This window comes from Rhododendron vialii, chromosome 10a (genome assembly GCF_030253575.1).
Source record: "Rhododendron vialii isolate Sample 1 chromosome 10a, ASM3025357v1".
In the NCBI taxonomy this organism is placed as follows: domain Eukaryota; kingdom Viridiplantae; phylum Streptophyta; class Magnoliopsida; order Ericales; family Ericaceae; genus Rhododendron; species Rhododendron vialii.
Genome location: NC_080566.1, coordinates 38,375,533 through 38,502,587, shown reverse-complemented (window position 1 = coordinate 38,502,587; position 127,055 = coordinate 38,375,533). Strand labels below are relative to the sequence as shown.

At 38.4% G+C, this 127,055-nt stretch overlaps 10 protein-coding genes and 2 pseudogenes across 43 annotated transcripts; 6 read left to right on the top strand and 6 right to left on the bottom strand.

The window, feature by feature from the left end:
* Window positions 1-1,648: 1,648 nt before the first annotated feature.
* LOC131302529 (probable prolyl 4-hydroxylase 10) lies at window positions 1,649-6,513 on the bottom strand. The gene is made up of 8 exons (XM_058329211.1): window positions 6,106-6,513; window positions 5,931-6,015; window positions 4,369-4,466; window positions 4,147-4,244; window positions 3,103-3,232; window positions 2,816-3,003; window positions 2,245-2,334; window positions 1,649-1,927 (listed from the first exon to the last, which is right to left on the bottom strand). The coding sequence occupies exons 1-7, from the start codon at window positions 6,312-6,314 to the stop codon at window positions 2,261-2,263; spliced, it is 882 nt and encodes a 293-aa protein (XP_058185194.1). The 5' UTR covers window positions 6,315-6,513; the 3' UTR covers window positions 1,649-1,927; window positions 2,245-2,260.
* A 1,186-nt stretch (window positions 6,514-7,699) lies between these two features.
* On the bottom strand, window positions 7,700-9,651 carry LOC131302532 (uncharacterized). The gene is made up of 3 exons (XM_058329215.1): window positions 9,217-9,651; window positions 8,326-8,468; window positions 7,700-8,200 (listed from the first exon to the last, which is right to left on the bottom strand). The coding sequence occupies exons 1-3, from the start codon at window positions 9,457-9,459 to the stop codon at window positions 8,056-8,058; spliced, it is 531 nt and encodes a 176-aa protein (XP_058185198.1). The 5' UTR covers window positions 9,460-9,651; the 3' UTR covers window positions 7,700-8,055.
* A 2,791-nt stretch (window positions 9,652-12,442) lies between these two features.
* On the bottom strand, window positions 12,443-13,227 carry LOC131302535 (uncharacterized). The gene has a single exon (XM_058329219.1). It carries the CDS (start codon window positions 12,972-12,974, stop codon window positions 12,594-12,596), a length of 381 nt encoding a protein of 126 aa, XP_058185202.1. The 5' UTR covers window positions 12,975-13,227; the 3' UTR covers window positions 12,443-12,593.
* Window positions 13,228-16,801: 3,574 nt separating this feature from the next.
* On the top strand, window positions 16,802-28,078 carry LOC131302523 (DNA-directed RNA polymerase II subunit RPB1-like). 2 transcript variants are annotated; one of them, XM_058329197.1, is made up of 14 exons: window positions 16,802-17,071; window positions 17,982-18,245; window positions 19,915-20,214; window positions 20,313-20,471; window positions 20,642-20,803; window positions 20,883-21,106; window positions 21,195-21,336; window positions 21,422-21,757; window positions 21,849-22,135; window positions 22,452-22,710; window positions 23,375-26,403; window positions 26,622-26,711; window positions 27,727-27,789; window positions 27,878-28,078. In XM_058329197.1, exons 1-14 carry the CDS (start codon window positions 16,988-16,990, stop codon window positions 27,999-28,001), a joined length of 5,523 nt encoding a protein of 1,840 aa, XP_058185180.1. In that variant the 5' UTR covers window positions 16,802-16,987; the 3' UTR covers window positions 28,002-28,078. The 2 variants fall into 2 exon arrangements, with proteins under 2 accessions (XP_058185180.1, XP_058185181.1); XM_058329198.1 differs by having other exon boundaries at window positions 20,886-21,106; window positions 27,878-28,077.
* A 1,417-nt stretch (window positions 28,079-29,495) lies between these two features.
* On the bottom strand, window positions 29,496-33,450 carry LOC131302530 (serine/arginine-rich splicing factor SR45a-like). Its single transcript, XM_058329212.1, has 7 exons — window positions 33,315-33,450; window positions 33,184-33,203; window positions 31,721-31,843; window positions 31,469-31,568; window positions 30,937-31,086; window positions 30,219-30,288; window positions 29,496-29,916 (listed from the first exon to the last, which is right to left on the bottom strand). Exons 1-7 carry the CDS (start codon window positions 33,315-33,317, stop codon window positions 29,726-29,728), a joined length of 657 nt encoding a protein of 218 aa, XP_058185195.1. The 5' UTR covers window positions 33,318-33,450; the 3' UTR covers window positions 29,496-29,725.
* A 1,219-nt stretch (window positions 33,451-34,669) lies between these two features.
* Window positions 34,670-41,922, top strand: LOC131302528 (bifunctional nuclease 2). 5 transcript variants are annotated; one of them, XM_058329205.1, is made up of 10 exons: window positions 34,670-35,089; window positions 38,213-38,425; window positions 38,539-38,591; window positions 38,675-38,734; window positions 39,570-39,635; window positions 39,736-39,807; window positions 40,545-40,642; window positions 40,731-40,822; window positions 41,388-41,453; window positions 41,587-41,922. In XM_058329205.1, the coding sequence occupies exons 1-9, from the start codon at window positions 34,816-34,818 to the stop codon at window positions 41,438-41,440; spliced, it is 981 nt and encodes a 326-aa protein (XP_058185188.1). In that variant the 5' UTR covers window positions 34,670-34,815; the 3' UTR covers window positions 41,441-41,453; window positions 41,587-41,922. The 5 variants fall into 5 exon arrangements, with proteins under 5 accessions (XP_058185188.1, XP_058185190.1, XP_058185191.1 ...); XM_058329207.1 differs by having other exon boundaries at window positions 41,388-41,455; window positions 41,583-41,922; XM_058329210.1 differs by lacking the exon at window positions 34,670-35,089 and adding an exon at window positions 36,680-36,805.
* Window positions 41,923-55,119: 13,197 nt separating this feature from the next.
* LOC131302525 (serine/threonine-protein kinase STY17-like) lies at window positions 55,120-92,746 on the top strand. Of its 4 annotated transcripts, none has more exons than XM_058329203.1 (16): window positions 55,121-55,508; window positions 56,388-56,502; window positions 58,077-58,177; window positions 58,331-58,450; window positions 58,897-58,951; window positions 60,059-60,169; window positions 61,170-61,220; window positions 62,359-62,534; window positions 62,611-62,718; window positions 63,675-63,748; window positions 65,089-65,264; window positions 65,479-65,574; window positions 66,562-66,642; window positions 66,741-66,795; window positions 92,198-92,331; window positions 92,454-92,746. In XM_058329203.1, exons 1-16 carry the CDS (start codon window positions 55,318-55,320, stop codon window positions 92,499-92,501), a joined length of 1,692 nt encoding a protein of 563 aa, XP_058185186.1. In that variant the 5' UTR covers window positions 55,121-55,317; the 3' UTR covers window positions 92,502-92,746. The 4 variants fall into 4 exon arrangements, with proteins under 4 accessions (XP_058185187.1, XP_058185186.1, XP_058185184.1 ...); XM_058329201.1 differs by lacking the exons at window positions 92,198-92,331; window positions 92,454-92,746 and adding exons at window positions 67,074-67,208; window positions 67,289-67,674 and having other exon boundaries at window positions 66,741-66,794; XM_058329202.1 differs by lacking the exons at window positions 92,198-92,331; window positions 92,454-92,746 and adding exons at window positions 67,074-67,208; window positions 67,331-67,674 and having other exon boundaries at window positions 55,122-55,508; window positions 66,741-66,794.
* LOC131304448 (probable leucine-rich repeat receptor-like protein kinase At1g35710) lies at window positions 72,268-76,686 on the bottom strand. Its single transcript, XM_058331690.1, has 2 exons — window positions 73,068-76,686; window positions 72,268-72,932 (listed from the first exon to the last, which is right to left on the bottom strand). The coding sequence occupies exons 1-2, from the start codon at window positions 76,684-76,686 to the stop codon at window positions 72,547-72,549; spliced, it is 4,005 nt and encodes a 1,334-aa protein (XP_058187673.1). The 3' UTR covers window positions 72,268-72,546.
* LOC131303757 (nifU-like protein 2, chloroplastic) lies at window positions 82,283-84,143 on the top strand (annotated as a pseudogene).
* Window positions 92,747-94,928: 2,182 nt separating the features above from the next.
* LOC131302524 (MDIS1-interacting receptor like kinase 2-like) lies at window positions 94,929-99,330 on the bottom strand. Of its 3 annotated transcripts, XR_009191771.1 has the most exons (3): window positions 95,922-99,329; window positions 95,342-95,786; window positions 94,929-94,969 (listed from the first exon to the last, which is right to left on the bottom strand). XR_009191771.1 is itself a non-coding variant. In XM_058329199.1 (2 exons), the coding sequence occupies exons 1-2, from the start codon at window positions 99,250-99,252 to the stop codon at window positions 95,401-95,403; spliced, it is 3,717 nt and encodes a 1,238-aa protein (XP_058185182.1). In that variant the 5' UTR covers window positions 99,253-99,329; the 3' UTR covers window positions 94,996-95,400. The 3 variants fall into 3 exon arrangements, 2 of the variants coding, with proteins under 2 accessions (XP_058185182.1, XP_058185183.1); XM_058329199.1 differs by lacking the exon at window positions 94,929-94,969 and having other exon boundaries at window positions 94,996-95,786; XM_058329200.1 differs by lacking the exon at window positions 94,929-94,969 and having other exon boundaries at window positions 95,583-95,740; window positions 95,922-99,330.
* A 2,069-nt stretch (window positions 99,331-101,399) lies between these two features.
* Window positions 101,400-104,307, top strand: LOC131303218 (nifU-like protein 2, chloroplastic; annotated as a pseudogene).
* A 9,902-nt stretch (window positions 104,308-114,209) lies between these two features.
* LOC131302533 (nifU-like protein 2, chloroplastic) lies at window positions 114,210-126,552 on the top strand. 24 transcript variants are annotated; one of them, XR_009191793.1, is made up of 4 exons: window positions 114,210-114,331; window positions 115,225-115,493; window positions 115,655-115,936; window positions 116,595-117,049. XR_009191793.1 is itself a non-coding variant. In XM_058329216.1 (3 exons), the coding sequence occupies exons 1-3, from the start codon at window positions 114,302-114,304 to the stop codon at window positions 125,080-125,082; spliced, it is 483 nt and encodes a 160-aa protein (XP_058185199.1). In that variant the 5' UTR covers window positions 114,218-114,301; the 3' UTR covers window positions 125,083-126,552. The 24 variants fall into 24 exon arrangements, 2 of the variants coding, with proteins under 2 accessions (XP_058185199.1, XP_058185200.1); XR_009191792.1 differs by having other exon boundaries at window positions 115,651-115,936; XR_009191774.1 differs by lacking the exons at window positions 115,225-115,493; window positions 115,655-115,936; window positions 116,595-117,049 and adding exons at window positions 124,532-124,597; window positions 124,696-125,199; window positions 125,560-126,552 and having other exon boundaries at window positions 114,218-114,331.
* The last annotated feature ends 503 nt before the right edge of the window (window positions 126,553-127,055 follow it).

Genomic DNA, 127,055 nt, shown 5'->3' with positions numbered 1-127,055 from the left:
AATAGCAAGGCGTATCACCGCCTAACACGAACCGTTTTTACTTGTACGACCTGTTTCTATGGCATGGATTATCAATAGCATGGTACGGATTGTTTAATAGCACGACACGCTCTTACGGAGTATAGCACATCTTACTCAGTTATCATAAAATAATTAAGAACCGTTATATGAACGTACATAAACCTAGAAAATCATACTCAAAATTTGATGGAAAAAAATAATATCGCAAAAAAAAACCTCAAATCATCCAATCCCGATTCAAATAGTAAAAACACTTAATCAAAACATAAATGTTGTTACTCATAGTGCGAGCTTTATCAATGCCCTAGAAGATGGTTTAGTCCACACGTCTACGGCCGAGACCCACTTCACGTTCAAAACCAATTTCCCCGACGTCGGTAAGGCGGCATCCAATTCCTTATATAAGGGTATGGTGCATTAATTACACAAAGTATCCTTGGACTTTCTCTTATAACAAACTAATTTTTCATCTTTGAAATCCTTGGCACTTTGACCCAAACTTCTTTTATCCAACATTTCGGGCAATGAGCTCGATTAACATATAAACAAAATAAATATCAAGTAACAAATATAAATGATTAACAAATATAGTTTGAAGGGCCAAAATATTACTATTTCGACACTTATCACCATCCAGATCATCCGTGCTCGGCAATCAATGGTTTGGATCCAACGCCAACAGTTTTGTGCATAATCTCAACCGTTCATCCGTTCGGCAATTCGGACCGTTGATTTTCGAGATCAACGGCCCAGATGACACAGCATTGTGCACAACACAATGCCACACTACACATCTCCTGAGTCGAGTAGGATCTAGATTGCAAGAGAAAGTTAAAGTTATGGGTCCCATAATTTTCTTGGTAACTGAACACGTATCTTTTTCGAGTCAGGTAGATTCTTGTTTACTTAGTACTTACGTACAATAGTTGCCGTGATTGTAGGTGTTCTTAGTCACCATATCTTTTGCACCACATTTAGATGTTATGAGAGAGAGAGAGAGAGAGAGAGAGAGAGAGAGAGAGCGAGCTTGGATGATGATAAATTATGAGCAGGCTGATTTACTTCTTGTAGCCCGTACTATTTGCAAAGTTCTCCCTAAATTTTTGGTATTTTTTGTTTTGGTGGAGTATTTTGTTTGTCTTTTCTAGTTTTTTTTTTAGATTCACGTTTTATTTTTAGAATTAATCATTTATTTTGACGAGAAAAATTTAAAAATTAAAGTTTTGATAAAAAAAGACAAAAAATAACCAAGCAGCTAGTGTTTTTTCTCGTCTGATTTGAAATTTTTTTTTTTTCAACTTTCGGTTCTCATTTTCATTTGTTGCCTTATTTGAATTTTTCTTCAACTTCAGTTCTCAATTTTCATACTTTCTTGATTTCTCTTGTTGAGACAAATAATTAATCACAAAAATTATGATGAAAAATTAAACAAAAAATTTAAAAAAAGAGATTACAAATGCCAAGAAAAATACCAAACCAAAAATTTAGGGGAAACTCACTGCGTCTTCCCACCAGTTGCATATTTCTGTTCCTAACTTCCTAGTTGTTTGGTTTACAGGGACGTTAATTTCTTGAAGGAATGATCTTGCTAAAGTATACAGTCCTTGGGAAAATAAACCCCTAGAAGAACAGGAAGAAGATGATGTCATGTATACATTCAGTAGGCACTATAAAGAGGCATGATAATAATTCCTCACATTTTATTCCTCAAGTTAGAAACATTTCTTAACAGAAAATAAATTAGCGAAAAAGAAATTGCAGACTAAAATCGTCGTATGTATCAAGAGAAAAGGTTTAAGGTTGGTTTATCAGACTCTATGCAGGCAGAAGTGCTCTTGCCAGTATCATCAGTTTGTTACAAACAATACAATCAGTATGCCAAAGAGACGAGAAGTCATCAGTATACCTGCCAACAGAAAAAGGATCCCAAGAAACAAGCAACCAAGTCATTACAAGTGGAGCAATTCCTATTTAAACATCACAATTTGAACGAGCCAAGTAGAATCTTGTTCGAGCTTCATTTGAAAACTTAACGAGTGGCAAAAAATTAGTAAGCTTGGTTTACTTACGTAATAAGCAGATCTCGAGCAAGCTTTTAATGAGCGAACACTAGCGTGAACTCTAACAATTGAGTTTGTGTATCAGCCCTATATATAAGCCTTGCAAAGCCTTGCAACGGTAGGTTAAATTACAGGATTCGGATAATCCCATCTGGAAAATTACCTTTGGTATTTGCATATTAAGCCTTGAATTCGCCAACGCGCATCCATTTTGTAGAAGACCACTTATTCCCTTTAATGACTGGGCAACCACCTAAACCAAATCAAAGAAACTTTTAATTTCCTCAATAAACATGAAGGCGGATTTAAAGCTTTTTCAGAATGCTAATTAGAGCACATGGTTTTACAACCAACAGGATTTTAAACCAGTCATATAGGTTATCTAAACACTGGATAAGCCGACTAATCGCCGAGACGTGAGCTAGGATTCAGGAGGCTGCAGGTTCAAGGCATGCGGCCGACGCCCTTTCATGCCTTGCAACCCTCCTGGCTAGGCTGTGAACCACTAGTCCTTGGAGAAGCAGTAGAAATTTACGAGCAAGTGGACCCTCACAGGGCCCGCTGTGGATCTGGAGTCCTTGTGGTCACGCCTAGGAGAATTAGCTATAGGCGGTTGCCCCCTCTCCACCATCCACTCTCCTCTTGACAACACACAGAATGAAAAAATAAGACCAGTCGTCTCTAGACATCTATACTGCATGCTTTAAGAGCTAAAACAATTGAAAATAACTAACCGTGCAAGCTTGAAGAATCTAGAGATGCATCAGGCTTCATGCTCCAGAAAAGCAAAGCATCACCCATCTTTGGTTTAACAGAAAGTCCCTCCTTTCCACATTGAGACAGTTCATTCCACCAAGGAACAGCACTAATATTTCCTTTGGCAGCAGGGAACACTGTCTCACCCCCTTCTTCTACATCCGAGCTGTGCCAATGAAAGCAGTGTAAGAATAAGAGATTAGAGGCTGTACCAAAAATGTAAAGCATTAATGACAAAAAAGACTCTGGTGGATGCTTTACTTACAGGTACATTAGAACTGTAGCAATCCGTTGACCACCATTTTTAGTGTTGAACTCGTCGAGAAAGTAGTCATAGTGGTTTTCATATTTTTGGCCCACCTCATAGTGCAGAATTTGAAGCCCTTCTCCATGCTCTATAAATTAGGGCATTGACACAAATTAATACCAACCGACAGTAGGATTTTAAAAAAATAGAGCAGTTAAAATTGTATGTGCTATGTGAAGGCTTGAGCAATTCTTCTGGGTATACTCAGGTGAAAGGAAATCAAACTGGTCTACAAAAATTTCAACTTCAGTAGAGAATAGGGTTGTCTTGCTACTGCCAGCAACTGTATAGCGAGAAGTATACCTAAGGTTTGCACTTCTCATCGTCTTCTGTGTTTTTGATAAGTAACCAAATCACCCGATAGTCAGATGCTAATAAACCAATTGTGCAAAGCAACAAGTACCAGTCGAAACTAATTCATTGCCACCTGCTCACCAGCAAGGCTCAGCATAACTAACGATTCAGAAACTGATCGAGAATGAGGAAATATTCCACCAATGGACGGAGTGGTAGCAAGAATTTCAGCTCAAAAGTTGGTGGGAATTTGAGGCCCCATCTGTACCACAGTTTTGTTGCAGGGCTTGCAGAAAATGACTCTAGGGCAAAAAACTTTATGCTATAGGACTCATGGCAGGGACAAAATAGTTAAAAAATATCAGCAACAACAATAACAAATCTGAAATCTCTAATGCAGACATCAAGGGATTGAGTGTGAATTGCCCGATGGGAGAATTATACTAAGGAAAGGTTCTAATACATTTTCCAAACTCCTTTGTAGTATAGCCCAAGCAGAATATAGGGTTCAGGTTCACTGATCTCCGTTACTTTTTTTACCCAAAAAACTCCATTATTTCTTCCACACAAAGGCCCTATCCTAAGCCTTCTCTTTTGCACATTAAAATGTGTAGGAATCAAAATCATAGCTCACCAAGAATCAAAAGAGCCTAGAAACGCTCTTTCTTGAGATCAAAAGGATTAATGGGATGTTCCTCAGCCACATACCTACAGGGATGAAGGTGAAATCTGCAATTCTTTTTTCAATGGTTCGGATTATCTTATCTCGCCCTCTAGCCAGAAATGTACCAGAGCTGGTACGTACTCTGCATGCAAAAAGAAAAGAAAAAGGGAAAATCTCAAAGATCTCCACATATAAGAATGTCAAAAGCAATAACTAAATGGAGAAGTCACTTCAAATTGCCAAGAGATGAGGCAGGAAAAGCACACCTACTGTCTTTACTCTGGCCAGTTGTGCTATCTACAACAGATGACTTTTGCATATGAGGCTTGGCAAGATTGATTAGGTATTCACATTCATCCTTAGACTGCACAACAGAAACAGAATGAAGATTCACAAGGCATGTAATGAAACTTCAATCAGGCACTGAATAGGGCTAAACATAACAATATCAAAATCAAAACCCCAGCATCCTTTTCCCGCCCGTAGATATATGTAAGACAACCCTACAATTGTATGTACATAGCTGATCTGTGTCATTATCACGTGAAATGTAGAATTTCTCCAAAAAATTGCACCGAAAGACATTCAACATTCAGTAGTTGCAATTACCCAAAAAAAAAAAAATCAGTGGTTGCAGTACATCACAAATAGAATGTCACTTAAGCATAAATGTCAAAAAATTTTGAACCCTTAAAGTATCTAAGACATACATACCAAGAAAGCAAGATACTAAATATTCCAAGCCTGAGGTCAAAAGATTTCCAATGTATACTAATCTATAGCATTCTTGTCTGAGGAAGCAGTCTTCTCTTCTGGACTACTATACCAGCAAATGTGTCTGCTCGGTCTTACCACATGATATGACTCAAGAAAGCCCCAACATACCTTATGAATTATCAGGATACAGATATTTTTACAAGATTTCACTGAAATCCAGGAGCTCAAACAAATCATGCAAAATCCAGAGAGCTCTCTATGAGTCCATTTTGTGTATAGTAACTAGTAAGTGACAAAGAAAAAGAAATGGTATTTCCCATTGATGCTCTATCATTTTTTGTCCGTAATAAAACTAGCAAACTACCATAGGAGAGTTTTCTTCTATCCATTTCTCATCCTTTCTCACCTCATGTCCACTCCCTGCGTTGGACAGAATTCTTATCATTACTCCCACATCAATCACATAAAATTTTGCACACAACTCCAATAAAGGGAACCCCTCTCTTGGTGTGGACGGCTGTTGTGAAGAAGGCTCACACTTTTATTATCCTATAAACTACCCATTTAACTACCCAAAGAGACTGCAAAGAATGAAAAATGTAGAAACTTTATGTCCATCTCAAAGCCAATTGGCAATGAGTGGAGAGGTTCCAAATATTATTAAGTGATCACTCATTCCATTCCTAAGCAATGTGAGACTCTATTTCCTTAACAAAAAAAACTACCACCCTAATTTTCCTCTCCCCCTTTTCTACTTTCACATCTTAGATTTCATTAAGCGGATGACTTTCAATTGAAGATGTTTCACTTTTCCCCTTCTACATATTACGATTTCCACACGCATCACATGTGCGGGAGCGTCTAGCAGGGAAAAATACAGAGACAAAAATAAACAAGGCAATTAAAACGAAAACTTTAAAATTTTACCAATTGCGTGTGCCGGGGCGTGTAGTAGGGGAAAATACAGAGACAAATCAAAACGCCGTTGAAATTGAAAACTTGTAAAATTTTACCATTTCCACACGCATCGCATGTGCCGGGGCGTTAGTAGGGAAAAGTACGGAGACAAATAAAAACGCAGTTAAAACGAAAACTTGTAGTAAAATTTTACCAAGAAATTATGGTAAATGAAAGCTCTTGGCTCCCAAGAGATGACTTCAACCCACTGATCTCCTCTCCCATCATCTACATCACTCCTGCACACCCAATTCCCCCAAAATCAAACCAAATCACCTGCAGATCACACCATAATTCGACCAAATCAAGCTCGATTCGACGAGAATTACCTGTCGACGGTCTTGTGGACGATTGTGCTGAGATCGTGAGCTTTGGGAGAGCTGCGAGAAGTGCTTGGAATGGAGATGACTTTCAGGGATAAGAGGACGACGATGAAGAAGGAGCAGGTGACCAGGAGAGAGAAAACGACTGTAGCCGAGGAGGAGGAGGAGGATTTGCGAGAGGGATGGCGCGGGTAAAGCCTCCCTTTTGCCGCCATTGTTGTTGTAGTTCTTGACGGGATTGGAAGCCTAGAAATTAATTCGAGTTCAATCGCTGACTAGATCTCAGAGAGAGAGAGAGAGAGAGAGAGAGAGAGAGCATTTTCAAATGTCGTTCTCCTTCCTTGAGAGAAGTGGTGGCAAGTTGGCAAAGGTGTCTTGAGAATACGGTGGGCTTTTTTACAAAATTGCCGCCTGTTTTTATGCGTCCAAACCAACGGTGTCTCGTATGGAATGGGAGATGCTGAGCTATGTAGGATGGCCGATCCGACTGTTCATTTCGGTAATCGACAGCTTGAATCTTAATCGGATAATAGACGGTTAAAGTTTGTATGCGTTCAGTTTCAATCGAAATTGTTCGTGCCGAGATAAACGATCGGATCGACCGCTCTGCACCCACTTGATAGAGAGCTGCTCGGCAGCATCCTCGGGTCGATCTTGTATCCGTTTTCTTCTTTTCTGTATACTATTTTCTCATTTCAATGACTACCCAAAATACGGATAAAGCAACTAAATGTGTTTAGAGTCATTTGATACACGCAGATAATATAGAAGTGGAATACTTTAGACATATCTTCGTCCGGATCTTTTACGTTAATTTTGTCTTGGAAAACTATTGCACACCCATGGTAATAATTTAATTTTTCTTTTTCCATATTCGCAGCGAAGAGAAAGGATTTAATTGTTGAATCACCATATAACATTGCCAACATCTGATTGGGTAAATTTAGACTTCGTTTGGAACATAAGAAAAAAAGAGAGAAGGAAAATGGGAGAAAAAATTTACTATTTACTAAATTTAAAATTTTTATTTTCTTCTTTATTTTTCTTCCAACCAAATAATAGAAGGAAATTTTTTTTAATTTTTCTTTATTTTCCTTTCTTTTCTTTGAGTTTCAAATAGAACCTTACTTTGGGCCGAGCTGAATATTCAAGATCTTGTTTTGTTTAGATTAAAAAAATATTGCATGTGGTTGGTGACGTAGAGGTTGTGGTCAAAGCTTTTAGATCAATTCAATTGCAAGTTGCCAAAATCCATTAAAAAAAATGGCATTTTTTTTTTTTAATCTAAAGTCAGACTTTTGTAGAGAGAAAGTCCACATGTGAAGTTTGTTTGGAACTTTCCTCTTGTAGCTATTGTGCCTGAGCTGGATCCTGTTCGGTATGAGTTTTGAGGGAGATTTTTGATAGTAACAAATGGAGAGAAATAGATAGAGAAAATTTATTGAAGACCGTGCCCAGAATTTTTGAGACCTCAAAATGAACAATTCCTCAAGATGAATCTTCCGTCCACTAGTGGAGCCCTATTTACTCCACTGTCAGTGTTAGGGATCTGGCTTCTCGTCTTGGTTACTTAATGCAAATGGGCAATGGCATGGCCGGATAATCAACAAAATTTGAGATCTTATTCACTTCCTTCTATTGATGCTAACAATTACCAAGCCCAGTCAAGAAAAGGGCTATAAGCTAGTACAAACAAATCTCAATCCATTTCAGCGATCATTCACAGGAAAAAACTATTGGTGCTCCTCGAACAATGCCACGTGACGTTGCTCTCGGGCACTGAATAATTACTCCATTTACGGAGTCCTATAGGCAAAGACTTGCCCACCAGAAATCAAAGAAAATGCGGCAAACAAGGAAAAAAGTGAACTTCTGCAAACTGTTACATGTTCAGCAAACCGTTCTCAGCACGCCATACGAACGACAGTTCAATCAATTTAAGTAGTCCAAACTAATCTAAAAGACGCCAAATGAGGCGGTTGGCGGAGGAGCAGGCTTGTAGTTGCAAAAATTTGGAATGTAAGCGGAGGTTCGGTGCTTGGGTGGATCCATCGACTCGATGGCTGGTTGGTTCAAGTACGCATACTTGCTCTTTGTCCACCTGCAATTGTCGATTGAGCAATTCTTTGTGTTAACAAAAAAATGTATCATCTCATTATTGGAGGTATGCATAATGCATACATCTATGAATCACATTGAACATGTCTGGAGTTGCGTCGAAGTTACCAGTCCTTTATTCCGACACGAAGCTCTTTGCTAATCTCGTCTGTTTTGCTGGAGTTGGCGGTGGTGGTGGCAGCAGCGGCACCATCTTCCTTACTTTCTTGATCCTCCTTCAGAGCCTCTTCGAAGAGCTTGTAGTCTTCCTCCTGTCAAGGAGAAATCTCATGTTAAACGGTGCGTTGGTGTTACATTTCAACAACCGTGTTTAAAGAGGCTGTTTTCAATTAGGGATGTATCAAGGGGCTGATGAGCAAGGGCGACCGCCCCCCTCAAGTTCCAACATAACCCGTTATTATAGTAGGATTTGGTTACATCATGTAAAGATTAGTAGATTACGTAGCGCTTTCCCCGCTTAGATTCAATATATGTTTGTTCATCAATTTCACTGTCTATACATTACCAATCAGCCAAACCAAGCCTTCTGTTCTAATTAATTCGGTTCGGCTAATTTTTTATTTTTTACTGTCTGTACATTCGCCACTGGAATGTTCAAATTTTGCTTCTGTCCTTGTTTCCAATTCCAACACTTGACAGAGGGTGTTCTTTTTTCTGACCAGATAAAAAGGGTATTTGTATTCATACAATAGAGATATCAAACAAACAAAGCCGACAACTTTTTGGGTGCAAATTGGGTATAGTCCACGTGTACTCGAGCGCTCATTCGAGCCGTCCAAACGTGTTTTGGACGGCCAAGATTTAGAGGCCAAGAAAGAGGAGAGAGAGTGGTTGGTTGAGTAGGAGAGAGAGTGCTCGGATTTAGACCGTCCAAAACACGTTTGGATGGCAAGGATGTGCAACGCAGTACCCAATTTGCACCCAAAAACTTCTTAACAAATTCTAGTCAGTCAAATCCTTCTGTGATTTAACAAGCATTGAATCACAAGTAAACCTTACCGTGAGTTTCCGTGCCCGGATACGGGCTGCGGCCTTAATAGCAGAGAGGAGATGGTCTTCCTCATCTATCCGCTTCTGCCTCCAAAACCTCGCAATCTCTTGATTCGTCACACTCACCGTAGACGCCGCAGGCTTCGTCTTGGCCCAGAAATTCGGCAGCGGCAGAGGAGGTGGAGGCGGCGGAGGGGCGGCCCCTTTCAACTTCGCATCACCACTTTCAGTTCCCACCTCCATTTGCTTCATCCCCACGCACCCTCCTGCCTAATTCACTCTCTCGGTTCTGCTTGTGTCACAAGGTTGCAATTGCTATAGGACAGGAGATAAAGATGAAAAGTCTCAAAGTGAAGGATGTCTACACTGATGATCGCTACTTGTATGGAGCTACTAATCCTACCTAACTTTTACGAAATGACTGATTGGTTGGACCTTGTTTCCCAACCGTTAGGTGAAATTTCACAATGTGTACTTCAAGGCCGGCCTGTCGCTGACAATGGAAGGCGAGGAAGGCTTGCGTCTTGGGTCCCTATTTTTTCCCCTAAAATTAGGGCCCCCCAAATTTTATATCATGTTATACTAGTACAGAAAAATAAGTCCATGATGAATCTAAAAGATTAAAAGATTGATTATGCTAACGTAATTACTACTTTTACCGCTAAAGGCTGGACCTTGTTTCCCAACCGTTAGGTGGAATTTCACAATGTGAGCTTCAAGGCCGGCCTGTTGCTGACGGAAGAAGAGGAAGGCTTGCGTCTTGGGTCCCCCATTTTTTAAAAAAAAAAAATTAGGGGCCCCCAAATTTTATACGGTGTTATACTAGTACAAGAAAATAAAGTTCATTATGAATCTAAAAGATTTATTATGCTAGTGTAATTACTACTTTTGCTGCTAAAAATGCAAGAAGAGTGATATTTAAGTGATACTTTTATGTTCTTGTAATGATAACTACTTTCGATAATTTAATCTACTTACCTTATTACTACTTTTTCTTTTTTTAGATTCATTTGTTGTTTATTTTATGTGCTCGTAAAGTATATAAGGGCGTCCAACTTTAAAAGTTAGCTTTGGGCCCCGAAAATATCTGGGACAACAAGGGTTCAAGGTCAACTATGAATGTGTCGAAGAAAAGAGGTTCTGATTGGTAGATGTAAGCAGAAAGGAGTTGCCTTTCTACGGTGAAGTTTATTTATGTGGTAAATGACATCAGAAATTCTTCAGTCAGAATTAAACAAAAACAAAACCCTTGGAGCATCCACACCGGTGAATACCATTTTGTCGTTGCCATTTCTATTTTTGAGCAACCAATAGTGTCGTTTTGCCAAGAAAAAGGCAAGGGTGCTGCACCCATGTTTTGCCATATCCATTCTCATCTCTCAATCCCGAATGGCAGGTTTGGAAATCCTTGAATCTGACTGGTGAAACATCAGCTTCAAGAGTAAGAGCAGGAAAAAAGAAGTATGTTGACTGTAAGGGGTCAACAGATGAGGAAGAAAGCATCGATTGCTTCTTGCGTGAGAGGTCACTATTCGAGGAGGTAATCTAGGAAGGAAGGAGAGTTAGGAGCCGTTTAACCGTAGCAGGAGCGCAAAAATACTAAAAACAAAGAAGCGAAAGGAGCCTTTTCGTCGTAGAAGTCTTTTAGATTTGTGAATTGTTTCGTTACTCAACGGAGTCGATATTCATACACCAAATGGACAACCAATCCAAAAAACAAAGAGTAGAATCATCTATTAAACTGCAGGGATGGCATTCTTTGGAGTGACTAGGGTCTAAGTCTAATGGTGTACTCCTATGAGAGCAACAGGGCAACCAGATCAAATAAGTTATTCCTCAATCTGCAGGAAAAGTTTTGCAGATGGACTACGCCGATAGCAGTATTAGTGTTCCCGTATTAAGTACGAGATTCTGACTATAAGACCAACCAATATATCGACGCTAACGACTTAATCACGTCTTTAATAACGGGAATAGATTGTCCGGGTCAAACAGCCCCAGAACTACAGGCTTATGGCAATTTGAGAGCTACAAGGACGCGCTGGGGGCTTCTATGTCTTGGGTTCTTCGATATCATAATGCAAACTTTTTGATGAATGAGTTTTTAGTGTATTATAAGTAGGCAACATTGATGAAAATACCACCATCATCCACTAGCGGGATATAGGACAAAATTCGAAGTGACTACCACTGCGTCAACTACTAATTGTAACACAACTTGATCGATAAAAGTAGTAGTAACAAATTGCCAAATTTTTTTGAAGACCCGACTAATTGACGTTCATTTTTGTGTTTGGTTCAATTAAATGAATTTGAGAATTTCTATTGAAATGAATGATGGCTAGCACCATACGCCGAAAATTCTGGACCGCTGTTTCCAGAGGATTTCACATGTGCAATTATACATCCAATTTTTCAGAAGCGAAATGAGGAAGAGGGAACAGAGGCGGGGATTATTTCTGTAAAATTATCATGAAGAACGTAGTGGATATTCAAATCAATCATTCTCTTCATGAATTATTTCTGCATCATAAAACATGTTTTCAGAAGACGGTGATGATATTCATGAATATTTTCGACTATGAAACATATTTTCCGGAATATGGGATATATTCAAATCGTTCATTTTTTTTCAAGGATTATTTCTACAAATCGACCATGAAAACTGGCGCTTAATAATTACAATCATAATGAACTATGAAAATCATAAATTAGAACAAATCGACTATATTTTTAACGTATTATTTTTTTATAAAATTACCATGAAACATCTGTTGGAACAATTCAAGACAAAAGAACAATTCAAGACAAAAGATAAATGATTCTAATTATCAAAGTGGAACTTGTATACCCTCTTGGGAATAAGAGATGCTGCCTGTAGAGCGATGCAGAGCGGTCGATCCGGCCACCGCTCATTTTGGCAATCGACGGCTCGGAGCTATACGTGCTACCTGAGTCGTCTGTGCCGTGATGAACGGCCAGATCGACCGCTCTGCACCCCGCTCAGCTGGGAGCTCCTCGGCAGCATCCCGATCCCGGCCCCGATGGTGAATAGGGTGAGGGTGAACAGTATTGTTTTAAAGGGATGAGCTACTTTCTGTCAAAAATAAATACAGCAAATCCTACAATGGTCCATCACGAAAGATGTGCTTGAACACAAATGTACGCATAAACCACAATCGCGACCCTCTTTTTCAAAACAGAAAAAAACACAATCGAATGCATCTCAAGAAAATTGGAAGTCTCAACCAGGTGCAAAAGCACTTCATTCAACATCATCATACACGCACATATATATTATTTTACAAAGAGATAAGCGTATAATTGCCATACCCACCAAATCCTGTCAATCGAAGCCAAACCCAGTACAGATTCATGAAAATTGGTCAAGTTTCGTGAGTGATCCGAAGAGCCTTATTCTTGAATCGATACCTCGGAGCCCTAGGGACGACTTGACTGGGGCCAAAATGGAACTGCCCAGGGGAATCCGTCAACGGAGGGCCATCGTCGTACACGTAACCCACGAGGCGGCCGCAGCAGCTGCACTTGATCTTGACCCTCTTCCGCTGGATCCCCCAGTAATTGAGGGTTTCGAAGAAGGGCATGATCTTGTCCTCTTTCTCGAAGTTGAATTTGGTGGCGTCGACGACGGCGAAGGAGAGGGTGCCTTTGTTGCCGGCCTCGAAGTAGAAGTCCGGTGGGTAGAGGTGGTTGGTGTGGAGGTTGAGGTTGTTTCCGCATTCGATGCAGTTGTAGATTGATGCCATTGATGACCCTGTTGGCTGTTAGAGAGAGAGAGAGAGAGAGAGAGCGATGAAGAGGGGGAGGGAGATTTGGAGGAAACGCGGGGATTTTTACATCAATACATACTACTATAAGCAAATATAATTTATATAAATGATTTTGCTTTTAAAATCATCCAAATTCTTTTTTTTTTAATTTTTTTAATTTTTGACTCTTTCCTTTCGCGAAAAGTCTATGATTATATACACATAGATATATAGTACATTACATTACGTACATACGTATTTTAGATATCAATAGTATAAGGAAATGTGATTTTGCTTTTAAAACCATCCAAATCTCTATTTCTTAATTTTCTAGATTTTTGACTCTTTCCTTTTGCGAAAAGTCTATGAGTATTGAGTACATACACATAGGTACATACATCGGCTTTTTGGATCCATATCGACTCCTAAAAAAATAATTCAAGTCGCTTATTTCATTCAAAATGGTTTGTTTAGGGTTTCTGTAGAAAATAAACTCAATCCAATAACAATAAAAATGCTTGTAAAATATCTAACTTTGCTTCATAATTTAGGCTTAGTTTATGAAAAAAAGTTAGATGTTTCGTATATACCTTTACTGATTTCGGATAAAGTTTATTTTTTATAGAAGCCCTAAACAACCCATTTTGGAACCTGAGATGGGTCAAAAACGCAAATGTATGCGATGTATGTACCTATGTGTTTTGCCTTTAAAACCATTCAAACCCTCTTTCTAATTTTCTAGATTTTTGACTCTTTCCTTTTCGAGATTTTTTATTCTTTTTGTTTATAAAAAAAAATAGAGAGGGAGAGGACCGGAGGATGGGGTTTAATATGGAGGAAAAATTAATTTATGATCCCGGTATCGTCATGTGGTACTCTAAATTCATTTTTTACATGCATATGTCTTTCAGTGCATAGAATGAGATCAATGTGCGTGCATAGAACACGGGACTGAAAAAAATATTAAAGTATTTTTTTTTATCAATTAGCGTGGTGCACGTTTGATACACAGAGCCGAAAAAAACTAATGTGATTTTTTTTTATATCGTGCATCGAACGGGCACAAATGTTAATTTTTTTTAATATTAATGTAGTGTAATACTGTAAGGCCCCGTTCCGCTAAGATTTTTATTTTGTAAGTATTTATTTTTTGTTTTAGGAGACAAGTCATTCTCTCATAATACATTACTTTTAATTCACATAATAAATACTTATTTTTCACTACTTTCTTTAGTTTTTTTTTTTTCAACGAAAGAAGCATACCCATTTATAAAATTCATACGGCATCCACAGATTATCACCGGAACGGAATACAGATCAATACATCAAGAGAAAACTCCATACCTAAACAAGAGATCAAGAAACCAAACAAGAGATGACTCAATCCAACAACTACACCCAACTCCAACTAAATCCATTGCTCTAAACAGTCGGAGCACTACATAAAACAACCAAAAATACCCACACAAGTGTGATAGAAGCCCCACAAACGGGAAGAACACCAAAGAAAAGAACAAAAAAGAGAAAATTTGGTAATGGAACCGAACGGAGTTCGCTGTACCCGAGCAAATTTCATTCACCAATCTAGATCTCCTACTTCGACGGGGGAGGAAACCTCCGGTGACCACGATCTATAAGGCACTACCTCCAAAAACCGTCGGACAACACGACAGAAGAGGTGGAGGAGGGGTGGCGGATGGTGGTTTAGGGAGGAGGATGATGAGGGTGAAGGGGGAAGGAGAGAAAACCTTTGAAATCTAAGATCGGAAGATGGAATAACCTCACAAATGGGAGAAATCCCTCCCCTCCGGTCACCCATTAGGGTGTAAAACCATGGGGAGGAGGGGAAAGAGAGATGCGGGGCGGCGATTTCTTCCGGGTCAGAGAGAGAGAGAGAGAGAGAGAGACACGTTATCAGGTTGACAAAGTAAGCGGTTTAAGATCATGATGATTGAAGACCTGTAAAAGGGTTAAAAACAAATCTAATTGGTGTTCCGCACACAGAACCACCAAACTACAACTACTGTTTAGAACTGTTTTTTTTTAATTTAAAATTTGGTTTACATATTAATTAATTGGTAACATGATTTTAAATTACACTTATGCCGGTTGGCGTTTCAACGAAATTTACAATATCGTCGGAACCAATTATTGATCCGGTAAATGGCAAAAAAAACTCAACTGCACCGTGTGCAATTTGATGACAGTTTGCAGAGAAGCATACTCCACTTGGCTCAACCACCTCGCGTTTTTAAAATGCGAGGAATGCCCGATACAAGACTATGGGTACCGATTAGTCCATACCAATGGTCTATAAATTATATTATGCAAATAATTCTAGTGGTTAATTAATTTTAAAATAATTTTCAATCTAGTCTTAAAAAAAATCAGCTTCATAATAATATTGTTACTATTATTTGTTTATTTTAAGGATTAATGAAATTTTTTTACCCCTCAAAAAAAAGTTAGTACTACTGTTATTTGTTGAATCAGGCCCCGTTCCAGAAACCTTCTTAAAAAATAAACAGTTTATTTCACATTTTCAAACTCTAAAATAAAGTAAATGAAAAATAGTTTTTTAATTTTTTTTTGCATTGTATAAAAGATCTCATCGAGATCTTTCAAACAAGATCCATATTACATATTTTTAGATTTCAATAAGCCCATAATTTTTTAGCTTGAAATTGTCTTTTTAAAAAATAAGAACTTTTTTTTTGGTTCCGGAACGAAGCCTCATTTAACTTTTTGTTCACGATCAAAGATTCTAGATTCTAAAATCAAATCTAGACACCATGCTTCAATCAAATATTTAGGAAGATTTGGTGTAATGGTGTTAAATAACGAGGGGAATTTTTTTTTACCAAAAGAAGTTTGACTTGACGAGGAATATACCCGGTACAAATAAGCAAACAATACTTGTACCAATGCTGGCATTGCAGGACTTTATTTATTTTTATTTTATTATTATTATTTTTTGGTAATGCAAGGTATTCTTGGTTAGCTCGCACTTCAGACTAATCCTTACAGACTCTTCCGCAGCTGTATGCATGGGGTGAGGTGACCCCAAGAGTTTTTGGCAGGGAAAATCAAACCTGAAACCTTAAGGTAAAACAAACACCTAAGTCTCAAATTAAGATCACTTGATAACTCCTTGGGATTGTTGCAAGATTTTATCACTCAGGGGTTCTACATGAGTTATATAATTTATTCACTAAATTTAAAATATTTTTTCAACCATATTAGAAAAAAAATATCAGCTTGATAGAATAATATAGGTGTTTAATCCAATCATCTTAAAAGATAGACACTTAGTCGTGTTAAAAAATTATCGTGCTTAACAAAAATTCAGAGAAGACAAAACAAAACACACAAAACGAAGAAGAAAAATAAGTTTACAAGAATATGGAGAAAATCATATACTAAAAATTATTTGGTCTCTGAATGACTTGAATTATTTGTGTGAAACCACAAAAAAAGTCCCACAATTCGATCAGTACTGTTTTTTTTTTTGTTTTTTAATATTGTATATATCAGCGGAAGCTAGTGGTGTCCACAATAAATTTCAAAAGCTATCCATAACACTGAATCCCAAACGCTAACAACGAAACTCGAACCCATTGCTCCCACGGCGAAACTCGAAGCCTGTGCTCCCACTTATTATTTGTGCCGGTTATTTTATTTTGGAAAAAAATTCGCATAAATTTTTTCTTGTCAATCAAGGAATGGATCAACACGCGTTTTGGACGGCATTTCCCTCTATAAATACCCCTCCGAGGCCCTCAACCTCATTTTCTTTCAAGAGTCTCCTCCTCCCAATAAGAGAGAGAGAGAGAGAAGACCCATAATCTTCTGAAAACACATAAACCAACTGTAAATTGAAACAAAGAAAATCTAAAACGGTACAAACAGGAATCAATTTTACCGGTAAAAAAACTCAAGGATTTGGAATTTTGGGGAAAACGGTTCAGGAATTGAAACCCTAGCTTGGTGGATACAGACCAAGTTTCTCCATGGACGACCGGTTCCCGTACTCTCCGGCGGAGGTCGAGAAAGTCTCCGCCGTCCAGTTCGGCATCCTCAGCCCCGACGAAATCGTAAACTTCCGACCACCGTCTCTCTGTTCTGCTTTGCCTTTTTCCGGTGTTGTTTGGGATGAGATTCTGTCCGGTTATTTTGGGGACCGTTTTACTTGGATGAGTCTGAATTTAGTCATGCACTCGATTACTTTCGTAGCAGTACGGTGTTGTGTTTGTGAAGTGTTGCTGTTGAAAAAGTAAGGGTTTGTGAACTCTCGTTGGGTTTTAGATTGCCATTTTGCTTGGATGAGTTTGAATCTATATAGTGTCCTCATTGTTCATACCTGTTTTTGTGAAGCGTTGCCGGTAAAAAAAAAAAAAAGGGTTTGTGAAGTGTTTGTTGATTAAGTCGAGTAGTTGTTCAAACCAACTTGGTTTGATAACTTAACGAGTTTCGTAATGTGTTAAAGATTTAGCTTATTTGTGAAACAAGTCTATCTCAAATGAGCTTTAATCGAGCCGAACACGAGCGAGCTGATATGGAGTAGTAGCTTCTTCAAATTTGATTTGACTATGCAACAAATCGATTTTGAACAAGCTTTTACTGAATGGGCACAAACTTGGATAGCTTGATTTGTTTATCAGCCATTCATCGGGTTCACTATGGTGGTTTTGATGTTCATTTATTGCATACATAGTGAAAGTACGGTTACATAAATGAGAAATCCTTACAAATTTATGTGTTTTTCTGTTTGCATTGTTTGCTTTCTTTACATAAGTGAGAAATCACTACAAATTTATGTGTTTCCTTTTTCATTCTTTACTTAGTAATTGATAGGTTTTCGCGCTTTATGTGCTTCTTGCTTTGTCGATTTGTCAGCATAACAATCTGAAATTTCCATACTGGAGAGGCTCCATCCCCACGTCATTCGGTTTTTTGCTTCAGGAGTTGTTCTGTTTACCATTTTTCAACTTGTTTCTGCTGCAGAGGCAAATGTCGGTGGCGGAAATACATCACGGCGAGACCATGGAGAAGGGCAGGCCGAAGGTAGGCGGCCTGAGCGATCCTCGGCTCGGCACTATTGATAGGAGGATGAAGTGCGAGACTTGCACGGGGAGCATGGCTGAATGCCCTGGGCATTTTGGCCACCTTGAGCTCGCTATACCAATGTTCCATATTGGGTTTATGAAGACTGTGCTGAGTATCATGCGCTGTGTTTGCTTCAATTGTTCCAAATTACTAGCCGAAGAGGTGTGTTACCCCCAAACAGTTCATATACTGCATACATGTCTTTGATATACATGTGAGGACGAATTCGGGATTTTAATGTTGGGTGATTGAAATTATTGGTGACCTCTAGCTAAAATGATGTGCTATGCTATAAACCCGAAGAAAATGCTGAGGAATTCAAAAAATTGAATCGATCCTAAAAATAGATACACAAATGAGTCAATTGATTAGAATTCCTCTTTTGCCATAAACACCATAAACACTTGATTGTTACATTCTGTCGTAAATTAGTTTACATGTCGAAACTATCGTGAATAAGCAATGGGGTGCGATGCATACCTCTTTTGTTTTGATGGGATTATCCTAGAAGTTGATAGTGCAGTATGAGGGGAAATACCAAGAAATCAAACTGGAGTGTTCTCAAGCGAAAACAGGAGCAGCTGAGAGGAGATGGACAGGGGTTGAAAAAGGAAAAAACTATGTAGCAATTAATGAATACTCCACCAGTTAATAATCGTGTGAGTTTGAGAAACTAGAATTATGTGTTTGTAGCCTGTAGGTATAATTGGTACAAGAAATAGCCAGACACAAGTAGAATTTTGAGTTCATTTTAGCTGTGTTTTCCTACTTGAAATTCCAAAGAAAAAATGTTCCATCTCTCAGGTTTATTCTAAAAGATGGAATCTAAAGGAATATATAACAGGCTTGTTTGAATTATAGCATCTTATCCGCTGGTGTGCTGGAATTTTATGGTCAGTTCAGATGGATGCTGATGTTGGTCACCCTTACTATCAAGTCATGCATTTTTCTATGTATGCATGGCAGTATAGGACACCAAACCCGTTCACCTTGTTCAAAATGCCCGTTCTATCTTACTGGTGAAGAAGATTAGGTGTTCTATTGAGATACAATGTGCGGGAAATCGCCCCTCAATGTACTTAGACATTTTTTAATTGGCTATCGCTATTTTATTTTTGTTAGATCATCATCTGTTGTGCCTCAAACTTGTTTGTCTAGCAAAAGCACATACAAGAAATGCTCTGCCATTTGAAATAGATAAAATTGTGTTTTGTTGGTTCAGAAGACGGTGAATTTTCAATCACGGGAACCTTATGATATGTTAAGAATCTGTTTCACAAAGAATTAACCCTTGTCTCGTTCAAGTTTTCATCTGATCACTAGAATTTGTTGGTCACAATTTGTACATTTTATCGTGGAGGTTCTGCTTGCTTTGTTTGTCTTCTTCCCCCCTTGGCGTGTTTTGGGTATCCTCTGCTCGGCCATTCCCATGATTGGCTACGTGCCTAACAAAGATAGGCTGGGAAGAAGAAGTACATTCTTCCCTTAGATTTTTCTAGCATTGGTTGTGTGGCTCATTATTAGGCCTCCCTTTTGTTAGTGTTTTGTGTTGTGTTTGAGTGTGTGCGTGTGGGTTTTCTTGTTTCAAATATTTGATGAAGCAAACAAAGAACACATTTGGCGCATTAAGAAAATAATAATACGCCGAATGTGTTCTTGGTTTGTCTCACCAAATATTTGAAACAAAAAAACCAAGACACAAAACACCTGATAAATTGTAGTAGTTGTTAGCTGATTCCCAGTTTGAGCTTTCTTACATTACAACAAAACGTGGTCTCTTTTGTTTTTCGGAAGCAAGCAAAAACCATGTAACACAACTAATGTTCTGCAGGAGGACCACAACTTCAAGCAAGCATTGAGAATAAGAAACCCAAAACATAGGCTTAAGAAAATTTTGGATGCTTGCAAGAACAAAGCAAAATGTGAAGGTGGTGATGAAATTGAGGTCCAAAATCTAGATTCCGAAGAGCCAATTAGTAAGAGTCCTGGTGGTTGTGGTGCTCAGCAACCCAAGATCACCATTCAAGGCATGAATATGATTGCAGAATACAAAGCTCGGACAAAGAAAAACTTTGAACGAGAACAGCTTGCTGAACCAGTAGAACGGAAACAAATACTTTCTGCAAAAACTGTAAGTAATTCTGGATGCAAATTGCTTCTTGCCCGTCTCCTGTTTTTCCTACTACTTCATTGTGAACAGCGTCAAAATGATACTTGCATGTCTTTCAGGTTTTAGAAGTTCTGAGCAGAATAAGCGATGAAGACTCTGAATTGTTAGGCTTGAACCCCTTATACGTTCGTCCAGATTGGATGATTCTTCAAGTTCTTCCAATACCTCCACCTCCTGTGAGGCCATCAGTCGTGATGGATGGCTCATCCAGGAGTGAGGCAAGAATCTTTTTGTTGCATTCTTTAAATGTGTTAAGGACACCGGTCTCCAGTTTTTTATTCCATATTGGACTCGATTCCATGAATTTCTATTAAGTTGGGAAGGTAATTGATTTTCAACTTATGACCTGAAGTCCATGGGTTCGTTCTGACTCTGTGCTCTTTTGCAGGATGATTTAACTCATCAACTAGCTATGATTATCAGACACAATGAGAATCTAAGGCGACAGGTTAAGAACGGAGCTCCTGACCACATCATCGCAGAGTTTGCTCAACTGTTACAGTTTCACATAGCTGCATATTTCGATAATGAATTGCCAGGGCAGCCAAGGGTATGGTTACTTGTCATACTCCCAAACTCCTTGACAGTTGGCTATATGTACCAAAAATTTCATCTACCTCTACACTTAGCAGGCTACACAGCAATCGGGTAGGCCTATCAAATCGATATGCAGTAGACTTAAGTCTAAGGAAGGGCGGATCAGAGGTAACTTGATGGGGAAACGGGTTGATTTTTCTGCCCGGACGGTGATCACACCAGATCCAAATATTAACATTGATGAACTGGGAGTGCCATGGAGTATTGCCTTGAATCTCACATATCCAGAAACTGTGACCCCTTATAACATCAAAAGGTTTCTTACTGGTTTTTCTTTTGTCCAACCGTCTTTTGTTACTTATTATTACTGCAACCTTTTCTGTAATATGTCCACTTATATTTAGGTTGAAGGAGCTTGTTGGATATGGACCTTATCCTCCACCAGGCAAAACTGGTGCGAAATATATTATCAGGGATGATGGACAAAGGCTTGATCTTCGTTTCCTGAAGAAAAATAGCGATCACCATCTTGAACTTGGGTACAAGGTAAATTCTATGACATTTTATGCTTCTCACTTAGATCTTGTATCTTTTTATCACCAGTAACTAGCCTCTGCTTTCACTAATGCAGGTTGAGCGACACTTAAATGATGGAGATTATGTACTGTTCAACCGACAGCCTAGCCTTCATAAAATGTCTATCATGGGCCATAAGATCAAGATTATGCCACACTCAACTTTCCGTCTGAATTTATCTGTTACTACACCATACAATGCTGACTTTGACGGGGATGAAATGAACATGCATGTACCCCAGTCACTTGAGACTAGAGCTGAAGCGTTGGAGCTTATGATGGTGCCTAAATGCATTGTGTCACCGCAGTCCAATCGCCCTGTAATTGGAATTGTCCAGGATACTCTATTAGGATGCCGCAAGATCACTAAAAGGGATACCTTCATAGAGAAGGTAAAGTTGAAATGGTTATTATTGGATTTTAGTGCTATTTAATTTCATGGATTTTAGGTCTGAATCTGACCTAGTGTTTTATCTTCTACAGGATGTTTTTATGAATATTTTGATGTGGTGGGAGGACTTTGACTGGAAAATACCTGCTCCGGCAATTTTGAAACCCAGGCCGCTTTGGACAGGAAAACAACTTTTTAGCCTTATCATACCAAAACAGATAAATCTTCTAAGATATTCGGCCTGGCATGAGGAAACTGAAAAAGAACATATAACTCCTGGAGATACTCGAGTTCTAATAGAGAAAGGAGAACTACTTTCTGGCACCCTATGCAAGAAGACACTTGGGCCGTCTGGTGGTAGTCTTATTCACGTAATTTGGTATGTATGCATGCTTTGTGAATTATGATTCTGGGGTTATTATTGTTGTTTTACTTTTGGGAGGCTAGATTTAGCATTGTATGGAATAGCCAAATCGGTATCACAGTTGTAGGATTGCATGTCGATGGGTTTTCCCATTTATCCATATTGTGCAGCACATATTTTTCATTTGCTATATCTCAGATTTATTTTTTTATATCAAGTTAAGAACTATTATGCTCGGTCATGCAAGCAATGGCTGAAACATTAGATCTTTGACTTCTTGAAGTCGCATATGTGGAATATACATTCTGATAAGAAAAGATGGTGTATACAGGGAAGAGGTTGGTCCAGATGCAGCTCGCAAATTTTTGGGACATACACAGTGGCTTGTTAATTACTGGCTTTTACAGGAAGGTTTTAGCATCGGGATTGGAGATACAATTGCTGATTCTGCCACCATGAAAACAATCAGTGGGACTATATCTCAAGCAAAAACTCAAGTGAGAGAACTTATCAGACTTGCCCTAGAAAAGAAGTTGGAGGCAGAACCTGGACGGACCATGATGGAATCGTTTGAAAACAAAGTCAACGAGGTGCTTAACTCAATTAATTTGAGTTCTGTAACCTAGTTGGTAAATAAATGTACAACGCGTATTATCTACTCACACATTATCTCATTCATAAGCATAAAAAACTGGTGTCCATATGTGTCTGTTATGGGATGGAATACTTCCTTAATGTAATGGCAGCTAATTGTGGACTTCATTTTTTCACCAATGAGGATATGAATCATTCTACCTTATTAATTCCAAGAGAGATAGTGTTTATATGATGCATTGCCAAACATACTGGTTGATTTAACTGAATATTAGTTAAGAATGTTTTTGCAAGTACACAGTGGTAATTGGAATATAGTAGAATGGATAAGATTAACGGAATATAGCAGAATGGAGAAGATTAATGGTTGATTCCGGTGTTTGACAGGTAACATATCTTATAACTAACAGACATTAGCCATAGACATAGGGGCATTTGATTCTTAGTTGGAAATTTTATTGTATTTCCCATGTCGTAAACCATACTTGTACTGCACCCAGACCCCAGACCTAAATAAAAATCAGTATTTACCCTTCCTGTATTTGATCCTGTATTTTTATCATCTTGTTTGAGAAACAAATGTATTCACCTTGAGGCATAAGGTACCATTCTTTTTTTCTTCCAGTATTTTACTGAATGGCTGTTGGTCTCTGTTTCCAGGCATTGAATGCGGCTCGTGATGCTGCTGGGAGTAGTGCCCAGAAGAGCTTATCAGAGAACAACAATCTTAAGGCAATGGTTACCGCAGGATCTAAAGGAAGTTTCATCAATATATCACAGATGATTGCTTGTGTGGGGCAGCAGAATGTTGAAGGTAAGCGAATCCCTTTTGGGTTCAGAGATCGGACTCTGCCGCATTTTACCGTAGATGATTACGGTCCAGAAAGCCGTGGGTTTGTGGAGAATTCATATCTACGAGGGTTGACTGCACAAGAGTTCTTCTTTCATGCTATGGGTGGCAGAGAAGGTATTATAGACACTGCTGTGAAAACTTCTGAAACTGGGTACATTCAAAGGCGATTGGTGAAGGCTATGGAGGATATTATGGTCAAATATGATGGAACAGTGAGGAACTCTTTGGGGGATGTGATTCAGTTTCTCTACGGGGAAGATGGTATGGATGCAGTGTGGGTAGAGAAACAGCAGCTGGATACTCTGAGAATGAAGAAATCAGATTTTGATGCTACTTTTCGATATGAGTTTGATGATGAAAACTGGAAGCCAAATTACATTGCATCTGAATACAACGAAGATTTGAAAACGATACCAGAGATTTATAATGTGTTTGATGCTGAAGTTCAGAAACTTGAAGACGATAGATACCAACTTGCGACGGAGATTGCAACCACGGGTGATAGCTCTTGGGCACTTCCAGTTAATATCAAGAGATTGATATGGAACGCACAGAAGACCTTTAAAATTAACCCACTGGAGTGTTCTGATATGCATCCGATGGAGATTGTGGAAGCTGTTGACAAGCTTCAGGAGAGACTTAAGGTTGTTCCTGGTGATGATTTGATTAGTATTGAAGCCCAGAGGAATGCAACTCTCTTTCTCAACATCTTGCTTCGTAGCACATTGGCCAGTAAAAGGGTGTTGAAGGAATACAGGCTTACTCGGGAAGCATTTGAGTGGGTTATTGGTGAAATAGAGGCTCGCTTCTTACAGTCAATAGTAGCACCTGGAGAAATGATAGGTTGTGTTGCGGCACAGTCCATCGGTCAGCCGGCTACTCAGATGACTCTTAATACATTCCACTATGCTGGTGTTAGTGCCAAGAATGTTACTCTTGGTGTTCCAAGGTTGAGAGAGATCATTAATGTAGCTAAGAATATCAAAACGCCATCTCTCTCTGTGTACCTGAAGCCTGAAGTGAATAAATCGAGGGAAAAGGCAAAGAATATCCAATGTGCACTGGAATACACTAATCTGCGGAGTGTCACACAAGCTACAGAAGTATGGTATGATCCGGACCCCAAGAGCACTGTCATTGAAGAGGATGTTGACTTTGTTAAGTCCTACTATGAAATGCCTGATGAAGAGATTGATCCGGAGAAGATTTCACCATGGATGCTTCGCATAGAGTTGAATCGTGAGATGATGGTGGACAAGAAGCTGAGTTTGGCTGATATCGCGGAGAAGATCAATCTTGAGTTTGGTGACGATCTGACATGCATATTCAATGATGACAATGCTGAAAAGCTAATCCTTCGTATTCGTATCATGAATGATGAAGCTCCAAAAGAAGATTTGCATGACAAATCTGCTGAGGATGATGTTTTCCTGAAAAAGATAGAGAGTAATATGTTGACGGAAATGGCTCTTCGAGGTATACCAAATATCAATAAAGTTTTCATGAAGGAAGTTACAGAGAGCAAGTTTGATGATAAAGAAGGGTTCGAGGCAAAAAAGGAGTGGATGCTGGATACAGAAGGTGTCAATCTTTTAGCAGTTATGGGTCACGCAGATGTTGATGCAACAAGGACAAGAAGCAATCACTTGACCGAAACTATAGAAGTTCTTGGAATCGAGGCAGTTCGTCGATCCTTGCTAGACGAGTTGAGGGTTGTTATATCTTTCGATGGGGCCTACGTGAATTACAGACATCTGGCGATCTTGTGTGACACCATGACCTATCGTGGTTATTTGATGGCTATAACTCGTCATGGGATTAATCGGAACGATACTGGCCCCCTGATGAGGTGTTCATTTGAAGAAACTGTGGACATCCTTCTTGATGCTGCAGTACATGCTGAAACTGACTGCTTAAAGGGTGTTACTGAAAATATTATGCTGGGTCAACTTGCACCCATTGGAACTGGAGGCTTTGCTTTGTACCTTAATGATGAGATGTTAAAACAAGTTGTTGAGCTCCAGCTACCCAGTCATATGGAATCTGGAATGGACTTTGGGATGACTCCTTCCCTTTTGCCGTTTATTGGAACCCCTAATATCGACGGACTGAGGTCTCCAAGTTATTTACTAAGTCCAGAGAGGGATGCCCAGTTTTCTCCATATGTTGGTGGAATGGCCTTTTCTCCCATATCATCTCTCGGCTACAGCCCGTTACCTCCTCCATATAGTCCTACATCTCCTGTGTATATTCCTACATCTCCTGTGTATAGCGCCACTTCTAGATACGAAAGCGCCTCTTCCGCAATTTACAGTCCTGCTTCCCCAACTTACAAACCTAGTTCTCTTGGGTACAGTCCTGCATATTCTTCGGATAGTACATCTTATTCTCCCACCTCTCCCATCTATACCCCTACCTCTCTTAGTTATTATAGCCCAACTTCTCCTTGGTACAGTCCTTCATCTCCTAACTACAGTTCAACGTCACCAAACTATAGCCCAGCCTCACCATCATATAACCCAACCCCTCCAGGATACATTCCAACATCACTTGCATACAGCCCTACTTCGCCCGCCTATAACCCTAGCTCTCCTTATACCCTAACTTTTTCACCTTCGTACAGCCCAACCTCTCCTTCCTACATTCCAACTTCTCCATCATACAGTCCGACGTCACCTGCATATACCCCCACCTCTCCTGGTTATAGCCCAACTTCCCCGAGCTACAGTCCTACGTCTCCAAGTTGCAATCCCTCGGCAGCATATAGCCCTTCTCCTGAATACTCACCAACCAGTCCAAAGCTGTCTGTTTACAGCCCTTCATCTCCAAACTACAGGTGAGTCATAAGGGTTACCTTTTGAGTTTCATGTATGCATTTGAAGGCCGTTTTCTGATTGATTTATGGTGTGTGACTTATCATAGCCAAGCAAGCAATCTTCCATTGCTAGTTTGTGAAGTTCTTGTTGCTAGTTTGTCTTCTTTTGTTTCGACTCTTTTGAGTATTTGTTATCTTGTTGATGCAATTTGTGTTCTGATGCCTAACTTTTATTGCAGCCCAACATCACCATCATATTCACTAACATCACCATCATATTCACCGACTTCCCCATCATATTCTCCCTCAAGCCCAACAAGTTCCAGCAGGTAAGCTTTACATCATCATTATTTCGTTTTCCTTTTCCATATATTCTCATATTGGTTGTCTTATTTGATGCTATGAAATGTTTTCCTCCTTTTTTTCGTTTCGATTCTGTCAAAATTCTTCCTGGGAATGCGCATTCTTTTTTCCCCCAAAAATATTTTTGAATTCACCACGTGTTCAAAACTAAGTTTGATTGATTGAGGTACAAAACCTGACCATGCTGCAGTCTCTCTTAGTTTTATTCGTGGCGCGTGAGCAATAAGATGAAAGAACGCTTGCTTCATTGCTTTGTTCTATCACATGTTCATCTTTTTGTTGTTCATTCAGATAGTGCGTGGACATACCATGTCTTCTATGCTGTGAGATTGATACTTATTTTTAGATTTCCAAGTAGATATGCCTAACGTGTCGTTAAATGGGACCATAAAGCAGTTTTAAAGCACACATTTTTCTGCTGAACGAATACAAATACGTCATTTCTTTAGAAATTACTACACGGACACATTGGGGACACACCAAATAAAATATATTTTCCCATTAATATAGAGGTAACTTCATGAATTTATATAAAAGATCAAACATCATTCTATCAAAAAGGGAGATAAGACCGACAACCAATATTACCATTATGAATATACAAGTCAGCGGTTACTGTGTAAAGTATTCATGTACTAACCATGAATTGAAATTTTGAGCTCAAGGTCAAGTTTAAACCATTACATTGTAACCACTTAATGTGTCCTTCACGTGTCCCAAGAGTGTAACCTACTTGTCCTTCAGTGTCCACAAAGAGTCGTATTAAAACAAATGTTACAAAAAATTTAGACAAGTATTTAGGTGTGTTTGACATGTGTCTGGAGAGTGTCATGTCCGTATCCTACACGTGTCGGACACAGATAAGTGAGGCCGGTAGACGTGTCCGGGCTTCTTAGTTTACAAGAGAGGATTAATGTTGACTTCTTTAATAGATGATTCTTCTTTTTTTGTGATTGGCAACTATGTCTCTTCTATTTACAGCCTTCATAGCTCGGAATCTGCGGATGCAAGTCCTGACTATAGTCCTAGTTCTCTGCAGTACAGGTGAGCATGAATTGCTTTGTTTATATTGAAATTACGACTCATTGAGATTTAGGTGCGGTAGTTCAGTTATGAAGTTCTTATTATGCAGTCCAATTGTGGGGTACTCACCAAGTGCACCCGGGTACTCGCCGGCATCTACCAGCCAATATACTCTAGATATGTGTGACCAGGAAAAGAAGAACAACAAGGAAGATGGGCGCACTGACATGTAACTGGGAGATGAAGACAAAATTAAGTCTAAATTCACCAAACTTGTTGATTTAAATGGGCGAAAGCTGTAAATGTAATTCACGCAACGATCGGTTCTTTGATACTCAATTGTTGAGCATGGTTTACGTTTCCAGTCTGATGAATGCATTCTGTCTAGCGGATACTTTTGAATGCAGCAGACTCTTTCACAGAAATCCATATCATGTTATTTTTATTTTTTTCAAGATAAGTTCGTTCTACTCCATAATGTTTAAATTAGTACTCCACTAGTATAGTTTTTCCTATGATTAGTGTTCTTGATGAACTCTAAAAGATAAACGATTTCAATAATCTAAGTGAGGCCGATAAATACCCACATATAGACCCAACGGTACGACCTCATCATTTGGTATAGAGTCTTGGTGAGTGGTGTCTGTAGACCACTTATGGATAATTTAAAACTGCTATTTCTCTCCCAAAGTACATGCTACCTTCTGTTTTTTTTTTTTTTTGGACCTTGAAGAAAAACACTCATAATCTCCTTTCTTAAGTAAGTATCCAATTGAACTATAATTTGTCGGCGCTAATCAAACATTTTCTTAAAGTAGTACTCCCACCGTTCCAAATAAATGTATGATTTGCAAAACGAGGACATAAAAATAATACTCTCTCCGTCCCTAAATAAGTGTCTGGCACGCAAATTTAGGCCTTTAACAAAATGCATTTGTTTCGTTAAAAAAATTAAATTTTTTTCACAAATCAATGATGGCAATAAATTCTATTAGATTGTGGAAAAAAATTAGATTTTTTAACGAAAAACATGCATCTTTTGTAAGGCCTAGGTTTGCGCGCCGGACACTTATTTAGGGACAGAAGGAGTACTAATTTTTCAAGAAAAATTCAAACTCTTTCCATGAGTTTCTTTTAATTTATAAAAAAAAAGTTGATATTTTCTCTTGTAGAAAACGTATCATTTTTAGTACTACCAATTTAGTAAAATGAATCACACATCATCATTGGTTCACCATACTGCCTTTTGCGCAAGAGGCTCCTAGCTAAATATAGCTTATCTCACCCAAAGGTGGGAAGACTTGAGAACAAAGCCACAAACGGTGCGTAACGCGTGGGAATCTACCGAACAGTTCGCGCCAAATCTCCAAGAAAGCTAGCCTTTATAGTTTAAATTTAATAGATCTTTTCCCTTATCTGGTTAAACTAGATGTATAACATTACAGTCATTCCCTTTTCTCCCTTCAAATTCGCTTTCATCCTGAAACAATATGACTCGAACGAAAGCCATTTGTTTTCCCTGGCACAGACAATCTGTGTGCCATGCCATCTTTTGAATGGAGCCGATTGGATTAGAGTTGTCAATTTAAGCAACAATATAAACTTCCAAAGGGATGCAAGTGCAAAGTGATTCTCACCTCTCTCTCTCACACACGCACACGCGCGCGCACAGAGAGAGAGAGAGAGAGAGAGAGAGAGAGAGAGAGAGAGTTAGTTGAGCTCTAGACTGTTAACCAATAAAACTTCAGATAACTTGGGTAGGAACCTGGACACACCAAACCATATGAGTAGCACGCTACACAAACAAGTAGGCTACAAATGTGGCAACATATATAAGTCCTTAAACAAGGCGATTCCACTCAATCTAGTACAAACTAAAGATCACAACATATCCCGAATGAGTCTTCAGAAAGTGTTTTTTTCCCTGGTTCAATTAAACCTCCACGGATACTAAGACCTAACGACGAGGATAGTGCCTTTCTGAGCCACCATAAGGGGAATACGATCTCTCCCTTCTTGACCTTCCACCATAAGGCGAATGCCGGGGAGAGTAATCACGACTGCCTCGATATGGCGAGCGCCTTGGAGACCTCCGATAGTCATAGTCATCGTGTCCTCCACGGGATCTACCACGGTCACCACGATAGCCTTTCACAAATTCACCAAAAGCAAAAAAACAATACTTCAATCGTTAGGGTTCGCTTAATACAAGTGAAACACAGGCACGAGCAAGTGCAGAACCACAAGTGCTAATAGCCTTGAGCTACTGCACAAGGACTGAAAGTAATTTTGCGAATTCTGAAATTTAAGCACAACACATTTCTAGCAAAACCCTACACCATTAGGAACCGCAATGGGGCAGGGCTGTTCTATACTGCCCCGACCACGGTCCATCAAGCCTAAAAGCAAAAAACCCCAACCAAACACAACAAAAACATCAACACTCTTACCATGGTCCCTAGTGTTTTTCAACCCAAGATAGTGACCCGGTGTGGGAGTTCTGGGGCGCTTCCTCCGGGACTGAAAAGCAACAGATGAAAACAGGCTCAATGTACTTTCAAATATGATTCACTTATCAGGAAAAATGTAAATTCAGCTTCAACAAATCACATCTCCAGGGGAGCCAAGCACAAAAAAAAACAAAAAAAAAAAACAAATCACATCAACAATACAAAATTGTACGAGGCTACAAACCATGAGACATCATTAAAACCATTACAAGATAAAATATTCACAAGAAAGCTTCAAATAAGCAATCTTACTATCGTGCAAAAAAGGAGATTATGAGGGGAAAAATGATAAAATACATTGGCATGTACGACTAGAACCCATCAAATGAATGCCAGATATGAGGTACCATAAAGCCCGATTAGTATGTTGTTGGTAATGTCCGTTGATTAGATGGGAGTTGAAAGAAATTGCTGAGGTTGTAGTGTGGTTGATCAATATAGTTGCTATGTTAAGTTGATCAGATGCATGTGAAAGGCTGTTTTAGCTGGCCATTCATCAAGCTGTTTCACATTATTGTTGACATGGATGAACTCATCATCTGATTGCGGCCAACATAGCTCACGCAATATCTTCTGAATATAACCAGAAACCTCCAAGTCAAGAAGAAAGTTAAACAATCAAAATAGGTCATAGACCACCCAAGGAAAACTGACTTACTCTCTCCACTGTAATGCACCGGCCATCTAAAACTGACTGATGGAGACGCTTGACGCAGCGATTTGCATCCTCTAGAGTTTCCATTGTGATAAAAGCAAAACCACGAGAGGCTCGTGTACGGGGCTCCACAACCAGAAAACAGGAACTTACCTAGAAGAGAGAGAAAATACCACAACCACACAAGGCATAAAAAGTAATAAAAAGGTAGTTGAAAAGAATTTGAACTCAATAACAAGATCCAAACTCAGTTACAGAATACTACAAAAATTATTATTTCTTTAGGAAAACCAAAAAGAAGTCCTAAACTAGCAAGTTTTTTTCATAATAAACTATTTTGTATTGCTCATCTCTAACTTCATAATGAACTATATTGTTGTTCTCATCTCTACCAACCATCAAGTTTATAATTCCATAGTGACAACAAGTATCAGAACAAGTGGTTAGAACCATGGACCACATTTCTAGTAGCAAGACGCACAAGGTAGCTTCACAAAAGCAAAGACCACTTTTCACATCAGGAAAAGAAACCAACCTTCCCTTCCCTAGAGAAATGATCTTCAAGTTCTCTTTCTGTGACCCTTGTAGACAACCCAGTCACATAAAGTGTATTCCCAGTATTCACAGCTTCAGTCCTGCAACATCATTCATAGATCCAGCCATCCAGGTGAGATCTTCAAACCACCAGTCCCCACATAACAAAGAGACAACTCCAGGTAATAAAGCAATATAGTAAAGCTACTGTCACAACATGGCCATGCAAAGAGGTGTGAGAGCTATCAAATACCTCCCTCGACTTCTGGACCCGGACCTGCCCTTTGGCCTTGACCAGGATCTAGATCTGGATCTGGACCTTGACCTTGACCTGGATCGAGATTGAGCGGCATAAGGGGAAGGAGACCGTGAATACCTGCTACATCCAGTGCAAATATTATCAGGTGGAAGGTACCCTACAGGGGGGAGAAGAATTAGCACTTCAACAGTTAAATAAAAAAAAACGTAAGCCTTCAAAGCTATGGCCTAGTTCTCTTTCTAGTTTCACCAAGAGCGTCTCAAAGAAAAAATCTAATCCGTGATGGAATCACCTACTCTAAACAATCAGATTTTTTACACTACAGCAGACTAAATTACAGCGCTAAACTAGGGGGTTATACGGAAGTACAAGCCATAAATTCAAAGCTAAAACTTTAGTGGACAAAACCACTAAAAACCACATTCTCCTGTACTACTCTTTTACTTTTCTTCTCCTTTACGTTACAGAATCGATCGCGGGCTAATACAAACTGAGATTTATCGAGTAGAATGTGGGATGCATTCGATAGGCACAGACGCTCCATATGTATGGCTCTGGCTCATCCACAAAAAAGCAGAAACAATTCAGTTTTATCGAATAATAATCAAAGAGTAGACACATATAACAAGTAACCATGTATAAATCACGTTAAATGTTCTCGACGGAGCCAGCTCAATGGCCTGCTTTAGAGCATAAGTACTAAACAGTGGCAGAAAGTGTTCAAGGTAACTCAATCTTTCTTTTAAATCAATATACAAGCCCACATTAATACCTTTATACAATACTAACAAACCAAATCCTTTGTTAAGTGGATTCTATCAGCTCTAGCTATAATTTCTAAGGGAGATTTGCAGACATCTTGTGTACATCAAAATCTAAACTACACCCGCTATTGGGTTCAAAAGATCTCGATATAATACGACAACTCAATTGACTGTCTTCTTGTCCATACAAGATGACAATCTCGAACTTAACAGGCAAAGCGATCTTAACAGTTGCACAAGCTATCAAATAGTCCGGCGGACGCAATTCAAACAAACCCAATGGGATTTATACTGTTTTGATTTTAATTTTAAACACCAAAAAGGGCATTTTCCCGTTCTCTTCTACCTTGAAAATCAGTTTACCAAACACTGTACATATATATACAGAGAGAGAGAGAGAGAGAGAGAGAGAGAGAGAGAGAGAGAGAGAGAGAGAACTAAAAACTGAAGCTAAGCTATAACTGGGGTTCGATAATTAGGTCTCAAAACATAATTAGTTCTAAGAGGAATTCTCCAGCGTTACGAATGCTATTAACACAACTATCCCTCAAAAACCTAAAAAGAGTGTCCATTGATAAACTATGGTTTTCAGCATTTCTTTGCAGGGAAGACGAAAAATAAATCAAAATCTCCACCCATCATCCAAACAGAGGAAATATATCGCATATACAATAAATCGGATCGAAGAAATACCTTTTGCGAGGAGAATCAGCCTGTAGTAAAGAATGGAAACTCGTCAGAAAAACAACATTTTTATACGTAATCAAACAAAATCAAACACAAAACACCGATATACTTATACTACGGAGAGAGGGAGAGAGAACCATATTTCGCGCAAAGAAGAACCCTAGATCGAGGGACGAAGGATTTTCTTTCTCTCTGAGGTCTCGAAGCGTGGAGTGGGGCCAGTGCGAAAAACCAATTTATGGATCAGGTAAAGCACGTTATACCCCCTGATCTTTGATCTCTTTATATTTATCGCCCTAATGTTTGAACTTGAACGCTTTAATCCTTCGGTCTAGTAATGGCCCTTTAATCGGACGAATAAGTCTTTGGATAAATAAGAAAGAAGATTGGACAAGGGGTGGATATGTTATACGGGATATTAGTTAAGAAGGGGAAATTTTCTTATATTTGATTTTAGTGGTAGTTAATATAGGTAGATAAGAGTGGATAGTGTAAAAACTACTTTATTACTTTCATCAAAACATTGGATTGAGAATACAAAAAAGGTTTGAGGAGTAGATATATCTTTTTTGCCACCCAAATAAAATAAATCTAGGGTGGGATTAGGGTAAGCTAAGACCTTTGGAGGGGGATGAACCAAACACCTCTTATTTATCCATCCCCTATTTCCTCTCCTTATCTCCCAAGCAAATAGGCCATGAGTGTTTGGCGTTTAACATCTTTAGATGCTTCGTAATCATTTGATCTTTTATAATGAATTAGTTAGCCCTTTTAATATGATTCTTCTATGGTCAGATCTTGCTTTTGAATTGTTAGACATTGATTATCTATTTAGTTTAACCAGATAAAGAAAAAGCATTTTAAAACCATACATGCTAGCTTTCTTTGGGATTTGGCACAAACTGTTTGGTAGATTCTCACATGTTTTACTCCTGTTCTCAACTTTGTTGTCAAGTCTTCCCACTTTTGGGTGAGATAAGTTACTTCTAGTTAGGAGCCTCTTGTGAAAAGACAGTGGTAGGTAGATCCAAGAGTGAATTTTATTTATATACAATATTGTAAACATGACGATATATGATGGCCGCTGATTTTGCTACTCTCTTCTTTGTGAACGTCATAAATACACTTACAGTGAAATGACATTAAAAAAAAAAAGCAAAATCATATCCCTATATGATTTATCTTATTACTACTAGCAGTAGTATTAAATACTCCCTCCGTTCCATAATATTTGTCCGGCCCACAAAACGGAGACGTAAAAATAATACTATTTTTGTAAGAAAAGTTGAAAAAAAAATCAACAATTTACTAGATCTCGACGAGTTCTTTTAACTTATGAAAAAAATTTAAATTTTTTCTCGAAAGAAATGCATTATTTTGTAGTCTTCGTTTAGCGGACTGGACAAATATTATGGGACGAAGGGAGTAGGTACTAGACTACTAGTACTACTTTATTTAAAACATTTTTTGAGTAGCTCTGGAAAATTAATAAAGAGATAAGTTTCGACTTCGACCGTTCTTGTTTCCTACGAGGTTAGCTTATCACTAATCAGCATTCGGCACCTCTCTCTCTCTCTCTCTCTCTCTCTCTCTCTCTCTCTCTCTCTAGCTCTGCATCGTAATTGTCGTCGCCGGAGAATGATCGGAGCTCAATTCTGCGTTCGTACATTTCCGGTGACCGGGGGTCGTACACATCAACCGTATGCCGGCCGTCAAATTCGAAGCTCACTCAATTACTCTTCTTGTTGTTTTTCTTGTTCTTCTTTTCGCTTTTCATTTCAATTGGATCACGGGAAATCTCGTAGATCACAAATTCTCGTGTCGTGTAACTCCTCTCGAAGCTCCGGCGACAAATCGAACGGCACCGAACAACCTGATCACGAGTATGCCGAAGCATTCGTCCTTCTTTCAGGTCTTATTCTCTCTCCCCATCTCTCTCTCTCTCTCTCTCTCTCTCTCTCTCTCTCTCTCTCTCTATATATATATATATATATATATATATTATACACACACACATATGCATATGTATATACATGTATACATTGGAAAACTTCATTCAATTACAGTTTGGACATTGCAGCCACTTGTATAAAGTTTGCGTTCACTAGCCTATACATCGCGTCCACTGGCACCAAGTTTGCGTCCATTGGTTTAGACCGTGCGGCCAGAGTTTCTTATTTGGCGAAAAATATTTATCAAGAAAATTCGGTGTAGATTACCTACCAACCCGCGGCCCGCCTCTCCCACCAACCCCACCCCAACTGTCCACAATAGAATCGGAAAAACTCTCTCTCCGAATGGAATCTGCCCTGCGGGTGCGGGGCTCCCCAAGCATTTCTTCAAGACACCCATATATCCTCGATCCTCGGAGTACGTTCTAGGACGTCTCATTCTGATATCTTCCTCAAATCAGTCTCTCTCTCCTCTCATACAACTACTTTCCGAAAACAAAACATATGTATGTAATATGTAATGAATGTATGTATGTATATGGTATATATTCGTCATTTCCACCCCTGTGCTCTGCCTTTGCCTTCCTCCTTAAGCCTGACATTTCCAACTTCTCGCGTCCTGCATCACCTCTTCCTGTCTTGAATTTTAAACCGAAACAATATCAGAAAATCAAAGCTTGCCAAATTAGATCATGGATCCCGGATGTAACCACCCAACCCAATCAAGTCATATTCCAAGGATTTAATTCATGATCTACGAATAATCAAATTATTGGGTTTGGAAAATATCCAACCTGTTAAACCTTCTATGTTATTTTGGGTTGATCTTTTCTGGCCCTCATGAAATTCCATGTGGAAGATGGGTAGGTCATGGTCTGGAAGTGATAATAATTTCCTTTGTTCTTCTATAGCTTCTGGTAATTTGCCAATACTTGTTTGAAACTACTAAAGCCATAGTTTTATATCTGTAACAAAAATTGCATGTGAGTGTACATACACATATAAGTTACAATGGGGTTATTGCGATATGTGTTTGTAGTGTAGAGGGGAGGGTTGGGCGTGCGGCTATGGTGTGGCAGCCGGGGTGGGGTGGGTTTGACGGGGATGGGCTGTGAGGTGTAGCGGCGAAGGGCAGTGGGACAGAGGGGTGATTGATGGATGTAGTCGTCAGCTTGTAGGAGAAGGGTGGGTGCTGCTAAGGGATAAATTGGGGAAGGATTAAAATTTTGAATCGTGATTAAACTGTAATGAATACTGGGATGTGAAAGTTGAAAAGAAAGGAGAAGAAAATTGGGGTGGCAGTTTTTTCTTTTCCTTGGTAGATTCTTTTGGTAGTTACAAGGTGCAGTTTGGGAAATTAAATGTGGGCCGGAATTAAAACTTCTTTTGGGTAATCCAAAATTTTATTAAAAGCATAAACAAAACCTAACTAAGGCAAACCTTCCTTTTACAGGTAGCTAGAAAGTTACAATTTAGTTAGAAACAACAGAAGTGTTGCTAGGACTGAGTTTTTTACAATTTAGTTAGAAACAACAGAAGTGTTGCTAGGACTGAGTTGCCAAGAATGGCATAGAGCAGAAGCTAAGGAGAAGGCTTAACATTGAGGAAATGGGAGTCTTTTATCCTAATGTCAAACATAGTTTTCTGGAGCATAGAAGCAAGGGTCCAAAGAACAGGTAGTGGTAACCTTTAAGGTCTAAAAGCGCTTGTACTTAATGAGAATTTTTTTTGGATGGGCCTTAATGAGATATTTATACCACCATTTAACCCACAAAGAATTGTGCTTGGAACAAATATGCCAAATGTGTCTGAGAAAGGAGGCATAATTCCACTCTTTTTATTATTATTGAACCCAAACTTCTCTTTTTTAGGCAAACAAATAGAAGCCCAGGCAGCTTTATAGAAACCAGTCTTAAAACTGACTTTCAGACCAGAAGGGGTGTTCCCTTTTCAGTAATAATAAATAGATGTGTGTGTGTGTGTGTGGATCGATAGATAAATTAATTTCATTTATATATGTGTGTGACTGTGTGTTTGAATGTTAATGAACTGAGGTGTTTCTGTTAGGAAAGTGGATTTGTTTGGTTATCAGGGAAAGAAATGAAAGAGAAGGGAATAAAATTATGACGGAAAGTATGTAGAAACAGTAAGGGAAATTGTACTGCACTCAATATGCTATTATGTTGTTTTCATCGCTCTTTCTTCACAAAGACACAAACCACACAATGGAAGAGGATTGTGATAATTGTATTGGAAGTGTGATGATTCAGCACTTGAATTGTTTCTCTGATGACTTCGGGAGTTGTTTTGAGATTCAGAATTCAGTAAGTGGACCTTTAAAGATAATTGTTGGTTATTGGATTTGGTCCTTCACTTCTGTATAATTGATGCATATTTTCCACTGCATGGTAAATTTTCTAAAACTGATTATTCTGAGAGACAGTTGTTTTATTGACGAATTTAGTGTAAAGCATTCCTATTGTATAGTGGATTCATTCTCTCTGATGATTGTGTTGACATAGTGTATGTTAGTTTCTAAGTTTGTGGATGGAAATGGATTTATAGAGGAATTTTTAAGGAAAAAATAAGAAGCGAAATATGTTGGTTAAGTTCATTCCCGATCACTTTCCTTTCCCTTGTCAAACTCTGTAAAAATGGATGATCCAAACATAGCCGAAAGCACTTGGAGAAAATGGTTGAAGCTACTAAGTGCTCCATTTCCTTTTATTAGAAGAACTGATGATTTGTCTTGCCAAGCATAGTGGCCTCCTCTATGGCACCACTTGCCTCTTTGGTTGCTGTTGTTTTCATCACATATCTGACTCCTATAGTTACCAATGGATATAATGACCAACCATTGTGATGAAAGCGTGGTTCTGAAGAGAGTCTTTTGTGTTATGTTGGTTGTCTGGTTGAAGTACCTTGGGGCTTCTTGTTCCTGAATTTGATTATATAGTACTTTATTGAGCTTATGAAATCATGTCGTATAGATATCAAATGGGATAAAGGATAAGGACTTCCTCTTTTCTTTAGCTATGTTAGTGATTGCGTAACCTAGATTTCCACGACTTCAACTGGTGCAGAAACTATAAGGCACTATCGCATGCATATGCAAGGATTTCAAGAAGAGATAAAGTGGTCATCCTCTACCCAGGTGTTTCCGTCTTTTTTGCAAGCAAGGGAATCGAGATCTGATATTGGTTCAGTAGGACCCGCTTTTCTTCGTCATTTTCAGAGTCCCACCATCTTTTTGAAAATCTCTTGTGATGGAGACTTCTTGCTACCGATACTTGTAGGTACATATATGTTAATGAGATTCCAACCCTATCTGTGGATTCTTGTCTGTTTGTCTTGGATTACTTTTATTACCTTGAATGAATGCAAATAATGCTATGTTTTGCCTCTGCAGGGGAATTTGCTGTTGAAAAACTTATAGATTCAACGAGTGAGGATGAGAGTTGGGTAATTACTCGGAATTCAATGCCCAATGATCAAGTTTATTTGCTTTCACTTGGTGCTCACTGCTCAGATATGGCATACTGCAGGATTGTTGCCCAAATCAGTTCCAGCTTGTGAGAAACCTTGCAGAGACTCTTGGGTATAAAGTAAGGAACTTCTTCTTCTTTTGTTTTCTTTTTTCATGGAGTATGGAGCTAATTCTATCCTGAATTTAAGATATGCTCCGGAGTCCAGACTCGTTAGACTTTTCATCACATAAGTTGATTTCTGTAGTTGCAATTTTAACTTCTTTTGATTACGATTCATGTGGTTTTTCATTTTAAGCTGGTCCAGTTTCATAGTTGCATTATCCATATATAATACTCTGTAATATAACTTCTGGAATTTAGATAATGTTACTTTGAAGAATTCGTAATTTTCATCTTTGTCATCAGAACGATTCAGTTGAGAAAGCCATGCCTGCTTTTGTAATTTTAATTGCAAATTTAGTGCAAGATTTTAATACTCTTTCCACTTAGTAAAAAATTGCCATTCTTTTTGCTGTCCATTTTTTTTCATATGCACTGGTTGAAGCCATACTGGCATGATCTGTCACTTAAAAAAAGAGAACAAGAAACATCCTGTTACCAAACATTTACTGTTCGATCCAAAGAAAAGAATTAAACCTTTACCTCGGGGATGAATGGTGAATGTATGAGGAAAATGAGGATTTGAATGATTAAAAAGATTCTCAGGTTGGTATACCTGAAATAAGAGCACACAAGTCCTATGACCCGTGGTTAGTGTCATGTTTAAGAAGAAACTTTACGTCACTATCCACCTACATTAAGAGCCAGTCCTTAAGGAAAATGTTGAAAACTCGGGCAAAGAAATTAAGAAAAACCAGAACAGATGAAAGTATACTAAGTGAAGATAAAAATTGCTGTGTGATTGCTCTAAATATTTTGTTCTTTTTTATTATTATTTATCTTTCAATTTCAGGTTACAATGGTGAAGATTACAGAAAGAGTGGTTAATACTTATTTTGCCCGGATACTTTTTTGCAAGGTAAGCCTAATGTAGAAAACTGTGTGTTAACTATGTGTAAAGCACCAAGATCCGTAGAAAGTTGTTTCCTCATTCACGTTGATATTTTCGTAATATGCAGCCTGGGGAAATAGATATTCTAAGTGTGGATGCGCGTCCCTCAGATGCCATAAATGTGGCAGTGAGATGCAGGGTAAGTGTTTTGGTTCCCTTGAAGACATAAATCGTACAGAAGTTTACAGAATTAAGTTAAAGACTTAAAGTCTCATGCTTTTGGCAGAACTTTTTTAGTATATTTTATGAATTGTATGGTGGGAGAGTGTTTTGACAAATTTAATTGTGGTTTTAAAAATTAGTTCCCAGACTCACACTATGGCTTTGCTTGAATTGGTATGTTGGTGCTGAGGTGCAAAGGAAGACTGGAGTTTGTTTTGGTGTATTGGCTAGACAGATGCCTCGTACTTACATTAAATAAATAGAAACCGTCACACTATCTGCTATATGAATAATTTTTAAAAACCAATTTAAACAGCCTCTTTTATCCTGATTCCTGACGTATCCTGTTGTCTGCTACAAAGTACATGTTTCTGATTAATTACTTCTTGACTAGATTCCTTGCATCACGTTTGCATATGTTGGTTATTTTGTTCACAATCAACGTTGAAAAAGTCATTCATGTTTTGGTTGTGCAAATGTCGTTTACATTATCTTCCGAGGCTTTCAGTCTTCCTACAGAATACATCTACTAACTTTGTGGCTTCTTTTCCCTGTTATTTGCGTATATATCTGCAACTTTGGGTCTTACAATCTTTTTGTATATAATTACAGAAAGAATTGGCATTAAGAACTGCCTGTAAATTGATTCTGCTCACCAGTGGTCATGCTTTTCCTGAGCTCCTGCTAACCTTGATAACAAATTTACATATGCAGGTTCCCATATATGTACGTAAACAAATTGTTTTGACCGATGGCATTAGAATTGGTAACGGTATGGGGAGAAAATCCATTTATGATGCATCTTTAGACAGGTATAGGTTCTGCTTTCTTCAGCGACGTTATTAGTTGTGATTATCTGGGTTTTATTGTACCTCTGAGCACAGCCCATATGATATCCAGTGCTGCAGATGGTCCTGATATAGTTGCCGAAGAATTAGACCTGGTGATGAATATGAATTTAGCGGTCAAGGAGGAAAGATACAGCGATGCAGGTATTTGGTGAGAGTAGAATGAACTACTTGTTTATGGTAACAGCCATGACCATTCTTCTTGTGCACCTAGAGTTAAATGAAATTTAAACAATCTATATGGCAGGGCCCTTTAATTTTCTGAAAACTTCTTGTAGTTGAACCACATTACTGGGATTCTACATAAACATTGGATATGACCTAACCTGTTTTCTTTCCAAAAAACAAAACCTAACCTGTTCCACACATTAGGTAATAATAGTCTCAATTGTATGAGTACTTTATGCTCTCTTTTTTCCCAGTTGTAAATGTCATTGAAGTTATGTTCATTGGCCATAGTATGATCGCCCATAAAACTGGAGTTTTATTTGTCTTTGTTTCAAGAAATTACTATTCTTCAGAAACTATCTTTATCTTATCATATACATACCTTGGCTCCTTGGAGTTAAATTTTTTGGCTTCATTCATGGCAACTTGTTTGCCTAGTTGACCGGGAACAAGCTCCTTTGTATAGCTATCAAATTTAATTCACATTCTTACGACTAATCTTGTTATAGAAAATTCGATCAATGGTTAGTGGTTTGTGCAGCCACTTGGAAAGACAAACTCATAAAGCTTCGCGAGTCAAGACGTGACCTTTAAAGAGGTTATCAAGGTATGTCTTGCTTCCTGGGCATTTCTCTATTTTGAGTGATTGAATATACAAGTCTGATGACCAGAAGTTGTTCATGGTATGTGTTCAGTTCGATTTATTGATTTGGCCACAATTTTTTTTTTTTTGGGTTCAGTGGCTTGCTATTGAGATACATTTACTTATGGATGAAGAGATGAGAATTTGTCCGAAGAGGAAGACTTGTAGATGTTTGGCATAGTTATAATAAGGTATCAATACAACTGAAAAGAACACCCAGGAAATTGTTCAATTATTTGTGTAACTTATGGAACATGGTTATATATGTACAGCTTAGACTCATTATAGGAGTGTTTACGAACCGGTGTAATATATTCCAAACCGTACTTTGGTTTAATGTATAACAGTTGTTACACCCATGTATAACAATGAATAAACACATCAAGTGGTCAGGTTTATATGTGGTGAATCTTTCTTTCTTTTTGGGATGGCATATGTAGTGAATCTAATGTAGGACACTCCAGTGATTATATACGTGGTACGTTTTCTGAACTGCATACTGATATTGAAGAAAACTGCGGTACTGATATCTTGCATTGTTCTGGCTGTGATGTTGTATCATGACAACTAAGCTGGTGTTTTCCTTTTCCGGTCCCTTCCTCTGGCGTTTGTTGTAAATATTCATTGAACACCATCTTTACTTGTTGAAGTCTTATCTTTTAAAGTAGTTGATGAATTTCATCAACGCACGTAGATTCTTTCTGGATCGGCTCTACTCCATACTCCATCTCTTTGTACCTCCCCGAACCACTGGTATTTGTATCCGTCCTTTTTTGACATCTCAGGGTGTCTTTTTGAACGCCATCCAAGCTGTTACAAAATTTGTAAGTTCTACATAACAGTTGTGAGGCTGCCTGGATAATGCTGTATTGTTGTGAAAAAATTATGGGTTTCTGTGTTTTATAGCTTCTATTGTATAGTATAGATAGATCGATTGATCGGTAATCGATCTATTGTAAAAGCATCATTTAACATGTGCACACATTAACAATACAACATTTTCTATCATTATTGCAATGCAAAAAGATTTTCCAAGATTTTCCAACCGGTACCAGCCACCCTCCTCTTGCAAGGGAATAGTCAACTTGGCAACTTGCCATGTTTAAGAAGTAATTGCAGTACTGTGGCCATTTTAAAGAGAGCGTGCTATGGTTAGGTCACATAATCCTTCCATAAGAGCTTCCGTTCGCTCTCTCAACTCTCACTCGCTTCTATTCTCTCTCTCTCTCTCTCAATTCTCGCTCTATTTTTTAGCTCTCAATCTTACCTCTCTCAAATTTCAATTCTCGCTCGAAAATTGCTTTTACGCTCGCAGTCACGCTTTCGCTGACGCAAGTGGACATGCATTATGTGACTTAGGTATTATGTGACTTAGGTACTGGGTAGTTCAACCACCCCGTCTCCTTGAGCTGAATTTCTTTGTACTCATTTTCGTTTCTACAGGCGCATTTTAGATAATTAGATTGCAAAATTTTTTTAATCATCCGGCAAAATTCTTGTGCAATCTGAGTGAGAATATATCAGAAGGACCCGATTTCTCTACTCGTCTTGCGGAAGTATCTTACACGCAAATGTGATCCATTTAAAACACTTTTGGACAGCAACCGCAGACAAGCCGTTTGGAGGGGCATCTACTCTCCATTCAATTCTTCAACTGACCAAAGAGACTTGAATGTTAGTAGTTTGATTCTCTGTTTTGATTCCCTCTACTATGAATGCCTCTCTGCCCTATCTGTTCCTCTGCAGCTCTCTCTCTCTCTCTCTCTCTTGCATGAGAGAGAAACAGAGAGAGATTCCCTTATTAATGGCAAAGGCGTTATTGGTTCGATTAAGGCAGCGAGTATCACCATCATGGGCAATCGGTAGTAAAAGTAAACCAGAGAGAGAGAGAGAGAGAGAGAGAGAGAGAGAGAGCAGTGACTTTTCTTTTTCTGTACAATTTTTTCTTGCTTACTTTATTTGATTGTTGTTGAGTCCCTTGCTTTTCAATTAATGCGGGTCGCCCCCACCTCTCCCATGAAAGACAGCTCTGTGCCTACGAAAATGAATGTGTGTTTTGGTACATTGTTTACGGGAGATGCTAGTGACTGCAAGTGGTGGATAATAATGGGGTTTGGACAATAGAGAGTAGTAAGAACTTATAATCTTGGTCGTCGATGATTCAAACTTGTTAGAGACTCCCAAGAGAAAAAAACTCATTCCCTGAACAGTTTTTCTAAAGTCTGAATCATTGATTGTCGAGATAGACGGTGGTTTAGAAATTAGTTGCTTTTACTTAACCTACTTTTGTGGGAAGTCAAGTTTTGAAGGTCAAGCATGGTCTTCTATTCAACTCATGTTGGGTACAAGTCATCTGGTTGTCAACATAGAGAGTAAAAACTAGTGGAAGTTTTTTTTTTTTTCCCATGTTCGAGCAAGCTTTACCCATGTTCGAGCAAGTTTTACCCAATGTGTGGAGTACAAAATATTGCCGTGTAGGATCGGCGCAGCTTTGCTATGTGCTATTCAGTATTGATGGTGCTACCATAGTGGTTGGGGGTAATGTAACAATATGCCATTAAATTGATATGGTTTTAAATGGGACCCTGCTAATGAACGGTGGAATTTATCTCCAGGAATTAGTCGAGGATCCGAGGAGGGTATAAGCTGATCCGAATACCTGGCTACCAAAAACGATATACCATTGGACGTATACCTAAGGGGCATTTAAGCCATAATTGGGGTTTATGACGAGCATGAAGGTCATTTGGCAATCTTCAACTTTGGACTATGACCGATTAGATTAATTGATTTTGTGCAGTTTACAAGGTGAACTCACTTAAGCGTAGTGGCTATATTCAAGGGCGGAGGGAAGATGACTAAAGGCCCTTTGGCTCCGGTTCAGTTTCTTGTTAAACCTTTTTTTTTAAAAGAAGGTAATTTCAAATTTAAAAATTATATAAACCTTTTTTTTTTAAAAAGAGATAATTTCAAGCTCAAAAATCATATATTTATGTAAATAATTTTTCTATCAATATGGATCTTCTTTTATAGATCTCATTGAAATCCTTTAAACGATACAAAAAAAATCAAAAAAATATTTATTATTTTCATTATATTTTAGTTTGAAATTGCCTTATTTTTGAAAAAGAAGGTTTAGAAAAAAATTGGAACGGGCCTAAGTCATCTTCCATCCGCTCTTGAATATAGCCAAATGATCCCTTTGAGATTAAAAAATCACATAGAATACCTATAATTTTTTATTAGGTTTTTACACACCTCAATGGTTCTACTAGAAAGCAGTTTTAATTGGCCCTTTATTATTGCCAAACTCGACCAATCTAGGTATTTAATTGACACCGATACGTACAAATCCTGGCTCTGCCCTCCGATGAGGGTCAATTATTGGGTACTTTCGAAGTATCATGTGGTATTGTCATGTGGTACTCTCCGTAAATAAAAGTTTAACGTCACACAATGTGGGTCGCTAACTCATTGTCTTCCAGCATAACAAAAATGAATGATACCGTCGTCGTAATTCATTGCTAGTAAATGTTTAAAAGTATCACGTAGACAACGCCTCCTCGTGAGTGTACGTGGGAACGTTGAATGCCCCTTGTGGAGTGTAACTGACATGCATGGTGGTCTGTCTAGAGAGAGAGAGAGAATAATGGGGGTGAGTTGAATGCAGTGGCCCTCCTTTTCTGCTTTGGTAGTCGCAGTTTTAAATGCCCTTCTACAGTCTCATCTTCCTCCCCACACCCCCTAGCCTCCTCTTAATATACCCACCCCCAGACATTCTCCACCACTCCCTCACCCTCACCCTCACCCTCTCCAACCAAAACCAAACAAACTCTGTCTCTCTCTCTCTCTCTCTCTCTCTCTAGACTTTTCATCGGGTGGATTTTGGCAAGATGTGTGTATGAGATAGTTACTCTGATATTGGCCGGGTTCACTCAGACGAAAAATCCAAACCCATGCATTTTCATGCAGATGGATCACTGGGGTTTTGTGTATTTGATTTGATTGAGCCGTGCCAATATCTCAGTTTCTTTTTCAGTATTCCAATCCCTTTCAATTAATCACCATGTCCAACTCCACAGATCAAAGATGCAAGAAAGCTCATGAAAAGGTTTGTTTAAGTTCTGCCGTGAATTGATTTACTACTTAAAACTTTGAGTTTAATTGGTTGTTATTTCTGAATAAAGCGCCTTTGACGGTTATGGAATTGGATCATCTCGAGTCCTTAATTTGAACTGAACAGAATATATAGTCCAAATATGGATCGTCTATTACCGCAATTAATAGTTGCGGATTTGGCTAAGACTCTCGAAGTAAATCCTAATAATTAATACAAATGTATAGTTCGTATTTGGACTATATCCTGTTCACCTCAATCTCAACACCGCATATTTTTGTGTAGAGTCCATCACTAATATATCTTAGAGAAATATGTTGTGTCGTGAAAGAGCTACCTCAGAGATTCAGTATGACGGAATATGTTTGCTGGACATGAAGTTGAATTTTAAAAGTAATAAATGACGTGATATTTATATAAGTGTTATAAACAGTTATTTTTTGAGTTGATGCGCTTAAATTTGTTAAAATATGCCATAGAATCTAATTGTTCGGCTGAAAAAGACACTATGGATTATTTTTTGTCCTTATTTAAATTTTTTTTATTTGTTGATTTTTTTATCAAATTTTTTTTTGGATTATTGCTTCGACAGGACGAAAGAAATCTAAAAAGAAAAAAATTATGACCGAAACTCAATTTTTTTTGAATAAAGAAAAAAATAAGCCAATAAACTAATTTTTTTCGTCTTTATTCAAAAAAATAGGTGTTAATCGTAATTTTTTACTTTTTAGATTCTTTTTGTCATAAAGAAGCGGTAATCCATAAAAAAATTGACAAAAAATTAACAAATACAAAAAAAAATTGAATAAAAACAAAAAATAATCCAGAATGAATTATTTAACCGAACAAAGTAAGTAATGTTTTATAGCTTCAACACAGTTTCTCGTATTTCAATACAATTTCTGCATTTTAGTACTATGTTCCACTGAGTTCTATCTGAACGCATCTGTCGGTGAAATAATTAAGTCCATTGAAAAATATAATTTCCCTCTTAATATGGTTTTTGTATAAATCAGGTATTCAAGCCAGATTGTGAGGGTCCCAATTAAAATCAGAATTAAAATCAGAACAAAGTAACCTGTAATATGGGTTTCTTGTGCAATATTTTCATCCTGCCTGACTAAGTCGTGGGTTCACCTAGTCCGAGGGTATGTGGGACTCGTGGCCAATAAATTCGTGTTTTTTGGTAATTGACGACGCATTAAAAACTTAAATTAGGAGTTTGCAAGTCGGGGTTATACAGCCCCAATCAAATTCGCATAAAATAAGTTAGCAATACAATAAGGAAAATAAGGGTAGATATGAAAATCTCCCACCGAAACCGATACGTCATTTGTCAACACATCTGCACAATGATTAACGTACGGCAAACCATCCACTTGGTAACATTTTACTTGATTGCAGGTCTCTAATGCAGGAGTTTGAAGCGGTGCAAATGGACCCCTCCCCAATGTATCTAGAAGGTGTACTAAAATTAAAGAGGATTCGGAATTCTCTTTCATTCCAAAGCATAACATGTATTCATGCACTTTATGCTCCCGTGATAAGTTGAATTTATTGAAATGGGTAAATAAACTGAGAAGAGTATAAACTAATAGAGTTCACAGAACAGCAGGCCGGCCGGTCCTGGGACTAGGCCCAAGCAATACGTAAGGTCCCTAAAATGGCCCCAATTTAGGGGACCCAGGCAAGAAAATAATAGACCCAAAAGCTAACCCAAGTTACCCAACTCAGTTAGGGCCCATTGAATTTTTAGAAGTAGGCCTAATTGACAAAAGGAAGCCCAATGTTTGGCTTGGGTGTTTCAGCAAGAACTGCAGGGAAAAAGAAAAAATCGAAAATCCATTTTTAACTATAATCCTAAATCAAAATCAATAAACCCAAAAATTTCTTCTTCAAAATCTATTAAGTATTAACCCCAACATCGACGTCAAGCTTGGAAGCTTCGGCCGACGCCACTTAATTTTGTGCCTTCGCCTTCTTAAATTGAGGTTTCGCCTAGCACCCCAATAAATTCAGGGCCAGCCTTGCAAAATAGTCACATTAGTAGGGACGGCTGCAAGATTTTAGTTCAACGGTAGCAAAATATATTAAAAAAACTTTGTATACATGACACTTTATAAAATAAATACATTTATTTTGGTTGAAAACTTATCACGATGACAGAATAATGCAGCAACTGTTTTCTTGTGAGCTTTCTTAAGTAGTATTTTGTTCTAGAGTTTCATATCGCATGGGAGTGTAAGAGGTTTAAGTTGTAAGCAAAAGGAAATGCCTTTGCGCACAAACGCGGCAAAACGTGGCCGCCAGTTACCTTAAATTATACAATCGTCGTTAGTTCGATTGGTTGGTGGATTTACTAATCATACATTTATTTTGTTTTGGTTGAAAACTTAAATTATACTTATTACAATTGTAGTTTTCATATCACTTGTAGGGAGTCTGGTGGATCTTTTCGTGAGGCTTTTGTTTGGCACAAAATTTTGGATTTGAAAGAGCCAACAAAGTTGGTCCACTTTATTGGAATCAGAATTCCATTACAAATTGGGCCTAAAGATGCTATTATTACTCCTATAAAAATTGGGTGATTCATCGGCCTCTCCTCCCCAGTTTGGCCTGGTCAAGGTCGGAGACTTGGGATTTACTCAATTGTAAAGTTTCAGCTCGAAACTTTCAAGGCGTTATCAACTTTCTTGGGACTAGTTTATAGTACAAGGCTTTGTTCCAATTTTAATTTAGATCTCTGCAAATGAACGGTGAAATTAGACCTTTTTACTCCGATTTTAATTTAAATCCCTGCAAATGAACGACGAGATTAGAGCTCCACGATTGCTCTTAGTGCCCATAAGCCGGCTCGGAGAGCTGACTGATGGAAAACACAAGAATAAACATATTCAAATACACATGGTCTCAATTTCTCCCCATTTAAAATCTGCTATAGTGCTATAGCGAGAGGCGTGCAATGAACGCTACCCTTTGGCATCTCCGATACAATAACATACTGTATAAACATACCCTTTTGTCTCTCCCTTGAGACCGACCTTTGCGTGGTCACCTTTTCATCTCCATATGCAGTGCAGACACATTGTGGATAATTTTTCATGTTTCCTTTTCTACTTGTTGGGGCCTGGGGGGATAAAGAAGAGAATGTAAGATGAGGCATTCAACATGTGGAGAAATTTCTCAGTGTCGGGTGGGCACGGACCACGTGGTGCCGAGTACGCATCTTGACAATCCAAACATGTTTTGGACGGTTCAAATCTATTTGGGCTTGTGGGGGTGTTTTGGTAATTTATACTAAAAAATTATCCAAACAGATTTAAGCCATCCTAAATATGCTTGGACGGCTAAGGCCGTGCTCGGCACCACGTGGCCATGCCCGCCCGACACTGAATAACTTCTCCAACATGTGACACTTTTCAACATCCACTTTACTAACCAAAGAGCCTGCCTTCAAAGAGATTGCAAAGTGGAACGGTCAAACTTTTCAAACTTAAACTACTGGAAGTTTGTCCGGTTGGATAGATATTAGGTAGGAGACTAATAAATTTTTTTTACCCACGGTGCAAAATTCTATTTTTTCACCATCACATTTTGCGGTCTTACCGCGTATTTATTATTAATCTAAACTGTTTGTTTTGTAAACCCCACATAGTAGTGTATCCATTTGAAAAATAAACTTGATCGGATATGGATAGGAATATCAAGAATTGAATTTTGTTTTGTAAAATGGATAGTTTATCTTTATTATTATTGACAGAAATTAGATCGTTAATTTTATAAACCAAAACTCAATTGATATATTTATCGACTTCTAATCAAGCTGATTTTTTGTATGACAATACTATATTGCGGGCCTTAAAATATGAACAGTTCATATCACAACAATAAACACTTGGTGAGACCCATAATAAGCGATAGTGAAAAAGTAGGGTTTTGCACCGGTGATAGAATTTAGACCCCGTTCCAGAAACCTTCTTAAAAAATAAGCAACTTATTTTACATTTTCAAACTTAAAAATAATGTAAATGAAAAATAAATTTTCATTTTTTTTTGCCTCGTATAAAAGATCTCGATGAGATCTTTCAAATAAGATTCATATTGCATATTTTTAGATTTCAATAAGTTCATAATTTTTAAATTTGAAATTGCCTTCTTAAAAAATAAGAACTGTTTTCCCGTTGCGGAATGGGCACTTATTCTCATTAGATAATTGTCAGAAATTATGATACAAAAGAGTTCACTTGTTCAGATTGTTCTTTCGTTTCTCTCTTTCTGTAACATGAATTACGCATTTCTGTACTTGAATTTAAACCTCTTGTATTTTTTTTTCACGATTAAACCCCTCAATTTTTTTTTCTTCCTCGCTCAGTCAAAGACAGACCCTTTACGCCGGAACTAGAGAATTTACAAAAAAAATATTTTTTTGCAACCCGACACCAAGTACGGAATCTAATCAATTTTCATGATTTATAAATCCACCAATCAATCGAACTAAATTGTCTCTATTCAATTTTTGTGGTCCTTGTGGATAATGTCTTATCAAAATTGCTATGGGTACACCATTTGGTGTACACGAAATGTACACTGTCTTCCATAGAACCCAATTAGAGATCTCATCTAAATGATCAGAGCTGCTTAACTTTTTCAAAATATTTTTTTAAGTATCATTGTAAAAACTCAACTCCATTGGATATCGATAAATGCTTGATCGATTCTACGCCTGATTTGCTGATAGGAAATTGGGCGTAGAATCGATCAAGTCTTTACCGATATCTGACGGAGCTGAATTTTTACACCACTACTTAAAAAAATGTTTTAAAAATATTAAGCAGATCTGATCATTTGTGTGGAACCCTTAAATGAATCCTATAGAAGGAGGTGTACACTTGGTGTACACCAAATGGTGTACCCATAGCAGGTCTCATGTCTTATCTACAAATAAGGGAATAATTTAATAAGGTAAAATAAGTTTGCTGGCGGGCACGTTTTGCCGCCTACAAAATGTCGGTCCAGGCATGGTCAGCTCAACCTGCTTTCTGAAAGTCAGGGTATTGCGTGTTGCCACGTCCGACTCTTCCATATCCTTGCACGTGGACTCCACCTCAGCAAGTTGGATTAGTCAGAAAAAAATAAAATTAAATAGCAATGCTATAGTGACCGACCAAAGTTTTTGGAAAAGTTTTCAATACACATGTAACGCTCTGATTTTTCAAGAAATTTCGAAAGCTTTAACTCTAAAATATATTGAATTTACAAACTATTAGGCCCCTATTTATCCTTATACAAAAATTACAATCTTAAAATAATACAAAAATCTATATACATTTATTTGACAAAAGCAACTCCAGAGCGACTCTAGTTTTGACAGGAATTCCAAGCAACGTTGGCCCAGACTCCATTTCAGGGGTCCCATCTGCATCAACTGTTCCACTGTGGAATCCTGCACACTCTGGCAAATTGAACGCCGAAGCAAACGATTTGCCAGGATACAAACGTATCATGAGTGATAATTCACTAAGTAGAAATCCTAAAACTCAATAACACAATATGCAGATCAACAATATAATAATTCATAATACACAGAAGGTACAAAATAATAACACATCGTCTTTTTTTTTTACTATCCATCATCTTACATCTAATCTAAGGATCATCTCCACGAGATCTTTTCCTCCCACATCCATTAACTACAACCGTCTCATGGGTCCACCCTTCCTTTTGCTTATCCTACACCAGGGTCCTAGGTGAGCGCACCTAAGTTATGTACCGAGCATGTTCTCACTTACGACCATAACAGGGAGGATTCAGTCATCCCATGACGTATCGTACATTAGGGTCGGACATCCACTACCCCACGCTAACTATAACCGTCTCATGGAACCCATTCTCTTCCTCAAGAGAAACTTGCCATGACGTATTATATATCAACGTCTCACTAACTATAACCGTCTCATGGGACCCATTCTCCTCCTCGAAGAGAAACTTTCCATGACGAATCATACGTTAGTGTCACAACACTGGGCCCCGCAGGTAATCCATTTTAACACAGGGCCCATAGGTTACCTTTGCCATCACCATGGCTCAATTCACAATCTACACAGTACTCACACTTTCAACACTTTACCATTTTTCATTTACTTATCATTGTCTACATGATTCACTACTCGTAACCACCCCGGGAACCTATTTGTCCAATCTACAGTCACAACAAAATATCACATGATTCAACATTTCAACTAAAAGTACTAACAACACATAATCATGCGATAAAATTAATCATGTCATAGAATTAATCATGTGAGTAACAAAATAATATTCAATCAAATAATTAATTACTACACTTAAAATTAAGTCTATTTCTCTCGTTTAGAAATTTTATAAAACATTTCTACTATTTAAACATTTTCTTTAACTTTCATATTATTCATAGATTTTACAACTAATTTTATTGAAAAATACCTATTGCTAAATTTAGTATTTACTAACTATATTAAATATTAATATGAGATTTTTATAACAACAAAATTATGCGAGGCTATTTTAGTCAATATTTATTAGAGTTAAAGATTAACTAATATATAATCTAAAATATTTCTTGTTTACAATCTAAATAAATTTTTACTAGTAAAATATTCTTGTAAATATTTCATAAACATTTATCTACCCCAATAATTTATTAAACACGTAAACGTCCACTCAAATACAAATCAACAATGCATCATCAATAATAATTTCACAATCAAACACTTGTTAACCGATCATAAATTTTCACAGGGTATAATACTAATCATTCTAGCACAACCGAACTGAATTTTAATATAAACAGGACTAAAAATAAATTAACAATTTAACAGCAGGTGCTTCAATAAACTTTAAATCTAAGTCCTAACTCCATTAAAATGCAGATTAAGGTTTCGGGTTTCCGGAAAACTACCTCAAACACGATTTTAAGTCCGGATAAGTGTTGTATGGTGTCCGTAGATCACCGTGGTGGTTCTGAAATCTTGAGGCAGCATCCGGCGGCACTCCAACAGGGCCCGCAGCGGCGGTGTGCCCACACCTACGGTCACACCTACGGTCACAACTCTCTCTCTCCCTATTCTAGACTCAACAATAGAATTGAGAGTAAAATAATATACTGGTATATTCAATTTTCGAATTTATGTGGGTATGTAAATTAGAGAGAATAAGGTAGTGAGAATGTGAGAGGATAAGTGTAGAAGTGGTGGAATGAGGAAGGAGAGTGATACTGATAATGATAAAAAGATAGGGGACAAGTGTCACATTTGGGAGGGGGGGGGGGTTTCAATTCTAATGTATGTGGACGCATGTATGTACATTGTGAGAATGTATCTGGACGCTTTTATATATAGGATGAGAGAGAGAAGTGGAGAGTTAGTTTGAATAGAGTTCTACTTAGGGTTTAGATAGGAAAGATAAGAGATGAATATGAATCACTGATTTCCTGTATATCTAAAATTTAAATACATATCTTATTCAATAGTACAAATAATATCAATTGTACACATAATAATATATTTTAATTATTCAATCTAATTAATTATTGAATTAGAAATTTAACAATATAAATTTGTATTAAAAAAAAAATTCGGTCGAAAATTCGGGTCGTTACAACACACCATTTTAAGATGTGTACCATATGCATCTATCGTGTGATTCATATTGTGTCATCTCATAATTTTTTTTTCTTGTAGAACCGGTTATTCATAACATTTTATTTCGTATCGTAACTTTTATACTAAAAATTTGTTACTTTTCATTAATATGATTCGTAACTTTTTAGCAATAGATTCATAATATTTGGGAAATCATAATGTTTTGGTGCGTTTCAATAATGGTGCATGTGATACACACCCAAATGAACGGTGTGTATTGTAGCACTTCTCAAGTTTGGGTATCATATGACGTGGCATCATTTTTATTAGCAAAATATACTTGACTACATGACATATATTGTATATTCTACCAATACACTAATGGCACATTACATTATATCCGGAATGTCATATCCAAACATGGTCACCAAAATATTAGCGAATTTTAAAACCACACTCAATTGGCACAAACAAATGGATGAATAAGGGTGTGTTTTACTAACTAAAATAAGTACTTATTTTTTGAGGTAAAGATGATGTATTGTCACAAAATGACCTGTCTCATAAAATAATAAATAAATAGGTAGAAAATAAAAATCTTAACAGAACAGAGCCTAACCGAATAAAACGGTTTTATTCTAAACTCTTATTACTCAGCAAATATAATTTTTTTTTTTTAACAGACAGCAAATATAATTTGCAAGATTCACTTTACAAGTATCCTTAAAATAATGTCAAGGTAACGAGGAGACTCTTGGTGATCAAGGTGCAAAACCATAATAGTGTAATTTTAGAAAATGCACTTGCAAAGTAATTTCAAAAAGGATTTTGATTACTGTGATTTTCACACCCTACAAAATACTACTCCCTTGGTCCAAAAATATTAGTCCTTTTTGGGGATTTGTGTTATTTTTCTATTAATTATATCCTGCAATCTATATGATTATAGGTGATTTTGAAAATATGTTTCTAATAGTACTAAACAAGATCTATCAAATAAGATTCACAAACCTATAAAATAGTACTCCCTCCGTCCCATAATGTTTGACATTTTCACTATTCCAGCCTTATGAAAAAATTAACAATATCTTTTAATCCATAATTTTTTTTATAAGCAATATGGATTTTGTTTGATAGAGTTTAATTTGTTTTATTATACAAAGTTTAAAAAATTGCCTAAAACATTATGAATTGAAAGATATATGCAATTTAAAAATAGCATGCATTCCTGAAAATGCCAAACATTATGAGACGGAGGAAGTATTACCAATTGAAAAATCCAACCAATTTACGAGGAAGAGTATTAGGTTATGATGGAACGAAGGAATAAAAAATGGAAATGGATGAAGTAGTATTAATGAAGTGCAAATAACATTTTGAGGAGTGCGAAAAGTGAAATTTGCACTCCAAAAATAGAGCGCCAATGGTATTCACACCCCACTTTTGGAGTGCAAAAAATATTTTGTGAAGTACGAATGTCAATTTCCTTACATTGGCTTTTTCCCAAAGAGGAATGATTATGGTATCCATTTTAATTGATAACTCCACTATAATATTTGTCTTTGGTATTTTTATCATGCGTATTTTGGATACTAAAAATTGAAATATAGTATAACCATAAAAAATAAAGTGTTAAAATTAATTAAGAAGGGAATTTAGAATGTCACTTCTAAAAGAAAGTACAGTTATCAATTTAAAAAGTGACATTATTAATTTTTATATAAAATTAATTTTGTTATTTTCTTAGAAGATAACGTTATAAATTTGGAGAGTGGAATTATGAATATCCAATCAGTTCTCTCTCTCAAATGAGAACAAATCAAATAACATTCGTCTTCCTACTACTGAACCTATCACGTGGGCCACCGTCTAACCAGGTCTAGGCCCATAAAGAATCACACAATAAAGTGAACCAAAACTCAAAAGAATCTTCACTCTCTCTCCTCCCTCTCTCTCTCTCTCTCTCTTGATCGCTCGCTGAAACGCCACCTCGAATTATACTTCGGGATTGGATTACGGGAGTTCCTTGCGTGGTCAAATACGAATTCGTTCCGAATTCAGTTCGATTTCGACTTCTTTTTTGCTTCCGCTGATGGCGATGGACGAAGGCGACGAGAGCTGCGGCAGCAGACCGGCGGATTCGAAGCAGAACCGACAGAACAGAGAGAGGCTCGAAGTGTTCAACGAGGTGCTCGGTCGGCTCCAGCAATTGGATCACGAAGAAGCCAGACTCCCCGGTTTCGAAGACCAGCTCTGGCTTCACTTCGAGCGTCTCCCTCCTAGGTACCACTCTCTTCCAAGTCGCATCATACTGCGCGTGCGAGAGCATGAGCGAGAGCGTAAAAGCGTCTTGAAAATGTATTCTGAACTGCTGAATTTGTGAGCGCTAGAATTAAGAGCGCGCGAGTGAACGCAGAGCGACGTGACCCGGCGGTTGAATTTTCACCTTTCATGTATGATTTGATATCACCTTTCATGTGTAGCAACAAAATAGTTAATACCAGCCCACCCAACGTTGAAATTCTTCGTCTGGTCCTAGCTTTCCAATTTTCATTCTCCCACTTCGTTCTTATTGGCCGCCGGGAAAGAGCGGGAAATGAAAAGAAACTACTTACACTTCAACTCATGTCATGATATTCCAATTCCATATCCTTCCACGTGGATTGGCAGCAAATTATGTCTGTTCATGATGTAAAGAATGAAGTTGTTGTTCTCTAAGTATATTATTATCTGATGCTTTTAGATGAATTGGTGGACAACTAATCCAATAGGATATGAGATCAGGAAATAGATACTGTGTTTTTGTGTTTGAATCTCACTGCCTGCGTGACAATTAAAACTACGAGCACTTGTTTGGCATGTGTATGGGAGAGGCCGAGAGAGTATGACCATAATTGACGGGGCGTGTTGAGGAGCTAAATAAATCGAGTTATCACTTTTCTAATGGGTTAAGGTTTTAGACGAGTCAGGGGTCAACAATTTAATAAGCTCGGCGTCAAGGATTCTTTCTATTATTTCTTGTGGATGCTATTTCGATGCTTGAAAACATCCTTGCATGCATACGAATTGGTTTGGTAATTTACATATCATTGTTCTCTCTCTCTCTCTCTCTCTCTCTCTCTGTTAAGATGTTGGATGAGGAACTTTACTGGTACTATGTAGATATGCATTGGATGTAAACGTGGAAAGGTCGGAAGATGTGCTGACGCATAAGAGACTACTTCATCTTGCAGAGGACCCTGCATGTAGACTTGCATTTGAAGTTCGACTTGTGCAGGTAAGCAGCATTTGGGTGCATTCCATTGCCAATCTAAGCAACTCTTCGTTGTGCATTCATTTGCACGCATCCATCGCGACCCTTGTCTTCAAGATGTTCTGTGGTGGACTAATTTATCACATGTTTGGAATAGACCCTGTGATTTTATCTTGTCATCGTGATATTTAACCTACTTAGTAGTGTTTAAGGTCACCTTGCGACATGACATTTATGGCTAGTTAGTGGAGTAAGCTATTGGGTGGGACATATTTGTTGAAGCAAAATAGTAATTCATCCAGCATTCTTTTATGTGATTTTTTACACAACAGATCTTTGTTTACAGCCTGTAATTATTACAGGCTTGTGCAAAAAGTTGAGTTAGTGATGCGAAAGAGGCGGGCCAAATGTTGTCTAACACATGTTGAAGACTTCCATGGTTCCATCATAACCACATTCCAAGAGGGATGGCTGCTTAGTCAGTAAGATGCATTTAGCATTCTCTCCATTGTCTCCTATTTTTTAGCCTTTCTCGTGACTCTGTAAGATACCTTACCAGCATAAACCCTTGACCAACTCGACAATCCAATATTGCATATTTGTTCCTATTCACTCCTCAGAAAGCCTTGCGGATGTTGTTGACAAATATTATTGCAAAAGGTTTCTTTTATGTCCCTAACACACTTCTTTGGCACACATGCATGATAAGGAGGAACACAGGACTTTGTGCGATTTGGTTTTCCATTGACATGGTGTTTAAGTAAGGCAAGGCAACCTCTTGATTTGTCACATGCAAGTGGCACCTTGTCATTCTACGTGGCTGTTTAAGTAAGCCAACATCTTGATCGTACCATGCAAGTAGCCCTTTGTTTCTGTTTATACCCAATGCATGGTCTGACTTCCTATTGCCAGTTTGTCACCAGTAGCCATTAATAACTGGACATTGTTTGTTCATTGGATTCACATTTCGCAAAACTCCTATGGACGACAAGGTTGGCCCCAAACTTATGTCTGTTACGTAAGACATGGGTGGTGCCTCAGTAAAGCATCTTATGGAATGACTTTCCAAAGGGTTGTCTCATGGCATCCAAGTTGACAGAGATAAATAGAACAAATATGGAGATCCATGATCAATCCTCATGTGGTTGATCATCCTTTTCATCAGGGGTAGGGTGGGGTTAAACTTGTGCGTAAAAGTGATGTACGAACCACACACCTGCCAAATGTTGTGGCCTGTGAGGGCACCATTCATGGGGGTTTTCACTCCATAATAGACTGGAGACTCTGGAAACTTTCTTTTTGATGCCTAAAGCCCACCCTCAAGTTGCTTGGAATTGTCCACACTTGAGAAATATAAAATCTATTTTCATGTAGCTATTTGTATATGCAGTGAATATGTATTATTTGGTGATGTGTTCTATTTTTGTGAAATTGCCATGTCGGCTATTTTGTATTGTATTGTATTGTATCCATTTGCACTGCTTTGCAGTACCATGTTTCTTAGGTATTTAGGTCTCTTTGCTTGCTTTTGGAATCTTTTACGAGCTTTTGATCTAATTTTCATTAGAGTTGTGGGCCTTACGGATCGTAACATGCAGGTTCATCCTACCTCTTGCGGAACCTCAGTTGACTCTGATCGTTTGGATTCTCTAGTCAATGATGATGCTCAAAGTAATGTGAACCATTCAAGTAGATTGGGGTAAACTATTACTGATATAATATTTACCAACTACCTTTCGAAGAAACTAGTGCCAATGTCACCTTTTCAGCTATATTTTCTTTTTCTTTTTTTCCCCGCATACTTGGTAAGTTTGTAGTTTTAATTGAATTACGCTTCTCTTTTTCTCTCCAGAAACCATCCACCACCTACCTTTGGCTCATCGCCTAATCTTGAAGCCCTCGCACTTCACGTTAACGGGTCTCAAGTTGAAGATGGTGATAGTGTCGTTCATTCTGCTTCACGGTTTTCCCGGTAAGACTTGTTTTTATGCTTTCAACTCTAGCATGAGTAATTTCCCCGGTTTGTCCCTAGGAGAAGATTTAACATCCAAGGCATCCTGACTCTTGAGTGCCATTTTTCATTCCGTCTAAGATCTCTTTGAACTTTTGGTTCACGCAAATCTCTTTGAAATCAAGTTTTAGTTACTGGAGGTGGATTGATTTAATCGATTATTGGCTGTCTGTCTTCCTATATTATGTTGCCATCTTCTTGATATTTTTGCATAATCTTCCTCATAGACATCACTATATCTGGACTTCTGGATGCTCAAATTATTGTGCAAAAGATGAACATAACTTAGGGTCTTGAGATTTAGATTATTTCGATACATTATGACTATTCTGTGGTAACTAATTTCTTGCACCAATGAGCTATAAATTTTCCACTTGAAATGACATTTTAAAGTGGTTATCATACAGGCCAATGCACGAGATCACTTTTTCAACAGTAGACAAGCCAAAACTCCTTAGTCAGGTAGGTCTCTATGTAATTTTTTTTCCATCATTTTTTTTCTATGCCCATACCCCCAATGATTGGGGACTACATGGGTTCTGTTGTTGGTGTGTGTATTTATTTTCTATGCCGGAGTCAGTAATTTCACATCTTCTTTACAAGTTTCTCATTTGTATGCAAATATATGTTTTTTCTATCAAGTGACAATATAAATACATGCATACCGTATCTCAGAATATAGCTCATTATACAAGGAAGTAAGGGGCAAATTTATGGTTTGCTTACAGCTTTCAAGCCATGTGAAGAAGACAATTTTTTTTATAATCCAGTTTGGTTCTTGCTGTTGATATCGAAATAATATACCTTGCGTGTGAAGTACAGACTTTTTCCTTTGATTTCCATTGTAGGTCTCTCTCTCTCTCTCTCTCTCTCTCTCTCTCTCTCTCTCTCTATGAATTGGACTATTGGAGCCCATTCTGTGCAAACCGTAACATATGGGTCTGTACTTAATTAAGATGCACGATGCTGAGGACAGCATCCTTGAAGGTGATGTTGTAGTAGGAGTTTGAATGTTTCCTGAAGTCCTATATCATACCTTGTCCGGATTTCGTTGACACCTCTTTATCATTATCTCTCCATCTAGCTTATGCCTAGACATGCAGAGAAAGGAAAAAGGTCTATGTTCTCAAATCTGATAGTGTCCTTGTCCCTCTATCTAAGGTAGTTGGTTGTGCAGCACATGCTTCATTCCCTATTTGTCCTTGAACAATTGATATTAGTTAATAACTGTCGTAAAATTGGCAATCTGTAACATTTTTGTTGTTGTTAAACTTCGAATATTTGGCTTCAGACATGCTCCAGTTCTGTTGAGTATTTTGTTGATTTTGGGGGAGACGTGTATAATTGTGTAGGAGTCTGGGTATCTTTTCACAGAACTTTTGTAGGCAGTGGGTGTAGTTGGAACGTTGGATTGTGCCTCCTTTTAGAAAAAAAAGAACAATAGAAAGAAAAAGAACAAGCAAATTGAATTAAAAATACTCTGATGAGTTGTTAATTCAGGTGTATCCATTATAACATTCTAAAGTTCTTGTTCGATATTGTGATATCTATAATATCTTGAACTTCCAGTTGACTTCCTTGGTTTCTGAGATTGGACTGAACATTGAGGAAGCCCATGCTTTTTCAACTGTGGATGGTTTCTCCTTGGATGTCTTTGTTGTAGATGGTTGGCCTCACGAGGTATGGTCTTAGCATCTCTTGATTATGATTCATACTTTTGAGGAACATTTAGCCTTTCAAATTGTGAAATATCATGGCATTTCCACCTTGTGTGCTTTTTTATTCCTCGCAATGTATATATTCTCATCATTATCATTGAGTCATATTGTGGGTTTTGTGCACAAGGGTGCTTGTACTGTTTATTCACATGAGCTATAAGTGTGGTTGAGTTATATGTGTCCAGTGCCGTACTTTTATTGGAAGTGGAGTTTAATTTCAATTATATTTCCAAAGTGCATAAGTGATTCGCCTTTACTTTTTGACAATGTTATTTACTTTATCTCTAGGAGTTTTCATTGTGCTTCAGGATCAAACGTAAAAATAGTTGTGCTAAAGCAATGCACTCGGGTATAATATTTGATGTTTTACATCATGTGCAAGTGTAGAAAGCTGATATTATGTTCCTGATGGATGGTGAATTCTAGAAATACCTGAGGAAGCTGCAGTTGCATTTCTCCTTTTAGTTCTAAATATTTTAAAATTCCAGTTCTATATTTTTATTTATTTATTTATTTTGTTGTTGTTGTTGCAAATATGAGATTTCTGAAGACATGGGAAGTAACAAATATTCGATCACTATTCCATTGATGAAAATTGCGTGGGGTATCATTGAAAAAACTGCTGAGTCCAAACACGCGGTGGAGTAGAGGAAAGTTATTTTAACTAGGTTTTGGATATATGCAGAGCTATGTTTTCAACATGTTCATTTGTGTTCACTATACTGACAGATTGCCATATGTGCTTGATTTGTTCTTTTTCCATAGTGAGGATGAAACTAATTTCATCATTGTTGTTATTGATACTCGTTCTAGCCCTCTGCTTTTGCATTGGTTTTGATGCCTTCTCAAGTGTTTATTATTTTGAAGATTTAGGGACATGCAATTGGGCTTTCTTTCAATGGTTCTCTTTTGCTCTTTCATGACATGTTATTCTGATTAATTTCCATTTTGGAGACCTCTAGGATACTGAGCAGCTTCGACATGCATTGGAAAGGGAAATTCTGAAGTCCGAGGTTGTTACTCTCGACAAGGCTCATGTTTACAGCGTCAAGTTTGTTTCATGAATGTTTTATGTGGAGTCCATTAGTTCATTGTGAATGCTTTCCGCTGATTGAAGATAATCTTGGTGATTATGGTTGTTCTTATCATACTGTGCTACTGATGACAATATTTCACGATTTGTTGTAGTCAGCAGAGCATTGTCCAGTTGGCTGTTAGATTCTGTATGACTACTGTCAAAGTTTATGATTATTATTCTCCAAAACCATATTGAATAACAAGTTTCATTGGATTATTAAGTGCGAAAGTAATTAAGTCACTCTTCTTGGAGGTATAATTAGTACGGAAATCTAGTATTTTTTAGCACGCCACTATGTTTAATCTGTCAAGGGCCAATATTGGAATTGCTTGTCCATTTATCATCAATGTTTACCTTCCCTCATTGTTTCATAGTTGATGCTGGAATCACAATCGACGCAGAATGTTTTGTTCATTAAATTTTAGGAATGTAATTTCTCTCCAAGAACTTATGTCTATCTAATTATAGTGATGATACTTGAAGTGCCCTTAGACTTTAAAGACCTTCTGGACTCGATCAAGAGAAGCTAGTGCAAACGAGGTTACCTTCAGGAATTTGAAGATTTTTATCTGCCTTATGACTTATGTCTTGCAATCATCAACATAAGTTATAGCAAAATCTTTGGTAATGAGCATGGGCTTTGATGTGGGATTTACATTGTTCTTTTTGCATTTAATTTAGTTTCTATGTTTGTGAAGTTATAGGTTTCACTTTTTGATCATTTGATTTGGCAGTCTTTTTTCCATTGTCCTTGTAGATCCTTCGAGTCAACCTATCATTTGCAGTATTTTCTCTTAGTTCAAATGTTAAGTTACCAAACCTTAGCTCTCTGACATTGTCCCTAGCCATTCCTACCCTCTTTCCTCAATTTTTGAAGAATTGAATTCTGTTCTTTTTGCCGGTTCAACCTCATGTGTATTTGCGATTTCAAAGGCCTTTTGGTAGAAAATTTTAGGACTCTAATCAATCATACTATACTCAAGCTACTCACGATATCTTTAGTTCGTCCTTTTCAGTCACCCTGCAATATCTTTCTGTTTTTGTAAGTGATACTTGGTATATAAATTGTGTAGGGGGATTCTTCTTCAAATCAACCTTCGTTGTTTCCTACTAGTGAGCAAATCGAACCTCCATCTAAATCCTCTCCTGAATATGTAAAGATACCTACTGATGGATCTGATGTCTGGGAAATCGACGCCAGCCTGCTGAAATTCGCAAACAAAGTTGGATCTGGGTCATTTGGTGATCTGTGAGTTTTGTCGCTCTCCACATATATCTGATCTTATATTAGCTCTTAGTATGATCATGTCATTTGTCTTTTTCAGGTATAAAGGCACATATTGTAGTCAGGAGGTGGCTATCAAAGTCCTCAAGGCTGACCTTTTGAATAAAGATATGCTGACAGAGTTTGCCCAGGAAGTGTTTATTATGAGGTCTGTTAGGTTACATGTTCATATGTGTGGTAGGCACTGGTTGGTTCCTCCACTGTCCACAACCTACTTTTTCTGCTTTCTGATGTTCATTCCATGGTATTCCAGCTTTTAGTTCATACCTCAGACACATTCTCTATAAACAGAAGAGGAAACTGCTTTCACGATTGGTTTAAAAGATCTGACTTGTATATCTTTCTGAGGATTTCATAGAGGCAGTTGCTAAACTGGGAATTTTTTTTTTCGGGACAAATCTTTCAAAAAAAAAAAATGCTTCTTTATTGCATAGGTTAGGTATTCAATTATGCACAAAAGATTCATCTGGGGCCAGATGAAGAGGCTGCTCCCTGTCTATATGAAGTGAAATATAGTGATTTGGTAGATGGCCTGAGATAGATCCGGCACATATCTATTGGTGATTTTATGTAGAAATGGAATGTTCCTGGGTTCATGGAGCTAACTTGATAGTTGATCCACAATAGGTCATTAGACCTTCCATTTAGCAATTCTATTACTTTTTGTAACCAAGGGTTTGGTGCTTGTGCACTTGATATTTCTTATTGTGAAAATCTGGATGATGGTAGCCATTTATTTTGCACGGGGGATTGTGCCATAAGTTTTTTACCATGGGCTTACTGTATCAGTTACACTGCTCCCTATGAATATCAAACACTTCACTTAGGCGTGCCTTTGCCACTGATCTTCTTTGCCGCCTTCATCTTTTTTCTCTCATTGAATATCAATCACTTCCCATAGGCTCGCCTTTGTCCAACTGCTTTGCTTGTCTGATTCTTCTTCTTCATTTTTATAGCCATTCTAATGTAGCGGTTTATATTGTAATTCAACCCCAACATAGTCTTGATAGCTGCAAATCTATTATAAGTCTCTTCTATCTTTCCTGTTTTGGGGAACAATATTCCATCTTTTCTTATTTTGCTGACTTTTCTTGGTTCTTGCAGGAAGATTCGACACAAGAATGTTGTACAATTCATTGGCGCCTGCACAAGACCTCCAAACCTGTGTATTTTGACTGGTACTTGATGAGAAACATTTATTTTCAAGACATTGCCGGCTATTCTTTGGTGATTATGTGTTAGAGCTTGTCCCATATTGATTAATTATAGCCTCCAAAACTAGTATATGAGCCTGGGTGGCCTCTCCACTCATTGCCAAATGGTTTTGAGTTGGATGCTTTAACATGGTAACTGAGCTAAGCTTTCAAAGGCTTTTGGACAAGACACTCTTTACTTATTGCCCTGTTGTTTGTGCCTTAATCCTTGTGTCGTTACGATACCTATGTTATCCTCTATTTACCTCACCATGTATGGGTCATGGGCCGCATGTGAGGGGGAATGTTAGAACTTGTCCCCCATTGCAATTTGTTTTGACTTAGATGCTTTTACAGTATTACATCACCTTAAGGTTTTTAATTTTGCTGGAAAGGAAAAAGGTTGGAACTTGTCGCCAGAGTGGTTTGGACGATGAGAAAGTACCTTGGAGGCACGCCCGGGTGTTAGAAGTACCATGTGCGTCTACAATGGTTGAAGGAACCAATTATGGTCGACAGCCTGGTTGTAAATAGAGTAGACCAGACCTTGGTTGACCAGTTCTAGTTCCTCAAGACCAGAATACTAGGGTGGTGGACCAACTCACAAGTTCACCCAAAACCTGCTTTGTGGTCGGCCACCCTAGTCGAAGTTCAAAATTTTCTCGCCATGGGAGGCTTGGATATGTATAACAAGTCCTCTTTTAGGTAAGATTGATGAGTCTAATAGGTTCTTAACTGACTACACTACATAAATTTTCTTGATTCATTATTGTATGAGTGTTCTTCACATTGAGAGAGGGATTGGTTACCCGCTTTGAAGGGCAAGGCTACACCTCTTGGAGATAGGCTTGCTAGATTTCTTCTTTGAAGTTTACCTTCTACCCCATGTTATTGTGTTACTAAGGTATACACTTGTTGACCGCACAAACTTGCATGCTTGTCTCATCTAGAGACTTGTTTCAAGTTTTGTTTTGGTTGTATTATGCAGCTAAGCATGTTGTTGATATCTGCATATTTCATGAATTGTGTGTAAAGGTTGTGAGTGAACCTTGAAAACCCATTTTGGATTTGAACGTTTAGATGAATATGATAAAAACTCTGATTTAAGAAATCCATGGTGGGATGCTGGTACTGGATGTCAGCAAGCAGCTAACTCACGATTAACCAGTGTTGAAGTTCACATTGACGTCTATATATATATGTACACATCAATCGATGTACTATATTTCGATAGAATCCATTGCCAAATTTTCAATTTCCCCTATCATGTCATAAGTTACAATCCAGTCTCACTGTAAAGATTCAATCACTTTTTGATGTATCAGAGTTCATGTCCAGAGGAAGTGTTTATAACTTTCTGCATAAGCAACGCGGTGCGTTTAAGTTTCCTGCCCTTCTCAAAGTAGCACTTGATGTTTCCAAGGGAATGAACTATTTGCATCAAAATAGTATCATTCACAGGGACCTGAAGACTGCCAATCTTCTGATGGATGAACATGAGGTAACAGGCTTTTTGGAATCTTATGTGATTGACCTTTTCATAAAGTCAATTTGTCGTTCTTTCACTTTGATGTTAAATGCACATTTGGTAGTAAGCATTCATTTTATTACAAGTCTCGTATTTTTTCTCTCGCATGGTCCTAGTGTGAGTTGCAAGTCAAATTTAAACATATCAATTTTGTTCTTCGGTGAAAGTTCTATTCTTCTCTGGACAGGTCGTTAAGGTTGCAGACTTTGGAGTTGCTAGAGTGCAAACTCAACCAGGAGTGATGACTGCAGAAACTGGAACATACCGTTGGATGGCGCCTGAGGTAGAGATTTATCTTAAATTGCCTATAATTTTGAATTTATGAGTCAATGTTCATGCATGTTTCTTTTTGTTAAGTATGTGAAGTTCCTTGCTAAAAAGTTTCTCCTTCTAGTTGTATCATATGCTTGCCCCACCATGCATTTTAGGGATCAGTAATACTTCATTCCAAGTGCGGAAATGAAATGATCTTGGCTAACTGAGTGTATTTCTAGGATTTCCTTCTGTACCAATATTGTTGTTCCATGATGCCCCGGGTCCGTGTTTTGGAGCCAAGACCTGCTACTGTTTACTTGTGGAGATGGACTCTCTCTGTTCTTATTGTTCTTTCTTTCAATTTTATCTTCCTCTTCGTTTTCCTAGTGGTGTATAATACATAGTTGTATACACCTGTTGGGCATTGTTGCAAGTTGCCTCATTTTCAACACTTGTACATTGTTCACTTTGTTGTCAAGTACAACTCGAGGTTGTACATATTGTCATTCCTCGTGGATATTGGTTTTGCCTTCCTTTGGGTTTAACTGCTGTGATCTTTTAGGTGTCATATCCACTTTATGTATGTTTCAGGTAGAATTTGTACTTCCAATGTCATTAGTGGGCACTGTAAAACCTCCTTGTAAATTGGAGTAGATAAATTTCTTTTTAGAAGTTCTGTATTAGACATCTATTTCTGGTTTTGGTTTTCGAAGTCTCTCAGAAAATTTGATGTTCAAGTAGAAGAGAATGGTAATAATGCCTTAAAATAGTATTGGGTGCATTGAAGGTTTAAAGGTTTCTACTTGTTGATGATATTGGTCAGTTGCAAGCTTGCATCTTTGACATATTGACTCTGGCCTGGCTGCTAACTACTTGGATAATCATTTTTCATGTGATTTTCTCGAAATTGCTGTCACCGGCTGCAAAAATGTCACTGTTCCTAAAACATCCTTTCTTGGTTTGTTGTTCTAATAAAGGGAGCTCTCTTCTTAAAATGGTATTTTGTGCATTGAAGGTCATTGAACACAAACCATATGACCACAAGGCTGATGTTTTCAGTTTCGGAGTAGTGCTGTGGGAGCTGTTAACAGGAGAAGTAAGGCTTTCAGTGTTTTCTTTTTTCCTTCTTTTTTCTAGTTTTTACTCTTCTTTATGGCCATTACAATCTTTACATTGAGTGACTCTGGTGTGCAGGTTCCGTACTTGTACTTAACACCTTTGCAAGCAGCTGTTGGTGTTGTTCAACAAGTATTTGGCTTTTCCTTTGCTTTCTTTCTATACAACAATACCGAGCTCCCTTTTTTGGCCGGTATTAGAGTATGGGATTAGATCACACAGGGACACATTTTGTGCATTTTCTTGGAACTTTCACTTTTGTGGTTTGGATTAAATGTCCTAGATATATCCAATCCCACGAAATCAAGGATATAGAATACTGTTACGTTTCTGCTCAATATTGTCCAGTCAAACAAACGGGACCTTGATGGTTAATAAATGATTCTTCTATATCGTTGATATGGTTACCAGGGTTTGCGGCCAACAATTCCGAAGAACACCAATCCAAAGCTTGTCGAACTGCTTGAGAGGTGCTGGCAGCAAAACCCCTCTCTGAGACCTGATTTCTCGGAAATTATAGAGATGCTGCAGCATATGGCCAAGGAGGTAGGTCATTTGCCAAAGGTTTTCTTTTCGATACATTGAAGAATTCTTTTTATGTCCTTAATCAGTATTTCATTTTACAGTACATGGAGTGTAACTTTGGTTATTATGAATTGTTGAAACAGGTGGGATGTGAGGGAGGCAATCGTCACAAGGATAAATCAATTGGCGGATGTTTCTCGGCACTCAAAAGGGGTCATCACTAAATTAAGAAGGTTAATATGTGAATTATGAAAGATGTGCATAGAGAACTTCGGAGATTAAAATGCATTTTACAGCTTTTTCTCCTGCTGATCAGTCAAGGTGTCTGCCTGGAATAGTTCGTTCATTTCTAGGCTTGTTTCTCACGCAGTTTTTGTTCAGTTTGGTGTTCTCTCCCAGTCAATAGATTGTATCCTTGAATCATTTGTGACGAAGCAATTGTAGATGAACAACTTGATTAAAAAGAGTCAAATCTATCTATCTCTCTCTCTCTCTCTCTCTCTCTCTCTCTCTCTCTCTCTCCCTAGTCATATACCACTGTTAAATGTACCAAAAAACACACCCCTGTTTTGAGACCCAAATGAATGTGGGAGAACTATTTCTCTTTCAATTTTTAAAGTCGATCCTTGTTCTTGACCCAAGTAAATGTACAGATTATCAAGTTAGTTGGGCAAAACCAAATTGTGGATTCAGATCTAGTAAAGATGGTATCAAGTTAGTTGAGCAAAACTGATGTGAAATTTTAATGTACTCGCAAGCGCACGAATCGTACAGAAGTATAGTAATGCAAGAGCGAGGTCGAACCCACAGGAACTTGTGATTTTTTATAGGAAAACTAAATAATTTTAAAGTGATTAAACCCTAACCTAGTTGACAAAAAGTTGTGATTGATTTTTTTAACTAAAAGTGAACAGTAAAAATAATAGACTAAACTATCAAAGACGAGAAAATTAAAGCTTCTTTTTAATCAATGGAAAAATACTAAGGTTTCGGAATCCACACCCATTAACTCGTATCATTATATATTCATGATCATTAACTTTATACAAAATTTCTTCATGATAATCTGAAAGCTAATTCTGTTACCATGGAAAATATCATCGTGAAAGTTCTTTAAAAAGTCTAATGTATGTTCCTCTCCGCTCGCAAGTATAACACCAAATCATTAATTGTATCCGATTTTATCAAATCACAATAAATATCCAGTTCTATAGTTAACGATGAAAAACCAGCTTTCAATGCCAAAGACAATTCCAAATCATGAGAAAAACATGATTGAACTCATATCTAGAATCTATCCCTAACAATTGAATTGGAGTAAGAACAATTTAATCAAAATCATACCACATATTCAGGTAAAACCAAATCTCACGAATATATAATTGATAGTCATTAATGGAGTTTCATCTTCAACCCTAGTTAAAAGTCTAGCCGCTCATGGAGTACAGAAACATGATCAAATAATAATAGAACTCCATTGAAGAAAATAAGGTCTCACAAAATATGACAAGATGTTAACACTTATTCCAAGTTGCTCCAGCCGTGGCCTCTGATCTTCGAATTGCCGTTGTGATCGTCAACTCCAGCCGAGGTAGTGCTTCTGTTGCGTGGTGGTAATAAAGTCATCCCCTCCTCTTAGAACCCTCTGTTCCCTTTTATAAGTGCCGATTGAGAGTTTCCTTGTAATGGAGATTTCCTCCTTTGATTCACTTTTCTAATTCTTGGACCAATTACCACCGAATCCCCCTTGTTTCCTAACCTAGTTGGAACTTTAGCCTAGGTTTAGCAATTCAAATCAAGATATCTAACTATTTGCCAATTTAGCACTTGGACCAAATCTGCAACCTTATTAGGATTGAAATTAATTCGTTGCTCTCCTCTTGCCTTCCAATAACAGCTTGAGCCCACCGTTAGAATTTGTTCATTTAATCATATTTTCCTGTAAATTCAATAATTAAAGTGAATGATAAACTAAAATAACAATATTACTCAATTAAGTGCAATAGAGAGCTAGAAAACATATGATATTGGGACTTTTATATGTTTATATTTTACGCTCATCAAAAACCAAATTGTGGATTCAGATCTAGGTAAGAAGGTAAAAAATGATTGTGGTTTAAATAGGAGTTGGGTATGTTTTTTGTGTGAAGAACAATGCAGTCTTAGTTGCTTTAGTTCTCTGTAGTTTTAAAGCTTTTAGTCTAAGAATGCCACAGAAGCAATACACATATTTTAATGTGAGGAACGAACAACGTTTACTGACTTTCTAAATGTCTATTTCTGAAAACTCAATAAAATTATGGTGCATTGCAAAATAACATGGCTCGGCGGCGAAGGCTTGAGCTTCCTATTCCTCAAAAAACAAGTATCCACTGCTGCCGATGTACTCATTGGCTTAACACAAATGGCTCGTTCACTAGCTTCTGCTCTATCAATGCCGCCATTGACACCGAAGGTCCGGAACCAAGTTTCTTTCTTTCTTTTTTCATTCTCAAGTTGCTTCAGAAACAGATAACTCCCTCATTTTCCAACTGGATATATATATATTTTTTTTGGGATTTTGCCAAGGCTGGGTATTTCATGGGGGATGGGTGGAATGGAAGACCAATATACCCACCTGACTATTTTCCGTCCAAAAATTGGAGGGAAAGCTACGGAGGGATCACATTGAAACTCAATTGAAATTGCAAGGAATATTATTGTCCCAATTGAAAACAGAAGGACTGGGGATTGCATAACATTGAGCTTCCCTGTTAGCGGGCCTCCAGCCCAGCAAATTCAAGCTCAATATTATGATGCAACTTTTACCTTTGAATCAACGGCGAAAATAAACCCTCAAGCCAAATTGAGCACGGAGTATTTGCGCTCTAAATCTAAATCCCTTGGTTCTCGATAAGCGAGATATCAAATGCTACCCTGATATGCTACTGGCAGTGAAAACTAGCTAGGCAGTATCATTTTTCTTTCATTTTCCTTTTCTCTCAGTCACTCATACAGAATTAATCAATACTCAAAATAGTACTACAAGATGGCTGAAGAGGTCAAGCCATAGCAACGCCTCACCCCACCCCACCCTCAACACCAGAAAAAAAGTTTCAAAATGAAGTTCTTCCCTGCTGAAAGAAAATCACTCTACATGACTAATCATAACTGTTGTACTTCACTCGAGCTGTTTCGTCCAATCAAAAGGTGCCCAATCTTGGGCAAAACTCGAAACAGCTTGCTTTTGTGTCTCCTCTGAATCATGCTTCCTACGACCATAAATATCCTCTTCGGCAACTCCAGCACGCCCCTTGTAACATTTGAGTCCGAAGTTGGCTTTGAACTGCTGCTCATCGTCAATCACGTGGACAAACCCCTTGTTTAATCCAAATTCGACATGGAAGTATGGAAAATCCTTGGGAACAGAACCACGCAACCCCTTTACACTCGTGTCAATGAGCTTCTTTGAATTGTGCTGGCTCCACTCATCTTCAGCTTCATCAATTGCCTGTAGGTAACTCATTGCACAAACATGTAAGCAGGAAAATACTAGAAGAAGATTACTACAGATCATGTTGAGTTCTCAAGAAACAAGTAAAATTTCGTCAATGTTGCTCAAGGTTCAAAGATTAAACCAATCACCAAGGGTTTTCTTTCTGTAAAAGACTAATAGCGATAAAAATGAACCAAACTTTCCAAATGGTGATGAGTGTGATTGGCATTTTTTCAATCAGGCATTCGCGCTAGAAGGCGAAAAATGGTAACACATGGTATCTTTATTTCAGTGTCCGATGATTCGTACGAAAAGTAAACATCTACACTGCTCACCAACTCTCTCGTAAATACTCCCTCCGTCTCACAATGGATGACAATTTTGGCATACGTGTCATGCAAGAATTTATCAAATAAGATTTATATAGCATATGAAAGCATTAAAAATTAAAAGACAGAGATAAATTCTTAAGATGTCCGAGCTAGCGAAATTGTCATCCATTTTGGGACAAAGATTCTCTCTCAATGTTGTCTTTCGGTCTAAGCATCCACTCTAATCCCATTTCCTTTCTCACAGTATTGTACTTTCTTCAATATATGAAATTTGTGCCTGTCAAGCAAAAACACAATGTAGAATAAGGAAATGGGATTTCTTTAGTTCTTTTAGTTCTGTATCAGTTTTATCAACACCACCCTGGCGCAAACAAAAGGAAGCGAAGCCAACAATGCAATATTTATATCCTGGTACCCAGAGACGGAATCAAATTTTAATATTAATAATTCACATGGCGCAAGGGCTACCTGTGGGAGAGAAGCTGTTCATAGGTGGCGATTCCAATGATCTTGTAGGAGTAAATACGCAAAGGTATGAGAAAGTCTATGGTGGTTTTGGGTTTGGTGACTAAAATGAAGCTAGTAGAAGTATTTTGGATTTTGTAGTGCTTTTGAACTTATAGTTGTGAATGCTTTTTCCAAGAAGAGAGAGGAACACCTAATTACTGTTAAGAGCGGGTCCAACATAAATCAGATAGATTACCTTTTTGTTAGAGACACTCAACGTTTGTTATGCGAAGATTGCAAGATTATTCCCGGAGAGTGTCTAGCTATTGCCACAACATAGACTTTTGGTGTTAGATATTTGCCCACGAACTAGATGGTGGCATCTTTCCGAGCTAACGAACTAGCAGGTCCAACAGAAATCCTAGTTTCGTCACTGCTGGTTCCCGTGCGCAAACAAGATTCAAACTTGTCTTGTTTTCTTGTATTGTCCAAATGAATTAAAGAACAAGGGAAGAGGAGAACATTAATCGATGAGATATATAATAATAATAATAATGTCAAGTGCAATAAAGAAGAAGAACTGACGAGTGATTTTGAAAGAAGAAGTTGGCTTTTGCACAGAATTGAACGACAATTTCCTTCCTGCAAAATTTAATTTTCTGCTGCTACAATAATCTTTCGAGCTACAATAATCTTTCTCCCTTTGTCTTTGAAAAATAGATAAAGTTATTGAGAAACATGCAGAGAAAAAAATGGATTTCTTAAAGATGAGAACCAAACAAAGATATCATTCCCACCACACTGCGCCCAAATTTGAACTCTGCAAATTGGCCCAGAGTTGGCGCCAGGTGTTCGAGGTAATATTTCTGTGATTATGTCCATTCATTTTGAATGTCAATACTTAAAAGTACGTATAATAATCAAAATTAATTCGCAAAGTTTTGAATTGGTAGAAAAAAGCAAATATACTAAAAATATGATACAAAACCTTAGCGCCAATCATTTACCCAAAAAACTCTTAGAGCCAATGTTAGAAAATTCCTTACCTCACACAGTAGAAAAATGGAGAACAAAAACCCAAGCAATGAGGGGACAGCATGAATACTCAGGCATTTGGACAATTGTCATCAAGTAGTTGTCCTAATGTGATCATGAGAAACGGGCTCTGTAGGCTCGACTTCTGTTTCGATAGAGTTGCAGAAACTTGGTGCATAGTTGGTCGGCACCGCGGGTCGGGGCGCAAGCATGCAAGTGCTAGCTTGACAGCAAGAACCACTGCTTCCTCCGTTTGATTCCTTGGCAGTGGGAGCCTTTTATCCAATACATCCTTCACGAAAATACCATAAGAAGATGGTAGTGAGGAATCCAAAGTTGATGAAGAAAGAGATGAGATGAGATCCCCTGGATGCCTCCCCATTATAACTTCGAGTGTTAAAACTCCAAAGCTATAGACGTCTAACTTCTCATTCACCTCCATTGTGTAAGCAAGTTCTGCCCAAAGAAATGAAGGGTACAAAGAATAGGGAAAAAAAAGAAAAAGAAATTGTAAAGGTGGCTTAGGAATTAGCATATTCAAAAGAAAAACACGAGACTAATATTGATAGCTAAGATGAACTATGCAAGTACCTGGAGCAGCATATCCCAAGGTACCTACAAAGGAAGTCCAATTTGATGAGTGCAGGTTTAGAAGTCTAGCAGTTCCGAAATTAGAGAGATAAGCGACGTCTTCTAAGTCTAGCAGAACATTCTTGCTTGATATATCGCGATGAATGACCGGGGGTGAACAACCGTGGTGCATATATGACAAAGCATCTGCCAAACCTTTAACAACATTTATCCTCTTAATCCAATCCAAACTTAGTGCTTCTTCCTCACAGCTTAGTTTCTTGTCCAAGCTTCCCCCTTCCAAGAACTCGTAAACTAAAAATGAGTGTCGTGGATGTGAACAGTAACCCAAAAGCCTGATGATACGCCGATGTCGTATCTCTATCAATGCACGAATCTCACTCGTAAAACTTTGAAGATTAGCCAACTCGCCATCTTGCGAAGGATGAAACTTCTTTACAGCAACAACCTGACCACTTGGGAGCTCAGCCTTATAAACAACGCCATGTCTACCTACTGCAATGCAATGCTTGTCGTTGAAATCCTCCGTCGCTTGGATGATAATTTCATGCACCAATTTTCCATCGAAGCTCCAAATCTCAAACAAATCTTTATTAGCTTCTTTATTTGGCTCGATTTCATTGTCTCCCATCTTGTTGCGATGAACAAGGAAAATCATAGCAATAGTAAGAAATAAAATCCCCAACGTAGGAACTACAACTGCTAGTACAATTTTGCAATGATTTCTCCCATTATCTCCTTTGCTTTGCTTCATTGAACATGGCATCAAACTAGTTTTATTGCCACACAATCTGTCGTTATTTTGGTATGCCTGAAATGGAGCATCATCAAATGCTTTTGTGTTGGGCAGAGGACCTTCCAAGTGATTGTAAGATATGTCAACAGACGTTAAACTTAACATCCCGTTAAAAGATGAGGGGATAGAACCGGACAACAAGTTGTGGGAGAGGTTCAGTGTCTCTAAGGTTTTCAAGTCCCCGATCCCTAGTGGTATCTCTCCTGTTAATAAATTATTTCCAAGATCTAGATTTTGAAGAAAGTGCAACTTTCCTAATTCATAAGGAATAGTCTCCCTGAGAAGATTTCTGCTCAAGTTCAAGTTCAGAAGATTCACACACTCACCTAGCTTCCCTTGGATACGTCCGCTAAGATTGTTTCCAGACAAGTCGAGATGCTGAAGACTAGACAGGTTGGCAATTTCTGCTGGAATATCGAGTGAAAGTTGGTTATTACTAAGAGTAAGATTGAACAACAAAGCCAATTTTCCCAAATTCTTCGGGACCTCACCAACTAGATGATTTGAAGAGAGGTCAAGTAAATGTAACTGAGTTGCACTTCCAATGCCAGGTGGAATGTTTCCAGAAAGGTCATTGTTGGAGATCTTTAGGCTAGTCAAATTGGGAAACTGTTCCCATCTGTGCCAAAGCTCGCCATAGAAATTATTGTGACTGAGATCCAAATATTCAAGATTTGGGAAAGCCTCAAAAACTTCTGATATATGCCCAGTTAGTTGGTTTCGATCAAACCTAACACGGCGTAACTGACTGCAGTTTCTCAAGCTATTTGAGATATGACCTGTTAAATAGTTGTTTGTTGTACTAACTTTTACGAGTGATCCATGAGCGCACAAATTTGGCAGTAGAGAACCTGTGAGCTTGTTGTGGGCTATATCAAGCATTTGTAGATATCTAAGATTTTCTAGTTCTACAGGGATAGATCCAGAGAGAAAGTTCGAAGCAAGGAACAAAATCGTGAGGTTTTTCAAGTTCCCTATTGAAGCGGGGATTGATCCCGTGAGATTATTTACTGACAAATCAAGATCAATGAGAGATCTTAGCATTCCTACTTCTTGAGGTATAGATCCAGAGAGAGAATTCTCGTAAAGGTACAACATTGTGAGGTTTCTCAAGTTCCCTATTGAAGCGGGGATTGATCCCGTTAGATTGTTCTTGTACAATGCAAGGGCAGTGAGAGATGTAAGCATTCCTACTTCCTGAGGGATTGATCCAAAGAGAGAGTTCTCGTAAAGGTACAACGTTGTGAGGTTTCTCAAGTTCCCTATTGAAGCGGGGATTGATCCCGTGAGATTGTTCGTTGTCAATTCAAGTTCAGTGAGAGATGTAAGCATTTTAACTTCTTGAGGGATAGATCCAGAGAGAGGGTTCTCGGAAAGGATCAATCTTGTGAGGTTTCTCAAGTTCCCTATTGAAGCGGGGATTGATCCCGTTAGATTATTCTTGTACAATGCAAGGGTAGTGAGAGATTTTAGCATTCCTACTTCTTGAGGGATGGATCCAGAGAGAGAGTTATCGTAAAGGCACAATGTTGTGAGGTTTCTCAAGTTCCCTATTGAAGCGGGGATTAATCCCGTGAGATTATTCATTGACAAATCAAGCTGAATGAGAGATCTTAGCATTCCTACTTCTAGAGGGATAGATCCAGAGAGAGAGTTATCGTAAAGGTACAACATTGTGAGGTTTCTCAAGTTCCCTATTGAAGCGGGGATTGATCCCGTTAGATTGTTCTTGTACAATGCAAGGGCAGTGAGAGATGTAAGCATTCCTACTTCCTGAGGGATCGATCCAAAGAGAGAGTTCTCGAAAAGGTACAACGTTGTAAGGTTTCTCAAGTTCCCTATTGAAGCGAAGATTGATCCCGTGAGATTGTTCGTTGACAATTCAAGATCAGTGAGAGATGTAAGCATTTCAACTTCTTGAGGGATAGATCCAGAAAGAGAGTTCTCGAAAAGGATCAATCTTGTGAGGTTTCTCAAGTTCCCTATTGAAGTGGAGATTGATCCGGTGAGATTATTTCTTGCCAATTCAAGATCAGTGAGGGATTTTAGCATTCCTACTTCTTGAGGGATAGATCCAGAGAGAGAGTTCTCGAAAATGATCAATCTTGTGAGGTTTCTCAAGTTCCCTATTGAAGCGGGAATTGATCCGGTGAGATTATTCCTTGCCAATTCAAGATCAGTGAGGGATTTTAGCATTCCTATTTCTTGAGGGATAGATCCAGAGAGAGAGTTCTCGTAAAGGTTCAACGTTGTGAGGTTTCTCAAGTTCCCTATTGAAGTGGGGATGGATCCTGTTAGATTATTCGCTGACAAATCAAGGTCAACGAGAGATCTTAGCATCCCAATATCTCTAGGAATTGTTCCTGAAAGATGATTGATGGACACATTAAGAGATGCGAGTCTCGAAAGGCTGCCGATCGGAGAGGTAATGGTCCCATATATCAAGTTGTTGGACAGATCAAGTTTCACTAGATGAGGTAACGAAGAGAAGTTAAGATTGGAAAGCGTACCTCTCAAACCAATACCGTCAAGGGTTAAATTGGTTACTTCAGTGGCCTCGTTGCAACCAATTCCAACCCAAGTGCAATGACTACTTTGATTCCATGATGACAGGAGAGATTGGCTTTGATTGTCAAGGCTAGCTTTCCACTTCAAGAGAGTGACTGCTTCACTTTGTTTTGCAACTGTATTAGTTGCGGGAGAAGCACGAGCAACGACGGAATCCGATGAAGAGACAAATGGAATTAGGATGACAACAAAGACAAAGATGATTGTGGAGTGAACTGCTTGGAAATTGGGAGCCCTTTTAGGTACGGATGCCATGGCTGGTTTCTTATGACACAAGCTAGGAGTAGAAGATGTGTTGCATGGAAGGATGAAAGCTTTAAATATTCATTTATATGGGGTGCTATTTATAGGAACATGATTTGTCTCTCATGTAAATCGCGCAGCTGAGATAAATTGATGCGTACAATGAAATTCACATCACACATTAAGTCTAACATGTAATTATATCTACATGACTTATGCTTCCAGTTTGTGGAAATTCTGCCAAGTTTGGTCAGGACCAGTTTGGTCCATTTTTTTTATCCGGGTCGTTCAAAAGTGTTTTGGACGGTCTAGATTTTTTCATGTATTGTTTTATTAAAAAATATTGTAAACACTACGAACTTTTTGGACGATTTGGATGAAAAAAATGGACCAAACTGATCTGACCAAACTTGACCAAATCCACAACTGATGAGAATTTCAATTTGCAGAAGACATAAAGAGACCAAGGGCAAAGATTTCTATTACTGATGGGAGCTTTCAGTCAATTATCAACATCAATATATTTTGGGCCCGCATAGACTTGACTATGGCGGCTATTGGTGATCACCTTCTCTTGCCTTGGAGAGTTGGAGGCCTCCGGGAAGCAAGATTATTCAATTAGCTATATATTGCCATTCATAATTGTCATTGTCAAAAAGATTTTACTTTTTTGTTTTTCGTAAACTTTTTTAGAGTTTTTTTTAAACTATGAAAACTACAAAAAGATGTTTTTTTAATTTTTTTTTTGAGAAACACAAATATTACCAAACATATTTTTTGTTTTTGTTTTTATGAAAACATAAACCTATTTCAACTTTTAGTTTCTTAAAAATAAAAAACTGAAAAGTAAAAAGGTTACTGAACGCACCGAATTAACAACATGACTAACTTGCCTACAGGGAAAGGATCAAAACCCAAACATCAAAGAAAGAGCGATTTGCATTCCACACTGCACCTATTCTTTGAAAAATTCTTGGTTGCAAATCGGGTACCACGTGGCACCCGACGCGCACACCCGGGCCGTTCAAAAAGGCAATCGACAGTCTAGATTGAAAGTACCGAACGGATTAGAAAAAGAAAGAAAGGAAAAGTGTGTTTTAATCCAGACCGTCGGTTGCATTGTTGGAAGCGTCAAAATCACGTCAGCTGTATCCTATTTGCACCCAAAAATTTATCAATGGGAAGAACTGGGAATAGTTCTGCGCACAAAAGATAATGAAGGGAATCATTATTGAAACATATTAATGCGAAGAGAGTCATCCACTATGGGTCATCCACTATGATCGCCGTAGACTAATGGGAAGACCTGGGAGAGACTAGTGGGAAGAAATGGGAGAGACTAATTGGAAGACTTGGGAAAAAATAATGGGTAAACCTGGGAAACATATTAACAATTCGTGCTCATACTTACATTTGAAAAATTTTATCCGAATGAAAAATTGAAAGATTGAATCGAGCACCTACACTTATTTTATTGAGCTGATTCTTCACAAGCTCACTTGAAAAATTATTTTAAAATTATTGATGGGCTTGGATTATCTGTGCAGGACCCGGAGTGAACCTTGTGCTCAGGGGCAGCTCTAGGATTTTAGTTCAGCGGTGAGAAAATTACAAAGAAATTTTTTGTGTACAAAGTTCTATGTAAAATGCTCATATTTACATTTGGATAAAATTTTATTGGGTTAGTTTATTTTGTTTACTTGAGCTGTAGTACCTACCTATTCACAAACTTTCACTTACTTTGATATTGTATGATTGATTTAGTGCAGACAGTATTAAGGAAAAATACAATTATATGGAAGAAATACGAAATTCATAGTGCATTTTTAAATCAAGAGGGTTTGCTTGAAGCTGCCCCTGCCTGAGCTGGTCGGTTCACCATCGGTGCACCACCCATCGATTCCCATAGAAGGGATCTTGTTTACCTTTAGGTTTACTGAACTTTGGCCCCTTTTGACGTTTCCACACTCGCCAGTGACTTAGAGGTTGTTCGATAACCTAAATTCAGCATTTAAAGTTGAATCAATTAAGTAATACTAAATGATTAAGTAGGTTTAATAACCACATTTTACATTACACAAAAAAATTGAATCTGGAATTCCCTAATCCACACAGATCGATGTTGAGTTTAAACTTCTCTCTTTAGTTTGCAAATTAAATTAAGGACTCAAATCCGTCCCGTTGTGATGATTTTCGAGCTAAGCTAAATGGAAGAAGTTGGAAGTGATGGACGTGAGCTAGGAGTGATTGACGCTTGCCAAAGGCAAAATGGGAGGCAAATGGTTGCAAATAGGGCTGTAAACGAGCCAAATCGAGCCGAATATTAGAATGTTCAGATTTGTTCATTAAGTTTTTTAGCGAACTCGAGCTCTAGTTGAACTCAATGAAAATTATGACGAGCCAAACTCGAACCGAGCTTGCCCAGGTTTGGGTCGAACTCGAGCTTGTTCACGAGCCTTAACGATCCAATAATATCATATTTTTATGCTCTCATACATGTCTAAAACTGCAAATAAATTTTTCATTATGTACATAAATATGTTCATATATATACATATAAAATGATAAAAACATATACATAAGTAAATTTTTAGTAATTGTAAACGTTTGGACTTGTACAAGTTTTAAAATTTTCACTATATAACTCTATAAAATCCTCATGATACACATATACTCCAGGTTCGTAAGTCTAACCGAGCCGAATACTGCTGCGTTCATGTTCGGCTCATTTATGAAACGAGCCTAAAATTGAGGTTCAGGTTCGGTTCATTTAGTAGACGAATTGAACTTAAACGAGCCTTTACTGATTAGAGCCTCAAACAGTTTACAAACGGCTCAGTTCATCTACGGCCCTAGTTGCAAATGACTCAAACCCATCCGGTTGCCTCTCATCAAATCTAACCGGATGAGCCAAGATTCCAGCTTCGATTTTATTTTCGAAGCCATGTGTCCAGTCCATCCAACTGGTACTAATACCTACGACACGTAACTTCCAATTTGTGGTAATTCTGTAGTTGTCTGGAAATTCCGTATTGGGGCAAATTTTGTGGAAATTCTGTACTAACATCAACTGGCATTATTGGCTTATGTGCGCGCACCCGATAAACATGGACTATGGTGGGAGCTTTCGGTCAACTAGAAATTGTTTTTTTAGTAATCTACTATGGTTGCTAATGGTCACTTTTCTTCCTTTGGAAGCCTCTGGGAAGAAAGAAGATCGAAAAACAAGTCCAAAATTATTCAATTGCTTTTAACAGCCCGGTCTTGAGATTTCTGAGGCTCTAGGCGAGGTTTGGAAATGGGGCCTCTCATTTTCAATATATTAATTAGTTTTTTGATATAGAAAACAATTAATACAAGGCTTGGTAGAGTGGGTGTACTCGCTATTTAGTAATCTACTGGTTTTTTTAGTAATACAATTAATACAATGTTCAGATTTGTTCATTAAGTTTTTTTAGTAATCTACTGGTTTTTTTTGTAAAGGTTTCAAAATTTGCATTAAAAATTGAAGGGGCGAGGGTAACTTGCAATCCTGTAATCTAAACATGTGCGCGTTAACCACTGTGCTACATCAAAATTGTTATAAAATAGTTCACATGCATAATATTTAACCCATTTCAGTATTTGGGGGCCCAATTATTGGGCATTTGGGGAAGAAGAAAGAAGATGAAAGGAGTCCCACGAAAGAATTATACTTCGCCGCAAAAAATTACTCTTGAACGCAAGGAATTACTCGTGGCCGCAAATTATTGAAAGTGTGATTACTCCTCACACCTCACTGTTGTTTTACATGCTTCTTGGCTGCATCGAATTACACTTAGCCATGTTGAATTGCTTTTGGCCGCAAGTTATTGAAAACGTGATTACTAGGCACGATTCTCTTGTATTTTACATGATTCTTGGCCGCGTCTAATTACTACAAACGATTGTTTTGTGTTTTACATGTTATTGGCCGCGTTTAATTACTTGTAGTCGCAAACACATCTCCCACTCATGCATCATTCACCATGGAAGAACTAGATACTCTGTGATGTACTGCATCAGCGGAGTGAAGAAGCCACTTTATAGTGCTATGGGGAGGAGCTAGAGCTCATGGAGGTTCGCATGCTTCGAATTATGCGTGGCCACAAGTTATTGAAAGCGTGATTACTTCGCACGATTCTCATGTTTCATGTGCGTCTTGGCCACTAAGAACTACACTTGGCCGCGTCGAATTATTCTTAGCCGCACGTCATTGAAAGCATGATTACTACGCACGATTATCTTGGATTTTACATGTTTCTTGGCCGCTAAAAATTACACTTGGACGCGTATAATTACTTTTGGCCGAACTTTAATGAAAGCGTTATTACTAAGAACGATTCTCTTGTATTTTACGTGCTTCTTGGACGCTTATAATTACACCTGGCTGCGTTTGTTTACATCTAGCCGGATTTATTTACTCTTGGCCGCGTCTTCTTGTAATCGCGTTCATCAGTCACGCTTTTAAACTAAAACTCGGAGCCACAAAATACAGACCTAATTAAAGGCATAAGACCAAATTCCTCACGCAGCGCGCGCTCTCTCTCTCTCTCTCTCTCTCTCTCTCTCACACACACACACACACACACAGAGTAATCGGTGGAAGAATCAAGCACACTCTTTGCAATGGGAACCACAGTAGTCAAGCAAAACCAGGTTCGTTCTCCCTTGAATTTTTTTGGGCTGTTTGGCTACACGTTTATTACCAATTAAGCAAAAAACAAGAAGCAAGAACGGACAAGAAATTCTGATTACACGTATTGATGATAAACAAAACTTGCATGTTCGTGGTATAAATTCGTGGAATGGGTAGGTATCATCGACTGTTATGAGTTTAAAATAGGTTCCGAAACTCTATTGTTGTGTTTAATTGAATGTGAGAAATTCATTAAGGAAAACAATGTTAGAAGATCCAAGACGGCATACCTTCCAAACAGGTAAAATCTCAGCTAAGCTGAGGCAAAATCCTTGTGGATTTTTCCAACAGCTACAAAGCATGGTGTTAAAAGGAGTTTGTTTTACAGATAAAAATTGGGAGCTTCAAACACGGGCATCAAATCTTATGTAAAACCATAGAAAAGGTTGATGAATAGCTTGAAAATCCGTAAAGTTCCTTTCTTGCCATATCTAGTATATAATGTATGCCCAAGCAAGCTTTCTAACTAAGTTGCCAAACAATTTACCACTAGATTTTCCAATGAGCTGCGAGATTTCAGCATTTCAATTGTGTGGTGGTTTAGAAATACACTTAGATGATATACCTGCCGCCAAATGTGCCTAGAGTAGGAGCAGAGAAAGAAGATGTGAAGTATATATTTTGTTTCTTGATGGCAGAAGGAGCAAACAGCTAATGAAGATGGAATATCTCTTCATTTACCAAGCTTATCTTTAGTTCTCAGCTTCTTTTCTATTGCTTATATTTTTTGCTCAAATGAGGATTGCTAGAAAACATGTCCATTAGTTAGTACGTAGATAGTTTAAATGTAGGTGGCTAGATATATATATATATATATATATATATATATATATATTGTTATTGTTACTCATGAACTCATGACTTTCATGTTAGGACTCCCATATTGGTATCATGGTGACTTGGAAGAAGGACTGGTTTGGCCAGGAAAGCACTAGAAGTCTGGTGTAACTGAGTTTCCTCAAAAAACTCATCCAAACAGTTGTGTTTGAGATATGATTCTTTCAGTGAATTCGATGATTAAACCTTGGTTTTTGTTGCCCACTTCAGTCTTGTCTTTGTAAGCCTCTCACAGGCCTTGTCCTATGCTCCTATTTTACTTGGGTTGCAGTCTCTTCTATGTGCCAATGTATAGAACACTTATGTAAATAGATCATTGTTGTTTGTCATTTAGACAATAGAAGCATCTGATTATTTTTGGAAAAATTTAAAATGGGTTTTGAATACTTTAGCTTTTTGGTACCACGATTGGTATTTTTATTGAAATTTCCTAGTTCACTCTGTTTGCTATTTTGCTGTTGTAAAGGCAGTTGCCGCCCCAGCCCCAGATTCTGCTGCAGAGTTGCCCTTGACAGCAGAAAAAATGGTGGTTGCGTTGGATGAAATTCAACCATATCTCAATTGCTGATGGCGAGATCAATGGCAATGTTGTGAGGTTGAAGCTGCAAGGAGCATGAGGCTCCTATCCAAGTTAGGTAACGAGTATGAAGATGAGAATCGAGCATTGTTTAATGGAGATTTTTCCTCAAGTCATTTCCGTGGAACCTAAAGCAGAGGAGGAGACTGGCCTTGTGCTGAATGAAAAAAACATAGAGAAGGTAATAATGCATCTCCTTTTGTAACAACTATTATAGCTCTTAAAGCAATTAAGTGTGGTTTTAACATATTTTTGAAGCAGTTGATCCTTTTCTACAAATTGTGGTGCTGCATTACCATTTTATAAATCATATTTTCTGTCCAAATTCATAGGGGTTTCAGGATACGTATCTGTATTGCTCATACGACCATTTTTTGTCGATATAAGCTAGTATCAGCTGATGTACTGAAATATTGATATCACAAATCCAAAATCCCTATATGTCAGTTTTTGGCTGATATGCTACTTTATTTAGAACCCTAGTTTTGAGTCGATAGATAACCGAAATCTTGTGGATTCTGTTGTGTTATTGTTGCAGGAGAGAAGCAATGAGCAAACAGTTACTGATAATAGAATGTCCTCACTAGATTTTGAACATTTCTTTTTTCAGCGTCTCACTGATAGGAGCTTCACTGTTCATAAGATAAAAATTATGTCCTGAAAACTGATACAATGTCCTGAAAACTGATACACGTTGTTCATAGTTCATGAAATTTCATTCCTTGGCAACAATGCCATGTTCTGACTCGATACTTGATTTAGTACTTAAAAGAAGCTTATATAGTTTGCAGTGTAATTGATTATATCTATACCCGAGTCACTGAAGTTCACTTCTTTTCATTCATTTAGGTCCTTCAAGAAATACCGGCATACATAGTCGGAGAACCAAGTGAATCTCTTGAACTAGTAGCTATCGAAGAGCCAATCGGGAAAATTAAAATCACTGGGCCAGTTGCAGCTGTAACTACTGTTGTGGTGTCGTCACATGGAAAGTACGGGAGAAAATACCATCCATTGCAGCAGTTCATGTTCTATAGTACTCAGACTTTCATGTTTAGCTTGGGGTCTTTCATGATTAAAGAAGGGTGTTAGGGAAGACATTTTGTCATAAATGTTGAAGACCCAGAATGGGATTGGGTCGGCCATGATTAATGAACTTCAGTTGACAAATATTGCACTTTTTATAGTTTCGTTGTCACTATAATAGTGTGACATTTTATTCATAGCAATTCAATTGATTTTATATGATTTTATAAGCGAAACGTCAATATTTACACAGACAATATCATTTTTATCTTTCTGAAAACCAGGACTTGGAAATCAATGTCTTTTGTGCAAGCTTGTATGTGGTTTTGCAGTGTCTGGAATAGATGGAATTTTGAAGCAAAATGTGTGCTCTCACCATCTAAATATTGGAAGGGCGCCTCATTTCTCTACTTTGAAAAGACAAATTGCCTATTTTTTCTTTCACATCTCGGGAGGAATACAACTAGGAGGGGCTAATTCAAAATCGTGTAGAAAAGGCTTGGATGTGTTATTGGCACTCTCTGGAATGGATTGGATATTTCTGAAACAAAATATGTGCTTGGCCATGGCTAATATTGCAATGCGCTTTCTTTTTCTTCCCTAATTCCAAGATCCACACCCTTGAAAGCAATTTTATTAGTGCAGAGATGATACTATCGGAGGATCCGGGTCCCTGCTAATGAAGGCATTTGCCAAATAGTTCCAGCTTTACAAGTCAAAATGTATCGTCCCCGATATTAATCATGAACAGGACAGCTAAAAGAGAACATTCTATACGGGACCACACAATTCTGCAAATTCGATTTGTCTCCCTATAGTAGAAAAAACTGACTATATCAACTGATACATACTTCAGCTGCCCTCCATCCCAAGTGAGATGCTCCTATCACCATTCTGAAATGCTTTTCTTCCACACTTCACCCTAAACAGATCATTTCCTGATATTTAGTGACACTGAAGTCTGATCACTGAACCAGCACTGCCATGAACAACCAGGGCTGCCGAAAATGGAACTTACAGTTCAGCGTCTGCCCAATAGAAATTAGTTTGTTTGGGTGTTAGTTGTGAGGTCTTTTAGCGGGTGTAAGGCTTTCACTTTGGTCGTGGGTTCTTGGTTGGCTTCTTGCCATCATTTTTGGTTTGGTTCTCGAGTGGCTTTTTGTCGGTGTGCCCAAGATCCGTTTAATCTTTGTATCCCTTCTCAAAGATTAATGAAATCTTTTTTGTCGATCAAAAAATAATAATAATATATCACCCTTAGCCTAGGCCATGTCCGAGAATTAATCACCATGGATTTTAGAGGAAATTAACTTTAGCAACAAATTAAGATCTAGCTACCCATATTGAGTCCAACCCTGCTTCGAAACTTATAATATTAACGTCCCAAATCATGCCAATCATCAAGCCTAACGGCACAGATTGGCCATCCCCTACCACCCATCTGATCATCAAAGGCTGGAAAATAGATCTCAAATTGAACCATTTCCTCACAGGCCAAGGGATTCACAGTTACCCAAAATATAATGGCCAACACTTTTGTCCATCTTCTTCCTCGTAGACATAATCCTGATAAGCTTGTATGGATCCCTAATGCTACTAGTTTACACAAAAATTGGAGTTTGGGAGTAATCGGAGCAAGCTCGCAGAGTTTGGTTAAGATGCGCCCGAGGAGCATTGAGCTGTGCCCGGGGCACATAACATTGCGCCTGAGGCGCATTCGAACTACACAACAAGTCAAATTTCACGGGCTTGCCAAGAACACTCCCAAATTCTGATTTGCGCGTGGTTTGAACTATTGAAAAGCTTGTTGAGTATACTTTATAACTCAAGTGGTTTGAATGCAAAATTATTTATCAATTAAATGACATGACAATTTTGCCCTTAACAGGTCGAAAAACAAATCATTTTGGAAAAATGATCCCACCACTCTCATTTTAAATCTGTTGAAAATAACGAGGGTATTAAACGTATGAAAACCTTGTGGAGTCAAGCCATAAAATAATTAAAATTTTGTTTTGAGAAGTTGATTGAAACCAAACTAATTCAAGGATGGTCGAAACCACGTACTAAGGCTAAAATACATTTTCGTGCCTTTTTACTCATTGGAAGTTTCATTATGTAGTTAAATCCTCACGGTGGTGATAAAGTTGAAATATGGTGATAGTTGTCGTTATGCGAAAGATGTCTATAGGGTGAAGTACTGGTGGTGGAGGGGAGGTGTTACGGTGGTAGTGTTGGTGGTGGAAGGGTGGTAGTGCTCCAAAGATCATCTTTGTAGTTAACGACGGCTCTCTACCCACTTCCATAAGTGAAATTTTATTATTTGTAAAGTTAGATTCCATCATCTTGTAGTACTTGGAAAAACCTTTTGGACATCATATAGATCTTGATCCAGCTTAAAATGAGCGAGATGTTAGCGTGCATCTTACCAATTTTTTTTTTTTTACCCACTGAGGATAAAAATGGCATTTTTTTTTTTTATGTAAAAATAATCTTCCATCCAAACAACTTAGGTTATAAAATACATTCAACAAGGTTTTTAACGGTTCAAAACCACACACAAATTGGAGTTTGTGAACGAAGCAAGCTCGCAAAGTTTTGTTTGTGGTGGAATTATTTCAAAGATGCGCCGGCCGAGGAGCATTGAGCTGCGCCCAGGGCGCATAAGATTTCGCCTGAGGCGCTTTCGAACTACACAAGAAGTCAAACTTCGCGCGTTGGCCACTAACACTCCCACACTCCGATTTGCACGTGGTTTGAACCGTTGAAAAGCTTGTTGAGTATACTTTATAAATCAAGTGGTTTGAATCCAAAATTAGTTCTAGGGGATTCGTTCATTCCTTAAGAGGTCGACAAAATTCAAAAAGACTTTCCACACTACATCAAAGCACACAAAAACTGTTTCACCATTGGGATTCGTCCAAGGCTCTCAAGGTGGGGCTTATATTGAGCAAATTTGGATTTCTACACCACCAACACTATCACTTGACAACGACGTCTACCACACCACCACCACCGTTTGATCAACCTCCTTGCACTATTTCTGTCGCCACCACCTTGAGCACAAACACTTCACTGTAGTACTGCACCTCCACCACCACCCCCATCATTTCAAACTATCACCACCACAACCGCCTCTCCATCATTCCACCAAAATCCACCGTGATTTTACCACCTGCCCATACCGAAAAATAGTTTGGCATCAAATCAAAATTGCATCACTGCCGCTGTTAGATCAGCTTGGGGCGGAAATCATGGAGTTGTTGTCTTGAATTCTCACACATGGATCTTAGTTTTCGAGGACGTGCCCTGGCGCACTGAGATGCTCCCGGGGCGCATGGAAACTTCAAAATATGTCAAACTTCTCGGGCTTGCCACAGATATTCCCGAATTCCGATTTGCATGTGGTTTGAACTGTTATAAAGCTTGTTAAGCCTACTTTATAACCCAAAGTGATTTGCATCCAAATTATTTCTGCATTGAAAGACATGATGATTTTACCCTTAACGGGTCGAAAAACAAATCAAATTTGGAAAATCATCACATCACACTTATTTTAAATCGGATAAATACCTATTGTATATCAACAAAGAGGGTATTCAATGTAATAAAGTATTGTGGACTCAAATTAACCATAAAAATAATAAATTTTTGTGCTTGAAAAATTGTTTGAAAGCAAACTGATTCAAAGATCATCGGAGCTCGATCTTAAAGCTAAAATAAGTTTCCGGGCCCTTAAATCCCTAGTTCTAGGGTATCCGTTCATTCGTAGAGTTTCACAAAGCTTATAGCTAGGGCCTTCACAATTCATCAAAGCATACAAAAACTGTTTCATTAATTATCAGGATTCGTCCTAGGCACACAAGGCGGAGCTTTTACATTTACGGAGCCAAATTTGGGTTTCTACGCCACCAACACTATCACATGACCACTGCAACTACCACATCGCCACCACTGCCATTGTTTGAGCACCATCACTGGATCAGTACTGTCACCACCACCTTGACCACAAACACTTCACCACTGCACCTTCATCACCACCACCGATCCATCATTTCTCACTATCACCACCACAATCACCTCTCCGATGTCCACCGTGATTTCACCACCATCCATGCCGCAAAATAGTTCAAAATGTTCTTAATGTTTGAATCTACCGCGATGGCTTCATAAAAACACAATCTCCACTGTCAGTCAGTCAGTCACAGAATATATTTAGAATATTTGGCACATAAATTTCTTTTGTTCATTTCTTTTGACTATTGAGATATTTCAGTATATTCACGAGGATAATCGCTGCTTCCATTTCAACCACATCAACAAGAAAAAGATGGAGAATTTCCAGTGGAACAATAGAAGATTCTGATTCAATAGGGATAAACCGTACCATCAGAGCATGATGCAAATAGAGGATAAGAACGATGAAAGGCCACACTAGTACTTGTAGAATCTTTTGGTCGGCACCTGAAATATATACAGACCATATCGGAGCAACTACACCAAATTTCAAAATAAGATAGGGACAGAAAAGAAAAACAAGCACATTAAAGACTGCCAGTCATAAAGTTCAATCTAGAGCACCAACCTTGCTACAAACTACATTTTCGCGTATGTAACAGCGTTTTTGCTCCTCTTGGTCATAGACTCGTAATCATATCAATATGCTACCCTCATAATCACAACAGAAGGATGAAGGTTTTTGCTCATCTATGCTTGTTAGTGCATATCTACTATGGATGGAATTCACCCAAGCATACCAATTTCAGCATACTTCTACAGAGGCTACTCATATCCAGAAAACGGAAGAGGTATCTAAACATAACTCTCCAGGATCTAACAAATCAGGGTAAACCTTTAAATATAACATCTTGTCCGACCACAAGTGCAGGGGTGGAGGAAAATTTGAAAACGTACTATAGAATTCAATATAAACCAACACATTTTCCCCTCTCTGGCTCTCTGCTTCCAGCAATCATGTTATAATCTGCACTAACAGGGTCATCTCAGACATATGCACCAGAAAATAGAAGCTCAACAATCGTTACCCGATAGAATGAGGAGCAAAATAAAAAGCACTATCATCTATCCATCAAATTAGGAACCAGAAACCCAAAATATAAATTGGAGACACTTGTCGTTTGCTATGTGAAGATTGCAAGATTATCCCCCGAGAGTGCCTAGCTACTGCCACAACATAGGCTTATGGTGTTCGATATTTACCCACGAACTAGATGGTGGCATCTTTCTTGTTGTTCTTGTTATTCAAACTTGTCTTGTTTTCTTGCATTGTCCAAATGAATTAAAAAACAAGGGAAGAAGAGAACATTAATTGATGAGATACATAATAATAATAATAATAATAATAATAATAATAATAATAATAATAATAATAATAATAATAAGGTTAAGTGCTATAAAGAAGAACTGATGTGTGATTGTGAAAGAAGAAGTTGGGTTTTTCCCAGAACTGAATGACCATTTTCTTCCTCCAAACTTTTCTGCTGCTACAATAATCTTTCTTTGTTGCGTTGATTCTTTCTGGTTTTGGTCATTTGGGAAAGAAGAAGAAGATGAAAGAATTACACTTTGGCCACAAACAATTACTCTTGGCTGCAAATTATTGAAAGCGTGATTACTACGCACGATTATCTTGGGTTTTACATGCTTCTTGGACGCGAAGAATTCCACTTGGCCGCAAACAATTACTCTTGGCCGCTTCGAATTACTCTTGGCTCCATGTTATTGAAAGCGTGATTACTACGCACTATTCTCTTGTGTTTTACATGTTTCTTGGACGCGTCGAATTACACTTGGTCACAAATAATTACTCTTGGCCTCGTCGAATTGCTCGTGGCCGCACGTTATTGAAAGCGTGATTACTATGCACGATTCTATTGCGTTTCACATGCCTTCTTGGCTGCATCTAATTACACTTGGCTGCATAAAATAACTCTTGGCCGGGTCTAATTACTTGTGGCCGCACGTTATTGAAAGCGTGATTACTACGCACGATTCTCTTGTATTTTACATCCTTCTTGGCCGCGTTGAATTACATTTGGCCGCGTCTAATTACTCTTGGCCGCTTCTTTTTCTTAATCGTGTTCATCAGTCACGCTTTGATACCAAAACTCCTAGCCACAGACCTATTAAAGGCATAAGACCAAACTCCTAGCAGCTCTCTCTCTCTCTCAGAGTAATCTGTCGAAGAATCAAGTACTCTCTTTGCAATGGGAACAAAAGCAATCAAGCAAAACCAGGTTCTGTCTCTCTTGAATTTTTTTGGGGCTATTTGGCTACAGGTTTATTACCAATTAAGCAAAAAACAACAAGCAAGAACTGACAAGAAATGCTGATTAATCGATTTATAGATACTCAGCATCTGGAATTCCATTAACGTGACTACAACGACCTAGAAATTATGATTCGTTTGTACTTTAGGTTTATGCCCAACCTCATTTACTGTCCATTTGGAGGAATGGTGAGAAAAGAGAAGAAATTGTTGTGCTTTGATTAAGAAAAGAAGAGAAATTTTAGTGCTTTGATTTATTTACCAGTTAAAGATGTTGGGATGCCAATCATTTTTGTAATGTTCATATATATCGACGAATACCAAAAACATTTTAAAAGCAAATAGACGTATAAACGATGCTAATGCTAGTGTTATTAGTTCTATGGTTGATGCGGATATTTGAGGCTTAAAGTCGAATTCTCTACTTTTCGATCAAAGTCAATTCGATGGATCCATTGCCAAATTTTCAATTGCCCGTCATGTCATTAGTTACAATCCAGTCTCACTGTAAAGATTCAATCACTTTTTGATGTATCAGAGTCATGTCCAGAGCAAGTGCTTATAACTTTCTGCATAAGCAACGCGGTGCGTTTAAGTTTCCTGCCCTTCTCAAAGTAGCACTTGATGTTTCCAAGGGAATGAACTATTTGCGTTTAAGTTTCCTAGTGTGAGTTGCAAGTCATTTTTAATCATATCAATAATAGCTTCTTCGTGTTTTTAGCTCTTCAGTGAAAATTCTATTCTTCTCTGGACGGTCGTTAAGGTTGCAGACTTCGGAGTTGCTAGAGTGCAAACTCAACCAGGAGTGATGACTGCAGAAACTGGAACATACCGTTGGATGGCACCTGAGGTTGAACTTTATCTTAAATTGCCTATAATTTTGAATTTGTGAGTCAATGTTCATGCATGATTCTTTTTGATAAGTATGTGAAGTTCCTTGCTAAAAAGTTTCTCCTTCTAGTTGTATCATGCTTGCCTCACCATGCATTTTAGGGATCAGTAATATTTCATTCCAAGTGCGGAAATGGAACGATCTTGGCTAACTGGGTGTATTACTAGGATTTCCTTCTGTGCCAATATTGTTGTTCCAAGATGCCCCGGGTCCGTGTTTTGGAGCCAAGATCTGGTACCGTTTACTTGTGGAGATGGACTCTCTCTGTTCTTGTTGTACATTGTTTCAGGTAGAATTTGTACTTCCAATGTCATCAGTGGGCATTGTAAAACCTCCTTGTAAATTGGAGTAGATAAATTTCTAATTAGAAGTTCTGTATTAGACATCTATTTCTGGTTTGGGTTTTCAATGTCTCTCTCCCTCACTCTCAGATAATTTGATGTTCAAGTAGGAGAGAATGGTAATAATGCCTTAAAATAGTTTTGGGTGCATTGAAGGTTTACAGCTATGTTTCTACTTGTTGATGATTATATGTGGAAATAATCTCCTATTGGTCAGTTGCAAGCTTGCATCTTTGACATATTGACTCTGGCCTGGGGGCTAACTGCTGGTATAATCATTTTTCATGTGATTTTCTAGAAATTACTGTCACCGGCTGCAAAAATGTCACTCTTCCTAAAACATCCTTTCTGGGTTTGTTGTTCTAATAAAGGGAACTCTCTTCTTAAAATGTTATTTTGTGCATTGAAGGTCATTGAACACAAACCATATGACCATAAGGCTGATGTTTTCAGTTTCAGAGTAGTGCTGTAGGAGCTGTTAACAGGAGTAGTAAGCCTTTCAGTGACTCTGGTGTGCAGGTTCCGTACTTGTACTTAACACCTTTGCAAGCAGCTGTTCAACAAGTATTTGGCTTTTCCTTTTCTTTCTTTCTATACAACAATACTGACCTCCCATTTTTTGCCGGGATTAGAGTATGGGATTAGATCACACGGGGACACATTTTGTGCATTTTCTAGGAACTTTCACTTGTGTGGTTTGGATTAAATGTGCTAGATATATCCAATCCCACGAAATCAAGGATACAGAATACCGTTATGTATCTGCTCGCTATATTCCAGTCAAACAATCAGGACCTTGATGTTTAATTAATGATTCATCTATATCGTTTATATGGTTACCAAGGTCTGCGGCCAACAATTCCGAAGAACACCAATCCAAAGCTTGTCGAACTGCTTGAGAGGTGCTGGCAGCAAAACCCCACTCTGAGACCCGATTTCTCAGAAATTATAGAGATGCTGCAGCATATGGCCAAGGAGGTTGGTCATTTGCCAAAGGTTTTCTTTTTGATACATTGAAAAATAATTTTTATGTCCTTAATGAGTAGTTCATTTTACAATACATGGAGTGGAACCTTGGTTATTATGAACTGTTGAAACAGGTGGGATGTGAGGGAGGCGATCGTCACAAGGATAAATCAATTGGCTGATGTTTCTCGGCACTCAAAAGGGGTCATCACTAAAGCAGGTTAAAATGCATTTTACAGCTTTTTCTCCTGCTGATCAGTCAAGGTGTATACCTGGAATAGTTTGTTCATTTCTAGGCTTGTTTCTCACTCAGTTTTTGTTCAGTTTGGTGTTCTCTCCCAGTCAATAGTTTGTATCCTTGAATCATTTGTGACGAAGCAATTGTAGATGAACAACTTGATTAAAAAGAGTCAAATCTCTCTCTCTCTCTCTCTCAACTAGCAGCTTTCTTATTTCGACAATAAGCAATGCCTCCTTTGTACCCAACTTCAGATGCATGTTATGATGCAATTTTTACCTTCGAATCAACGGCGAAAATAAACCCTCAAGCCAAATTGGGCGCGGAGTATTTGCGTTCGAAGTCCCTTGGTTCTCCATAAGCGAGATATCAAATGTTACCCTCATATGACTGGCAGTGAAAAAACCTAGCTAGGTATCATTTTTCTTTCATTTTCCTTCTCTCTCAGTCACTCATACAGCATTAATCAATACTCAAAATAGTGTACAAGATGGCCGAAGAGGGCAAGCCATAGCAACGCCTCACCCACCCTCACACCAGAAAAAGTTTTAAAATGAGGTTCTTCCCTTCTGAAAGAAAATCATTTCACATGACTAATCAAACTGTTGTACTCCAACAATTATTACCACGGGTATTCTATCCACCTATTCTACAGGATGAAACTGCAGATATTTGATTAATTGTGAAATCCAGGTGTTCACTCGAGCTGTTTCGTTCAATTAAAAGGAACCCAATCTCGGGCAAAACTCGAAACTGCTTGCTTTTGTGTCTCCTCTGAATCATGCTTCCTACGACCATAAATGCCCTCTTCCGGCAACTTCAGCATGCCCCTTATAACATTGAGTGCGAAGTTGGCTTTGAACTGCTGCTCATCGTCAATCACGTGGACAAACCCCTTGTTTAATCCGAATTCGACATGGAAGAATGGAAAATCCTCGGGAACAGAACCACGCAACCCCTTTACACTCGTATCAATGAGCTTCTTCGTATTGTGCTGGCTCCACTCATCTTCAGCTTCATCAATTGCCTGAAGGAAACTCGTTGCACAAACTTGTAGAAGAAGATTATTACAGATGTTGAGTTCTCAAGAAACAAGGGAAATTTCGTGATCAGTGTGATTGGCATTTTTCTATCAGGCTAGAAGGCAAAAAATGGTAAACACGTGGTATCTTTATTTCAGTGTCCAATGATTCGTATGAAAAGTAAACATCTTCATTGCTCACAACTCTCTCTTAAATACTCCCTCCGTCTCATAATAGATGACAATTTTGGCATACGTACCTTGCAAGAATTTATCAAACAAGATTTATATAGCATATGAAAGCATTAAAAATTAAAAGACAGAGATAAATTCTTAAGATGTTGGAGCTAGCGAAATTGTCATCCATTTTGGGACAGAGGTTCTTTCTCAATGTTGTCTTTCGGTCTAAGCATCCACTCAAATCCTATTTCCTTTCTCACAGTATGGTACTTTCTTCAATATATGAAATTTGTGCCTATCAAGCAAAAACACAATGTGGAATAAGGAAATGGGACTTCTTTAGTTCTTTTAGTTCTGTATTAGTTTTATCAACGCCACCCTGGCTCAAACAAAAGGAAGCGAAGCCAACAATACAATATTTATATCCTGGTACCCAGAGACAGAATCAAATTTTAATACGGAGTATTAATAATTCACATGGCGCAAGGGTTACCTGTGGGAGAGAAGCTATTCATAGGTGGCGATTCCAATGGTCCTATAGGAGTTAATAGGCAAGAGTATGAGAAAGTCTATGGTAGTTTTGGGTTTAGTGACTAAAATGAAGCTAGTAGAAGTATTTTGGATTTTGCAGTGCTTTTGTTCTTATAGTTGTGAACGCTTTTTCCAAGAAGAGGGAGGAACACCTAATTACTGTTAAGAGCGGGTCCAACAGAAGTCACATAGATTACCTTTTTGTTAGAGACACTCAACGTTTGTTATGCGAAGATTGCAAGATTATCCCCGAAGAGTGTCTAGCTATTGCGACAACATAGACTTCTGGTGTTAGATATTTGCCCACGAACTAGATGGTGGCATCTTTCTTGTTGTTCATACTTTGGCCTCCACATTTGCGAAATCCTAATTTCGTCCCTGCTGGTACCCATATGCAAACAAGATTCAAACTTGTCTTGTTTTCTTGCATTGTCCAAATGAATTAAAGAACAGGGGTAGAGGAGAACATTAATCGATGAGATACATAATACTAATAATAATAATAAAAAAAAAAAAAAAAAGAAGAACTGATGAGTGATTTTGAAAGAAGAAGTTGGGTTTTGCCCAGAACTGAACGACAATTTCCTTTCTGCAAAATTTTCTGTTGCTACAATAATCTTTCAAACTACAATAATCTTTCTCCCTTTGTCTTCATCCATTGGCCTTTGTTCGGTTCCCATCTTTGAAAAATATTTTGGATGTAATGAGTGGAGAGATAGATAGAAAAAGTTATTGAGAAACATGTAGAGAGAAAAATGGGTTTCTCAAAGATGAGAACCAAACAAAGATATCATTCCCACCACACTGTGCCCAAATTTGAACTCTGCAAATTGGCCCAAAGTTGGCGCCAGGTGTATGAGGTAATATTTCCGTGACTATGTTCATTCATTTTGAATGTCAATACTTAAAAAGTAACGTATAATAATCAAAATTAATTCGCAAAGTTTTGAATTGGTAGAAAAAAAACAAATATACTATAAATATAATACAAAACCTTAGCGCCAATCATTTACCTAAAAAACTCTTAGAGCCAATGTTAGAAAATTCCATACCTCGCACAGTAGAAAAATGGAGAACCGAAACCCAACCTATGAGGGGACAACATGAATACTCAGGCATTTGGACAATTGCCATCAAGTAGTTGTCCTAATGTGATCATGAGAAACGGGCTCAGCAGGCTCGACTTCTGTTTCGATAGAACCACAGAAACTTGGTGCATAGTTGGTCGGCACAGCGGGTCGGGGCGCAAGCATGCAAGTGCTAGCTTGACAGCAAGAACCACTGCTTCCTCCGTTTGATTCCTTGGCAGTGGGAGCCTTTTATCCAATACATCCTTCACGAAAATACCATAAGAAGATGGTGGTGAGGAATCCAAAGTTGATGAAGAAAGAGAAGAGATGAGATCCCCTGGATGCCTCCCCATTATAACTTCGAGTGTTAAAACTCCAAAGCTATAGACGTCTAACTTCTCATTTGCCTCCATTGTGTAAGCAAGTTCTGCCCAAAGAAATGAAGGGTACAAAGAACAGGGAAAAATAAAAATAAGAAATTGTAAAGGTGGCTTAGGAATTAGCATATTCAAAAGAAAAACATGAGACTAATATTGATAGCTAAGATGAACTATGCAAGTACCTGGAGCAGCATATCCCAAGGTACCTGTGAAGGAAGTCCAATTTGATGAGTGCAGGTTTAGAAGTCTAGCAGTTCCGAAATTAGAGAGATAAGCGACGTCTTCTAAGTCTAACAGAACATTCTTGCTTGATATATTGCGATGAATGACCGGGGGTGAACAACCGTGGTGCATATATGATAGAGCATCTGCCAAACCTTTAACAACATTCATCCTCTTAATCCAATCCAAACTTAGTGCTTCTTCCTCACAGCTTAGTTTCTTGTCCAAGCTTCCCCCTTCCAAGAACTCGTAAACTAAAAATGAGTGTCGTGGATGTGAACAGTAACCCAAAAGCCTGATGATACGCCGATGTCGTATCTCTATCAATGCACGAATCTCACTCGTAAAACTTTGAAGATTAGCCAACTCGCCATCTTGCGAAGGATGAAACTTCTTTACAGCAACAACCTGACCACTTGGGAGCTCAGCCTTATAAACAACGCCATGTCTACCTACTGCAATGCAATGCTTGTCGTTGAAATCCTCCGTCGCTTGGATGATAATTTCATGCACCAATTTTCCATCGAAGCTCCAAATCTCAAACAAATCTTTATTAGCTTCTTTATTTGGCTCGATTTCATTGTCTCCCATTTTGTTGCGATGAACAAGGAAAATCATAGCAATAGTAAGAAATAAAATCCCCAACGTAGGAACTACAACTGCTAGTACAATTTTGCAATGATTTCTCCCATTATCTCCTTTGCTCTGCTTCATTGAACATGGCATCAAACTAGTTTTATTGCCACACAATTTGTCGTTATTTCGGTATGCCTGAAATGGAGCTTCATCAAATGCTTTTGTGTTGGGCAGAGGACCTTCCAAGTGATTGTAAGATATGTCAACAGATGTTAAACTTAACATCCCGTTAAAAGACGAGGGGATAGAACCGGACAACAAGTTGTGGGAGAGGTTTAATGTCTCTAAGGTTTTCAAGTCCCCGATCCCTAGTGGTATCTCTCCTGTTAATAAATTATTTCCAAGATCGAGATTTTGAAGAAAGTGCAACTTTCCTAATTCATAAGGAATAGTCTCCCTGAGAAGATTTCTGCTCAAGTTCAAGTTCAGAAGATTCACACACTCACCCAGCTTCCCTTGGATATGTCCGCTAAGATTGTTTCCAGACAAGTCAAGATGCTGAAGACTAGACAGGTTGGCAATTTCTACTGGAATATCGAGTGAAAGTTTGTTATTGCTAAGAGTAAGATTGAACAACAAAGCCAATTTTCCCAAATTCTTCGGGATCTCACCAACTAGATGATTTGAAGAGAGGTCAAGTAAATGTAACTGAGTTGCACTTCCAATGCCAGGTGGAATGTTTCCAGCAAGGTCATTGTTGGAGATCTTTAGGCTAGTCAAATTGGGAAACTGTTCCCATGTGTGCCAAAGCTCGCCATAGAAATTATTGTGACTGAGATCCAAATATTCAAGGTTTGGGAAAGCCTCAAAAACTTCTGATATACGCCCAGTTAGTTGGTTTCGATCAAACCTAACACGGCGTAACTGACTGCAGTTTCTCAAGCTGTTTGAGATATGACCTGTTAAATAGTTGTTTGTTGTACTAACTTTTACGAGTGATCCACGAGCGCAAAAATTTGGTAGTAGAGGACCTGTGAGCTTGTTGTAGGCTATTTGAAGCTCTTGTAGATATCTAAGATTTTCTAGTTCTACAGGGATAGATCCAGAGAGAGAGTTGAAAGCAAGGTGCAAAATCGTGAGGTTTTCCAGGTTCCCTATTGAAGCGGGGATTGATCCCGTGAGATTATTCGTTGACAATCCAAGATCAGTAAGAGATTTTAGCATTCCTACTTCTTGAGGGATAGATCCAGAGAGAGAATTCTCGTAAAGGAACAACGTTGTGAGGTTTCTCAAGTTCCCTATTGAAGCGGGGATTGATCCTGTGAAATTATTCGTTGACAAATCAAGATCAATGAGAGATCTTAGCATTCCTACTTCTAGAGGGATAGATCCAGAGAGAGAATTCTCGTAAAGGTACAACGTTGTGAGGTTTCTCAAGTTCCCTATTGAAGCGGGGATTGATCCCGTGAGATTATTCATTGACAATTCAAGATCAGTGAGAGATTTTAGCATTCCTACTTCTTGAGGGATGGATCCAGAGAGAGAGTTATCGTAAAGGTACAACGTTGTGAGGTTTCTCAAGTTCCCTATTGAAGCGGGGATTGATCCCATGAGATTATTCTTGTACAGTACAAGGGCAGTGAGAGATCTTAGCATTCCTACTTCCAGAGGGATAGATCCAGAGAGAGAATTCTCGTAAAGGTACAACGTTGTGAGGTTTCTCAAGTTCCCTATTGAAGCGGGGATTGATCCTGTTAGATTATTCTTGTACAATGCAAGGGCAGTGAGAGATGTAAGCATTCCTACTTCCTGAGGGATAGATCCAAAGAGAGAGTTCTCGAAAAGGTACAACTTTGTAAGGTTTCTCAAGTTCCCTATTGAAGCGGGGATTGATCCCGTGAGATTGTTCGTTGACAATTCAAGATCAGTGAGAGATGTAAGCATTTCAACTTCTTGAGGGATAGATCCACAGAGAGAGTTCTCGAAAAGGATCAATCTTGTGAGGTTTCTCAAGTTCCCTATTGAAGCCGGGATTGATCCGGTGAGATTATTCCTTGCCAATTCAAGATTAGTGAGGGATTTTAGCATTCCTACTTCATTAGGGATAGATCCAGAGAGAGAGTTCTCGTAAAGGTACAACGTTGTGAGGTTTCTCAAGTTCCCTATTGAAGTGGGGATGGATCCTGTTAGATTATTCGTTGACATATCAAGGTCAACGAGAGATCTTAGCATCCCAATATCTCTAGGAATTGTTCCCGAAAGATCATTGATGGACACATTAAGAGATGCGAGTCTCGAAAGGCTGCCGATGGAAGAGGGAATGGTCCCATATATTAAGTTGTTGGACAGATCAAGTTTTACTAGATGAGGTAACGAAGAGAAGTTAAGACTGGAAAGCGTACCTCTCAAACCAATACTGTCAAGGGTTAAATTGGTTACTTCAGCGGCCTCATTGCAACCAATTCCAACCCAACTGCAATGACTACTTTGATTCCATGATGAAAGGAGAGATTGGCTTCGATTGTCAAGGCTAGCTTTCCACTTCAAGAGAGTGACTGCTTCACTTTGTTTTGCAACTGTATTAGTTGAGGGAGAAGCATGAGCAACGGTGGAATCCGATGAAGAGACAAATGGAATTAGGATGATAACAAAGACAAAAATGATTATGGAGTGAACTGCTTGGAAATTGGGAGCCCTTTTAGGTACGGATGCCATGGCTGGTTTCTTATGACACAAGCTAGGAGTAGAAGTTGGGTTGCATAGAAGGATGAAAGCTTTACATTTTCATTTATATGGGGTACTATTTATAGGAACATGATTTGTCTCCCATGTAAATCGCGCGGTTGAGATGAATTGATGCGTACAATGAAATTCACATCACACATTAAGTCTAACATGTAATTATATCTACACGACTTATGCTTCCAGTTTGTGGAAATTCTGCCAAGTTTGGTCCGGACCAGTTTGGTCCATTTTTTTTATCCGGATCGTTTAAAAGTGTTTTGGAGGGTCCAGATTTTTCTGTGTATTTTATATTAAAAAGTATTGTAAACACTACGAACAAATCTAGACCGTCCAAAATACTTTTTGGACGGCTCGGATGAAAAAAATGGACCAAACTTGACCAGATCCGAGGAGGACAATTGATGAGAATTTCAATTTCCAGAAGACATAAAGAGAACAAGTGCATAGACTTCTATTAGTGATAGGAGCTTTCACAATCAATTATCAACATCAATATATTCTGGACCCGCATAGACTTGACTTCGACGGCCATTGGTGATCACCTTCTCTTGCCTTGGAGAGTTGGAGGCCTCTGGGAAGCAAGATTATTCAATTAGCTATGTATTGCCATTCATAGTTGTCATTGTCAAAAAGTTTTTACTTTTTTGTTTTTCGTAAATTTTTTAGATTTTTTTTTTAAACTATGGAAACTACAAAAAGATGTTTTCCTTAATTTTTTTTGAGAAACACAAATATTACCAAACATGTTTCAACTTCTAGTTTCTTAAAAACAAAAAACTGAAAACTGAAAAGGTTACCAAATGCACCGAATTAACAACATGACTAGCCAGCCTATAGGGAAAGTACCGAAAACCAAACATCAAAGAAAAAGCGATTTGCATTCCACACCGCACCTATTCTCTGAGAAATTCTTGGTTGCAAATCGGGTACCACGTGGTACCTGACGCGCACACCCGGGCCGTTCAAAAAGGCAATCGACGGTCTAGATTGAAAGTACCGAACAGATTTAGAAAAAGAAAGAAAGGAAAAATGTGTTTCAATCTGGACCGTCGGTTGCATTGTTGGAAGTGTCAGAAACCATGTCAGCTGTACCCTATTTGCACCAAAAAATTTATCAATGGGAAGAGCTGGGAATAGTTCTGCGCACAAAAGATAATGAAGGGAATCATTATTGAAACATATTAATGCGAAGAGAGTCATCCACTGTGATACTACGGACATAATACCGTCAAACACGAAGAGAGTCATCCACTATGAGTCATCCACTGTGATACTACGGACATAATACTGTCAAACACAATGATCACCGTAGAGTACTAATGGGAAGACCTGGGAGAGACTAATGGGAAGGAAAGGGAGAGACTAATTGGAAGACTTGGGAAAAAATAATGGGTAAACCTGGGAAACATATTAACAATTCTTGCTCATACTTACATTTGGAAATTTTTATCTGAATGAAAAATTGGAAGATTGGATTGAGCACCTATACTTATTTTATTGAGCTGATTCTCCACAAGCTCACTTGAAAAATTATTTTAAAATTATTGATGGGCTTGGATTATCTGTGCAGGATCCGGAGTGGGCCTTGTGCTCAGGGGCGGCTCTAGAATTTTAGTTCAGCGGTGAGAAAATTACAAAGAAATTTTTTGTGTACAAAGTTCTATGTAAAATGCTCATATTTACATTTGGATAAAATTTTATTGGGTTAGTTTATTTTGTTTACTTGAGCTATAGTACCTACCTATTCACAAACTTTTCACTTACTTTGATATTGTATGATTGATTTAGTGCAGACAATATTAAGAAAAAAATTACAATTATATGGAAGAAATACGAAATTCATAGTGCATTTTTTAATCAAGAGGGTTTGCTTGGAGCTACCCCTGCCCGAGCTGGACTGTTCACCATCAGTGCACCACCCATCGATTCCCATAGAAGGGATCTTGTTTACCTTCAGGTTTACTGAACTTTGGCCCCTTATGACGTTTACTACACAAAAAATTGAATCTGGAATCCCCTAATCCACACAGATCGATGTTGAGTCTAAACTTCTCTCTTTAGTTTACAAATTAAGGACTCAAATCCGTTCCGTTGTGATGATTTTCTAGCTAAGCTAAATGGAAGAAGTTGGAAGTGATGGACGTGAGCTAGGAGTGATTGACGCTTGCCGAAGGCAAAATGGGAGGCAAATGGTTGCAAATAGGGCTGTAAATGAGCCAAATCGAGCCGAATATTAGAATGTTCAGATTCGTTCATTAAGTTGTTTAGCGAACTCGAGCTCGAGCCAAACTCAATGAAAATTATGACGAGCCAAACTCAAACAGAGCTGGTCCAGGTTTGGGTCGAACTCGAGCTTGTTCACGAGCCTTAACAATCTAATAATATCATATTTTTATGCTCTCGTACATGTCTAAAACTGAAATTCATTATGTACATAAATATGTTCATATACACATATAAAATGATAAAAACATATACATAAATAAATTTTTAGTAATTGTAAACGTTTGGACTTGTACAAGTTTTAAAATTTTCACTATATAACTATATAAAATCCTCATGATACACATACTCCAGGTTCACAAGCCTAATCAAGCCGAATACTGATGCGTTCATGTTTGGCTCATTTATGAAACGAGCCTAAAATTGAGGTTCAGGTTCGGTTCATTTAGTAGACAAATCGAACTCGAACGAGCCTTTACCGAGTTGAGCCTCGAACAGTTCACGAACGGCTCAATTCATTCACAGCACTAGTTGCAATGACTCAAATCCATCCGGTTGCATCTCATCAAATCTAACCGGATGAGCCAAGATTCCAGCTTCGGTTTTATTTTCTAATCCATGTGTCCAGTCCATCCAATTTGTGGTAATTCTGTAGTTGTCTGGAAATTCCGTATTGGGGCAAATTTTGTGGAAATTCTGTACTAACATCAACTGGCATTATTGGCTTATGTGCGCGCACCCGATAAACATGGACTATGGTGGGAGCTTTCTGTCAACTAGAAATTGTTTTTTTAGTAATTTACTATGGTTGCTAATGGTCACTTTTCTTCCTGTGGAGGCCTCTGGGAAGAAAGAAGATCGAAAAGCAAGCCCAAAATTATTCAATTGCTTTTAACAGCCCGGTCTTCAGATTTTTGAGGCTCTAAGCGAGGTTTGGAAACGGGACCTCTCATTTTCAATATATTAATTACTTTTTTGATATAGAAAACAATTAAACAAGGCTTGGTAGAGTGGGTGTACTAGCTATTTTAGAAGCTTAGGTTGCGGGTTAAAGCCTCACAAGAGGCATTTCAAAACTCTTTATTGAAAGCGTTATTACTCAGAACGATTCTCTTGTATTTTACATGCCTCTTGGACGCTTATAATTACACCTGGCCGCGTTTATTTACTTCTGGCCGCGTCTTCTTTTAATCATGTTCATCAGTCACGCTTATGAACTAAAACTCCGAGCCACAAAATACAGACCTAATTAAAGGCATAAGACCAAATTCCTCACGCAGCTCTCTCTCTCTCTCTCTCTCTCACACACAGTAATCGGTGGAAGAATCAAGCACACTCTTGCAATGGGAACCACAGTAGTCAAGCAAAACCAGGTTCGTTCTCCCTTGAATTTTTTTGGGGCTGTTTGGCTACACGTTTATTAGCAATTAAGCAAAAAACAAGAAGCAAGAACTGACAAGAAATTCTGATTACACGTATTGATGATAAACAAAACTATTATAGCAGAGGAGGAGACTGGCCTTGTTTAATGGAGACTGGCTCCTATTCAAGTTAGGTAACGAGTATGAAGATGAGAATCGAGCATTGTTTAATGGAGATTTTTCCTCAAGTAGTTGCGGTGGAACCTAAAGCAGAGGAGGAGACTGGCCTTGAACTGAATGAAAATAACATAGAGAAGGTAATAATGCATCTCCTTTTGTTACAACTATTATAGCTTTTAAAGCACTTAAGTGTGGTTTTAACATATTTTTGAAGCAGTTGATCCTTTTCTACACTGTGGTGCTGCATTACCATTTTATAAATCATATTTTCTGTCCAGATTCATAGGGGTTTCAGGATACGTATCTGTATTGCTCATAAGACCATTTTTTGTCGATATAAGCCAGTATCAGTTAATGTACTGAAATATCGATATCACAAATCCAAAATCCCTATATGTCAGTTTTTTGGCTGATATGCTACTTTATTTAGAACCCTAGTTTTGAGTCGATAGATGACCGAAATCTTGTGGATTCTGTTGTGTTATTGTTGCTGGAGAGAAGCAATGAGCAAACAGTTACTGATAATAGAATGTCCTCACTAGATTTTGAACATTTCTTTTTTCAGTGTCTCACTGATAGGAGCTTCACTGTTCATAAGATAAAAATTATGTCCTGAAAACTGATACAATGTCCTGAAAACTGATACACATTGTTAATAGTTCATGACATTTCATTCCTTGGCAACAATGCCATGTTCTGACTCGATACTTGATTTAGTATTTAAAAGAAGCTTCTATAGTTTGCAGTGTATTTGATTATATCTATACCCGAGGCACCGAAGTTCACTTCTTTTCATTCATTTAGGTCCTTCAAGAAACACCGGCATACATAGTCGAAGAACCAAGTGAATCTCTTGAACTAGTAGCTATCGAAGAGCCAATCAGGAAAATTCATTTCACCGGGCTATTTACAGCTGTAACTACAGTTGTGGTGTTGTCACATGGAAACTACGGGAGAAATTACCATCCATTGCAGCAGTTTACGTTCTATAGTACTCAGACTTTCATGTTTAGCTTGGGGTCTTTCATGATTAAAGAAGGGTGTTAGGGAAGACATTTTGTCATAAACGTTGAAGACCCAGAATGGGATTGGGTCGGCCATGATTAGTGAACTTCAGTTGACAAATATTGCACTTTTTATAGTTTCGTTGTCACTATGATAGTGCGACGGTTTATTAATAGCAATTCAATTGATTGTATATGATTTTATAAGCGGAACGTCAATATTTACACAGACAATAATATTTTTATCTTTCTGAAAACCAGGACTTGGAAATCAATGTCTTTTGTGCAAGCTTGTATGTGGTTTTGCAGTGTCTGGAATGGATAGAATTTTGAAGCAAAATGTGTGCTCTCACCATCTAAATATTGGAAGGGCGCCTCATTTCACTACTTTGAAAAGACATTGCCTATTTTGTCTTTCACATCTTGGGAGGAATACAACCAGGTGGGGCTAATTCAAAATCAGGTAGAAAAGGCTTGGATGTGTTATTGGCACTCTCTGTCTCTGGAATGGATTGGATATTTTTGAAACAAAATCTGTGCTTGGCCGTGGCTAATATTGCAATGCGCTTTTTTTTTTTCTTCCCTAATTCCAAGATCCACACCCTAGAAAGCAATTTTATTAGTCCAGAGATGATACTATCGGAGGATCCGGGTCCCTGCTAATGAAGGCCTTTGCCAAATAGTTCCAGCTTTACAAGTCAAAATGTATCGTCCCCGAATTAATCATGAACATGACACCTAAAAAAGAGCATTCTATACGGGACCATACAATTCTGCAAATTCGATTATTAATACAAACATAGATAGCGATCAAGCACACTCATTGGAGACTGGCATTATTGAAGTGTTATTGGGCATGACTTTCTTGCTACACAACACAAAGCCTTTGAGAAAGAAAGTGTTTGTTGCCGTTTTAGATGACTTCGATTTGTCTCCCCATAGTAGAAAAAACTGAATATATCAACTGATACATACTTCAGCTGCCCTCCATCCCTAGTGAGATTGTCCTATCACCATTCTGAAATGCTTTTCCTCCACACTTAACCTTAAAACAGGTCACTTCCTGATATTTAGTGACACTGAAGTCTGATCACTGAACGAACACTGCCATGAACAACCAGGGTTGTTGAGAATGGAACTTATAGTTCATTACTTCTAAAATTCGGGAAAATTGACAAAAAGAAGTCAGCAGATGCTCAATAGAAAGTGTGTCACCGTCAGTATTGAGATATTTCAATATATTCACGAGGATAATCACTGCTTCCATTTCAACCACATCAAGAAGAAAAAGATGGAAAATCAAAGTGCAAATCTTTTCCATTTGAACTTCTATTTCCTTGGAGAATTTCCAATGGAACAATAGAGGCTTCTGATTGAATAGGGATAATCCATATCATTAGAGCGTGATGCAAATAGAGGATAAGAACGATGAAAGGCCACACTAGTACTCATAGTAATGGTGGTGGAGGGGAGGTGTTATGGTGGTAGTGTTGGTGGTGGAAGGGTGGTAGTGCTCCGAAGATCATCTTTGTAGTTGACGACGGCTCTCTACCCACTTTCATAAGTGAAATTTTATTATTTGTAAAGTTAGATTCCATCATCTTGTAGTACTTGGAAAAACGTTTTGGACAACATATAATAAACCCTTGATTCAGTTTAAAATGAGCGAGATGTTAGCGTGCATCTTACCAAAATAATTTTTTTTTTACCCACTGAGGATAAAAATGGCATTTTTTTTTATGTAAAAATAATTTTCAATCCAAACAACTTAGGTTATAAAAGACATTCAACAAGGTTTTTAACGGTTCAAATCACACACAAATTGGAGTTCGGAAGTGAACAGAGCAAGCTCGCAAAGTTTGGTTTGTGGTGGAATTAATTCAAATATGCGCCTGAGGAGCATTGAACTGCGCCCGGGGCGCATAATAGTGCGCCTAAGGCGCATTAGAACTACACAACGAGTCAAACTTCGCGTGCTGGCCACGAACACTCCCAAACTCCGATTTGCACGTGGTTTGAACTGTTGAAAAGCTTCTAGGGAATTCGTTCATTCTTTAAGAGGTCAACAAAATTCAAAAAGACTTTCCACACTTCATCAAAGCACACAAAAACTATTTCACCATCGGGATTCATCCAAGGCTCTCGGGGCTTACACATTGAGCAAATTTGGGTTTCTACACCACCAACACTATCACTTGACAACGACATCTACCACACCACCATCACCACCACCACCGTTTGATCACCCTCCTTGCACTAGTTCTGTCGCCACCACCTTGAGCACAAACACTTTACTGTAGTACTGCACCTCCACCACCACCCCCATCATTTCAAACTATCACCACCACAACCACCTCTCCATCATTCCACCAACATCCACCGTGATTTTACCACCGCCAATACCAAAAATTAGTTTACAACGTTCTCAATGTTGGAATCTACTGCAATCAATCAATTCGTAGAAACACAATCTCCCCTATCACACAACACATTTTGAATATTTGGCCTCTAAAATCTTGTTGTGTTTCTTTTGACTACTAAGAGAAGTCAAAACCCACATATCTACCATCAATGCCGGCCAGCTCATATATTTTGGAGGTCCGAAACGAATTCCCTATTTTGAGGCATTTACATATTCATGAATTTCTTAAGGAAATTATAAAAGCACAACAAAATTTCACCCGTCAATTTTGATTTTAAGTGCCCTCCGCGGATGTCACCCATCAATTTCATGTAATTGCTTGCTAGTTTAGCATCAAATCAAAATCGCATCACTGCCACTGTTAGATCAGCTTGAAGATCACCATGTGACCGCGGTTTTGATTAGTAGGGGGGGAATTCATGGAGTTGTTGTCTTGAATTCTCACAAAAGGGTCTTAGTTTTCGAGGACGCGCCCTGGCGCACTGAGATGCTCCCGGGGCGGAGGAAATTGTGCGTCTGGGGCACATGGAAACTTCAAAATATGTCAAACTTTGCGGGCTTGCCACGGATACTCCCAAACTCCGATTTGCACGTGATTTGAACCGTTATAAAGCTTGTTAAGCCTACTTTATAACCCAAAGTGATTTGCATTCAAATTATTTCTGCATTAAAAGACATGATGATTTTACCCTTAACGGGTCAAAAAACAAATCAAATTTGGAAAATCATTGCATCACACTCATTTTAAATCAGATAAATACCTATTTTATATCAACAAAGAGGGTATTCAATGTAATAAAGTATTGTGGACTCAAATTAACCATAAAAAAATAAATTGTTGTGTTTGAAAAATTGTTCGAAAGCAAACTGATTCAAAGATCATCGGAGCTCGATCTTAAAGCTAAAATAAGTTTCCGGGCCCTTAAATCCCTAGTTCTAGGGTATTCCTTCATTGATTAAGAGTTCCACAAAGCTTATAGCTAGGGCCTTCACAATTCATCAAAGCATACAAAAACTGTTTCATTAATTATCAGGATTCGTCCTAGGCACACAAGGCGGAGCTTTTACATTTATGGAGCCAAATTTGGGTTTCTACACCACCAACACTATCACAAGACCACTGCAACTACCAGGTCACCACCACTGCCATTGTTTGAGCACCATCACTGGATTAGTACTGTCACCACCACCTTGACCACAAACACTTCACCACTGCACCTTCATCACCACCACCAATCCATCATTTCTCACTATCACCACCACAATCACCTCTCCAACATCCACCTTGATTTCACCACCATCCATGCCGCAAAATAGTTCAAAATGTTCTTAATGTTTGAATCTACCGCGATGACTTCATAAAAACACAATCTCCATTGTCAGTCAAGCACAGAATATATTTATAATATTTGGCACATAAATTTCTTTTGTTCGTTTCTTTTGACTATTGAGATATTTCAGTACATTCACGAGGATAATCACTGCTTCCATTTCAACCACATCAAGAAGAAAAAGATGAAGAATCACAGTGCAAATCTTTTCCATTTGAACTTCTATTTCCTTGGAGAATTTCCAGTGGAACAATAGAGGCTTCTGATTCAATAGGGATAAACCATACCATCAGAGCACGATGCAAATAGAGGATAAGAACGATGAAAGGCCACACTAGTACTCGTAGTATCTTTTAGTTGGCACCTGAAATATATACAGACCATATCAGAGCAGCTACACCAAATTTCAAAATAAGATAGGGACAGAAAAGAAAAACAAGCACATTAAAGACTGCCGGTCATAAAGTTTAATCTAGAGCACCAACCTTTCTACAAACTACCTTTTCGCGTATGTACAAGCGTTTTTGCTCCTCTTGGTCGTAGACTCGTAATCATATCAATATGCTACCCTCATAATCACAACAGAAGGATGAAGGTTTTTGCTAATCTACGTTCTTGTTAGTGCATATCTACTATGGATGGAATTCACCTAAACATACCAATTCACCTAAAAATCGTTCTTCTATCACCTTCCTAGTTCGTTGCCCATAAAGCATGTTTTCCAAGAAGAGAAAGGAACATGGTTTATTCATATGGAAGTGTGTACTTGGAGGGTTTCAAATAAGTTGTGTTTACCAAAATGTCCTGCTGCACAAATCAGGGATCAAACCTCTAAGATCCTTGTTTCGACTCTAACGACCGGATATAGGGTATTTGGCTCCAAAGTACCTTCAATATGGGAAAGCACTCGGAGAAAACTGATGTTTTCAACTATGGAGTTGTGATTCTTGAAGTGATGTGCAAAAAGAGGCCAATTAATAGAGAAAATTTTAGCCAAAAGATGGTGAATTTGGTTGATTCGGTTTGGGGGTTGTACTCCGAAGGGAAGGTGGTTGAGGCAGTGGATGAAAGGCTAATGGGGGAGTTCGAGGTGGGGGTAAATGGAGAAGCTTTTGCTTCTTAGTTTGACTATGCGAACCTGGATAGCTTTGCAAGGCCATCTCTATGAGGAGGGTTTTGCAGATTTTAAACAACGAAGTAGAGGTGGTTGTTGCTGTAATTGAAGCCGAGTCTCAGTTTCTCCTGTGGGGTGTCATTAACTCTTGAAGATATTGTTTCAGATGGAGAAGAGGAAATTCAAACACCAGGACACATGTTTGAGATCAAAATGTGTGAAATAGAAATAGCAGTGGTCATGTTTTCTTCTCATTAATGTAGAGCTTGATTCTATTCATTTTTTTTTTTTCATAGGGAGAAATAGTGTTTGGTGTTGTTTTGTTCAATTCAGCCATGTCTAAATGACCATAAGTTCAATGGCCTCTATTTGGTTTTATTTTGTATGCTGAGGGCTAAATGGCTAATGATCTGGTCTTCCACAATAGTTCAGCTAATCTACAATTTTTCCCATGTTTTTGGTACCCTCTTTTTTCTGTTTGTTGAGAGTGGATTATGTACAGAGATGAGCAGTACTGCTTCTCTTATTGCATGCTAATTTCAGTTTCATTCTTGACGATAGCATTTTAGACAGGGAGGAAGAAAGTGAGACACTAAATCACTTGTTTGAGATCAAAGTTGGATGAAGTAGAGGATGTCATGTTTCTGTTACTGTAGTGCATATGCGGATTCTTTTCATTCTTTTGTTTTTGTCTTTGATTGGCAGAAATTGTGTTTTGTTGTTTAGTTAAGTTGTATGGAAAATGATAAGTTGAAGTCCATTGGCCTGAGTTCAAAACAAATGAATTGAACTGTTTGGTCTTCAACTTGCTGATCTATACTCCATTTGTGTCCTCCGGGTGTTATGGTGTAGCAGGAATCATCACGTGTATCAAGGGTCTTCCTTTTCACTTTTCAGTGGATGAGGCTTCGAGGGACATTGGCAGCTTATTTGGTTTGCCACCAAATCATCTTAAACAAGTGTAGAAATTCTGTTCTTTGCATTAGCTACCATGGTGGAGGTCTTGGCTGGGATTGTGGCTCTTCAATGGAGCGATTGGATTCACAATGTGGAGATGCTGACCGATAACATAAAGTAGTTCATAGATTTAGCGCACAAAGAAGCCATGCAGTATTTCTAGCAATTTTGTTACCAACTACAATAGAAAAGTCTTACAGAATAAATTTAGCAAGGGGAAATTCATCACAACCAAAGAATTGTAAAGCTAAAAATGAACGTAGTTCATAAAGTAAAAAAAAAAATAGCAGCATCAATCCTCAATTCCAGAACAAAACAGCAGCGCTAACCTCCTCCTCCAAGTTAAAAACTAGCCGGCCAAACTAACTCAAGGACGACCAGTCAAACTTTTTGTTTCACTTTTGTCTTCTTAGATAGTTTACCTTCAGACTTTTTTTTTTCGTATGCTTAACCTAAGTTTGCAACCTCCATTGACTCTCAAGTACATGACTCTCAAGTAATGTGTTTGACTATGCAGGATGTATTCGTGGTATGGCACCAGTTGGTAGACAAGATTGGTTAATCCAAAGTTCAATGAGATTGAAAGCAATTTTTTGCACCCAATTATACAACTTCAAAATACCAACCTGAAAGAAGTCGCAAAATACCGCCAATGTTTGGCCAGATCCCATAATATTTGTTCTAGGCTTCTAGCATTTCTACCAATATGGCTTCCACTGCTTCTCTAGCAACAACATTCATTCACACATGATTCTTTTTCCCCCAACATGTCCTCCACCCTAGATTCCATCAATTTCCAAATTCAAATCAAAGTGTGCAAGCTTGTACATTTTTCGACAGCAACAGTATACCCCTTTGGAAAATTTGGCACATTAATGAACCTCAACACAAAATATTTTAGAACAGGACTGGAAAAACTTTACAAAGCTGCTTTTGTTCATTCAGGTGGATCCTCAATTTACTAACTACGGTCTTAGTTTCCCTAGTTGTGTCTATGTTTCATTTCTGTTGTTTAGTTGTGGTTTCCCAAAATATCACCCTTTGTTACTTTGTATCCTGTTTGATTCATCTGTTCTTAGTTTAGAGGAGGCTGGCACCTCAGTATATCCATAATCTTCTACATGGCTCTCAATTCGTTAACAGCTAATTATGTGGTGAAGTGCTCGTAGAAGTTTTACCAGTCAAAAGCATAGGCTATGCTGCTCGCTCGAAGTAATTTTTGCGATCCTTTCTTTGTAGGAGAACTCGGAAGAGCTCACGTGAATTGCTTCCCTAAAGTTAGAGAGATCAGGGCAAATGGATTACTGGTATATTGTCAGATTGTTTTCTCCCCTTTCTTGAGTGCTATAATGCCAGTGCTTTTGTTGGATCAATCATGCTCTTCATCATCTATTATCTCTAGCAGGTCAAGCAAAATCATTCTTCTATCAACTTCTTGATTCGTTGCCCATAAAGCATGTTTCTCAAGGAGCGAAAGGAACATGGTTTATTCACATGGTAGTGTGTTCTTGGAGGGTTCCATGTATGCCAGGTTTATGAGAATGTCTTGGTGCAAAAATCAGGGATCAAACCTCTAATTGTTGCAATAAATGAAGTATTGATCGAAGGGTGTCGAAATGAGTTACTAATGTGTTGAGGGATTTCTATGTAACTCAATATTCTTCATCAAATGTTGGATTGTGAATGAGAGCCATGCTTTGTATCGAAATAGTAAAAGAGTAAGACTGCTGGATGCATTGGCCTGAGTACAAAGCAAATGAATTGAACTCTTTGGTCTTCGGCTTACTGATCTATACTCCATTTGTGTCCTCTGGGTGTTGTGGTGTAGCAGGAACTGTCTTGTGTATCAAGGGTCTTCCTTTTCAGTGGATGAGTACGCGACTTATTTAGTTTGCTACCAAATCAGCAGAGCAGATGTCTTAAACAAGTGTAGAAATACTGTTCTCTGCATTACCAACCATCGTGGAGTTCTTGGTTGGGATTATGGCTATTTGATGGGCTAGGAGCGACTGGATTATTACTTTAGTCCTTAGATTTAGCGCACAAAGCAGCCGTAGAGTAGCTATCACCATTAAAGCAACTCTGAAAAATGGACTAAAACAACCCATAAAATACCTAAAAACGACTATAAAATTAGTCTTCAGAATATATTTAGCAAGGGGAAAATAATTACAACCCAATAATTCAAAAACCAAAAATTAAATGTAGTTCATACGGTAAAAAAATAGCAGCATCAATCCTCAAGTCTTGAACAAAAACAGCAGCACTAACATCTTCTTCCAAGTTCAAAACCAGCAGGCCAAACTTACTCAAGGATCACCATCTTTGTGACCATCTTTTACAACCAAGACTCCCGTTGGACAGAAGCAAATTCAGAGAGGTTTGGGTGCACAAAAATTGCAGACATAACAGCCTCAAAGTATAGCAAGAGTACTAACCTAGTGATGACCAAATTCATTCTCAATCATGAAGATGCAAACAGATCCGAAGCAACTTCTTCCACAATCTCCCCATCTTTACAGATCATTCCGACGATATACCTGTAAGGACGCAGAGGTCGTTGAGGAGGTTGCTCATAAGCTAGTATTGTCAGATCAATTAAACGAAAAGTAATGCAGACACATCTCTCACTTATACAGTTATACATCATTCACCATGGAAGAACTAGATACTCTGTGATGTACTGCATCAACGAAGTGAAGAAGCCACTTTATAGTGCTATGGGGAGGAGCTATGAGCTCATGGAGGTTCACACGCTTCGAATTACGCATGGCCGCAAGTTATTGAAAGTGTGATTACTTCGCACAATTCTTTTGTGTTTCACATGCTTCTTGGCCGCTAAGAACTACACTTGGCCGCGTATAATTACTCTTGGCCGCACGTTATTGAAAGCGTGATTATTACGCACGATTATCTTGGATTTTGCATGCTTCTTGGCCGCGTCTTATGACACTTGGCCGCATTTTTTTTTTTTTTGAAATCAGTCAATTCATTAAATCATACCCGACGGCAAAGATTACATTGCAATAACAGGAGTGCACCAAACAACCTAATCCGAGACACGAGTACTGCATTAAGCACAATAGGCTACAGACTCAAGGACACCCTGCAAAAGCACCCGGCACAAGTGTCGGCCTAAGAATCCCGTCCGGGACTAGGCAGAGAGATACCAAAGCGGGATCCCAGCACAAACCAATAAACATTAAGTTAAGCACAAATGTAATCACACAACAACAGAATACAAGCGAAAACAAACAAATATCTGCTCCCAAGGACATGCCTCAAGGGCCGTCGGCCGGAACTGGACCAGGAAACCCAATCCAGAGCTATGGAGTCCTCTGGGGAGGATCCGAGGCAAACCTCTGCTGTCAAGCAAGGCTCCGGGCGTGAAGGCCGAGGCAACGCCGGTGAAGAACTCCGGCAGGCCCAACACGCCCACAGCGGCCAAAGACCAATTACTTCCTCTCGCTCTGGACCTGTTGTTGACCACCAACCAAAACAAAGGGAAACAGCCAACTAAACAAACCGGAACAGATCTTGGAAAACCCCAACACAGCCACCACCTACCACCACTGCCGCTGCCGGGAGAAACCCCAATACCCATCCACGATTGCTGCCGAACCACCGCAACCCTCTACTCCGGCTGGACCACCCAAACCCTAACTAAAATTATTCACACAAAGAGATTATTTACCCACCACCACAGCCACACCAGATGCGGGGGAGACCCGAATCGGTACACAACCGGACTAGGAAACCAGCTGGTAGAAGAGACGGAGGACCGCCGGAAAACCTAACTCCACAAACCTCACCTTATTGAACTCCTCCATCGACCACTAGCTGCCAGATCTGCTTCCACCACGAGGACGGAACGAAAAGACCCACCGCCATGGCCGGAGTCCCTGCCGGACTCGACAACTGGAAAGCTGAACCGGAGTAGTGGAAACTGCGGAGAAGAGAGAAAGGAGGGGGGAGATTAGGGGGAAAAAAAAGGTGAGCAAGGAGGGAGAGCAGGGGGGCGGCAGCCCCTCCCCCAAACTAAACCCTCGGTGGTGAAAAGGTTTAGAGAGAGAGAGAGAGAGAGAGAGCACTAGTTGTATTTTCCTCTTGGCCGCATCAAATTACTTGTGGCCGCACATTATTGAAAGTGTTATTAGTAAGAACGATTCTCTTGTATTTTACTTGCTTCATGGACCCTTCGAATTACAATTGACCGCTTGTAATTACACTTGGACGCGTTTATTTACTCTTGGCTGCATCAGTTTGTAATCGTGTTCATCAGTCACGATTTTGTACTAAAACTCCCAGCCACAAAATACGTACCTAATTAAAGGCAGACCAAATTCCTCACGCTGCGCGCTCTCTCTCTCTCTCTCTCACACACACACACAGAGTAATCGGTCGAAGAATCAAGCACACTCTTTGCAATGGGAACCACAGCAGTCAAGCAAAACCAGGTTCGTTCTCCCTTGAATTTTTTTGGGCTGTATGGCTACACGTTTATTACCAATTAAGCAAAAAACAATACGTAAGAACTGACCAGAAATTCTGATTACACGCATTCATGATGAACAAAACTTGCATGTTGGGGGTATAAATTCGTGGAATGGGGAGGGTAGGTATCATCGACTGTTATGAGCTTCAAATAGGTTCCGAAACTCTATTATTTTTTTAATTGGATGTGAGAAATTCATCAAGGAAAACAATGTTAGAAGAACCAAGACGGCATACCTTCCAAACAGGTAAAATCTCAGCTAAGCTGAGGCAAAATCCTTGGGGATTTTTCCAACAGCTACAAAGCATGGTGTTAAGAGGAGTTTGTTTTACAGATAAAAATTGGGAGCTTCAAACACGGGCATCAAATCTTATGTAAAACCATAGAAAAGGTTTGATGAATAGCTTGAAAATCTGTAAAGTTCCTTTCTTGCCATATCTAGTATATAATATATGCCCAATTAAGCTTTCTAACTAAGTTGCCAAATAATATACCGCTAGATTTTCCAATGAGCTGTGAGATTTCAGCATTTCAATTGTGTGGTGGTTTAGAAATACACTTAGATGATATACCTGCCGCCAAATGTGCCTAGAGTAGGAGCAGAGAAAGAAGATGTGCAGTATATATTTTGTTTCTTGATGGCAGAAGGAGCATACAGCTAATGAAGATGGAATAACTCTTCATTTACCAAGCTTTTCTTTAGTTCTCAGCTTCTTTTCTATTGCTTAATATATTTTTTGCTCAAATAAGGAATGCTAGAAAACATGTCTATTAGTTAGTACGTAGATAGTTTAACTGTACGTGGCTAGATATATATTGTTATGATTACTCATGAACTCATGACTTTCATGTTAGGACTCCCATATTGGAATCAGGGTGACTTGGAAGAGGGACTGGTTTGGCCAGGAAAGCATTAGAAGTCTGGTGTAACTGAGTTTCCTCAAACAACTCATCCAAACAGTTGTATTTGAGATGTGATTCTTTCAGTGAATTCGATGATTAAGCCTTGGTTTTTGTTGCCCCACTTCAGTCTTGTCTATTTAAGCCTCTCACAGGCCTTGTCCTATGCTCCTATTTTACTTGGGTTGCAGTCCCTTCTACGTGCCAATGTATAGAACACTCATGTAAGTAGATCATTGTTGTTTGTCATTTAGACAGTAGAAGCATCTGATTTTTTTTGGAAAATTTTCCAATGGGTTTTGAATACTTTAGCTTTTTGGCAACTGGTATTTTTATTGAAATTTCCTAGTTCACTCTGTTTTCTATTTTGCTGTTGTAAAGGCAGTTGACGCCCCAGATTCTGCTGCGGAGTTGCCCTTGACAGCAGAAAAAATGGAGTTTGCATTGGATGAAATTCAACCATATCTCAATTGCTGATGGCGAGATCACTGGCAATTTTGTGAGGTTGAAGGTGCGAGGAGCATGAGGCTCCTATCCAAGTTAGGTAACGAGTATGAAGATGAGAATTGAGCATTGTTTAATGGAGATTTTTCCTCAAGTAGTTGCGGTGGAACCTAATGCAGAGGAGGAGACTGGCCTTGAGCTGAATGAAAATAACATAGAGAAGGTAATGATGCATCTCCTTTTGTTACAACTATTATAGCTTTTAAAGCACTTAAGTGTGATTTTAACATATTTTTGGAGCAGTTGATCCTTTTCTACACTGTGGTGCTGCATTACCATTTTATAAATCATATTTTCTGTCCAGATTCATAGGGGTTTCAGGATACGTATCTGTATTGCTCATACGACCATTTTTTGTTGATTTAAGCCAGTATCAACTGATGTACTAAAATATCGATATCACAAATCCAAAATCCCTATGTGTCAGTTTGTTGGCTGATATGCTATTTTATTTAGAACCCTAGTTTTGAGTCGATAGATGACCGAAAACTTGTGGATTCTGTTGTGTTATTGTTGCTGGAGAGAAGCAATGAGCAAACAGTTACTGATAATAGAATGTCCTCACTAGATTTTGAACATTTCTTTTTTCAGTGTCTCACTGATAGGAGCTTCATTGTTCATAATTATGGTCTGAAAACTCATACTATGTCCTGAAAACTAATACTCGTTGTTCATAGTTCATGAAATTTCATTCCTTGGCAACAATGCCATGTTCTGACTCGATACTTGATTTAGTACTGGAAAGAAGCTTCTATAGTTTGCAGTGTATTTGATTATATCTATACCGAGGCACCGAAGTTCACTTCTTTTCATTCATTTAGGTCCTTCTAGAAATACCGGCATACATAGTTGGAGAACCAAGTGAATCTCTTGAACTAGTAGCTATCGAAGAGCCAATCGGGAAAATTCATTTCACTAGGCCAGTTGCAGCTGTAACTACTGTTGTGGTGTTGTCACATGGAAACTACGGGAGAAAATACTATCCATTGCAGCAGTTCACGTTCTATAGTACTCAGACTTTCATGTTTAGCTTGGGGTCTTTCATGATTAAAGAAGGGTGTTAGGGAAGATATTTTGTCATAAATGTTGAAGACCCATAATGGGATTGGGTCGGCCATGATTAGTGAACTTCAGTTGACAAATATTGCACTTTTTATAGTTTCGTTGTCACTATAATAGTGCGACTGTTTATTCATAGCAATTCAATTGATTATATATGATTTTATAAGCAGAACGTCAATATTTACACAGACTATCATTTTTATCTTTCTTAAAACCAGGACTTCGAAATCAATGTCTTTTGTGCAAGCTTGTATATGGTTTTGCAGTGTCTGGAATGGATGGAATTTTGAAGCAAAATGTGTGCTCTCATCATCTAAATATTGGAAGGGCGCCTCATTTCACTACTTTGAAAAGCCAATTGCCTAATTTGTCTTTCACATCTTGGGAGGAATACAACCAGGAGGGGCTAATTCAAAATCGGGTAGGAAAGGCTTGGATGTGTTATTGGCACTCTCTGGAATGGATTGGATATTTCTGAAACAAAATATGTGCTTGGCTAAGGCTAATATTGCAATGCGCTTTTTTTTCTTTCCCTAATTCCAAGATCCACACCCTAGAAAGCAATTTTATTAGTCCAGAGATGATACTATCGGAGGATCCGGGTCCCTGCTAATGAAGGCCTTTGCCAAATAGTTCCAGCTTTACAAGTCAAAATGTATCCAAATAGTTCCAGCTTTATAGTTCCAGCTTTACAAGTCAAAATGTATCCAAATAGTTCCAGCTTTACAAGTCAAAATGTATCGTCGAAATTAATCATGAACAGGACAGCTAAAAAAGAACATTCCATACGGGACCATACAATTCTGCAAATCAATTATTAATACAAACATAGATAGTGATCAAACACACTCGTTGGAGACTGGCATTATTGAAGTGTTATTGGGCATGACTTTCTTGCTACACAACACAAAGCCTTTGAGAAAGAAAGTGTTTGTTGCCGTTTTAGATGACTTCGATTTGTCTCCCCATAGTAGAAAAAACTGAATATATCAACTAATACATACTTCAGCTGTTGGAGAAATTGTCTGCTGCAAATTCTGAACTGTTGGCGAAATCTCCACAAATGCTGAAATACACTTCGAGTCACGACTATGTCGCTTTCCGAAAGACAGTATTTGCCCCCACCAATACCGGTATGCAAAGGGTTACAGCAAACCTGCCTTCAAGATAAATCGAAGCCCGAACTTGAAGTTCTTTCCGTTTTCGTTTGCACTAACGAAACAGACAGAATATCTGCTTGAACGAATATAAGAACCGAGAACCACTGTATTCTATTTTCTGCAGCAAAACAGAACGCAGAATGAATGCTAGAAAATATAGAGAGAGATGTGGGAGAAATTCGGATTATATGTGTATATCATGAGCACTGGATTCTGCTAAGTAGTGGTCTATTTATAGGCCACTACGCACCCATTGAGAATGGGTATGCACCCGATCTAATCTGACCGTTGGATCAGATCCTACGGTCTAGATCGATCAGTCACACCGAACAGGTGTGTTGTTTCACTCACACCCAATCGGATTTGATCCAATCCGTTGGATCGAGCCCATTCGCAGCCGACGGCTAAGATCGCAACTCTACGAACCAACGCACCCGTAGGCTCGAGTTGCACCCGATCGGAACCGCTCCGTGTGACTCACCTGCCACGCGTGTGACACGCAGCATCCACGTCAGCGCCACCTTACTGCCAACTCGCAATAAGAAATGGCGCCAATAAGGCGCTGACGTGCTAAGTGCAAAGTGCGCCGCTAAAGCGCCTCAATGCACGCCGCGCGCGCGCGTGTGAGTGTGTACCGGCTCTACCGGTATGGTGCGAAGCACCAAAGGGCTGCACCACACTAGATCATTAGTTACTTACATTAGGAATGTTTCCTAATATATACCACTCCAACATCTCTCAGCTTACCAATGTGGGACAAAGTTCACAAAGAGGAAAACAAGCATTCTAAGGAAACAAAGGAAATTTACAAAACCAAAACCAACGACTCTTTTATTTTGAAAATCTCTAATATCAGCTGCCCTTCGTCCCTAGTGAGATTGTCCTATCACCATTTTGAAATGCTTTTCCTCCACACTTAACCTTAAAACAGGTCACTTCTTGATATTTAGTGACACTGAAATCTGATCACTGAACCAGCACTGCCATGAACAACCAGGGTTGCTGAGAATGGAACTTACAGTTCATTACTCCTAAAATTCGGGAAAATTGACAAAAAGAAGTCCGCGGATGCTCAATAGAAAGTGTGTCACCATCATTATTGAGATATTTCAATATATTCAAGAGGTTAATCACTGCTTCCATTTCAACCACATCAAGAAGAAAAAGATGGAGAATCAAAGTGCATGTCTTTTCCATTTGAACTTCTATTTCCTTGGAGAATTTCCAGTGGAACAATAGAGGATTCTGATTCAATAGGGATAAACCATACCATCAGAGCATGATGCAAATAGAGGATAGGAACGATGAAAGGCCAAACTAGTACTCATAGTATCTTTTGGTTGGCACCTGAAATATATACAGACCATATCAGAGCAACTACACCAAATTTCAAAATAAGATAGGGACATAAAAGGAAAACAAGCACATTAAAGACTGCCGGTCATAAAGTTCAATCTAGAGCACCAACCTTTCTACAAATTACATTTTCACGTATGTACAAGCGTTTTTGCTCCTCTTGGTCGTAGACTCGTAATCATATCTATGTGCTACCCTCGTAATCACAACAAAAGGATGAAGGTTTTTGCTAATCTACGTTCTTGTTAGTGCATATATACTATGGATGGAATTCACCTAAACATACCAATTTCAGCATACTTCTACGAAAGCTACTCGTATCTAGAAAACGGAAGAGGTATCTGAACATAACTCTCCATGATCTAACAAATCACGGTAAACCTTCAAATATAACATCTTGTCTAACCACAAGTGCAGGGGTGGAGGAAATTTTGAAAACGTACCATAGAATTCCATATAAACCAACACATTTTCAGCCAACACCTGCTGGAAAATGCAGAATTCAAACACTTCCGTCACTTAGAAAATGCAGTAACAAAGAACAGTTTAAAATTTCTGAAGGAAGCAACTTCATTTTCTAAGCTTCTTGGGTTGTACCACAATGATATCATGTCCACATGAGATAGACAAGAATACAGTTTAGTTAATTGAATACCTTTTTGCCGAGTATAACCAGCTTGCAAATGATTCGCGGTCTCCCTTTAAACCAATGTATCAGCATGGCTTTTCTAGTGGAATTAGTGATACTTCTCTTGAATTGTCTTCCACAACAATTACTAAGCATGCATCTGAGATCAGATACAGAGTGCATAATTAATGTCAATATGTTGCTCTTCCAAACAACACAGCATTAATGCTATTGTTAATAGAAGATAAAGTGCTTAAACTTAAAATAACGAAAAAGTCAAAAAAAACAAAAAAAAGGTGGTTTAATAAACCATGTGTACATAGTCTAGTTTTCCTGCTGCGTAATAAAGAACTACGGATATGATGTCCGGAGGAAATCAAAGTGACAATACTTGCCAAAATGACTATAAAGCCTACTCTAACCTATGGTAATAGACATATGTAGAATGGCTCCGGCTGGGGAAAACTCTTCCCCGCCAAACCAACAGAAAACTAAACAAGATTGTTGTAATTATGTTACATGTAATAATTTTATTCTGCAATCTCTTATGCCATAGATTTGCATATCAGTTCATCAACTAAAACTGGAAGTTGAAGAGACACCACTCACGTTAAGTTTCAGGCACCTGTAGAAATCTTCCTTGGAATCACACTAACTCACTCCTAAACAAACAGCAGAAGTAAGGCATGCTTCAACTCAGACGACACTAAGACAAGTACCGTAGAAAAATTGAAGTGTAACGTCAACTAATCGTAAGAGGGACACAATCAGACTAATTTATGCTTCTAGGATGAATTCTGAAGTGATTTTGGGTGTTTTGTTAACGCCTCTAACGATATTGAACGGAGTTCAATTTTTACAAAGACCTTAAACGACATATTTTGAACAAAATGAGCGGCTCCGATCATCTTTGTGTGACCCGAGGCGGGAGAAAAAGGGGTCTGTGCACAGCTTGCTGTGCACAACTCTTAGCAATACCACATCCATAAGGACTAGAAGTAAACAAATGGATAACTAATACTGGGAATGACTTCTCATGACATGGGTAATCAGTAATCCAATACCATTATCTAATCCATCTGATCATACAGGCCCGGAAAATCTAGTCTATATAGCCTATATAGCCTATTATGATTACCCAATCCATTAGAAAATCTGAACTTTCATCATTCAGGAACCTCATCCTCATGGTATCCCACAGTATAACAAGAAGTTCCAAATCCAGTAATTCCATAAACTACACAAGATTCGATGTGAGTTCAAGTTATATATTTTTGCCTTCGGACTAATGCTAAAATACCACTTGTTTTCACTAAAAATAACAAGAATATCATTCAGGTTTTTTACATGCTTCTTGGCCACAAAGAGTTACACTTGGCCGCTTCGAATTACTTCACACGATTCTCTTGTGTTTCACATGTTTCTTGGCCGCGTATAATTACTCTTAGCCGCTTCAAATTACTCGTGGCCGCACGTTATTGAAAGCATTATTACTGCGCACAATTCTCTTGTGTTTCACATGCTTCTTGGCCGCATCGAATTACACTTGACCGCGTATAATTACTCTTGGCCGCGTCTAATTACTCGTGCCCGCAAATTTGACCTACAACAGATTCTTGGCCACAAAGAATTACACTTGGACGTAAAGAATTACTCTTGGCCGCTTTGAATTACTCATGGCCGCAAGTTATTAAAAACGTGATTACTTTGCATGATTCTTGTGTTTTACATCCTTCTTGGCCGTTAATAATTACACTTGGCCGCGTCTAAATACACGTGGTCGCGTTTAATTACTCGTGGCCGCACGTTATTGAAAGTGTAATTACTACGCACGATTCTTTTGTATTTCCCATGCTTCTTGGCCGCTTTGAATTACATTTGGTCGCATATAATTACTCTTGGCCGCGTTTAATTACTCATGACCTCACTTTATTGAAAACGTGATTACTATGCACGATTCTCTTGTATTTTACATGCTTTTTGGCCGCGTCTAATTACATTTGACCGCAATAAATTACTCTTGGCCGCGTCTTGTTTCTAATCGTGTTCATCAGTCACGCTTTTGTGCTAAAACTCCCGGCGACAAAATTCCTCGCGGAGCTCGCTCTCTCTCTCTCTCTCTCTCACACACACACACACAGAGTAATCGGTCGAAGAATCAAGCACTCTCTTTGCATTGGGAACCACGGCAGACAAGCAAAACCAGGTTCGGTCTCTCTTGAATTCTTTTTGAGGCTGTTTTTGGCTACACGTTATTACCAATTAAGCAAAAAACAAGCATCAAGAACTGACAAGAAATTCTGATTAATAGATTTATAGTTTTGTCGCCACAATTCTGTATATATTTATAGATACTCAGCATCTGGAATTCCATTAACGTGACTACAACGACCTAGAAACTATGATTCGTGTGTACTTTAGGTTTATGCCCAACCTCATTTACTGTCCATTTGGCGGAATCGCTGAGAAAAGAAAAGAAATTGTTGTGCTTTGATTAAGAAAATAAGAGAAATTGTAGTGCTTTGATTTATTTACCAGTTAAAGATGTTGGGATGCTAGTCATTTTTGTAATGTTCATATCGACGCGTACCAAAAACATTTTAAAAGCAAATAGACGTATAAACGAAATGGGTTCTGTATCTATAATGGTGACCCTAGATATCAAAATGGGTTGATTCTTTTTTTTCCCATTTCTGTGTTCTTCAGGACATTTGTTGGTGTGGGTTGTTGGCCTGGTGCTTGAATTTGGTTTTGTAAAACTTTGAAACATCATCATAGTGTGATTTTTTTTTTCTTGGTTTGTCAAGGTTCTGTATCTATAGTGGTAACCATGGCTATCAAAATGGCTGGTTTATTCATTTTTCCCATTTTTTGAGTTCTGTTTTGTGTTTCTGCGTTTTAAATTCTAAAGGGTGCGGACTGTGATATTCTTGCTTTGAGCATTGGTTAACATTTCTAGGTCGAATAGATGCTTGAATGCAAATGATGTTGGTCGGATTGTAAGCAAGTAGAGCCGCTTGAGAATTTAACCAGTTTTGAAAAGTGTGTTTGAAAACTTAAAAAGTTTAAAATGTGTATTTTGGCGACCCGAAGTTGAGTAAATTGGTTCATCTGACAGTCCTATATGTTGGGGCCTAGTATTAGGATGGAGCAATGAATATATCTCCCTCATGTTTACGGGCTTATATAGTTAGAAGCCAATAGACACAAAATCCTACTCAAGATCCAACCGACTCCTTGACTAGATTTTGTTCACTATGTATATGTCTAAGAGCTTGAATGGGTAGTCTGTCGAGTTAGGTCTGTGCGTTAAAGCACCATTAAGTTCTGTTATCAGACCCATGAGCCTAACTTCGAAATATTATCCTTTTAAAGGACCCTGATTCACAGAAATGTGTAATCAAATGTGAGGGCTTTGGCTGCGTTAGTGTATGTCGCTTACCATTTTACATGACATAAATCTGCTCTCTTTTGTCCGCTGTTGATTCAAGCTTTGGGTCTGAATTCTGTCATTTTAAATAGATTAACTCTTAGCTCAAAGGCCAAGTACCATTTTTATCTACCATCCTGCCATATTGTAAAAGACACTTTCCTTAACTTCTTGTTTTTTAAATTTTTTTGTCTTGTTGAATAGTTTAACTTGAGACGTGTGTGTGCATTACATAGGTTTATTACCTCCATTAACTCACAAGTACCATGCTTCCCTACCATCCTATCCTTATTGTAGAGGACTAAAACTTAGCCCAGATTTGATGCAGGAATGTGGTGTGACACCAGTTGGTAGACAAGAATGATAAACCCGAAGTTCAACAAGCTTGAAACCGATTTTTTGCATCTATTTATACAATGTCAGAATACCAACCCAAAATAAGGCCTCGAGATTCCAGATTGTTTGTTCTAGCATTTCTACCAATATGGCTTCCTCCACTCCTCCAGCAACAACATTCAAACACTATCCTTACTCCTCCAACATAACCTTCAAATACCATGCAACTTGAAAGTTCCAAACTTGTGCAAACTTGCATATTCAGACAACAATAACGCTACTGCTACTGAGAATTTGGCACATTAATGAACCTGAGCACAGGATGTTTTATAACACCGCTAAACTAACTTTAAAGCTGCTTTTGTTCATTCAGTTTCATCCTTAATTTAGGTCTCCAAGTTTCATAAAACTGTATGCTTGGCTCATGTTTCATTTCTGTTTTTCAGTTGTTTTTTCGGCAGGATAACTTGTTTTTCTTTTAACATGGAAGGGTAAGAGAGTAATTCCACATACCACCTCCACTAGGCAATTGCGTTAAGTGTGTGTGTGTGTTTAAGAGGGTCCTCATACCCCTCCCTAGCCGGCAGAATAACTTGTTGTGTCACTGTTTTGTGTGGAATCTGATCTTTGTTTTGGGGGAGGCTGACACTCAGTATTCCAAAATATTCTACCTGGCTCTGAACTTGTTGCAACTTAATTATGTCATGAAGAGCTCGTAAACGTTTTAATGGTTAACAGCTTACACTTTGCTGCTTGGCTTACTAATTTTTGCAATCCTTGCTGTAGGAGATCGAGAGAGCTCACTTGAATTGCTTCCCTAAAGTTGGAGAGATCAGGGCAGATGGATTAATGGTATATTGTCATATTGGTATCTTTTCTTTCTGCTGTACTAATAAGATCAATGGGTTATCCATCAATTGTGCACTTCATCATCTAGTTGCCTCTAGCAGGTGAAGAAAAAATCATTCTTCTATCACCTTCCTGATTCTTTGCCCATAAAGCATGTTTTTCAAGGGGCGAAAGGAACATGGTTTATTCACATTGAAGTGTGTTCTCGGAGGGTTTCTGATAAGTCAGGTTTGTCAGAATCTCGTGCTGCAGAAATCAGGGATCAAACCTCTAATAGTTGCAACATTACTGAATCCCTTAAACATGAAAACAGTTTATCAAGTGCTAACAAGAACAATTCGAGTTGCAGACGAAACAAAAGAGGGACGAAGATAATTCCACACCTGAACTCTGTACCTCAATTGGCTTTTTGGAAGGGTCTATCTTTCAAAGAAACGGAAGAGGGTATAGAAAAATTACTTTCTACATCCTACAGTGGAAGGGCTTGAGCAAAGCCTCGGTGTAGGAAATGAAGGAGATATTGCTTCAGAGAAAACTTTTTGCTTCTATTACTATAGGTGATCAGAATGAGGTGCGAAAATCAAGTGCATTATTGGAGAAACCTAGTGAGTTTCATTAAAATTAACGTAAAATCAAAAGTTTTATAAAGTCACTGTTTATTTTCAAATCGAAAATGGATTCGACCAATTCTAAAAAAAAAAAAAGAAATGATTAAACAAACCTTTCTTTGTCTCTTTCATTTTTTTCTCTTCAATCAAAACAAACAAATAAGCTCTTAATTCTATAATTCTTTGGATTGGGCTGAATTTTGGCAAGATGCTATTTTTTCAGTCATTTTTTAGTACCCCCACGGGTTTTTAGGATAAATTTTTTTTAGTTCTAGCCCCCGTGTCAGTTTCAGGTGTCATGATGAAATACTTTTCTGACTATGATGAGGTGACATTTTGTTCTAATTATACATCTAGAGCTTACAAAAGTCAACATAGAGAGCAAATGACGGCTGCGACAGATGATAATTGCTCCAAAAGCTAGTGCAATGCCACAGTTTACGCCCAAAACTCCTCCAAGAAGTTTTCCTTCTATGTTGCCTCCTGACCTAAGTTGCAAAACCTCGAGGAATAACATTAAGAGACCTGATGTTGGTAAGCGTCTTGTTGTGGCCTCAAATAAGCTTGGTATTTCTGCAAGTATGCAAAAATCCGCCACTGCTCTTTGTAGCCGTAGAGATTGAAAATTACTGGTGCCCGAATCTTCTTCCCTTGTTAGAAGCACTCTCTTTGAAGTCGGTAGTTCTTAACTTCTTATAAGGAGTGTGGAGGCTTCCCACAAAGAACCTTATTGAACTAATTATATGGTGCAGGGGCAGTTGGCTTTGTCCCTGATCATTGAATATTCTTCATCTTGACCTTTTGCTGATGACCTTCCTTAATTGCGATCGATTCCAAGAGCAGGTAAGAGATTTTCTTGTTGGGTGGGAGCTGAAAAGATTGAAACTTTGAGCCTTGAGGACTTCTGGACTAAGTCTCCCGTAAATATTTCATTCAGTTGGAGACTTGAGACCCTTCTCAGGCTCGGCTTTTGGTCTGGGTACCATTCCTGTGCAGTACATTATGCATCAACCGAAGTGTATTGAAAGAGTTATTTGTGTGTTGATGATTCCTCTTCGTCTAAATAGCATATATCCAATTTAGGATTTTGGTGAGACGAATCAGGTGTTTGGAATGATGCCCTGGGTTGTGTGGGACTTCACCAATCCTGTTTCTGTATCATTTTTTCTATCTTTTAGATTCACTAGATCATCTGGTTTTGCGCGGGATAGATGACTGGTGTTTTGTGTTGCTTTAACACTTTTGTTGAGTTTGTGCCTGAAAAATGTAGGTAATGGGGAATGGTACCGTGAAGATTTAGAATTTGATCTGGATGTTTCTGTTGCATAAAGTATGAAAGTTTTTCTAGCAGACCTTGTTGGCCAACTTCTTGTGGTGGAAGTTGATTTGTATCATTTTGTCTCTGGCAAATCCTTTTGGAAACTTGTTTTCAAAAAATATTGTCCTTGCAATGCTTGACCTCATTATTATCACCCACAAATACGACGCTAACTAACAACTATGCAATGTTCTAAAAGTTGCTCGGCATTAGTCGGGCAGTCGGCCACTTTCGAACTTCGAGGCCTAGTAATCAGCGATTAATCGGCCCATAGCAATTAGTAATCGGCGATTAATAGGCGCATAACAATTAATTAGATCTAGTCGGATAGGCCCTGTCAACAATTAATCGCCAATTAATTCCGATTCTTAGAACACTACGACTCTGTTGACCTTATCATTAATAGACACATTCAGGTTCAATTTGGATGACAGGAATTGAGAATCAGGAATAGGTATCTTATTCTAGGAATGTCATTCCTAACAATGTGATTCCCGGATTTTCTCATTCAAGTGTTTTCTAGGGGGGTAAAATG

Coding starts and splice junctions, on each gene's coding strand:
- LOC131302529 (XM_058329211.1), bottom strand. CDS start 6,314: ATGGCGGCAAAAGGGAGGCTTTACCCGCGCCATCCCTCTCGCAAATCC. Junction 3,004..3,102: donor GCTACAGTTCTAATGTACCT/GTAAGTAAAGCA, acceptor TCATTGGCACAG/CTCGGATGTAGAAGAAGGGG. Junction 2,335..2,815: donor AGATTCTTCAAGCTTGCACG/GTTAGTTATTTT, acceptor GATTTGGTTTAG/GTGGTTGCCCAGTCATTAAA.
- LOC131302532 (XM_058329215.1), bottom strand. CDS start 9,459: ATGAAGCAAATGGAGGTGGGAACTGAAAGTGGTGATGCGAAGTTGAAA. Junction 8,469..9,216: donor TCCGGGCACGGAAACTCACG/GTAAGGTTTACT, acceptor TCTCCTTGACAG/GAGGAAGACTACAAGCTCTT. Junction 8,201..8,325: donor CGTGTCGGAATAAAGGACTG/GTAACTTCGACG, acceptor CGACAATTGCAG/GTGGACAAAGAGCAAGTATG.
- LOC131302535 (XM_058329219.1), bottom strand. CDS start 12,974: ATGGCATCAATCTACAACTGCATCGAATGCGGAAACAACCTCAACCTC.
- LOC131302523 (XM_058329197.1), top strand. CDS start 16,988: ATGGACGACCGGTTCCCGTACTCTCCGGCGGAGGTCGAGAAAGTCTCC. Junction 17,072..17,981: donor TCCTCAGCCCCGACGAAATC/GTAAACTTCCGA, acceptor TTTCTGCTGCAG/AGGCAAATGTCGGTGGCGGA. Junction 21,337..21,421: donor ATCTTGAACTTGGGTACAAG/GTAAATTCTATG, acceptor TCACTAATGCAG/GTTGAGCGACACTTAAATGA.
- LOC131302530 (XM_058329212.1), bottom strand. Junction 30,289..30,936: donor GGTGCATTACAGTGGAGAGA/GTAAGTCAGTTT, acceptor GTTGCTTTTCAG/TCCCGGAGGAAGCGCCCCAG. Junction 29,917..30,218: donor GAAAAACACTAGGGACCATG/GTAAGAGTGTTG, acceptor AATTTGTGAAAG/GCTATCGTGGTGACCGTGGT.
- LOC131302528 (XM_058329205.1), top strand. CDS start 34,816: ATGATCGGAGCTCAATTCTGCGTTCGTACATTTCCGGTGACCGGGGGT. Junction 35,090..38,212: donor AGCATTCGTCCTTCTTTCAG/GTCTTATTCTCT, acceptor CAACTGGTGCAG/AAACTATAAGGCACTATCGC. Junction 38,592..38,674: donor CGAGTGAGGATGAGAGTTGG/GTAATTACTCGG, acceptor GGCATACTGCAG/GATTGTTGCCCAAATCAGTT.
- LOC131302525 (XM_058329201.1), top strand. CDS start 55,318: ATGGCGATGGACGAAGGCGACGAGAGCTGCGGCAGCAGACCGGCGGAT. Junction 62,535..62,610: donor TCTGGGTCATTTGGTGATCT/GTGAGTTTTGTC, acceptor TGTCTTTTTCAG/GTATAAAGGCACATATTGTA. Junction 66,795..67,073: donor CTGTTGGTGTTGTTCAACAA/GTATTTGGCTTT, acceptor TATGGTTACCAG/GGTTTGCGGCCAACAATTCC.
- LOC131304448 (XM_058331690.1), bottom strand. CDS start 76,686: ATGGCATCCGTACCTAAAAGGGCTCCCAATTTCCAAGCAGTTCACTCC. Junction 72,933..73,067: donor CTTGGGATATGCTGCTCCAG/GTACTTGCATAG, acceptor TTCTTTGGGCAG/AACTTGCTTACACAATGGAG.
- LOC131302524 (XM_058329199.1), bottom strand. CDS start 99,252: ATGGCATCCGTACCTAAAAGGGCTCCCAATTTCCAAGCAGTTCACTCC. Junction 95,787..95,921: donor CTTGGGATATGCTGCTCCAG/GTACTTGCATAG, acceptor TTCTTTGGGCAG/AACTTGCTTACACAATGGAG.
- LOC131302533 (XM_058329216.1), top strand. CDS start 114,302: ATGGGAACCACAGCAGTCAAGCAAAACCAG. Junction 114,332..124,531: donor CAGCAGTCAAGCAAAACCAG/GTTCGTTCTCCC, acceptor TCCTTGCTGTAG/GAGATCGAGAGAGCTCACTT. Junction 124,598..124,695: donor TCAGGGCAGATGGATTAATG/GTATATTGTCAT, acceptor TGCCTCTAGCAG/GTGAAGAAAAAATCATTCTT.